Genomic DNA, 144,179 nt, shown 5'->3' on the forward strand with positions numbered 1-144,179 from the left:
GGAAAGCAGTGAATGAGACCAAGAGGGAGTACAGTATAGAACAGGAGTCCTGAATTGGCATTAAGGGTCCCTGCTTTGTCCTTCCTTGTCTGTGTATAATTTTAGACAAGTCATCTAACCCTTCCTAAACTTGGTCTGATTAGGCTTGGGGGGGTAGAAATGAGTAATGGATTGGGAGGGGTAGGCATTGTCATGGGAACAAAGGAAAAGTAGGAACAACAGACCTCTGGAAGAGCAAGAATTGGATGGTGGCTTTGATCCCAAGGCAGCCCTAGTGAGGGCCTCTGCTGCTCCCTGCACCCACTTGCCTCCCTACCTACCCCATAGCTTCCTTCACCTCAGTAGTATTCAAATTCTGCAATTCCATGCAAAGTTTGTTTATAAAGGCGTTCTCTTGCTGGGAGAAAAATGGTTTGAACCAATGCCATCCTCTTACATAATGTCTGCTGACTCAGACCTCTGCCCCCCTCCCCCACCCCTGCCCCTCCAACTATATGCCAGCATCCCTTTTCTAGCTGCATCTGGGTGGCAGGGAAGTGGGTGAAGCAGGCTGGGAACAAGAGAAGTAGAGAGTAGGGAGTGGCTGGGCTTGTGGCAAACTGGAAAGTGCATGCCCTGTTTAACAGGAAAGAAGCACCGTCGCACCAGCTAATTGTGGCTGTGCGGGCCTGCACCATGGACAATGCCAGGTCATCCAGATTTTTCAAGGCAAGCTGAAAATCCACATTTTTGCATGAAGTTTGCTGCTTTTTACGTGTTGGCAAGTAATTTAGAAAATGTTGACACCATGGGGTTCAAACAGTATACATCTAATATATATCTAGTTAGTCTACAGACAGTTTTTAGAAACTAGAGTTCAGATAAAGTCATAACCTTTCAGCTTTTGTTCTGGATACTAGGTACGTGTGTGTGTGTGTGTGTGTGTGTGTGTGTGTGTGTGTGTGTGTTTTCACATTCCTGAAATGGAATCTGATTGGCCCAATGTACCTTTTCAGGCCAGAGTTTCTCAGAGGAGTTTATCACAGAGTTTGGCTGCATTTGGGTCAGTGACCACTGGGGCTGCCTAAGGCCTACCCTTTCAGCAGGAACCTTGACTGGGCCAACTTCCATTTCAGAGGCTGTAGCCATGGTAAGCTGTGTGACTGATATATCTAATAGAGAACTAGAATTTCCTTCTCCATAAATGAATATTTAAGTAGCATGATCGGTATTGGTTTCTTCTAACAAAATTCTATTTCTTAATAAGAAAAAGCAATGTTCCACTGATATTTAGTTAGAATCTTGGTAAAAATGTGGGTGGTGACAAGTATAATATACTGGTATTAATGGTCCTTAGAGCAAAGCTCTGATTTGCACCAAAATGTTGGCTCCTTCTTATTTTAAGAAAATTCTGTTCACAAAATTAGCAAAGCCCTTAGGGTTAGAAGAGAGTTTAACCTCTTTAAACCTCCCTTCCAATCTTTGAATATTCTTTTATGGCGTCCCCACCAAGCTGGCATCGCCTATATTGTGAATACTTCTCTTTACAGGGAGTGTAAAGGGAGCCACTTTTATCCTCGGATAGCCTGGTGATTACGCTTTTTCTTATTGCACAGAGTCCAACCCACCACATGAAGTCAGCATAGCATAAATTTGCTAAATGAAATCTATTCACGTATTCTTTCATATGATATGTACTGGGGAGATACTATATGCCAGGAACTCTCCTAGGACCTTGAGTAGTATCAGCGCAAATCCACGTTCTTGTAGAGCTGATGTTCTAGCGCAGAAACAAGAGGTGGTGGGAGAGACAATAAATTTTTTTAAAAAGTAAATCACATAAAATGCTACAAGGTGATAGACACAATGGAAAAAAGAAAGAGTAGAGTTGAATGAAGGGGATTGGGAGGGAAGAGTGAGCTACAATTTTAAATAGACTGAATAGGGTAGGCCTCATTGAACGACTCCCTTTCCACTTCCCAGACCTGCAGGATAATAATAGTAATAATAATAGCTTAGTATCTGTTGAATCCCAGCAGAGATTCTAAGCACTTTCTCTGTATGAAATTCATTAAATCCTCATAACAACCCTGAGCTAGCTACTACTTTTATCCCCATTTTCATAGTAGCACACTAAGGGATAGCGGTTAAGTAAGTTGGCTAATATCATGCAACTAGTAAGAGATGGTGGTCGACTAACCCTGACCTTCTGGCTCCAGGCTTTGGCTCTCAAATGCTCAACACAGCTGCTTTTCAACACATCTCCCAAGTCTCCTCGTTGACCGCTGCCCTCTCAAGCGTTTCTTTCCCAGGCACGTGCTTTGTCCAGTGCCTTTCATTGTCTCTGATTCTTGGGATGAGGTTTAAAGTCTCTTTATCATCCTGGGGTTTGTTGAGAATACTTTAGCTTTATCTGATATCACTGGACAAGGGAGGGGGGCACCCAGAGCTTCACGAAACCCTCCTTGGGCACACTCTGACCAGCCACCCTTGCATCGGTTTTGTAAGGTCACAGTGATCAAAATAAACACGAATTTTTTTCTCTCAGTTTTGACATAAAAAGACATCTTTTTTCAGTAAATGTCACTGTGGTTTCAAAGCCTAAGTGTGATGTGTGAACGGGCAGCATTTGTAAAGTATTTCCTGCTCAGCCATAGGGTGAAATTATGCAAGCCAGTAAGTCCTGAAAACAGCTGCATCAAATTCTTAACACCTGCAAAAATAAAAAAAGTTTTGAGAATAATTTTTCATTGTTTTTAATTTGGGGATTGGTTGGTTTTCTGCTGTTTCAAACTCTGAAGGACCCTCCAGTTCACTAAACCTTCCGTTGGAAAGAGAATTGGGGAATTTTAAGAGAGTTTTGCAAATCTAAGTGAGAGACTTCACTGGAATTATATTTTCATTGATGCACTTAAAACAACTTCTCCTGGAATCAGCCTCAGGACTGCTCCTTAAAGCAACGACAAAAGCCCCAGGCTCTAGTCCTCTAGTGCGCCCTGGATCACTCCCTTGGCTTCTCGGTAGAGTTTCTCTTCGTAGGGGTGGAGGTAGGTGGGGGGGTCTCGTCTTGTGCGAGGGGAACGCAGAGCCAAGCTCCCATGACCTGTTGCATCCTCCCCAGCTTTTCAAGTTAAAGCGCTGGATTTCCTGAAATTGTTGAACTGGATCTAAGCGCAGGCGCCCCCTTTCCCCTGCCCCCCTCCCTAGCAAGGTGAGGGTTGCTGCTGGGGAGGAGAGGTGGGAGGGGGTGAGATGGGGCTGGGATGGGGGCTGTTGGAGAGAAACTGAAGCGATGAGCACAGGACAGGAAAAGTGGGAGGAGGAGGAAGGAGGGGGGAGGAGGAGGTCGTAAGATGAGAGAGGAGGGAAACGTGTCACCAGCTCGGCTCCGGGAGCTCCGCTGCCGCCGCGTTTGTGGACTCGCGCGGGAGAGGACTTGAGTCTGGACCGGACCCCGCGGAGGGCAGAGCCGGGAGAGGAGGGAGAGAAGCAGGCTGAGCAGAGCGCGGCGGCGAGAGCCATCCAGGTCGCTCACTGCTCTCGGGTGAGCAAACTTTCTCGGGAAGACCGGAAACTTTTCCCTGGGCGCGCGGAGTCTGGGGCGGAGGCGAGCTGAGGGTGTGCGTGACTCGAGGTGACTCGGGAGGGGCTGGAGTCAGGCTCAGCAGTGGCACGGGATCGAGAACAAAATCGCCGGGCACACCGGGCACAATCCGGCGGGGCACGGGGAGGGGCCTTGGGGAAAGCGTTACATTTGAGGGGAACAGGGTGGGGGCCCCCGCGTGGTTAAGGATCCTCCGATTGGACGCTGCAGGCGGGTACAGAGGAAGGGGCTCGCGACCACCGTGGGGGGTGCGGGGGGGGGCGGGAAACGCGCCCAGCGTCCGCACCTTAGGGTGGGCGAGGGATCGCTGTGGGGTGGAACGCGGGACGCCGCCGATCCTGGGACCCAGGCTGTGCGAGGAGATCGAAAAAGAAAGTTTGCTTGTCGGTCTTTCTCGTTCTCCTCTTTGGCCTGAGGGGCAGATCTAAAGAGCTGCCCCTACTCGGGCGCGGGCGATTCAGCGCCCCGAAACACCCCATCTTTTCCTGCCATTTCCCCCTTTTCCGGAGAGAGGCGTGGGAGGGGAGGCCAGAGAAGTGAGCCGCTTTGTCCCGAGCGCCGCTGGACGTGCGCTTTCTGCCGACTGGGGCGGGCCCGGGCGCAGCTTGCGGAGACCCGGCGGGGCGGGCGGCTCTCCTCGCCGGCGGCATTCCCTTTCTGCTTCACCTTTCCCGCCAGACCTCCCTTTGGAGAGGCTTTACCCTGTGCGCCTACTGTGCGCGCGCGCAGAGCTCCTTGCGCGCACAGGGGGCGCCCTGGAGCCTCCGCCCCTGCAGCCCGCACCCTCTTTTCCCCAGCCTTCCGCCCCTTTTCTGAGGGGCGGCCGTCCGAGGGCAGACCAGGTTGTGTTACTTGCAAACCGTGCTTCAGGAATCGGCTGTGGGGTGCCTCTGTGGTTGGCAACAGGGTTTTCCCCTTGTTCTACCCACCTGCCTTTGGTCACATGCCACCGCCTCTTCCCCCGCGGTGCCGGGAGCCCGCGTTTTGCTTGTCAGCAGTAAGGCGGTGAGTATTTATAGACGCACTACAGTCTGCGGAGTGCAAGGTTTCAATTACTGCGATGCGCCCCACAGGACGGAAGGCTCACGCGAGGCGGCTCAGCGGCAGGTCTGCTCCGGAGACTCGCTTGGAAATAGTTCTGGGCCGGAGTCTGCTGGCATCCTTGCTGGGGCAGAGTTCTGGACCTGTTGCCCAGACGATACGTGCAAATCCAAATGACCCATTGCAAAGGACCAAAGCAGTCAAGGACGCCAACTTCAGATTGTCTCCATCCCCAGCCCCTCCCCCATCAAAGGGTGCTAATTGATCAAGCCTCAGAGACTGCCCTTTAGCGACCGTCGTGGGTGCAGTCATGACATTTCACTGGCCTACATGGTGCAATATTTCACGGTGCTGCGCCCTGGTAAATTGCTCTCTGGCTGGAAGGCGCTGTTACTGACAACGTGAAGCAGCAAGCCGGTCAGGAGGAGAGGTGGAACTTGCAGAAACTAATTTAGCCACATTTTAAATTTAGCCCCTGATGAGGTTCCTAGTAGACTGAGGAAAGTGCAGCCCTCCTCTCTGTGGAACCTGGCTGGCCCGTCTTCTCTGGTTGCATTCAGCCCAAGAATCTGACCAAGGGTGCTGTTCAGAGTGTTTTTGTAGAATGTAGCAGATAAGGGAAACAATGCTTGGTCAGTCCACAAAGTTGTCTTTGGTTTTTTCAGCTCCAACCATTGTCCTTCCGGTGTTTTACTGAAGCTTCTGACAGCCAGAACCATTAGTAGTGTAAAACAGAAAGGCATTAGAGGGCTTCCCTGGTGGCGCAGTGGTTGGGAGTCCGCCTGCTGATGCAGGGGATGCGGGTTCGTGCCCCGGTCCGGGAGGATCCCGCGTGCCGCGGAGCGGCTGGGCCCGTGGGCCATGGCCGCTGGGCCTGCGCGTCTGGAGCCTGTGCTCCGCGATAAGAGAGGCCACGGCAGTGAGAGGCCCGCGTACCGCAAAAACAAACAAAATTGGCATTGTCATCATAGGTGGTCCTTAATAAAATGCAGATTTAAAAAAAAAAAAAAAAGAAAAAGAAAGGCGTTAGAAATAGGCTTGTTTGACTGGGTTCTTTCTCAAGGGCTTAGTTTATAGACAAAATTATTTCTCAAGGAGACCTCGTTTCTTTCAGATCCAGAGGGTCATGGCTGTGTATTTATTTCAATGGGTGAAATTTCAGTAATGGTCTGTGTTTGAACATTACAAAAATGTTCCCTTTATTTTAAAAAAGGGGGCAAGCGCCTATTGTGGCCTTAATATGTCTTAAACTTTGCACTAACAGACTCTGATAATATTATATAATCTGCACCAAAACAATGATGAAATAGGTACTAGCATATCCGCAGTACATAGACAAGCCCACTGAGGCTTAGAGAACTTAAGTAATTTGTCCAAAGCAACACACACAGGGGTGGAGCTGAGAATGGGTTCCAGATCTGTTACTGCAGCCTTGTAGTGCCAGCCTGTTCTGGAGATGTCTTTCCTTTCAGGGCCTCAGTCGTTAATTAGATCGTCTTATAGTTGATTAACTTGGTGACTTTTTTCTTTAAATGTCACATAATATCACAGAGTGGCTCAATAACTGGAAAAAATAATCCCAGTCTTGTCTTTAGAAAACTATCACTCTGCTATCTGAAAATTTCATGCTGGAAATCCAGAGCTAATGTCATAATCTTCAATTCGTTCATCGACAATGTATGTGCAACATTTAGACCATTCATGTGCAGAAAATTGAAATCAGTGAGGGCTTTGTGGATTTCTTAATGATTTCTCTATCTTAGGGAATTTGTAGCTGTGCATGTTTATAATCCGCTGTGGTCGTTCCTTTTGTATTGCCCTTGTACAAGGTAAAATATACTGAAATCTTTCTGGAATTGTAGCCTTTTTCATGTTCATCTTTTTTTGCAGAGCTAGACCAATACAGAATTGATTTGAGAAATAGAGTGTGAGGTCCTATGAAAGATCCCTACTGTGTTTAGCGTTCATCATTGAAAGTTTATTCCCTAGAGTTGCCTCTGTATGTGCAAAATGTAAATGCTTGCTAAAAGCAATGCTTATAGAAAGTATCATTTGTGAACAAGTCAGTGGGAATTAATATTTCAGTTGCTGAAAGTCGGGAATAAAGTATTTTGTGGACTTTGTGTGGGGTATGAGGTTAGTAATTTTGGAACAGAGACAGTGGTACCCTGTTAAGCAGAAGGTACTGTTTTACAAGGGAAGATTCCCCTTTGGAGCTAAGAAGGAGGTTGGGAGCATAGATGACACAAAGCAATAATGGGGCATCAGAGGTGAACTTGAGTTATTTACGCTTTTGTCAGGGGCTGAAGATCCAAGGCAAGGTTTACCTTGAAACTTGTACAGTTAAACGAGCCAACTTATTTACTGGGCAATAACTGTGAGCCAGGTCCAGCCATGGTAATGTTATTTGAACCTCCCAACAACTGTGCAGGTAGCTATTCTTTTCTCTATTTTAAGATGTGAAAATGAAGGCTCAGAGAGGTTAATTACTTTCCTGATGTCACACAGCTATTAACTAAAGCCCCTTGTTCTTTCTAGTTCATTTTGATATCTACCCTTGAAGGCCTTCCATGAAGAACCCAGGGTCCCAAGTACTCAAGAAGGTCCTACTTGTTCACATGGAAGTTTCTGGAAGTTTCTGGATCAGAGCAGTGTGGTAGCACTAAAATGAGGGCACAGGAGTTGGGTGAACAATGGAGGAACTAAAGGGACAGTCTGGATAATTCTGACAGTAGTTATCCCATGGAAGAAGGAGAGAGGCCCAGAAGGTATTGTGAATTTAAGAATTACTGGCATTGGTCTGGCTGGGGATGGCTGTCACATTGCTCGGCAAGACCTGGTGATTAGCCTGCCCGACAAGGTGCTGAGAGGGGAAAATGGGGGAGGAAGTACTGCCACCTCCCTTGGCATGGCTTCTGTTGTGAAGAGGCCTTGTTAGAAACCCCAGGTTATAGTCGATATAAATCAGGGAGTCCGTGAGACCTGTTTCCATTTTAATTGGACTCGGCTCTTTGAGGTAACAGTCGCCCAATCTCTCTCTTTATTCTTTTCTTACGTTTTGCCAGTTTATGGCCTTTGTAGATCAATCCTTGGATTTCATTTAGAGGCGAGAAAGAGAAAGAGGGAGAAAAAAAAAGAGCGAAGGTTAGTGATTATCTAAATTGGATTAAGCTCTGTCTAGCAGCCGTTTAAAGAAATACTGCTTGCTCTCTAATTACCATCAACTAGGAATTTAAATGGTCTATTAAATTTAAGCTGACTTTTTTTCTTTCTTTCTCTTTTTTTTTTGGCCCTTTTGATAGTTGCAGCCTTAACATATTCTGGAAGTTTGGGGGCTTTTTATATATTCTTCAAATGTGTGGAGGACATTCTCTGCCTCCTCCCTTTAAAAAATATTACATTTCTGTAACAGGATAATAAATGATATTATTATATACTGGCCTGGTTAAAAAGCGGAAGCTCATAGCCAGGTTCAGCCGGCACTGGCTGGCTGGAGAGCGAGTCAGTTAACCGAGTTCTTTGTCAGAAATGTAGAGACACCTATGTTAGGCTTTCAGGGTGGAGTATGGCTCGCGTATTTTTCTCTGTAGTAAAAAGTTAGGCTTAGAATGAAAATCAGCCACCTTTACTCTGTGTGGAAGCTTTGAGTCAAAAATATGAGTGTTCTTTATCAAAGCGGGTGGTGTGTGTGCTTTGGGGCTGGGACTGAGCTCAGGCAAGTGAGACATCAAGAGCGTGGCCCTGAGAGAGATGCCTCACTCGCCTCTCCCTCTTCCCAGCCCTGCTGTGCTTATGGTGAACTGTGCCCAGAAGGGTTCTGGAGAGATCTCTCTCCCTCTTGACCATGGCCTATGGAAAATCCAGGTCGACATCTACCCTTGCCACTGCCCAAACAGCCTCTCATAATTATTTGTACAGTTTATTTTGCATATAATCATATGTTACAAAAAGCGTGTATTTACCTCTAAGCTTTCATTCTCTTTCCCTCACCTCAATTTTAGGGTGTAAATGTGAGATTTCTCTCAGGCACTCATCAGTGTTCTGGTTTCACTTTAGCTGATCACCAAACACCAGCAACACCTCCAGTTTCTTGCTTCTCTCGTTTCTTACAGAAGTTCCTTCAACTTTGCTGGTTCTTTTGGACACAGGCCAAGTTCTGTGTTTTGTTGAAGGCATCTGTGACAGCAGTTAGGTTTCTAGCAAATACTAGGATTAAGGGGACACTTAGGGGCTCCTTTGGCCATTCAGAAACTAGAGTATATGTCCATTTAAGCTGAGCCTGGGAGAATACGTGAAGGAATTTGTTTTCCTCTTCTTCCCAAGGACTGGGGGCAAAAATCCAGTAAGACCTCTGATGTGTGTCTGTATTATTCTGAACTAAGCTGCCTCAAACCCTGTTACAACCTGCTCGTGACCTCAGCTGCGTAAATCCTCCGTGTAAACCCTTTTACGCTTGCTGTTGAACTCTAAATACTCCTCTGGAACGGGTTCAGCATCATTCCCCAGATGTCTTTGGGGGAGAGCACGTCAGCTGCTACTGTCATTTTGGAGAACTCCACTACAGCTTGGTGGCCGCTGGAGTCCACCACTATGCAGCTGTATGGCCACTTTCATTGTAAAATATCTGGATGCAAAAGTAGTGGGTGAACATGGTAATCCTTGGCAGTGTTCTGAGATAATTAAAAAAAAAAAAAACTTGACCAACAGGATAATCGATTCCTTTCAGGCTTCAGAAAAGCCCCCAAGACACCCCCAAAAGTTGGAATCAACTTTGCAGAGGGGACAGTTGTTCAGAGAGGGCACACATTGGTCCTAACTGGCATCTTGGAGACAACACAGGTCGGGCATTTGAGATCTGGAATCTGATCCCGACTCTGCTGTGGGCAAGCTGTCTGACCCTGGGCCAGTTGCTCAGTGTTCCTCTCTACAAAATAAGGAGATTGGTCTCCTGCGAAGGTTCCTTCCTATTCTAAAATTCTGTGATGGCCAAGGAAGTGTGGTTTAGAGCAGTGCTTCTCCAAGTGCACACACGGCTGGGGATCTTGTTAAGCCACAGAACCTGATTCAGTGGGTCTGGGTTGGGGCCTGAATGACTAACAAGCTCCCAGGTGATGCTGACTCCGCTGATTCTCAGGTTGCTGGTTATGTAGCCAGGCACTAGAGTCTGGACCAGGGTCTCTCAACCTTGGCCCTATTGACACTTGGGGCTGGACAATTCTTTGTTGTGGGAAGCTGTCCTGTGCATTGTAGGAAGTTTAACAGCATCCCCGACCTCTACCTGCTAGATGCCTGTAGTACCCTTCACACCTCCCCAGTATGGCAGCCAAAAAATACCTCCAGACGTTGCTGAATGTCTCCTGCAGGAGGAGAGGAGGGCAAAATCACCCCTGGTTGAGAACATTGGTTCTCCCTGGAACAGTGTTATCAATCCTGGCTGTACCTCAGAATCCCCTGGAAGATGTCTAGAAAATACAATAGTCTGGAGTTCTTCTCTGAAATTCTGGAAAAGTACTAGTCCCAGACTTGAGTCGTGGTGCTATTATCCTTCCATAGCTGTGGGACCAGTTGTTCCTCTGGCCTCCCAACCAGAAACTCTTCACTTCTAAGATAGAGGTCATAATGATGCCTACTTCCGAGGGTTGTTGGGAAGGTCAACTGAGGTGACATGAAAATGAGCTTTAGAAACTACAGTCATCCCTCAGTATCTGCAGGGCACTGGTTCCAGGACCTCTCCCCGCTTCCCTATACCGAAATCCAAGGATGCTCAAGTTCTTTACATTCGGCCCTCTGTACCCGAGGGCTCAGAACCCGCAGATATGTAAGGCTGACTGTATAAAGTGCTGTGCAGATGTCAGTGGTGAGTGTTATACCACAGGCCCCTGGAGTTTTATTTTATTTGTTCAATTACTTTATTTATTTTTCCCAGAACTGGATTCATCTTCCCACAGGTCTGCCTAAGTGACCTCCACACTTTTCCCTCGTTATTCCTCCAGCGCTGGTAGTTAGGAGCTGTGCGTGTTTTTCTGCAGTCAAATACTGGCAGCCCGGGAGCCAAACTTTGGCATCAGAAATGTCTTGTTTGGTTTGAGTCGTGTTTTGAAAAAAAAAAAAAAAGATTTTTTTTCCAGTATTTAAAAATTGGGCGATTTGACATATAAACACAGGTTTCCAGTTTTTCTTTAAAAATACAAAAAGAAGACTGAATGTTCTCTTTAGTTTGGTATGGTCCCCACCTGGCCTTCTAAGCGTGGTTGTGTTTTCTGCCTTGGCCCCTGTAGGCACTGAGTTTGCCATCTCAGCTTTAGGCCTTCCTGTGTTTTTCTTTCATCGTGACCAAATTACTAGTCCTTTTTTCTCTTTTCTTTATCACTGGTAGGACAACATCTGGCTCATCTTTGCATCCTGGGTAGTGGATGCTCACTAGCTATTTATTAAAATGCGATATTTTGTCCCATCCTTTTCTGTCACAGATGAAAAAAAAAAGGATACTCATTGAGCTTTACCTATGAAAGCTTGCTTTTCCTTCCCCAAATTTCCTTTCCAGTGTCCAGCGCCCATATTCTTTAGAGAAACACAAGAAAATGGAGAGCATGTATTTTCGGTTGACCTTTCATTAACTTTACGTTGTAACTGGAGAAGGTGATTTAACCTTTGTGCGTCAATCTTGTCTCAACTGTCCATATTCAGTTACAGCCCTCAGTGTCGACTTGCATTTATGACATTACTTCTGAGTATTTCCTGCGAGCCCCTGAGCCCCTTGGGGGCAGATACTTTATTCTTCTTTGCCCCATATGGCTTCCTCTACTTAGATCCTGGCACACAGCGGACCTTCTAACATGTGGTGGTTGCATGAACTTGAATCGAACTCATGACCTCCCTGAAATGATCATATCCCAAGAGCCCCTTCAGGCTTCTGACTCTCTATCCAGTGCTGTTTACACTTGGCCCCATGACATAGGAAGAAGTGCCCTTTCCCTCCATCTCCTTTTCTTACGAAAAAGCACTCCATCCTGTTTCTGCAACGGGAGAGTGAAGCTAATTTTTAATAAATCGCACGTGTTAATCTAGAGCACATTTCCCCACACTGAAAACTCTTGTTGGCTGCCAGACAGTAGCTTTTGACCGCTGTCACCCCCCAGGGATTTATGTATGTTCCATGTCAGCGATGTAATTGCAGACATCACGGTCGGTCTCGGCTACTGCTGGTGTCTAGCCTTTTGGTTTATCATCTGGGAGGCACTGCAGAATTGCTCTGGGTGGTGTTTATAGGCCACACCCAAACAATTTGCACTCCAAGAACCTCCCTCTTCAAAGTGAGGCTTATAGAGGAGTAGATAAGATGTGTGGTTATTCCCCACAGTTCTGCTTGACTTGTATCACAGGAGGGGATTTTTCTGGTGATTATACTGTGGTTTGAGGCCTGGGTGATGATGACGATGGGATGAAATAATCACTTCTAGATGGATCTGAATTGTCAGTGCTCTGAGTCCTGTGGACATTTAGGCAACACTTAGAAACAGAGAAACACGCGCCTGCACCCTGTTGGTGCCGATATTTACTCTTGCACAGATTCAGGCTCCCAGACTCTTCTGTCTGCGCTCGGTTTCCAGTGGAGCGCTGAGAAAGTTGCCTCATTCTTCCTGTTGAGCCTTTTCCATAGTCCAGACTTGACCCTTAACATTTTCTTGTTTGTGGGAGTGTCTGTCTCTCGGCTGTCTTTTGTCTCCTCAAAGTTGTGAAGTTTTGTCCTCAATCCCAACGAGTGTGCTGTGCTCTGCGGCAGTCACCTTCCTCTGCTGTGTTTGTAGGATCCACTGACCAGCGTGCAGACCCAGGACTCTGTGCCCGCGTGACCCAGGTCCAATAATGCTAAGGCGGACCCCAGTTCAGGCAGAAGGAAGGGCATTTTTCTGCTCTTTCTGCTGGCTTAGAAGTCCACATTTCATCCCATCATTCAAAATTATTTACTGGGCACCTTTTATGTGCCCAGCACTGTGTTCATAGCGGAATACAGCAGTGAACGAGACAAGCAAGGTCTTACAGGTCTTTAAGGAACTTACGTGCTCTCGGGGCCAGTCAGACAGTGAACAAGTAAACACAATGACTTCAGCTCGCTTGAAGGTACCATGAAGAAACGAAGCTTCCTTCCTGTAAGGGACAGAGCATACAGGCTGCCTGAACCTGGTAAGAAGCTGTGGGTGATGGTTGAGAAGGGAAGGCATCGGTGGTGACTGTGTGGCAGACGGGAATGCTGTTAAAACAGAGGGTTGGGAGTTCAGGCCCTGGAATCAGGTAGGATTTGACTTTTGGTCCTGCTTAGTAGTCTTCTGACCTTGGGCAAGTTAATTTCCAGGCTTCAGTTTCTTCCTCTGCAAAATGGGAATAACAAAACCTACTTCCTGTAGGTTGGTTTAGGGTGGAAATGAACTAAGGTGATAGATGCCTGTAGAGGCCCGGCCCCATGCCACCGTCATGACCAGCCCCTGACGATGGTTAGTATATTCTTAAGAGCAACACCAATAGTAAAATCGGCGTGGTAGGCAATTGATTTGCAAAATGGTCCCACTGCTCTTAAAAACCTACTTCTGACTTGGTTTCCATCCCATGGGCGGAGGCTGGGTAGTTCAAATCTGGTTTCCTAGGTTGGCTTAGAGGGTTCTGTTTGGTGTGTGTTTCTTTTAGTGAAATCCCAGGTGCTGCTGGCTCTCCTTGGTGAAGAGTATACCTCGGTGTGTATGTGATATGGGGGTGGGGGGTTGCTTGTGGCTCTACCGAGGAATTGATGATGGGGTAAGAGTGAGATAAGAGAGAGAACTGATTGGTTAAAGAGGCTGGTCAACTAGATGATGTGGCAGGTAGGAGCTGATGCATTGGTCGAGGGCTGGTTCTGTGTATGCACTGTGTCAGGGTCTGATCCCCCTCCAAGTCTGTCAAAGGCACCCAGTTTTTGTGTGGCTTACAGGGTAGGGACTGAATGCATGGCTGGTGATGCTGAGAGGTTATCATAGCCATCAGCAAAGCCAAACTCTTAACTAGCTGAGAAGTCAATAGATTTAGGGAAGGGAAGTGACTTACCCAAGGCCACACTGGCTGGGTAAGTGCTGGCTTACGTTACACCCCCGTTAGGCTCTGGGTAAAAGGTGTGAGAAGGTTTGGTGGTCATAGCTGCGATGGGATAAAATAAAGGTCACCAACCTATATGTGAGGCCCCCAAAGTGTTACTCGGCCTGGTGAATTAGTTGCCAATACTTACATATCAAGTGATTTCAACATTTTAAAAAGTCTGGATTTGGGGCTTCTCTTCGAAAATTCAGATCTGGGACTGTTGGGCTTTTATACTGAGATGGCAAAAACCAGATTGGATTGAGCAATGGCTGGCTCCTTTAGCCTGGGTTGGTCCTGCCCACTCTCTGGGATGTGCCAGGCTTAGCCCTTTGGGCTTGTTTGTGATACATGATGCAAAGACGGAAAGAAATTGGTTCTTCCTTTCATCTTCTTTTCTTACCAGGGTTTATTTTCTGGCCCACGTATCCCTAACAAGGCAGCTCCTGAATAGATAAATTTGCGTTGAATGAGTGAGTGAATGGATAGTTATGGATAGAGGGCTGCACTGGGGAACAGGAGCCAGGTTTGAATCCTGACTTCCCCCCATAGCTGAGTGACTTTGAGCAAATCATATAAGTTCTACTGATTTTTACTTTTGGAGGAGGGAGGGAAGTAGGAGGTGGTCACTGTTGTTTTGACTTATTTATTTGAATACGTAATGCATCTTCATGTTTCAAAATTCAAAAGGTACAAAAGGGTTTATAGAGAAAAGTGTTGCCCTCTGTATCCCTACCACCCAGCTCCTTTCCTGGGGAAAACCTGTGTTACCAGTTCCTGGTTTGTCCTTTCAGAGATACTTTATGCTCATGCAATGAAATATGCAAATACTCTTTTTCATCTTTTTTATGTAGACGGGAGCCTAATATACAAATGATTCTATGTTTAGCTTTTCAACACGCTCCACTCAGAGTGTCCCCTGGAGAGCATCCCCGTCTCTCCCCTTCTTTCTTAGATTCCAGAGTATGGGATACCATAGTTGACATAGTCAGTCCCCTGTTGCTGCGCATTTAGGGTCTTCCCAACCCATTGCTGTTATGAAGAAGGCTGTAGTAAAAACCCTGGTTCCATAAGCCACTTGACATGCCTGGAATAACATTACTGGGAGTAGACTTGCTGTGTCTGAGGGTACAGCCGTTGTTATTTTGGTAGACCTTGTCAAATTTCCCTCCATAGCAGTTGCCCCAGACTGCTGTCCCTCCAGCAGGGCGTGAGAGTGCCTGTTGCCCCACACCATGGCTGGGTGTCACCTTTTGGGACCTATGAGGGCTTCGTGAAGAGCAGTGTTCTATAAAAATTTTAATACTAGCTACAATTTGGGGGACCCCTACTGTGGGCCAGGCCATGGTCTGGGCTGTCTCATTTAATGTTAACAACATTGAGGTAAGTATCACAGTCATTTGACAGATGAGGAAACTGAGATTCAGAGAGGCTGAGCCATTTATCCAGGTCACCCAGTTAATAAATTGTAGAGGCTGGATTTGAACCCACATTTGTCAGATTTCAATACCAGTATGTTTTCATACAGTAAAGCCGTATGTAATTTGAGGTGTCGGTATCCTCAGCTGACACTCGCTTATAGTTTCTGTGTCTCCCAGCAATAGTACCTCTCAGGGGGCTGGTTCATTTGCTCATTTATCAAGTATCTGTGGAATTCCTGCACTATACCAAGCTCTGGGGATGCACTTGAGAACAAGATAGACATAGTCCTTGACCTTATGGACCTCATAAAAACAATAAGAAACAATTCTGTAGTGATTTATTGAGGTAGATTGTGATACGACAACAAAGGAGGTGAGGAGGGTGCTCTATGGGGTGATGTGACCTGATCATGGGGGAGGGGGAGGAGGGCCTTTCTGAGCAAAGGAAGTTTAGACAATAAAGGGTGTATAGGTTTGAGCCTGGAGAAGTGAGTGGGAAGTATTTCACACAGAGGGTACAGCATGTGCAAAGGTCCTGGGGCAGGAAAGAGTGGGTGGTATTAGGGGAAATGAAGGAAAGTCAGTGAGTTGGCATGCAGAGTGAAGGGAGGTGAGAGTGTGAGGTTGGGGTTTGGGGATTTATTCTAAGACCTGTGGGGAGCCTTTGATGTCATTGAAGCAACATCAGCCATAAGCATCACAGGCACTGGGCTGTCGGGTTCTTGTCCTAAGCAGCACCTCCATTTCCTTCTCTGTAAGATGGGGATGGCGATGGCACACAGGGCTTTCCAAACATTTTGAACGTTACAGACAGTAGGAAATACTGGTACATTTAGACTCAGTACGAGTACACGTGTAATATACACGTTTTCCCAAATGCAGTGCACTCTGATATTTTCTGTTCTAATCTATATCATTAAAGGTTTTTGGTCAAGATCCCCTAAATTTATTTTAGAAACACCGAGATAATACATGTCCAGTGCCTGCACCTTACTTCGCCCTCAGCAAACGTGCTGTCATTCTCCGCTCTCATCATTATAAAGATCTCTCTGGCCACAGTTGGAGAATGGATGGGTGAAGTTGAATGACAGTATCTAAATCCTGACGCAGCTTAAGGACATTGCCTCTTCATTTCTGTGTTTGTGTCCCAGGGAAGGAGCTCCACACTGGGCTTCCTGCCTGCGGGGTCTCCTGGGGGCGGGGGTGGGGGGACGTGTCAGATGGGCTTTCTGTCTGGTTTCCCTGGGAACTGGTTTCTCCTCGTTTTCCATTTTCTGGGCGGCCACATCAGACTGAGTACCCAGTTTTCTTTGACTTCTTTGTTATTTACACTCAGAATGGCTTTTTCCTGGAAGCCTCAGAGTCATTATAAGCCACCCACTTCTTTATTTTAAGTTGTGCCATGGTCCTACTTCCCTTTTCAGAGTCGAGGGTTGGAGCCTTAGTAGAATTCATTTGCATTTTCCACTGAGTGTACCACCTTCTTCTGCCTACTGGCCTGGTCCGAAAGCTGCAACCCCTCCCCGTGCCCTGGCCCTGGAAGCTGGGAGGAGAAGGCAAGAAGCCACATTCTTTTTCTCCAAGAGACACATTCTGGATCGTGAGTGCAGAGGTTTCCAAAGAGACCCCTGTGCAGTGAGCCTGGGAGAGCAAGGCCAGTGACAGCACCCAGTAACCCTCTAACTGCCTCACGCTTCATGGACACAGGACCCCGGCTTTCCAGATTACTGAAGTGAATGCTTCCAGCACCCGAAACTTAACCCCTTAAACCATCTTAGAAGCACATTTTTTCTAAATGTTAGTAACCTCATCGGTCCTTCACAAGGGAATATCTACTGAGACACTGTGGCTTCTGTAACTCAGAGACTTTAGGCAAAGAAGGTTTTGTGGCGGTGACAATGATGATGGTGGTGGTTGTAGCTGAAGTGTGTCCCCCCCAAATTCATGTGTTGAGACCTAGCCCCTAGTACTTTCGAATGTGACTGTATTTGGAGATGGGGCCTTTACAGAGGTGACTGAGTTAAAATGAGCTTGTTAGGGTGGGCCCTAATCCAATCTGACTGGTGTCCTCATAAGAAGAGAAGATTTGGACACACAAAGAGACACAGGGGATGCATATACACAGAGGAAAGGCCACGTGAGGACACAGGGAGAAGGTGGCCATCTGCAAGCCAAGGAGAGAGGCCTCAGGAGAAACCGACCTTGCTGACGCCTTGATCTTGAACTTGTGTCTCCTGAACTGCGAGAAAATAAATTTCTGTTGCTTTAACCATCCCATCTGTGGCATTTGGTTATAGCAGACTGAGCAGGCTAATACAGCAGTGATGGTGGCAGTAATAAGAATAAACAATAGGTAGCATGTATCAAGTACTTGCCGCATACCAAGACTATTTTAAGCCTTACTTGAATCATCTCATCCAGCCCCCCACCAATCCGAAATCGCCTGCCTTGGCTGGAAGTGGTGACGTGGGGCCTGGCTCTGGCCCCTTTGCTCTGAACCGCCACTGCACCTGTGGTAGCACCTGCATAGTTCCGGGAACCATGTCAAGCGCCTCGTAGATAATCTTTCTCATCGGCACCACAACTCTCCAAGTTCCCGTGTTTTAGATGTAGAGACTGCAGTTTAGAGCGGTTCAGGGACACAGAATGAGTATATTCTCTTTCTGTTGGCTGCAATAACAAATTCCCACAACCTTGGTGGCTTAGAACATCAGAAATGTATTCTCTCACAGTTCTGGAGTCGAAAGTCCAGAATCAATGTGTCACGGGTCACACTCCTTCCAGAGGCTCTAGGGGTGAATCTCTTTTTCTTTTTTTCACAGTATACCAACTTCTAGCTGCATTGGGAGAATCTATTTCTTTCCTCTCTCAGCTTCCTCTGGTGGCTGCCAGCATTCCTTGGCTTGTGGCTGTATCTCTCCAGTCTCTGACTCCATCTTCATACCTTCTCTGTGTGTATCTGTGCCTTCTCCTCTTCTGTCTCCAATCTCCTGCATCCCTCTTATCAGGATACATGTCATTGTATTTATGGGCCCACCTGGATAATCCAGGCTAAGCTCCTACTCTCAAGATCCTTGACCTAATCACATCTTTTGCCACCCGAGGTAATATTCACAGGTTCTAAGAACTAAAAAGTGACTATATCTTTGGGGGCCAGTTTTTCTGCCTCATACAGTCAGTGAGTGGCAGAATGAGCCTTGATGCCAGGGTTTGTCTGATTCCACAGCTTCTAGTGACCACTGCTCCTTCAGAACTACAGGCATTCGCATTAATTTTAATGGTATGTTAACTCTTCCATTTAGGGGGTACCATACTTGATTTAACCTTTCCCCTTTGGGTGGGTATTTCCAGTTTTTCGTTACTGCAAAGAATGAGCACGTCTGCCAGTCTTTGGGGACACGTGACCATGTCTGTAGGGTGCATTCTTAGAAGTGGAACTGCTGGGCCAAAGGGCTGGTAATTCTTAGCTTGCTTCACTACTCTGTGACCAACACCCACCCCCACTGCAGCCCAGAAAGAACGCTGCAGGAAAGGAGTTGAGAGGCATCAGGCCTCAATAAATAACATCGTGAGTTACCAAAGACCCTAATGCACTGTGACCGCCACGGGAGCTCAGAGGTCTGGCCTGCTGCCAAGTGGAGTATTTTCCAGATGTTTGTGAGGTCGCCATAAGCTAGAGGAAGTGTTGCTCTGTGTCTACTGCTGTCATTGCTTGGAGATTTAGAAGTAACAGCAAGTTATTTTATTTATTTGACAAGCACTTATGAAGCATTTGCTCTTTGCCATGCGCTGTTCTATCTAAGTGCTTTACAAATATGTACTCACTTTATCCTCCTTCAACCCTGAGGTTGTCATGCTAGCAAGCTCATCTCTTGCAGGGGGAAATGGAGCCTCAGAGAGGTCAAGAAACTTGCCAAGGTCACACAGGTGGCTTGTGGCTGAATCTCTCTAGTCTCTGACTCCATCTTCATACCTTCTCTGTGTGTATCTGTGCCTTCCCCTCTTCTGTCTCCCATCTCCTGCATCCCTCTTATCAGGATACATGTCATTGTATTTATGGGCCCACCTGGATAATCCAGGCTAAGCTCCTTCTCTCAAGATCCTTGACCTAATCACATCTTTTGCCACCCGAGGTAATATTCACAGGTTCTTCTAAGAACTAAAAAGTGACTATATCTTTGGGGGCCAGTTTTTCTGCCTCATACAGTCAGTGAGTGGCAGAATGAGCATTGATGCCAGGGTCTCCCTACTGAGTAAGTTTCCCTACTGTGACAGTGCTTGTCATGTCATGTCAGGCAGGCAGTGGTGCCTTATTAGCTGCTGTCCTTTTCTTCATTTTTATCTTGAGCACTGCGCTTAGGCTTGAGGTAACAGAGATGAGTAAGTCCCGATGCCCATCTTCAAGGAGTTTACAAATGGCTTAGGTGGGAATCAGGGAACCTGAGTTCTAGCCAGTCCTGGCTCTCTCCTACCTCAGACACATTGGACGTTCGTTTCCCTGCTCCTCTGGGCCTCACATTTTCTTTTTTTTTTTTTTTTTTGCGGTACGGGGTCCTCTCACCGTTGTGGCCTCTCCCGTTGCGGAGCACAGGCTCCGGACGCGCAGGCTCAGCGGCCATGGCTCACAGGCCTAGCCGCTCCGCGGCACGTGGGATCTTCCTGGACCGGGGCACGAACCCATGTCCCCTGCATCAGCAGGCGGACTCTCAACCACTGCGCCACCAGGGAAGCCCTGGGCCTCACTTTTGTCACCTGTAAATGGGGGCCTGGACTGGCTTCTCCCCAAAGCCCCATCCGTCTTGTCACTTTCTGATTTGTCCTATTTAGGTCAGGACAAACCCATGTCCGAGGAGCCAGCGCCATAGCAGGTGGATGCAGGGTGTGTCAGCTTTTCCCTTTAGACTGCTCTTGTCAGCACGCCCAGCAGCTTCCTCTGCGTGCTCTGGGGAGTCCTCTTGGCTCCGTCCAGAAGTGAGAATTGTTGAGACCCAGACAGCTTTGCATTGTCTGTATCTGAGGGTGGCAGGTTTTGCCGGCGACGAATGAGTCAGAGGTGCTGCTTGTTGTGTGTTACTGTGGGGCTAATGCAAGGCCGAGGAGGCTGTGGTCATCATCCCTTTGGCTGAAAATTACCCTTAGTTAAAAAGGTCACGTGTGTGCATGGGTCTGCCCATGCGTCTTGCTGGATGCACACACGGCTTGGAGCAGGCGGCCTGGTGGGAGGCGTGAACTGAGAAGTCGGGCGGGGCCCGGGTGGGGATGGGAGCCCACCCTGGGACCCTCAGTGTCGCCCAGCCTCCTGGAGAAGTGGTGTTTCAACAGGAAGCCGGAAGCTGAACCCCTTATCGATCCGTTCTGCTCACCTTTCTACTTTCCCGTACAAGTGCCCCTGAGTGGGAGGCAACGGCATCACCTGGAGTTTAGGATGCTCATAAAAGGAGTTAATAGCCCGTAATTACACAGATAAATTGCACTTAACAGGCCCATTTAAAGAAGGGCAGTGAAACAGAGCCTCTCTTAATAGTGTGACCTTTACCGGGCAAATCAAATCCCAAAGCCGGCTAGTTTCAGGCTTCCGAAGGGGCTTCTGTGGTTGTATTACTTCTTTGCCTCACTCACTGATTTGCACAGATCTTTCCACCTTGCAGGGGCACTTGGGGAAGTATGAGACCGTCTGAAACTGAGCGGGCTTGTTACAACTTCCCCAGCATTTACTGGTAAAGTTTAGTCACTATTTGCTCAGTCTGAGAATGGGTCGAAGGGCAGGAGATTGTAAAAGAAAATGGGACACAAGTCTGCTTTCCTTTAAAAAACTGTAAGAGGTGGGCGGAGTCATTCCTTTTTTGGCTCTTGGTTTTACAAGTTCACTGTCACTGTGCCACAGTGCTAGGACCGCCCACACCCTCTGGATGGACGGCCTCTGTGCCCATCTAGCGGCCTCACTCCCCTTCTGACCAGAGCAGCATGTTTCATTAGAAGGAGGCACTTCGGTTCCTCCTTTTTCTGACGCTGCAGTTGGATCTGCAGAACCTACCCCTCCTGCCAACCTGAAAGTTGGCATTTATGGCTGGAATGTCTTTTTCTTTCAGCATTGTTTTCGGGGTCATAGCAGAGTAAGCTGGTGAGAGAGGTGCCAGTGAGAATACTTCTGGGCTAAACCTTAAAGCCTTGGAAGGGAAAAGTAACTATGACCTTGGTGGTTTCCTTCTGTCCTTCACTCTGACCAGTTTCAAAACTCACTTTAAGTTGTCAGTTTGGACTTGAGGCTCACTAAAGATGAAAAGACTGAAAGGACAGGTTTAAAAGTGCCGAGGAAAGAAGGAGATGAGTCTGGACAGAAACAGCTGATGCTTGAGAGCCTTGGGTCTGCTGTTCTGCTGGGCATGTCACACCATCTCATTTCCTCTCTCGTCAGTCCTGGGAAGTTGGCAGTGCTAACAGGTGTGGACTCTCAGACTTAATGAACTCAAAGTCACACAGCTTGGGAGTGGCCTTGTTAAGACTCAAACCCAGATTCACTCAAAGTCACGGCCATTAACCATGAAGCCTTAAAGGCTTCCAGGAGACAGTATCCTTGAACCCAACCCTTCAGGGTAAGTTAGATTTAGACAAGCAGAGAGGAAGAGGGAGGGGGTTCTGGGCAAGGGAAACGGTAGATACAATCAAAAGCCTGGGAGGGAGTCAGCCTGGCATGGAGCATTGCCTGCCAGTTGTGAGCTCCATGGGGCAGGGACCATATTCTCCAGGGCCACCATTGTATCCCCAGTACCTGAGTGCCTGGAGCATAGTAGGTGCTCAATAAATATTTATTGTGTGAACAAATACATGACCAGTCATCTTCCTCATGAGCCTCTGGAAGGCAGGGACTAGGTCTTAGAAATCTTTGGATGCCCCACAGCTCACATGGTTAATAAATAGTAACCAATAAATATGTTCTGATGGAATGAATGAATGAACAGCAGGTAAGAGAGAGTGAGGAGCTGGGCCTGAGTGAAGAGGTACTGACACTTTGGGAAATACTGAGCAATACACGTGGGCTGCCGTGGTCAGGGCATGTCATGGACGGTCTTCAGTGCCAGGACAAGGAACTCTTGTGTTCTCTGTTCTTTAAAAAGCCATCTCTTAACGCGCAGCATCGTGGGGTCTACAGAAACCCAGCCAGCACCCAAACTCTGATGAGCGCGCATGGGAACCAAGTCAAGTCCAGCTTAGAAATCACTTTTCTGTAGGACTGGCCTCAACCCACTGTCGCTGGCTTCCCATTTTGGGAAGTGACCAAAACTAACAAGAGGCCTGTAAACACTTGTGAATGGGACCCTGCAGGGTATAGATAGTGCTGTGGGGTCCTGGAATTGTTTTTAGGATAGTTTGGCCAGGAAGCCCCAGCCAACTTCCTCCAAGTTGGGGTCTGCTCAGCCTAGGCGTTTTCAACAAAAGCTGCTCTCTCTTTTCAGGTGTTCGCTCACGTTGTGGTTTTGAGAAAGCCTGAGGGCCAGAAAGCGGTCCTGGGAGAAGCCCTCTGGGTGGGCAGTCGGAACCTTCAGGTCCAGAGGAGAAGCCATCCCCTCACCTGGACTTATGACCCGCAGCTTCGCCCCCAGCCTGCCTGTCGAGTTCCCCAAGATGGGCTCTTTCCGCAGGCCCAGACCGCGCTTCATGAGCTCCCCGGCGCTCAGCGACTTGCCCCGCTTCCAGGCAGCCCGCCAGGCTCTGCAGCTGAGCTCCAACTCGGCCTGGAACAGGTACAGGAGGCACGGGTGGGCAGAGGGGCACTGCCAGCACCAGAGCAGGGCCAGGGGCTGGCTGAGCTTCAGCATCTCCTGATATCTTAGCTCCAGAAGGTCGTGAGTATAGGGTTGATTGATGAAGAGCGTGCTTTCCCTACGGCAGCTGTATCCATTAGCTTTCCTTTATTAAAAAAATTTTTTTCTTTTTTTATTGAAGTCTAGTTGATTTACAATGTTGTGTTAGTTTCAGGTGCACAGCAAAGTGATTCAGTTTTCTTTTTTCTGATTGTGTTCCATTATAGGTTATTCCAAGATATTGAATATCGTTCCCTGTGCTATACAGTAAATCCTTGTTGCTTATTTATTTTATGTGTAGGAGTTTGTGAATCCCATACTCCTAATTTGTCCCTCTCCCCCTCCCTCTCCCCAGCTTTCCTTGTTTTAGTAGAGGGAAAGCGGACCACTGGGGGCCTCTGGGCTCTCAGAGTCAGTTAACCAGCCCGGGACAGTTGGATCAGAACTTACAGTTACCGTTCATGCCCATTAGTCACACGCCAATTGTAAGAGGACCCGGGGGTGGGAACATATAAGTAACCTCAAGTCACCTGTTACCCCTTCGGAGAGCTAAGACAGTATCTGTGAAAAGCTAACTAAGCAGCGTAAACCGGGGGTGATCTATACCTGGGAGCCACAGGTGGCTGGGAGAGGAGACACTTAGCCTTTGTAAGGCGTTCAGCTGAACGAACTATTGTGCACCCAGCACCGAGTAGAGACTGAATCCGTCGTATGTCTCGCCCTTCTCTGAGCTGTTTTTCAAATCTGTGTGGTTCCTTTTTGGATAAATCAATGCATCATTATTTTAAAGCATTATGGAATTCTTTGTCATTTGGATTATTATGGATTTTTCAATGAATGCCCAACCCTTATGATGGGGAGGGAGGAGGTGTCCGAAATGTTTTGATGTTAAATGGAGGCTTGTTCATGTAAAAAGGCCTAGAACCTTTGGTAAAGACAAGCTTGTGATCAGCTCCTTGCTGAAATGTTGGGCTGGGGTCCAGAGAACATAGAGTCAAGACTTACCTGGGCCCCTCAACGGATTAACCCTTCTGCCTAGACAGTGGCAGGAGTGGGAGTGGCAGGGGAAATGAGGCTAGCCCCTCTGGAGTTCTTCCCAGAGGGTACTAGTAAAAGGCAAGGACAATTAAAATCCATATTTGAAATTTTTTTTAAATTAAACATTTTAAAAAGGCAAGGAATTATCCTTTCCTATTGGCCCTGGGTCTCCAGGCTGCCCTGTGAAGACGGGTCTCCTGAGTGAAAGAACCCCAGACCTGAGTCGTCTCCTGCTTGCAGTTACTGCCACTGGGGATTCTTTCAGGCCCAGCGGTGGTGGCCACGCAGTTTCCTGAGAGTAGATCCCACTGCCTGCCCTTCATTAAGGCCGCCCCCCAGCAGGGCTGCCAGCCTGCGAGAAAGTGCGGGGGGTGGGGAGAGGGCCTACTTTTGGGTCCTCCTGGCCTCAGTCTCCCTTCCTCTCCAAGGACCCTCAGATGGAAGTGACAGATTCCAGGGATAGAAAACATGGCCGTGTTTGTGCCACAGGCTTCCCGGCCCTTCCACTCACCTTCAGCTCTGAGCTGCTTGAGGAAATGGCCCCGGGGAGACAGATCCACTCACCAGGGGTCGTTTCTATTTCCCTGCAGCGTCCAGACTGCCGTGATCAATGTCTTTAAAGGGGGCAGTTTGCAAAGCAATGAGCTCTACACACTGAACGAAAACATCAGGTATGTGGCTGGCCAGGCCGGGACCCTCCCACCGTGGGCCTGAGCTGGGGTGGAAGGAGCTACCCCACCCCCAGGCACTTTACCTTAAGTTCTGTTTTCTGCTTAGTTCCTATTGCTGCTTCTGTTGGATTTAATGAGACTCTTGTAACTGTTAAGTTCTGAGGCCCTTATCTGTCTGGACTTCTGCTCCAGAGAGGGCTCGTCCATTTGTCCATGTAGATAATGTATGTTTGGGTCACTGGGGTGCAGGGGGTAGAGGGTTGACATCTGGTAGCTGCCATTTATTCTGTAAACATTTCTTGTGCCCTGCTTGATTATTAGGTGCCATATTAGGCCAGGATGGCCTAGCAGTTGGTAGCAGACGGCTTGGGATTTTATTACTATCCTTCCTTTTACTAAGTAGCTCGCCAACTTCTTTGTGCCTTGGTTTCCTCTTCTGTGAAGCAGAGATAGGAAATGCACCTACTTCCAATGCACAAGATTCTTGTGAGTTATTGAGTTACTACATAAATAGTCTGTAAGAACAGGGTTGGAACACACCGAGTATTTGGTACTTGGGGCTCTTATCATCATCGTTACTGTCATTGCTGTTAGGTTTTGGTGATGAAACCCTCAACAAGACATGGTCCTTGAGGAGTTTAATGTCTTCGAGAATCTTCCCAGTAGTGTCCACTACTTGTTCTTTCATTCGTCAAATATATGAGTGCCTCCCTATTAGCCAGGCACTGGAAAAACAACAATGAGCAAAGACAGATGTGGCCCCTGCTCTCCTGGAATTTATGTTCAGTTGAGGAGATAATCTTTAGTCAACTGATCACACATGTAAAATGTAATATTATGCACCTGTGACGGCTACTACCACACAGCTGATGTGATGAAAGCGTATGTTAGTAGGACTTGATCTTGCCAAGGAGGCCAGGAATGGTGATTTGATACTTGTGCTGTCATCTGAAGGATCGGTGGGAATTAACTAGATGAAGAGGGCTCCAGGTGGGGGCAACTGCATGTGCAAAAGTCCAGTGGTAGCAACGAGCAAGGAACTGAAAGAAGGCCCACGTGCACAGAGTACTGGAGGTTGGGTGGTGGTGCGGTTGGGTTTGTGTTTTGGTGAAATGCGGGCAGAGAGGCAAGCAGGGCCCAGAGCCCCGAGGTCTCCTGGGACAGGAGGTTGAACATCAGGTCTTTTAATGCCCCGGTGTTCATTCCTCTTGGATGTGTTAAGTGCAGAACATCAAGGGTGAAGACCTAACCCTGGAATGGGCAGAACATTAAAAAAGGCCATTATTCAGGTCTTGTTTACATTTAGTTAAGACCTGTGTTAAGGGTCAGTGAGGTGTTTTAAGAGCTCTGCTTTCATTAAAACGTTTAGAGCTTGGAAGCAAACAGAGTTGTGTTAAATTTCTAGCCAGGCACTTGAATTTCGCCTAATAATTACACAAATATGGAAAGAGACAATAGAGATCATCTCACCCAAGCCCTCCTTTTACAGAGGAGGAAACTGGGGCCCTGAGATGTTGAGTGACAAGGGCAAAGTTGGGTCGGCCAACCCCCCAGCTTGCAAGAGCTGAATTTTACTCCAAGAACTAAGATCTCCGTCTTTTCCGTGAACGTTCCTTAGCTCACAATAGATGTATAAATAAATAAAACGGTGACTCAGGAACGTGCTAATTGTTCCTCACATCAGGGGACTGATCCTGAAATTGTACTTAAAACCTTTGTGGGCAGCTAGGAAAAATACGGGCCACGCTAGATTTCAACAGCCCTGTTAACCCCGGGCTGCTCACTCAGAAGCCCGCAGGTACCCAGCAGGTCTAAGTGGGTGAAGCCGGCCTGGAGAGTGGAGGTGAGAGTTCACCCTCTGTCTAAGGGGATCCCCCCCCTGCCCAGAACAATGCAGGTCCAGTGACATACCATCTTATTTCTCAAGAAGAACCAGAAATTGAGATTTTTATGTGAAATTTTGTCTTTTAAATGTTGATAAGTAATCCAAATGTCCCCAAACATTGGTACAGGCCAAACAAAACACATCTGTGGGCTGAATTTGACCGACGGGCTGCCCATTTATGAGATCGGCCATAGCATACATGGGGCGGCATCGCTGATGGGGTGTCATGATCCAGATTCTAGCGCTAAGGACACCCAAGTGGGGGAGAAGGGAACTGACGTGGATGGAGGTGCCAGGAAAAGTGCCAGGCACCTTTCACATACATCATATTCAGCCCTCCTCACAGCCCCGAGAGACAATCATTGTTCTCAGTGCATAGCTTATCCACAAAATGATGGGCAAGAGAAACAAAGTAGCTCGTCCAAGGTCACGCAGCTATGAACGATAGAGTCAGGATGTGAACCCCTGTCTGATGTAGGCACCTATGTTAGTTTGCTCAGGCTACCGAATGGTTTTTGTAACCATAGACTGGGAGGCTTAAACGATAGATGCTTATTTCTCACTGTTCTTGAAACTGGGAAGTCCAAGGTCGAGGTGCTGGCAGATTGGGTTCCTGGTGAGAGCTCTCTTCCTGGCCGCCATCTTGCTGTGTCCTCGCACGGCCTCTTTGTGTACGCGATGGGGAGAGAGCAAGCTCTCTGGTGTCCCTTCTTATAAGGATGCTAATCCCAACATGAGTGTTGAGGGTCCAACCTTCACGACCTCATCAGAACCTAATTACTTCCCAAAGGCCCCACCTCCAAATAGTGTCACATTGGGGGTGTAGGGCTTCAACATATGAATTTGGGGGGTGAGGGGACACAATTCAGTCCCCAGTGGAATCTGTGCTCTTTACACTATATCGTAGTGTCAGAGAGAGAGGTTCTAGGCTGGAAGAAGTGTGAAGCCAATGGTCTTGATCTTTCTTTCTGCCTTTGTTCCTTTCCCAAGGCCTCTGGGACTCCATCTGTACCATGTGCTGTGATTCTTAACATCCCTCCAAGGATCACATCACTCCTCCAACACTCCTTTCCAGTATTGGGTTTAGCGGGGGCTGTTGGATGTTCCTTTCTATGTTTGGAGCAATTTTCAGGCTAGTGAGAAACACATATGGTTGGGGTTTGAAAATAATTGCCTGGATGTGAACAGCACAAAGCTGTCAAAAGCCAGAGCTTCGATGACCATGTCCTGGACCGTCTGCCCTCTGTCCTTCTTTAGGATGGTGGTTAGAACAGAGATGGGCTTTCCCAGCACAGACACTCAGAGTATAACTGAGAACATGAAACACATTCCAGGCATATGTATGACCTGGTCGTCCCAAGTTAAATAAATTGAACCCACATCTGCAAGAGCCAACATGGGAATAAACACAGCTGCCTTTATTTCAGTAATTAAAACACCAAAACAGACATTCTACTCTCTGGTTACATTTAAATAGACAGGTTTTGGTTTTTCTTCACTCTCTTTTTTCTGTGAAAAGACCTGTTCGCAGAACACAATGGCAAACTGGCCAGCGTTGAGGCCCGACCAGGTCGGGTGAGGGGCAGAGGCGGTAGGGATGAGGGAAGAAGATGCCAAAGGAGAGAAGGCTATTCATCTCAAGCCCTTTTTTCAATCAATTATGACAGTTCTATGTGCAAGAAGATCCCTGCCAGATTCGAGAGAATAGTTTAACTTGTTAAGAGAGTGGCTTTTGGATTCAGAGAGACTAGGGATCCAAATTAGACCAGCTGTGTGACATGGGCAAGTTACTTCATTTATCAATCTCTGTTTTTTCTTTTATGAAACGGAGATAATAATGACATGAACATCAGGGAGGTCTGAGACAATGCTAAAAATGTCATTTTACAAGATCTGGTGCCGAATACGTGTTAGCCATTATTATTCCTGTTATGAAACTCGAGCAATAATAAAGTGATAAATGCTGGCTGAGTACCATGCGTGAGAGCACAGGGCAGTGTGATGAATTGCCCCATAAACAGTACTGTATACAAAGTTCTCTAGCTGTTTGGATGAGGTGAGCTGACTTTGAACTAGAGAGGTCCAGGACAGGCCCTTCCAAGAATGTGCTGGCCTGGAAGTGTGGGTGAGGCTAAGTTCTTACAAGGAGAGCCAGCTGTTTCTCCTTTCTGCAGAGGAAAGAACAAGAGGAAATGACTCTCTCAGTGCTTCATTCTACTCCAGCCAAACAGTAATAAACTTTGATGGATTATCCAAGTCCAATGTCAAAGCCTAAATCAGCTTTCCCGGGTCACCCCAGCCAGCCCTGGCCATCTTTCTAACTGTGGAGTTAGTATGTTCCCTGGGAAATATGAATTTGTGTAAATATTAGCCAATGCAAAGGATGACCAGGAAGGTAAGTTTTATATAACTGGGTTCTGAAATGCAGTCGTTACAAACAATTGATCTTTTCTTCTCAGACGTGTCTCCATGTCTTAAAAATGAACTTCAGTTTAAACTTAAGTAGATAGACTTTGGGGTATCTCTGAGGAAGAACTCTGGACTAAGGATGTTCAACTTCTAAAACACATTACTAGATCAAGAGAAGGATGCGGAGACCTTTTTTTTTTTTTGAAAAAAAGACTGGAAAGTGTCCAGCCATAGTTTACACTTTTATTGAAATGAAAATTATTGGAGGTACAGAGATAATGCCTTTCCATGCACTTGTGTCCACATTAATTAGCAACTTAAAGGATACAATATGCTTGTGTATATTATGTGTTTTAGAAAACAAGAAAATTCCTTATATAGTGTTCCTCAAGCTAACAATGGAAATGTGGTTCTCACGCTACCCATTATTATTGCCAAGAACAGATATGCTTCTGAACACAACCCTGGAAGTGGTGGTCTAATCTCACTGGTATATCTATATAGCTGTTGAAAGAACATAATAGAATATGCTATTGATACATTGTCCACACCCTATGGATGGAGCTAAGAGTCCTTCACTATCACCTTTGCTGTTAATTGCACATATTTCTGGATCACCAAATTTACCCAGATTTTTTACAAAAATAATAAATTAAACAGGTTAAAAAAATAAGGACATTTGCGATAACATGCATGGTAATTACGGTAAAATTAGCAGTCTGAAATTTCATGCTTTTTCTTAAATATTAATTTAAGAACAACTTTTGCTCACAGTGAGCCAGTTTACCTCCTGATGCAGAAGCCAGGATATAGGATTTTTGTCATCTAACTCCACATGATCTTAACCCCATTTCTCATTAGGATTTATTTCCTCATTAATTTTGGGTTTTTTAAAATTTAATTTTATTTATTTTTTTATACAGCAGGTTCTCATTAGTCATCCATTTTATCCACATCAGTGTATACATGTCAATCCCAATCGTCCAATTCATCCCACCACCACCACTCCCTGCCGCTTTCCCCCCTTAGTGTCCATACGTTTGTTCTCTATATCTGTGCCTCAATTTCTGCCCTGCAAACCGGTTCATCTGCACCATTTTTCTAGGTTCCACATATATGTGTTAATATATGATATTTGTTCTTCTCTTTCTGACTTACTTCACTCTGTATGACAGTCTCTAGATCCATCCATGTCTCAACAAATGACCCAATTTCGTTCCTTTTTATGGCTGAGTAATATTCCATTGTATATATGGACCACATCTTTGTCCATTCGTCTGTCAATGGGCATTTAGGTTGCTTCCATGACCTGGCTATTGTAAATAGTGCTGCAATGAACATTGGGGTGCATGTGTCTTTTTGAATTATGGTTTTCTCTGGGTATATGCCCAGTAGTGGGATTGCTGGGTCATATGGTAATTCTATTTTTACTTTTTTAAGGAACTGCCATACCGTTCTCCATAGGGGCTGTATCAATTTACATTCCCACCAACAGTGCAAGAGGGTTCCCTTTTCTCCACACCCTCTCCAGCATTTGTTGTTTGTAGATTTTCTGATGATGCCCATTCTAACTGGTGTGAGGTGATACCTCATTGTAGTTTTGATTTGCATTTCTCTAATAATTAGTGATGTTGAGCAACTTTTCATGTGCCTCTTGGCCATCTGTGTGTCTTCCTTGGAGAAATGTCTATTCAGGTGCGGAGACATTTTAGGAACAAATTCATCAGGAATGTCACACCTCAATCAAGTGGCCAGTTTTCCCCCAATTAAAGTCAGGGCTCACGGTCTGTCAATATGAAGACCATAAATCAGAATCTTTTCTATTGAAAATCACCCCTCAGAATAGACATATTCTAGTGAAATCCCTCGTCATCACAATCTACAATAATGCCCGCCCTGAGTGTCCGTCTGCACTGGTGTGGGCTGGACCCGAATGTCTTCTTGGTTTAAATTCTCTATGGGGCATGGATGTGGTTTTGAACGCCCCTCTCTAGCCTCAATTCTAATGTGGCTGCATTTTGGCAATGGGCACAAGTCTCTGTTAGAGGTTTGGGTTTCACGAGCTTTCCCAGGAACAAGAGTGGCCAAACTCTGACACAGAAGCGCGCTCTTGCTAAACATGCCTTTCGGCAACTATTCCACTGATGACAGAGAGTTAGGAAAGCGTGAGAAAGCCATGATTTATTTGTATTGGTTCTTATAAGAACCTACGCAAGTAGTTTCTGAAAAGTGCTTTCACTTTTTGGTTGGCTGGTGGGAGTGGGGGGGGGTACGTGTAGAGGGAGGGGTCATTGATGATTTTCTTCATTTAATCAGTGAATATTTGTGGACTTTGCCAGGTACTGGGCCAGGTTCTGGGGCAGCCGTTGAGCTGGGTTGTTCTTGCCCTTGGGGAACTTACGGCAGAGTGAGAGTGGGGAACTGAATAGGCAGTTATCATATGATGTTCTAAGTGGGGTGGTAGCAGAACCCAGAGTGTTGGGGAATGTGAGGGGCTGGGCACATGATTAAATATGGGAGAAAGCCATGCCTCCTTTGAAATCTGCAGGATGAACAGGTGGGAATCAGGTAGAAAGGGCAGGTGAGGATATAAAGATCTTGCCACTACTCTCTCCATACTCTTTCACCCCTCCTTCTTCCTGGTTTTTTTTTTTTTTTTTCTCAACAGAAATAAATGCTCAGAGATGAGGTTTCCGGAAACCAGAGATGAGTTATCTGCAGCTGGCCTGAGGCAGGAAACTCACATTTTCCTTCTCTCTCCAACCACCCTGCTTCTGTTCTTGTTGGGAGGGAGGTGTCATGAAGGAAACCCCAGAGATTTTCAAGGAAAGGGGAGGTTCCAAGAATTGAGCTCCGTCTCTCACAGGTCGGAGTTGAAACGTCCTGGTTCTGAGTCAGTTGGCTGTCTGAGGCCCGGAAGGGAGCTCCACCTCAGATGCTTCCAGCTCTGTGAGGGAGTCTGTCGACTGTACTGGGACCCACAGCTGCGGGCAGAGCTGGGAGGGGAGGAGAGGAGAGGAGAGGCCGGATGGAACCCACAGGCTGGCAGAAGGGACCAGGCTGAGTCAAGATTCTGTGCGGTAATAATAACAGTAGACGTCAGCAGAACATTTATTTAGTGCGTGCCGGGCTCTGTGTGTTAACTCTTGTAAAACTCACCACGCCCCTATGAGCCGGGTGCCACTGTATCCCTATCTTACAGATGAGGAAATAGAGGCACAGAGGACTGGAATAACTTGCCCAGAGTCGCAGAGCTAGTTAGTAGCTGACCTGGGACTTGAACTTGAGCCTCCCACGTGCCTCAACACACAGTAAGTGGGCTGCAAGAGGCACATGCCTGGCATTGTCCAGCTTTAGGCCTGGTGCTCCTGGATGTAGATTCATGAACAGATCATCAAATGAGTGGGCATTGTCTCCTGAGGACACTCGTTTGGGAGGCCTGCAGGCGAGATCTTCTCTTTTTTGGCCCAGGTCGCTCTGCCTGGCCGTGTGTTGATACCTTGTGTCTGCTCTAGTTGAGAAACAGACTCATCTCTGGGAGCAGGAAGAATAGTTGAAGGGAAGTAGTGAATCAGAAACCTCTGGGATTGGCCCATGAAGTGGTCGGCCTGCACAGTGTTTGGAAATCTGGACATCCCACCTAAAGATCCAGGCCTCTCTGGAAAGTCTACATGGGGCAACGCTGCATCTGGAACTGGTCAGTGGGAGCGAGGCCTGGCTGCAGCCCCACTGTCTGTGCCCATATGCTTCCCTCACTCACCTTACCTGCCTGGCCCTGTGGGGATGGGGGTACCACTGCCTGATGTTCAGGTGGGCCTCTGTTTGAGGTGGGACCTGCCAGTGTATGGCCTCAGGGAAGGCTCTGAGCAACAGTCGCCTCATCTGCAAAATAAATTCCTGCCTTAGAGGCTGTTGGAGGATTCAAGATGCTTTGTGCCATCTGCTTAGCATGGTACATGTGACATAATTAGGAGCTCTGGAAATGCTTTTTGTTGGTTTTCTCCATCTTTTTCACTGTCCCCACTGCCACCCACTGGGGTGCAGAAAACAGAGAGGTGTGAGAATCCTAGAATTTTATCTGAGTTACGCACACAACCTCTGATGGGCCCCCATAGAATGGGCCAGCAGAGGAAAGGGATGTTTTCCTGTGTTACTGCTTAAAAGACGCCACCTCCTTGAAATGTGTCCTATTGCAGAAGCAAGGTGGGTGATCTCAGGAGGATATAATGATCAGGTTGGACAGGCACTGACTGACGAGCTATAGCGTCAGGCACAGGACCCTGAGGCCCCCTGCTGTTCCTAGACCATGAGGACGTCGGCTAGATCCCACCAAAAGGCCTGGGTACTTGCGGCAGCCCCTGATTGCCAAATGGCACAGAAATACTTCACAACTGATATGGTGTCCCCACTCGTGCTGGCTAAACTTTAGCCCTGTGGCACCTGTCTCCAAGCTGTTTCATTATCCTTTGGGATTTTGCTGCCTTGGGGCTTTCCCTGTGCACAAGAGATATTGTGGCTCACATCTAAGGTGATTTGTCTACATCATTTCTGCCACTCCATGCCCTGCCTGCCATCTGGTCCTCCCTGTACCTCATAACCAGCTAGATCCAGCTTGGGCTGTGCCTCGTTTACCTTCAAGCCCACAGAAGTGGGAAGTTGAGTTGACAAGATGGTGCAGGGTTAGATGACGGTCTGTATAATAACAGGAAATCCTATCATCTGGGGTGGTGTCTCACCCAGTCAGCCTGGAGGAAAAGGGGGTGAGATAGTACAGATCAGCGTGTGAGTGGTTCCTCATTTCTCCTTATTACTGCCCTTTTGGCTTCTGACTGAACTTCATGCCCCATTTCCCTTTTGGGTTGAGTCCCACATAAGCATTCACTTCCCATTACTCTCAGGTCCCCACTTCCTTCTCTTTCTAGCTCAATGGCTGATGGTGGTGACAATGGTGGTGATGGTGGTGATGATGGTGCTGGTAGTGGTGGTGATGGTGGTGATGATGGTGATGGTGGTGATGGTGGTGGTGGTGGTGATGGTGGTGGTGGTGATGATGGTGGTGGTGGTGGTGGTGGTGATGGTGGTGGTGGTGATGATGGTGATGGTGGTGGTGGTGGTGGTGATGATGGTGATGGTGGTGGTGGTGGTGATGATGGTGATGGTGGTGATGGTGGTGGTGGTGGTGATGGTGGTGGTGGTGATGATGGTGGTGGTGGTGGTGGTGGTGATGGTGGTGGTGGTGATGGTGGTGATGGTGGTGGTGGTGGTGATGGTGGTGGTGGTGATGGTGGTGGTGGTGATGGTGGTGGTGGTGATGATGGTGGTGGTGGTGGTGGTGGTGGTGATGATGGTGATGGTGGTGGTGGTGGTGATGATGGTGATGGTGGTGATGGTGGTGGTGGTGGTGGTGGTGGTGATGGTGGTGATGATGGTGATGATGGTGATGGTGGTGGTGGTGGTGATGGTGGTGGTGGTGATGATGGTGATGGTGGTGGTGGTGGTGATGGTGGTGGTGGTGATGATGGTGATGGTGGTGGTGGTGGTGATGATGGTGATGATGGTGGTGGTGGTGGTGGTGATGATGGTGATGGTGGTGGTGGTGGTGGTGGTGATGGTGGTGATGATGGTGATGATGGTGGTGGTGGTGGTGATGATGGTGGTGGTGGTGGTGGTGGTGATGATGGTGATGATGGTGATGGTGGTGGTGGTGGTGATGGTGGTGGTGGTGGTGATGGTGGTGGTGATGGTGATGGTGGTGGTGGTGATGATGGTGGTGGTGGTGGTGATGGTGGTGGTGGTGATGATGGTGATGGTGGTGGTGGTGATGATGGTGATGATGGTGATGGTGGTGGTGGTGGTGGTGGTGGTGGTGGTGGTGGTGATGGTGGTGGTGGTGATCATGGTCATGATGGTGGTGATGATGGTGGTAGTGACACTTGCTGAGCCTTGCTGTATCCCGGGAGCATACCGTTCAAGGATTAATTCGTTTAGCCCTTGCAGTAATCCTGTGGAGTGGCTACCCTTACTATCCCCAAGTTCCAGTTGAGGAAACAGTTACAAGGGACTAAATTGTACAGTTAACTTGCAAAGGTTACTGCTGACCACAGGCTTCGGACCCAGGTGGCTGCCTCCAGACCCTCACATTCAGTGAGACTTCTCTCCTCTCCATCCTGAGCTTGCTGCATGCCTCCTCAGTAACCTCTGCTGTTCCATTTTCTTGTGTATAAAAAGCGGTTTTGTTTTACGCTTAAATGAGGAAATACATATACGTTGTTGACAATGGTGCCTGGCACTTAGTAAGTGCTCAGTAAACTTTAATTGGGAAAAAAGCTAGGCTCCATCCTAGGAGCAATTTGTTTTTTGTTTATTATTATTATTTGCTCCAGTATGTAATAACTTTCCTGTTTCCTGGGAAGAGACCCTAGGAAAGGATGGAAAAAGTGGAAGGAAGGCTGCCGGGTTCTGTGCCTCTGTGCCCAGGAGGAACATATGTCCTAGGTTTTGGGAATCAGGATTTCCATCTCTTCCGTATCTAGGGAACCACAAGAACAGGCTCTTTGATTCTGTTGTCTTTCTTCTGCTTTTCTCTTCTTTCTCGTGCTTTACAAGCTAAACTGGCAAATGTAGTGAGGAAGGTTATAGGGTGAGTGGTCCCTCTGTGAATTTAGGTCTGTGCATCCCTAATGCCTTGATACTTTCCATTTTTTGGACGAGATGGTACCCCTGTCTCCTGGGAGAGGGGTCCTGATGGGCAGGAAGTCATTGTCTGAGCTCTCCCATCCTTCTCTCCTAGCACCTCACACCACATCTGACACAGAGTAGGTTTTCAGTAGACGTTTGTGATTCGGTGAATTAACTCATGGGGTCCCGATGTTCTATCAGTCACCCGTTCCTGTTTTGGAGGGAAACTACTGATGAGTTCCCCCTGGAGATGGTACCTCAAGGTAGAGGGGTGGAAAATCCCTTTCTCTCAGTTCAGCTAAGACCAGGGTAGAGTTTTTGAGAAGTACCCTTTCCTTGTAATCCAAGTGCAAGCAGAGTAAACACAGAATATAGAAATAGATGGTGGATCTCGCACTGTGACTCAGCGGCAGACTGTTCTCAGCTTGGCTGAGCCAGCTCTGTCCTCTCCTCACCCCCCTCTCTCTGCATTAAGTTCTCGGGTTACCAGCCTGGGGTGGGTTTGCATTGGCAGATTCTCAGGACTTGTGGGATTCTCTGATCCCCTAGGACAGTCTGCTTCCTGATATTGTGCCCCTGATATTGTGCCCTTGATGTGGGAACGCACTCCCACAATTCCTTCTCGGCCTCAAGCCATCTGTTGGTAACCCTGATGGTGGTTATTGTTAATTCAAAAAAATTTTTTTAATGTTTTTGAGTAGGATGTGTTCACAGTGTACTAAAAATTTATATATACAACGAGATATACATTGAAGAATCTCCCTGCCTTGTACTCCAGAAACCCAGCTCCTACTCCCCTGCCAAAGATAACTTTTATTACAGTAGTTTATTGGTTATTCCTCCAGAGCTTCTTTACGCACATATGAGGAATATTTGTGGAAAAGCAGCAGGGGATACTTGACACTTTATACGAGGTCCACAGACTAGGGTCTAACGAGGTGGTTTGGTGTCTCTAGCACAGCGTTTCCCAACTTCAGGGGATAAAGTTTGCTAAAGTGTTTTGTTGCCCTACTAAATTTCCAGTAACAGCCTCAACCTTCTCCAGCCTCCTACTTGGGAAGATGGAGAGGAGGAGACACAACCCAGTGCATTTACATATAATTTTGAAAATGCATGTATGTTTTGTGTGTTTAAAAATCAAGATACTGAAAAAAAAAATCAAGGTACTGTATATTTCAGTTCAAAGGGTCTCTTGGAAACCAAATCATAGTTATGACAGAACAGCAAGTTAGAGCAGATTTGACAAGTGAATTTGTTGCTCTCGTGTAAATAAAAAATACATATGTTTTCTCTTCCCTTCTCACAAGGTAGCACATTATACACAGTGTTCTGCATCTTGCTTCTTTTTGATTTAACGTAATGTAGATATTTTCATATCATTACTTAAGAGCACTTCCTTATTCCCTTTTGTCTTTTTATGGCTACTTAGAACTTCATTGTACGAATAAACCAGGTTTTTATGAGCACTTTATTGGTGCACATTTACGTTGATTCCATATTTCACCGCAGTGGAAGCGCTGTACATGTATGTATTGACCTTGTCTAACTCATAACATGTGCAGACAGAAATAAGACAGGATTTTGTAAGGAACAGGGTAGCTTACTGATTTACCCACCCAGGACAATGGAATGTTGACTTAAATGATCAGCTAGGGTCTATTCTGTTCTGATAATTCTGTACAACAATACCTAGTAGAGAGGGTTTTGAACATGGAATTCTCTTACAGTACCTGCTTACAGTCTATTACATTTAACATATATAAAGCAGATTGCCACACCTGTGTGTGGTTCCGCTTCAGTAAAGGACTGAGGACCACTCTTATCAGTGTGGTGGGAGCACCTCTTCATATCCTGCCTCTTTATTCTTATCCATCACCATCTTGCTGCCCCTGGTATGGCTGCTGCTAGCTTCTGGGTCCTTTTTGCTATGCCTTTGTCTTGGCAGTTGCAACAAGTTCACTCTTTAATCTCTGCTCCTTTATCAGCTGATTTCTACCTCAAGCTTTGTCTTCCTGTAATGCTCTGCCAAGAATTCTGGCCTTGGCCGGGGCTTGCTGCAGTCCCGGCTGTAACTTAAGGGTGATGTACCGTTCCTGTCACTGCAGTCTGCAGCCTTTCCGCCCTCCCTGATAGGTAGGGGAGGAGACCTCTTGGATTCCTCAGTTGTGTAGCATCACAGTGCTTCTGGGGTACCACCTGTCTAATCACGTCCAGCCCCAGTTCATGACTGTTACTCCTCCGCCTTGCTCCAAGTGGGTTTCCATAGCTCTTGACCCTGAAGGCTCACCTGTACTGACGACCTCTGTCTCTCTTTCCATTTTACCTGAAGCGTCTACATGAACACAGTGTCCTCCCAGCATGGCTTCCTCGGGACACCAATTCCATAGCCTGCGTTTTAGTCTCAGAACCGTGTTGACCCCTTAACATTGTAAGTGCCCGAGATAATGCTTAAGAAACTCTGTTAGTAGTAGCCCGTTATGAGGACTTGTTTTTCCACTTTTTTTTTTTTTTTTTGCGGTCCGCGGGCCTCTCACTGTTGTGGCCTCTCCCGTTGCGGAGCACAGGCTCCGGACGCGCAGGCTCAGAGGCTACGGCTCACAGGCCTAGCCGCTCCGTGACATGTGGGATCTTCCCGGACCGGGGCACGAACCCGTGTCCCCTGCATCGGCAGGCGGACTCTCAACCGCTGCGCCACCAGGGAAGCCCTGATTTTCCACTTTTCGATGAAGCTTCGCTTCTTCACCTATGGTTTTGAGACTTCCCAGTGGCCATGAAGACTTTGTTGGGAGGTGCTTCTCTTTCCAGCAGCCAGAAGCAGCCTCCCTGCCTCTTCCTGTTTCAGGGCCTCCCTCTGGGGCTGCCCACTTGATTTCTGTGTCCCGTCTGAGCGACGCCTCTGGCCTTGAAGACCAGCTGTGACCCACCTGCTCTTGGCCCAGTGACCGACGAAGGCTCCCCTGTCTCTGCCAGACCCACCCGCATCTGGGTGAACCCCTGGATTCTGTGGATGGGATGGCCTTCTGAGAGCCTGCCATTCACTTGGATCTCAAAATGCAGTGTCCACCACAGATACGTTTTCTGTCCTGGCAAAAGGAAGGTATCTTCCTTGCTCAGCATGAGTTTTCAGCTTTCCAGGGCTCTTTCTGGTGCAGAAATTTAGATCATGGATGTTTCTTCTTCTTGTGACTCAGTCTTATTGTGTCTATCTTCTGCACACTGTGGCATCTTGTTGTAACTTCCTGTTTATCCTACAGCGACACGTGAGAATGCATTTTTTGAGGAGTTAAAACCCAGCAGGTGTTGTCAGAAGCTTGAGTGTTTGCTCTTTAGTAACCGTGTCCAGTGGGATGCGTAAATGAAGTTATTGGAAGTCCTGAAGCGTTTTTTTTTCCTGGATCCTTGGTTTTAGCTTCCTCACCTTACTTGGATCAAATTAAAGAAAGAGCAGTAGGGATAGTCCCATGATTTCTCTCAGGGAGAAGGAGGTCTGGTGCCAATACCACCATGTTTTATTTTTATTTTTTAAGCGCTTAAGACTCTTTGCACTTACCTCGGGAGTGTATCGATTAACCTGCTAGCTCTCCACACCCCTCCCCCCAAGGATGTAAGCTCCTTGAGAGCAGAGACCTCGCCTGTCTTGCTCACTTCTGCAAGCCTGGCGCTAGAACAATGTCTGGCTCATAAAGAGCAGCTGAATAAATGTTTGTGCTGCGTAAATAAAATCCATCTGTTCTCCTTTGAAGGACTTTTAAGTCCCTTTGGGATGGGCAGTAAGGCCCCTGAAACCATGGCACCAAGCTCAGTGTCTCCGATGGATTTGGGGGCGAGGCTGGGTAGGGTTATGCAAAGAGATGTTGAATTTGCAGAAGGTCTGGGTTTGAATCTTCACTCTGCCGCTGACTTATTTGGGAGACCTCTCTGAGCCTCAATTTCTTTATCTATACGCGAGAGATAATAATTGCTCCCCAACACACACACATACTTTGCAATCCTGGGGTGAAGAATGTATGAAAAATGCATTTTAAACCGTAAAGTCTGCAAATGAGGGGGAATTACAAAACCATGGCCTTTCTCTTCCTTATTTTTTGCCGCACATGAAGCCAGGTGCCCCTGCCTGCCTCCACCTCTGTTAGAATTGGGATCTCCTGTGGCTGCCCTCTTGAGATGCTTTATCTGTAAAAGTGAACTAAGGAGCAGATGCCTTCTAGGAGTTCCATCTGCCCCAGTTCCCTAATGACCTTGGTGGGGGTGGGGTATTACTGGGGCCTAGGAAAGCACACTTCCGGCTCAGGCCTGGCCTCGGCCCCTGTGCCACTGGTGAGCACGGCAATTCACCAAGCATCTGTGAACTCCAGGAGCTATAGCATCAAGGGCTGCTTGACAGTTTTTCTCTCTTTCCAGGAGGCTGCTGAAGAGTGAACTTGGATCGTTCATTACAGACTATTTTCAGGTAAGCTGTGTGGGTCTGAGCTTGTGTTATATTGTGCGCATGGGTACATGTACCTAAAGGAGTGACCGATACTGTACACCTGGACATGCCTTCAACATCCAAAATTATGTATCCCGAGTTCCTACTATGTGCTGGGCATTGCAGTGCAGCCCTACTGCGTGCTGGGCACTGCAGTGCAGTGGCAGTGGAGGCGTACAGGGCAAGCGTGGTCCCTGCTTTTATGGAGACTATAGCCTCAGACAGCGGTTCTCCGGCTTTTTGGTCTCAAGGACCCCGTTACGCTCTTAAAAATGATCATTTATTTGGGTTATCTCTATGTATTTTCACCATATTAGAAATTAAGCCTGAGAAAATTTACTGTGTGCCTTAATTCATTCAAATAATAAACCTACTACATGTTAGCATAAACGGCATTTTTATGAAAAATAACTTTCTGAAAATAAAAGGATAGGAGAGTGGTATTGTTTTATATGTCTGCAAATCTCTACCTGCAGAGACTGAATCCTCATATCGGCGTCATAGTCAGTCTATTGTGATATTGCCCGTCTGGAAAATATTGCACCTAGTCTCTGGAAAATTCGACAGTACACTCAACGGAGGATGCAAGGCAAATAACAGCTTAGTGTTGTTAAGGAAATCGTTTTGACCATGTGGAAAAGGTCTGGGTGATCCCTCAGGAGACCCCAAACCACACTTTGAGAACTGCTTTCCTAGTGCCATTCCCTCCCACTCCGTGTATGGTACCTAATTGAGTGTAATGCTATGTCCCTTTAGCCAAGTTCTTTCTTGTCACTAAGCCTCTCTGTCTGTTCTGTTAAAGATAGAATTGAATCAGATAAGCTAACATCCCTCCTGCCTAGACACTGTTGTTATTGCAGCTAATGAGTTCAAGATTCCAGGTGCAGTCCGGATGGTTTCTAATCCACTGACACGAGATGCCTTCCTGACTCCATCCAAAGACACGTGGTGGGAAGTCCCCACACAGATTTTTTCAATAGTCAATACTATAGTACTGCAGGATCCATGGTTGGTTGTATCTGTGGATACAAAAAAACCTCAGATACGGAGGGTCAACTATAAATTATATGCAGATTCTCGACTACACGGAGGGTTGGTGCCCCTAACCCCTCGCGTTGTTCAAGGGTCAACTGTATACATATTTGTTATTCTAAAGTGTAATCCATCCCTTTTAATGGGAAGGTGACATAAAAAAAAATCCATAATAAATTGGTTTCAGGTTGGTGATATTATTCTGTATCCCAGGTGAGCACACTTTTAAGACAGTTTAAAGAGTTTTTAGCTTTTAAAAATAACGCAGGCATCCTTCCATTTTCTTTCCATAAATCAGGAAGCTTAAACTTTTATGTGCACTTTAAAAGAATGACAAATGTCAGTTGTTTCTCTCTCACATGCACACCCACACCCACACACACCAGAAAATGACCACTTGGCCACTCTATATCTGGACAAAGCAAGACCCAGCAGAAGCCTGGAATTCAATCAGGGCAAATGTCTCAGCTGCTTGAAAGAAAACCCCTGTCCAGGGAGAGACAAACAAAGATTAAAAAAAAGATAATTAGTCACAAATGTGAATCATTTCAGTTGCCCTCGACTCAAAGGTCAGTCTTGTCCTCACTCTTTTCTCTTGCTGTCTCTAGTGATTGAGTTTTAAATCCAACTACAGAGAAGTGGTTTTTCAATCCCTCCTGGTGAAACCTGCCAGCCCAGCTGCCTTCCTCGTTGACATTTAAAATAGACAGGGATCTGTGTGGTTTCAGTCAAGTTTGAAATGTCAGTCATGTCTTGGCTTTGGGGGCTACCCCTCGGATGGGTGGGGAAGGGCATTTGGGTGGGGATTTATTTATCTGGAAAGCCCTGAGGTTTTGGGGGCAGTAAGTGCTGCTTACAAAGTATGCCAGACACTTAACAGCTGGTAACCACATGTCATTTTTTATCGAGTGCTTAATCAGAGAAACTGCTTGGTGAATATTGAGTCTCTTTCTGGGGGTGTGGGGTATGAACTGGTTTTCACAGTTTTGAATCTGGGTTTTTCCTTAGTTTATGGTGCTAGACTGGAGAAAAGCCTATCGTAGACACTGTTTATTAAAATGTAGGTTTTAAGTCTCATGTAGGCACAGAGCCTTTTTAAAAATGTGTTTGGTTCTCCAGTCCCTGGAAATTACCTAGCACATAGTAGATGCTCAATAAACTTTATTGGGAGAGAGGGAGGGGTTGCCCACCACAGATACATGAGAGATTTTAGGAGTTGCACACAATGGTATTAAATAACATTCACCTTTGTGGTAAGTGTTTCCTTTCCTTATTTTCCTTTAGCTCTTCTGATCGTGCCAGGGAGAGTCTTCGTTTGTGCCCTTGTGTCTGTTACACTTCTGCAAGACTTGGTGATCTCTCTTGTTTAGGGAAGAGAGAGCAGGTTTCAAAATTAGTGTCTTCAGCTAGAAGCAATGTCGAATTAGGATTACATAACATCATTTTGTTGAGATTGAGTTGATCCTTGAGTTACATTCAATTTATGGTAAATGGTGTTGCTGTGGTTTCTTTTATAAACATATTTATGTTTTTAAAAAGTGGATTGATTGAAGAAAAATAGTATACAAAGAATAATAGTGTATGTGGCCCTGGCTGTGACCAAGTGGTGAAGGTGGTTCAAGAGAGACTCAGGCGTGGAAAGTCCTTCGCTAGGCACCCTTGAAAATGGGCTGGTTTCAAAGCCACACCAAGAAGAGCTTTTCAGATGAAGAGGGAAATCCAGGAGGCAAGGCTGATAGAGGTGACCTCAGCCTTCACACTCAACTATCGGATGTAGTTTCAAGAGGGAAAGTCAGAATGGGCTCCAGAAAGAACATTCCTCCAGCAAGGAGGAGGGAGGAAGGTCTGGGGACAAGTGAGGAGCAGAACCAGGGGGGTGGACAGGTAAGACCCAAATGCCATGGATGTGGCTGTTGGGGAAGGTGATGAGTGGGTTCCTCCGTGTGGAGGATGAGATGGCCACCCCCCCCCACCCCCCCACCGCCTGGACATCTGGACTCAGCAATGAGGTCTGTCTCCTGGGACCCAGACCCCCCCACCCCAGAGACTGCTACTTGTAAAAGCCATCACCGTGGCTCCGCTTTTGAAAGTGAACATTCTCATTTTGCAGCTTTGAAGAAAGACTCACAGAAAGATTGTCTTCAGTGAAGAATAATGAAAATGACCCGAGGTGAGGGCAGGGGCAGAGCAGGCGGAAAGATGGTGCTTATCTTGTGTCTGCATACAGAGAAGACAGGCTGTTTGATTGACAAAAGCACAGATAGATTTCCATATGACAGAGGCCAGAAAAATCTTTGACATTTCCAGTATTGATTTTCCTTTTTTCTCCGTCTGTTTTGAATTGCACCCGGAAGGAAAATTGGGGTTTCCGACAGGAACTCTACATCCTAGAGACAGCTCTGCGGGGTAATTGGTTCCTTTTGTCTTTGGAAATGGTTGACAGGAAATGCTCTGCATTTTTCTCTTACCTGATTAGGTGCCTTGGTGGTCCGGGGCCTGGGGATGGGAGAGGTGGCTGATCATACTTTCTGTGCTTCTGCCTCTGCTGGTTGTGTTGTGTCTGTTGAAAGCTTTTCCCCAAGCCCAGAAAGTTAAATTATTTTTGGTGGAACTAGAGTTTCGCTTGATACAGAGACTCAGTGTGTAGTCAGTGGCTTTGAATAAGATACTACCTAAGAAAAGGAGAAATTTGGCCACCATACTTGTCAGTAGGGCACGGATGATGTAAATGTTTGATGTAAAGGTTTCCATCTACTGCTCGTTATCTGTGGCAGTCACAAGAGGCCACTTTCCCCTTAGCTCATCATTATCAGAGAAGATTCATTAAGGGCGTGTGGCATGTGGCAGGGAGCTGAAGGAGAGACCCACGGAAGCATCCTGGTCACCATGGAGTTTGAAATTGCAGTGCAGGGAGGTAGATGCATCCGTATAGGGGACACACGGCATCGTGTTAACTGAAACCCTGAGTGGATGGTAAAGGCTTAAAAACAGGCCCAGTATAATCTTTACTATTCTTTAAGATTATTAATCTTTATTATTAACAATAATATTATTATTTAAGATTAATAATAATCGTAAAGATTATCTTAATAATCTTTAAGATTATTAAATAATAATCTTCTTTAATCCACCTGGGAAGGCTTCTAAAACAAACGGGATTCCCAAAAGGGGAAAAGAGATAATTAGGTGGGCAGAAGGTAGTAAGACACAATTCCCATATACTCTGCTTTGAAGGTAAAATTGGGGCCAGTATACAGAGGGGCTTTGAACAAGAGGAGCTGGGCTCCAGTGAGGAGACAAGCAAGAGGGGAGAGGATGATGTCTTTAGGTGAGAAGGTCGTTAGAAGTTGCATCTTGCATTTGGCCAGTACTTGGAAGAGAGGCCTTGGGGAGTCTGTGAACATTGGGGTGGCTTAAAGCTCCCCTTGGCTGTTGAGAGGGGAGAGAAAAGGTGCTAGTCTGGGGGCTGCCAGGAGGACCCCTGGATGCTTCAGGCTGCCCTCCTCGGCAATTACTTGAATTTTATGCAATTATTTGAATAATTTTATTGGACTTTCCTGCAATTTTATGAAGCAAAATGGAAAAATGAGTCTTGAAATTGATAACCACAGATCTTAATATAATTGAGAGAAGGATGGAAATCAATGGGTATATGCGGAAATGGCAACTCTTCGGCCTCATTGCACTGAGGTTATTACACATTCCGTTGTTAAGGAGGGAACATGTAGGTACCAAATGCTGCAAATATATCACCTGAAGACTAGCTCTGAAAATGAGATGTAATTAGGGATTTTATCATCCTTTTTGGCTCTGTGGGAACAGAACTCCCCCTGATATCATGTAAGTGTCTAGGTCCACATGGGTATGTGTTTTTAGGAACCCATTATGGATGAAATTGGGTGACTTCCAAGTAGACTAGGCCGGAAATGGCAGGAGACAGATTTAGGGAACCATTGGGGGAAGGGATGGAAGGCAGGGGTAGATGCTGGAAAAGTGGAAACATCCAAATACGTGGAAACATCCAGCAGCTCAGTGGCCATAAGAAGTCAAGACTGAGGTGGGAGGTCTGAGAAATATTTGTTAGACTTGGAAAGCAACGGGCGACCTTTCTTGGAGGCGGTTTCACAGCTATAAGGAAGACTAAAATAGCCATCATTGTAACAACAGCTAATATTTTCAAGCATTTATGTGCCAGGCATTGTTCAACAGTTCTGAGCGGTTGGTTCTCAAAGTGTGGTCCCTGGACCTGCGTCTTCAGCATCACCTGAGAATGTGTCAGAAAAGCAAATTCTCAGGCCCCACCTCAGAGGAACTGTCAGAAACTGAGGGAACTGCGGCGCAGCAGCCTGTGTTTTAGCAAGTCCTCTGTGATTCTCATGTGTGCTCAAGTCTGAGAACTGCTCCAAGCATCCTTCCTGCACTAAGTCATGTATTCCTCCTGACAGCTGATGGGGAAAATTTCATTATTACCGTTTAGCATATACTGCAGCTGAACCTGGGTAAAGGAAGGTTATCCACAATCATACAGCTAGTAGAAGGTAGAGCGGAGATCAAACCCAGGCCATCTGGCCACGGAAGAAAAGCTTTTGGATTATACTTTAAATGTTAAAAATGCCTGGAAGATATCCCCTGAAAACCCCAGAGGAGAGAAGGTTTCAGTGCTTTTAAATTTAATTTTACTTTATTGTTTTAGGATCCAGCAAAACAGACATGGGACCGTTTTCCTGCTTCTTTGTAAAATAACTTTGAAAAAAGCCCAAATTCACCCTTTTAGTGAATTTTACCCTTTTACCAGCGAAATGGTGCTAAATGAAGATTAAACTTGTACCAAGTTTCAATTTTTCTTCATTCCCCATCTGGGGCTTTCTCTCTGGTCTCATCATACCCACACACACAACCCCAGGACTGGTTTATTAAGAACTCTCTGGTCCTGGGGGTGAGTTGTGTTTATAAGACTTTTTGTTGCTTATCTAGGAAGGCATCCAGGTTCACAGGAAATGTAGACATCCTAAGAGATGATGGCTGTACTTTCAAAGTTACAGAAGAGAAAAAAAAATGGAGGTGGCCCATGATTTCCATCACTGGCTTGGTGCCAACAACAGCAACTTTTGCAGACATTGCTATCCCTGGAAACAAATGCCTAGAATGGAATTATTGGTTAATACAAGTTCTCAGTAGGCAGAGTGACATGCTGCCAGGCACCTCTGGGATGGGAAAGGATGTCTCATTTGGGAATAGCATCCACCTGGGAGCCAGGTATATGCCTTGCCAGACATCACATATGGTAGTGGAGAGGGAGACCCCAGGAAAGTACTTTTGGAGAGGTGGAAGTTGAGAAGCCAGTAGCAGGATCGGGCAGCAGCAATGACCCAGCTGGATGGAAGCTTTGGTGGAACCCAGTTACATGGCCTGAAATTGCCAAGCCAGCTGCCCCCAGTATCTGAACCGAGTGGATCTCATCTACTTTCCCTTGTGGGCAAAGGGCATTGAAAACCTCTCCAACTGAGAGGGCAGAAGAGTGCGATGCCTAAAAGCGCCAGCCTTTCTGCCAGGAAGGTCTGGATCCCAGTCCTTGCTAGAACACTTACTGGCTGTGTGACTGTAGGCATGTTACTTAACCTCTCTGAACCTCAATCTTCTTAGTGGTAATCTAGTTGTAATCGTAGTACCTACCTCAAAAGGTTGATGCAGTGACTAGATGAGATGACGTACATCAAGTGCTTTGTACAGAAAGTAAGCAGTGAATGAATGATAGCTGTTCACCTTAGTATTTTTTTAATCATTGTTGAAGTAAACCAGAGTAATATCCTGGGGGAAAGATTGAGGCTTTGGATTCCAGCCAACCTGGGTGCAAATTCTGGTCTCACATTTGCTAGTTGCTTCTCTGAACCTCGGTTTCTTCATCTGTATAAAGGGGATAAGTTTGTGGCAAAGGTAGAGTGAGATAATGCATGAGAAGGGTATAACACAGTGCCTGACAAAGAGTAAAACAATAAAAAAAACTCCACCGTCATTCTTTGTGTTCTCGTTATTATCGTCACTGCTAAAGCATTAGAAGCGACAGGTGGCTGGCAGCCTTAAGCATTTACAGAATTCCTACCTTGTGTGGGAATGGCATCATTCTCCTCACCCCCTAGCTTGTTGGTTCCCCCTTTTCCTGAGTCCTTCTGGCCGGGTCGAGGAGGAGCCTGCTTGAAGGTGCATGTGGTTGACATTGACAAGCCCTGCACCTCAGCAGCCCACCCTCTCCTCTGCCGTCCTCGCCTCGTCCCGCCCACCCTCCGTGATTACCCAGGATGAGCTCGGTCCTTCCAGCCCACTGAAGGCTCCATGGTTTTGGATGCCTTTCCACAGACATCCTTGTTCTTTGCATTTTTCCTTTGAGCCTTGTTCTGTTGGCAGCCCATTTTCGATGTCTTAATAAAAACAGATAGGTCAGCTGTTTTTGACTTCCGGATCCTCTGCCACTTCCTTAGAGTGCTGTGTATTCCCCGTCCAAGTTCACTTATGGGGGCTGCACGAAGTGACAATGGGCCCATTTCCTAGGTGGCTGCTACTGAATGTAACTAGTAATGTTAGCTAGTTACATTCATGAGTAATGTTAACTTGTAATGTTTTTTGGCTTGAAGCCTTTGGGCTGGGGAGGTGATGCGGTTGGTGCCACCAGGCAGGGAGTGGGACAAGAGGAAAGCCAGGATCTTCTCCAGCTCTGTTCCCATACATTTTCTCAGCACCTTCTACAGTCAGGCGTTTGTCTGGGGCTGGGAATACTGGCAGGTGAGGCCAGAGGGGACAGACACTTCGAAAGACAATGCAAGGTAGCTGTCTAAATCCAGGCTGGTTTTCTTTTCTTTTTTCTTTCATTTTTTTAGGTCTCAGCAGCCTTAAGGCCCACAGATGTCCAGTTGGTGTGTCCTTAGCTGAAGTGACCAGCAGACAGGGTGGGCTTCATAATTTGCAGGGCCTAGTGCAGAATGCAAATATGGCTCCAACCAGGGTGAGGAACGCACTCCCCTTCCCATGGACCTGTGGCCACAACACGTCGTGGACCCCCCAAGAGATTGTAACCTTCATGCTCTCGGTACATAGCTCAGGGGTGGTCGAGAGGCCCCCAGCTGAGTCATCAGTACTCAAGTCAGAGCTCTGCCAGCCCAGGGCAGGGAGGGGGGGCTGCCACCAGGCCTCTCCCCAAGATGCCACAGAGCACCAGGGCCTGGGCCCCTGCCGACGCAACCCTGACACCACCTTGGGAATAGAAGGATGGCAGTGGTGGGGCAGGGCAGGGGAGACCAGCAGGGTGGAGAGCGGCAATGGGGGTGTGGAGCAGGGGCCTGATAATCCCTCCTGGGGTGACTGTAGAAGGCAGGACCATGAGTGAGCTGAGCCTGAGCCCCTGCGCTGTGTTCTGTTTCCCCAGCAGGCTTCACTTACAAAACACAGATTCAAAGCTAAGACTATTAAGAAGTGAAGATGGCACCTGCAGAGCATTAAACCCCAAGCATGAGGCCCTTCAGAGCACCGGGCCCTCAGGATTACAGGGCCCTTTGGGGCATAGGGGGCCCGTGTGACTACAGATTCCCAGGGGAGAAAATGATTGGCTCAGTTTGAGACCCAGGTGGGGTGGAGGGCAGGCACCAAGCCCATCAGCTAAGCTGAAGATGCAGGCTAGATTCAAATGGTTCGAGCATGCAAGATAGGGAAGCGCGGGCTTTGAGCCAGGCTGGCCCAGAAGATCCTAACTCACTTAGCACATGCCAAATAAAAGATGGAGACCGTGCTTCTAGCTGCAGTTTATTCAACTGTGAAATGAGAGCAAAATCTACAAAGCGTAGGGGTATAAACATTTTCAAGATGCTTTTGAAAGGTGCTTTAGCTTCCTGGAAAATATGTCCACCTAAAAATTATGGAAACTGTATGTGACCCCTTGATTTGGACCACAGGGCTGGGGAGAGGGGAGAATGACTAGATGATTCTTAAGGCCCCTTTTAAGTTTTTGTTACTGTTACTTTGGTCTAAGCTACACAATTTCTATGCCGTGTATCATGAGAAATTTTTAAATGAATGTTTTCCATTTCTTCAAATAACTTCTTCTTCTTGAAAAAAAATTTTTTTTTTGCCCCAAATGTCTCCTTGAAGGGGGAAGACAGAGAAAAGAGGAGGAAGGAGAACCTAGGCCACTTTTTAAAGTTTATGTCGTAAGATGCAAAGTAGTTTTTATCAAATGAAAATAAATACCATTTTTAAAATAAGAGCAAGGTGTACAAATGCATGGGGTATCAGAATTTTAAGGACCTACATCACTGTCTCTCCTCTTACAAATATTCTGTCTCTTATCTTGATTTCTTAAAACCAAAGAATGGTCTGTACCATCAAAACAGGCAATATATACTCAATATTTATTAGCTTCTGCTATGATCTAGGCACTGTTCTCAGAGCCAGGGGGACTAAGTTAAGTGGTCCTCACTCCTAAGGACCTAAAATCCTAACACATAAGATATAGGGTTTGAATTAATTTCCGTTATTAACTAATGATATAACCTGGACTAGGCTTTTATCTCTCTCAGTGCCTTGGTTAGCCCCCCATACCTTTAAAATGTAGACAATTACAGTGAAGGAACAAAATTATGAAGCCTGCGTCATAGGGAGGAGTATCTCTTACATTTGTAGGTGCATCCCAGAAACATGAAATTAAGGAGGGTTTGTAGGTGTTCTGGAAGAAGGCTGAGGTGTCAGTGTTGGCAGTAGAGGCGGTGACAGAGAACAATGCATCAGGAGTCCTTGCACGGAGTGCCAAGGGGACTCCTTGAGGCCCTCATCTGGGCCAGTGAAAGGGACTCGGGCAGACACTTCAGACCTCAACTGGGATCTTTGCTCAGAACCATTCAGGGGGAGTGACTGCCATCTGGAAACACCTCCACCGTCCATTCCTGCCCAGCTCAGCTGGCACAAAGTCCTGATTTGGATCGTTTCAGTTTGGTGCTGTGGTGTTTTCTCGCTGCTGGGATTCGTGTGCTTGGCTAGAAGGTAGAGAACACACAGTTTCACCTTAAGTACCTGTCTGTTCCATGATTCCTAGTAAAGGAATTGATTTTTTTTTCCCTTTAACAAAGTTGGTAGACTCCTATAGGATGTCACTCTAACTTTGAGTTGGGGTTCCATCTTGAAACTAAATGGTGGCCAATTACTTTTTAAATTAGGTTATAGCTTGTGAATTTTAATAGGATCTATAAAATCTGGTGTATATGTATTAGTCACAGGAATGTGATAGTACCTTTGATCAAATACTTTAATATATTTGACGTAGGTCCATTCATTACTGACTCTCTTTACCTCCCACTCCTTTTGTGAAGATAGCTGGGCTAAAAGAGCAACTCTTGTCATCACTACCCAATTCCACTGATTACTGGGAACATAAAACACCGTGTGTGTTTGTGTGTGTGTGTGTGTGTATTTATAATGGTTAATTATTATAAGAACTTTATGATATTGCTGTAGTGATGTCATTTTGTAGATGAGGGACTCAAGACTCAGGGAAATGAAGTCCAAGGTCACACAGCTAGAAAGTCGCTGAGCTGGGACTTGAACCCCTGTCTGATGTCCAGGTTCTCTCTTCTCTGCCATGTATGCTCTCATCATCACCGTGACAGGGTTTAGGGTTTTATAAAAGAGAGTACTAAGAAACGCATTAGGTTTGGGGTAGGATATATACCACTGTGTATCCCCTACCCTATAAGCATAGGCCTTTGCTAATCTAAAGATGTGTGGTGAGTGGGGAGGCATCCTTACTCTCTGAGCTTCTGTGACCTTTGGAGGGGCTGCCTGCGTCATGTGGGACCAGCTGTAGCCTTCTGAGGGAAGGAGGGGTCTGGGTGGGAAGACTTGCTGGAAGGCTGCAAAGCAGAGTGGGCAGAACATGGCTTGTGGAGCTAGGAAGACCAGCTCTGTGTCCTGTGTTCCAGCCTCTTCCCCGACCATCAGTGAAGTCAGGGTAATGGCACCGACTTGACCGGACTATTGGGAGGGTCAGAATTAAATGAGCTGAAGAATATAAACGCTCTGATACATGCAAAACATTCAGCAATTGTTAGTTGTAATTGCAAAGGGACTTCCTCTTATTCCCTCTTTCCACAACTTTCCCACGCACACGCTCATCGACGGACCCACACTCACTGCTGCTTAAAACCTTGCGGGCAGTCTCTTTCATGCTAGCGTGAGAGATTTATCGTTTTTATAAAAAATCATTTTTATAAAACAAATCCATTATTTCTGCATAATTTCCCATTGCTTCCGTGCTCCCTTTTCTGAGTTTTACACGAAGGGCTTGAAGGACATTGGGTGTCTACCCTAGTCCTTCCAGAGAATTCAGCCAAGCTTGGGGCAGCCCATTCCCTGGTCGGAGGGATGGGGATGGCACTTGGGTTTGGCTCTCATCTCCTTCCTTTGCTTCGGGCTGTCTCACTGATGCCTCCAGAAGCCTCGGCCTTACTAGAGGATAGAAGGCTTTTTCAGCCTGGAGGCTTGAGCAGCGCCCGAGTGCCTGGAACCCTGTGCCCTCGCCCACTGGGAGTGGATCTGGGTTTGTCACGCGGTAAGTAGCCCAACTCTTGTGTCCTTTGTTCTCTTTCGGCAGAACCAGCTTCTAGCAAAAGGACTACTGTTTGTGGAGGAGAAGATTAAGCTGTGTGAAGGCAAGTACAAGGCGGCCCCCGTCCGGCGGGCCCCTGACTCAGCCTTTGATGCTCGGACAGCTGGAACGCTTCTGTCCAAGAGAGGCGCGTGCCTCACCCCGGCCGCCCCTTCTCCAGCTAGGGGGCAGCATTTCCGCCCGAGTTCGCCACTCCCAGCAATGCAAGTCAGACTGTGTTTTGGGAACTGAGGGGGAATTAGGGTGGCCTCTTTGGAGACCCCCGTTAAGGGGGGTTTTCATGGGATGCATGCTGGTGGTCTCCTTTGAAGGGACAACTTATACTGCAGATCCTGCCATGCTGTTCCCTCTGGTTTGATCCAGGCTATTTCCTATTGGCCTTTGTATAATACTGTTTCTAGAGGTGGTGCATGTCAGGAGGCCAACCCACTTGAGGGACAGGAGGCTAAGCAGCCACCTACTCAATGGGGGGTGATTTACTAAACAAAGAAAAGGGCTTCCCTGATGGCGCAGTGGTTGAGAGTCCGCCTGCCGATGCAGGAGACGCGGGTTCATGCCCCCGTCCGGGAAGATCCCACATGCCACGGAGCGGCTGGGCCCGTGAGCCATGGCCGCTGAGCCTGCGCGTCCGGAGCCTGTGCTCCGCAACGGGAGAGACCACAACAGTGAGAGGCCCGCGTACCACAAAAAAAAAATAAAAAAGTGTTAGAGTCAAGCTGACAGGATAGAAAGGCACTGAATGGATCTGGGAGGTGGCCAAAGGCAAGAGTCGGCCGACCCCGTGGCTCCACCAACCGCTAATCTCAGCTCCCACCAATGTGGATCCTGATGCAGCTTTCCACCTACTTCTTGGGTAACTTTTGGCAAGTTTCTCATTTCTTTGAGCCTTGGTTTTTTAAAATAATTTTTAAAATGATAAAATGGGACTAGGGATCGTAGGGAGTATAGGAAGTATAACTGGCGTAGCTCCATACCTGGCACATAGTAGGTAAGCAAACTGGTTCCTTCTTTTTTTTTTTTTTTCCTATTCCAGCCTAGAGACCTCCATCTGTAGGTCAAGTTTACTTCTAGATTCAGACTTACCAGGCAGTAGGTCATTCCTTTTTTCTTCCCCTTCCCTGGGAGAGACACTTGTGTCCAGTGAAGTGTCTCCTAGAAAGACAAAGTAGGAAGAAAAATGAGAAATTGACACTGGAAGGTCCCAGTGCCCAGCTCACAGTGAGTGCTCACCAAACCTTTGGAAAATGAGAGGTTTGAAATTAACCTCTGTCTATTCAAGAACTGACTGGGCCTGCAGCCTTGTTTCCCTCCAATGCAACTACGCCGAGATTTTTTCAACCTTAGAGATACCCAGTAACCGGAGGCCTTATTTTTGAGTGACCGGCTTTGACAAGAGCTTCGTGGCCCTTTTGCGTGTTGGAGTTAGGCTAGTACACCAGTGTGAAAGGTGGCTGCCTGCCCGGTAGTAAGTCGTTTGGAGTTATTCCGTGCTCCTGGAAATGCGGAAGGCCAGCATTATGAAAGAGATGCTGAGAAAACCAGAGCGTCAAGGACCCTTAAAAGGGAAAGTTGACTGTCTGTCATCCAAGTGACACTTAACATAGCTACGTTCAGAGTGAAAACTCAGGCACAGAGCTAGACGGGATAAACAAAGGGCATCCAAGTTTCTGTGTTTCTGCCCCAAAGCACGACTAGAGAGCAGTGGGCCGGGATATTCTTGCTGGGTCCCTTCTTGTCCTGGGGTCTGGGTGGCAAGGTTCTTTCTGCACAGTGAAGGGGCAGGTGGGAACATGTAAGGGTCTTTCACATCTTTAACCAGAACATCTCTACTTTTTCATTTTGTGTGTTACAACTCCAAGAAAGATTTTATTTGGATAAAAGGATTCTTTTGCTATAAAATAGAGTTTTGATCCATCCTATCACTGAACAACCTTTACTTTATTGACCTGGCTCGTACACATCCACTCTACCTGACGGCTGCAGAAGGGACAGAGGTAGCCCCTCATTATGTGGTACTCTTTCGTGGACAGAATATGCCTTGTTACTTTCTGTGATCTTTTCTAGAGCTTTAGTGACCTTGGCTTTAAAGAAGTTTCTCATACCTCTTCTATACACCTCTGGTGATCTAAACTTCTATGGCAACTAGAGGACAGTTTTTATAGGACAGTCATCTAGAACCTCCCATCCAAACCCCTTTCATCTTTGCTGGGGGCTAAGGCCTTGACTTGTGGGCTGTTCTTGGAGATGGAGTCACCTCCTTCCTTTAAGTCTTTCTTCCCGGGGCTACCCTGTTTTGTTAGCCTGTGTCTCTCTGATGTTCTTCTCTGAACACTTTCCAAAACCTTCACTCCTCTCTGAGATGTGCAGCAGGCAGTTAGACCCAGGTTCCCAGGAGAGGCGCCTTCCTGCTGCCAGGTTGAAGGATGACTTCATTGTTAATGAGTATCCCATCTTGGAGGTGAAGGGGAGTAAGTAGGCACCAGCACTGAACAGCAGGCTTCTCTGTCACTTCCTTCCAGTCGGGAGGGCCTCTGCTTATCTTTCTGATGGAAGACTTAGGATAAGGGCCATCAATAAAGGAGCTGGCATAGCCTTTTCTCCTTTGAGATACACTCTCCAGGTGTTGGGATTCACCTCGGTTTTAGACACCAGGATGCCCTAACATTTCAGACCATCCTCTTGACTTCCTGACCTCTTCCCTGCAGTGAACTAGCCTACCTTTGAAAAGAGAATGGTGATCGATACATTCATTCAAACATTCATTGATTGTCTACTTTTTTTTTTTTTTTTTTTTTTGCTGCGTTGGGTCTTCGTCGCTGTGCGCGGGCTTTCTCTAGTTGCGGCGAGCAGGGGCTACTGTTTGTTGTGGTGCATGGGCTTCTCATTGCAGTGGCTTCTCTTGTTGCAGAGCATGGGCTCTAGGCGTACAGGCTTCAGTAGTTGTGGCACACGGGCTCAGTAGTTTTGGCTCGCTGGCTCGAGAGTGCAGGCTCAGTAGTTGTGGTGCACGGGTTAAGTTGCTCCATGGCATGTGAGATCTTCCCGGACCAGGGCTCGAACCCGTATACCCTGCATTGGCAGGCGGATTCTTAACCACTGTGCCAGCAGGGAAGTCCCTGATTATCTACTGTTTACCAGGTACTTTGCTAGGTGCTGGGGACACGGTGGTGAACAAAACTTCATAGGATTTCAGGTCCTCGAGGCCCTCACTACCTGGTAGTGGAGACAGGTATTAATCAAATCACCATCAGATATAAAACCCCAACTGGGACAAGTACCAAGAATGCAATCCATAACAGGGGGATTTGGCCAGTGGGGGAGACTTTCTTGTGGAAGTAATGCTGGAGTTGAAAATATTAAGATAAACGGATGTACATTAGGCAAAGAGAGGAGAGCAAGAACAGTCTAGCCAAAGGAACTAGAACGTGCAAAGGCCCTGTGGCATGGAGGGGGCATGGTGAGCATGAGGGGCTGAAATAAAAGTCGCATACAAGGGGAATACAGAAGAAGATGAAGACACAGAAGAAGGAAGCAGACTCTCCCCAGCCAGATTGCCTATGCTGTGGTTTCTTTATCTAAGAGCAAAGGAAAGTGTTGGAGCTAGCTATTAAGTCCTGCTCTGTCCTGTCCCATATTTGGGTTAAAAGGTAACCTCCTTCCACTCACCAGCCCTAGTATCTGCAAAAACCTATGCACTGAGTACTTGCCATTCACTCATTTAAAGATTTCCAAACATTGATTTACTGATGTGTCTGGCTAAGTGCTAGAAATAGGATGGTGAGCAGGACAGACAGGGCTGGGACCCTTACTCCCATTCTAGTGGAGGAGACAGACAGAAGTAAATGAGTGATTCCAACAATGTGTAATTAGCACACAGTGAGGGAAAGTAGAGGGTGCTGTGGATTTGCAATTCTCTCCAGTGTATTTCACTCTGACCTTTCAAAATCTGCACAGCTTTGGCCCTGCTAGCTACTAGTCACGCCCTCGTTCTGTTTTCTCTGCCAGCCACTGCTTTCGTTGTCCGCTAAATTAATAGATGGACAACACTAAATGACTCTTTCAAGATCAGTTCAGTGGAACTGGCCGTGCATTGCCAGATGCATCTCTCAGGGTCTAATCTTGGCTGACCCAGTTTCCCTGCCTCAGCTGAGCAGAGATAGTACCCAGTCAGCTCTGTTATCTAGGTCATTAAACAGCAGCCACCGTGCAGGCTCTGCTCTGCCAGTGCCTGCCTTTCCTGCAGGTGCAAAGTCCCTCGAACAGCCTTCCGGTGGCGTTGGGTGACCTATGTCCATCTAGCCTGGGGGTGGCGCTTGGCCAGGGCTTGGGCTTCCTGATCCGGGGGATGAGGGTAGGCATAGCGTCAGGAGGTGGGTCCCGTGTTTTGCAGGTGACTGTTCAGAGAATAATGCCCTGCCGGTTACAGTGGGTGGAGGTGATAGTTTCTAAGCCCTCTTTCCATCTCTCTCAAGTGACAGCTCAAATCTAGACTGAAAAGCCAGTGTCTTAGTGATTATGAAAAACAAAATAATTTATAACTGTGCACATGATCTTTCTGGATCATAAGGGCAAGAGCACGGGTTCTGGAATCCCAGCTTGGCCTTCTACCTGTGTGACTTTGAGCCCAGATACCTGGCCTGTCTGAGCTGTAAAATGGGGTAATAGCGTCTACTCATGAGATAGCTTATAGATAAATAATCCAGCACAGGGCCTGATAATGTAACCATTCTCGTGACGATAGCAGTTATGGCGTGCTTTTCAAAATTCAGCTCCCTTTTCTGGATTAAGGGAGAGAAGGCATATTTTCGGTCGAGTTTTCCCATCCAATCCCATGTTTTCTGTAGTAACACCTCTGGATCAAAAGTAGATAATGAGCTTCCTCTCACGACCATCCCATGCTCCGTCTGACGTGGAACTGTCTCCTGGCCTCTCCTGCAAGTAATGACCGAGTTCTTTCCTTTCTTCCTCCCCTCCCATCTTCTCGCCTCATGTAGGTGAAAATCGCATGGAGGTTCTGGCTGAAGTCTGGGACCACTTCTTCACTGAGACGCTCCCCACCCTGCAGGCAATATTCTATCCAGTTCAGGTCAGTCTTACTGGGGAACATCCTCCTGCCGGTCTGGGCAGCCTGTCTTATTCCTTGGCCTTTGCCCCCGGGGGCCTGCCAGTGAATGGGGGAAAACCAGGGTATTGGGCGCTGCCTGAGCTGGCTCAGGACCTCGGACATCTTTGGAAGGCCACTCTGTTCTATATCCAGCATCTAACCTCAAGCAACGAGCAGTGCCTGCAGACCTAGCAGTTTGTAGGCGCTCTCTTCCCTCTTGGTTTTGAGTATGTCTGTATATTCTTGGAGTGGGTTGTTTCTTCTTACTTTTCAGAAGTAGGGAAGGTGGGGCAAGGAGACTTTTTCTTTCCTTTTCTTTCTTTTCTCCACCCTCTTCTTTGAAGCACAATTTTCTGTGGCTCCCAAATTGTGGGAAAGGGACAATATTCCTTGCCCCTTGTAAGGGATTCCTGAATACGAGAAGGCCCATGATGTCGCAGAAAGAACTGGGGACCTGGAATCAGTAGCTGGGTTTGGGCAAACTCATTTCCTGTTTCTAGGCACAGCTCTGTTTCATCTCCTGCAGAATGAGGAATTTAGAGTAAAACCGAGTAGCATCTCTTATGCTTCTTATTCTGGGAGCTCAGCTCATTCTACCTACATGCGTCGGTTTCCCTCTACCTTCCTGAAGGGGCCAATAGCAGGACTGGTCAGTGCCGGGTCAGAATGGACAGCTCCTCAGGCAGACTGACCAATAAATATTCTTCTCCAAAATGTATGTCTCTACCACACGCTTATGCTGCTATGTGCTCACGAGCGCTCCTCCCACTGCGGTTAAGGCATCACATCTATCAGGTTTGTTGAAGTGCAGGCGTGGGCGCTCCAATAATGCAGCCATTAGCAAAGGTAGGAATTACCTTGGACCAGAGGTAAGGGCCCACATGCTTTGTTGGCTTTGAGTGGTATTTTAAAGGAAGTTGGGATTCTTTTAAATACATGTCAGATATTTAAAAATTGGGAGGTTATGCCTTCAGAGTCCATCTCCCAATTCAGGTTTGCCCCTAACAATTCCAGGAGAAGTGTCTGGCCTGCAGCGCACTGCTCTTTTCATCTCATCCTCAGCTCCACCCTGCACCCCTGCGAGAGGATTTGAAGCATTTATGTGGATGGTTCACTCCCTGTGTCCACAGACTTCTCCCTTCTCTGCAATACTCACTCCTCGGCCAACAGTGGGTCTTAAGAAGACACACCAGGGAGGTAGGGTTGCCAGATTTCGCAAATCAAAATACAGGATGCTGAGTTAAATTTCAGATAAACAATGAATAATGCAGTATTTGGGATATACTTATGCTAAAAAATGATTCAAATTTAACTGGACAGCCTCCGCTTTATTTGGCAGTCCTACTGGAGAGGGGGTGTAGACCTAGGTCCCCCTTAGGACCATTTGGGCAGGGAACTCCAAGGTGCGGATACCCGGATGGATTTAGAATGGGGAGGGAGGGATCTGAGTGGACATGGCCCCGTGCAGTCATTGGAGGCCCAAGAGGGGCCTTTTTAGCCTGAAATCCAGGCAGGAGCCCAGTTGCATGAGTCTGAGGATGGTACTGTCCTGCTTCTCTTGAAAAATTCTAAGATCTGGCAAGAGTCGCTCTTGCCCCTGTCTGCCCCTCCCCCACACAATTTCCCAAGTGCTACTGCTGGTCCAGACACCCCACTTTGAGAACCCCTGAGTTAGGGACTCTTACTACTACTGGTAGTGACACCCCCAGAGGTGTCTGTTTGTCCAGCTGGGTCCTTCTCACAACTCGCTGTGTAGGTGTCTGTGTGAGACCTGCTGGTCTCACTGGACGATGTGTTTGTGTGCCCACTGTGTTCAAGGGTGTGGAACTTTGCCTGCCTTTTTCTGTCTTGTAAAGTGAAAGGAGTCCTGGCGATGAAGCGAGGGCACAGATACCTACGAGATAGAAAGTCAGTGCCGAGTGCTGGGATGTGATGCAAAGAATAGAAACTGTAGGACCTCGAGGAAAGTGGGGGGACCACTGTCATTGGAGGTGGTTGGGGAAGGCATTCAAGGAGTGGTTAAACTGAGGCTGTGAAGCATGGGTGGCGTGTATCTCTTGGGACTGGAGGGTAGGGGGATGCGGGGATGGCAAAACCTCTCTTGCCCATGTTTCTGTAAAACCCTAAGGAGTTGCAGGAAGTGCAAAACTTCCTTAAACCTTGGTCAACTTGAGGGATGGGAAGCTATGTCGTCTTTGGGAGGATACCCTAGTGATACCTCACCTCTACCAAGGTGATTTTTGTTGTGCGCTGTATGTATATGTGCAGATGAGAGTCCAGGAAAAGGGCCCTCCTTTCCCTTTCTGTTTTGGGAAACTTTAGGAGCTCTAAAATCAAATAGTTTAGGTTTGAGATCCAGCTCTATCTTGGGTAAATTCCTGTCACTCTGGGTGTAGGGTTTTTCATCTGTGGAGCGGGTTTTAGAGTATTATCTATCTCAGAGGTGGTCGTGAGGACTAAATGTGCCATTTACATCTAGGATATTGAGAATCAAGCCTAGCACATGGTCAGAGCTTAGGAAGGGTCACAGCTCTTATGATGATTAGTTACTGTTTTCATCCTCTGCCCCCAGCCTACATGGTTGAACAAGTCCCTTTCTTCTACTTTCCCAGTGGTTTTTCCTCCCGTGTTTCTTGCATTTGCAGAAGAGTCTAACAGGTCCTGTGTTTCCTTCTTTGCCTGGCACATGATAGGTGAGCAGGTATTGAATGGGTGAAGCTGAGGAAGCAGCCTTGCCTGTAGGGAGGCGCTGTTGTCCTTCTGTCTCATTTCTCCTCATCTTCCTCCTTTCTGACCATTAGCACACCGTGGCCCCCACTGTACGTGTCTTGTATCACCTTTGGGTCATCTAGGCAGGTTGAGTCACACCTTATCTGAAGTATAATTGATTTACAATATTAGTTTACAATGTTGTACAGCATAGTGATTCCATGTTTTTATAGATTATACTCCATTTAAAGTTATTATAAAATATTGGCTATATTCCCTGTGCTGTACAATATATCCTTGTATCTTATTTATTTTATACCTAGTAGTTTGTACCTCTTCATCCCCTACCCCTGTGTTACCCCTGCCCTCTTCCCTCTCCCCACTGGTAACCACTACTTTGTTCTCTGTATCTATGAGTCCGTTTCTGTTTTGTTATATTCATTAGTTTGTTTTATTTTTTAGATTCCACATACAAGTGATAAGGTACAACATTTGTCTTTCTCTGTCTGACTCATTTCACTAAGTGTAATACCCTCCAGTTTCATCCATGTTGTTACAAATGGCAAAATTTCATTCCTTTTTATGGCTGAGTAGTATTCCTTTGTGTGTGCGTGTGTGTGTGTATTTATATACACACACCACACCTTCTTTATCCAGCGATCTGTCTATGACATTTAGGTTGTGTTCACATCTTGGCTATTGTAAATAATGCTGCTATGAACATTGGGGTGCATGGATCTTTTCGAATCAGCGAGTCACACCTTATCGTAAATGAAGCTTTTGTTCTGAAGGACAGGGGCCAAGTCTGTGACTGTTTGACAGCCCCCCTGGGCCTTGCAGACACCTCGTTCCCCCCGACCATCCATTTGTGTTGCTGGCCCCCACGTGGTTGGTGGCAGATCCCGCCAGCTCTCACCTCCCGACGCTGCTTCTTCTTCTCTCCTGCCAGGGCCAGGAGCTGACCATCCGCCAGATCTCCCTGCTGGGCTTCCGCGACCTGGTCCTGCTGAAGGTGAAGCTGGATGACTTGCTGCTGCTGGCCCAGCCCCAGCTGCCCTCGTCCATCGTCCAGATGTTGCTCATCCTGCAGGTGAGGGTGGGCGGAGACATCACCGCAGGTTGAGGGGGAAAGGGCCCTGTGGCCAGAGCACCCTGGCTCAGTTTAGTGTCCTTTAGCGTCATCGGTCACGTTCCAGTTCGTTTGTCCATTTGCTGTATGTCCACTGTGCACCGTCAAGGTCCCTCGTGCTGTGCTGGGTGCTGGGATCCCGGGGGAAGCCAGAGGAACACTGCCCCGTCCTTCAGGGAGTGGACACCCTTCTCCCCCATCCTGTCATGTCAGGGAGCCTCGTGTTGTAAGTTACGACCAGAACCCACTTCATCCCAGCTCAAGCCAGACCAGGAACCCACAGGAAAGGTTCTCAGGGGCTACAGCCACAAGTGAGACCACGTCAGGCCACAAAGCTGCCAGCCTCTCCCCACTTACTGGTCTCTACTCGTATCTGGTCCACCTGGCTTCTCTCTGGCCCTGCCTCTCCTGGCCTTCTTGGACTTGGTCTCTCTCTCTCTCTCTCTCTCTCTCTCTGCAGGGTTGCATTCAGTGCTTCGGTTTGCACCGACAAACGTGGCATCCCACGGCTTGCATGTTTCCACCAAGAGATGACCCAGGTGGCTGCCTAGCATCTCTTAATCCCAATTCTAAATCAACGATAGGAAGATGAGCTAACCCTGGTTGGTTCCCGGCTATCTGCCAGGCACGGGCCAAGGACTTAAAGTGTGTTGCTTTCTGAATCAAATAATCTAAACCTTATGAGCTGGACACTGTTGTTAGTGCCATCTTACAGATGAGGAGACTAAAACCCAGGAAGTTTATGTGTTTGCCTGAGGTCCCGCAGCCCGAGGTAGTAAGATTTAGAACCGTGTACACTCAGGGGAAAGACTGATTGGCCCAGCTCGGGCTACGTGACTCCCCTTTGCGCAATCGGCTAGGACCTTGAATAGGATCACATAGAATAAACATGGCCTCCGTGAGCCCGGTTCTGTGGATAGGGGTGCACAATTCCAAGAAACAAGGCTTGTGGCCTAAGGACATCCCCCAAAAGGTGGCTGCTATGCCTCTCTGACCTCTGTACCAAGTTGAGATGCTGCAGCCTCAGCTCTGAGCCCGTCCTCGGGGAAGAGAGTTTCATTCTTGGTCAGGCTGGTGAGGATCCCTGGCTGCCGTCTCGGTAGGGGTGGAACGTCAGGTGTGGAACCCCTGATCTCTCCCTCCCCACTAGCTGCTGTTTTCTTCCGGTTCTCTAGCTGGGCCGTCCTTCTGGGCCTTCTCTCCCTTTCCTGAGGTCAGAGAGGAGGAAGGGTTACCTAACAGAACAAGAGGGGGTGTCATTGGCTAGAATACCAGGTCAAGTATTTTTATGAAAAGGAAGGAGAAGGAATGGGGATAGAAAAGCATGCGTATGCAGCTCAGGTCTGTGGAGCATAAAATAGGGCTTGGGTCCTGAAGGAGTGTAGAAAAGGAGGCCTCTGGGATTCGGAGAGGAAGATTAGGAAAGGAAAGTTGGGCTTCCACACTTCCATTTCCATTTATATTCTGGGAAGTCGGGCAAGGAAACAGTCTCTGTTTTCCCATTTCACAGATGAGATGGAGGTTCAGAGAGGTTGGCAAACTAACTCAAGGTCACGTGCTGATTTGTAAGAGAGCTGGATTTGTCACCCATTCCTCAGCTCTCGCTCTTTCTACCTTCCCACTGAGCCTCTCCCGGCTACCACTGCCTCCCCTCCCGCAGCCTCCCAGGGTACTTGGAGACGCCCCATGAGCTTCTGAGATGGTCTCTTCGACACAGGACATTTGGCATCATTTCTCCGAGGGCCTCCTGGGACTGGTTCCCTGGTCCATGTTTTTCTACACTCTGGGAGCCAGGAAGCCGGAGGCGGGAGTGTGACAGTGACAAAGGCAGGTTTTTCCCCAGTCCAGGTCCAGCTCCTTGGGTGGCAGGGGCGGCAGCTTCTGGATCTGAATGGAACGTGCACGTTGTACTACCCTGGGACCATTCCCGCTACAGGAAATTTAGGCCCCAGTAGTTAGAATTGCTCTGCTCTCTCCCTGGGCCCCTACTTCCCACAGCGCCATGAGATCTGGGGCTGTTTTTTCCCTGCCTAACTCATATGGAGAAAAGAGCCATTTCTCAGGCCATCTCTCCCTTTTCCAGTGCTTTCTCAAAATGTCCCTGAACAAACCCCTCCCTCCCCAAAATATACAAGGGGTTCAAACTACTGTGGGCCACGAGCTCCTGTCCTTAGGCTGTCCAGGAAGAGGCTGAGCCAGAGATTTTGACCACTGTGGAGATCCGGTTCCCCCTGGCAGTGGCAGACAGGTCTGAGACCATCCTAGAATGGTCCCTTCCTAGGGAACCTGCCAAGCCAAGCAGATGTGCTCCCTGCCGGGCCGGGCCCCAGGGCCCCCAGTCTCAGCAGGGCCCCGTGCTTGGTTTAATTGTCTCCTGTCGCCATCGGGAAACTCTTTAACAATTTTTGAACCAGGAACCCCGCGTTTTCCTCTTGCACTGGGCCTTGCAGATACGTAGCCCATCCAGCGGCCAGGCCAAGGGCTGAGGGCAGCTCCCTCCTAGAGGGCTGTGTGCAAGTCAAGTTCTCGGCCCAGGGAGAAAACCATCCAGCTCCGGATCAATGCGTTTGTTAGTTAAGCATTTTCTTCCCACCTCCTTCCTCTTTTCCTTATCCTGTCATCCCTCTCTGTTTAGTGCTTAGGAATTGTAGAGGGGGAGAGGCTTAGATGAGAAATATCAAGGCATTAACAAAATGAGAAAAAAAAGTTTCCTCAGATCTGAAACCCAACCAAGGTGGTTTTGGGGCTGAAACTGGTCCACTTTTGAGGCCTGGGGTGGGTCTCTGGGAGCATGAATAAGGCTCCCCGCGCCCTTCTATTGCCTGGAGGATCCCCTTCCATTTGGGCAGATTTGTGTGTGAAGCATCTTATTTCCACTGCTGGCCTTTCCCAATGCTTCAGCTCCTGCTAAGCGGTATTGGAACCTGGGGGCGTGAAAAACCACCAAGTCGTCTCCCCATCATCACCCCTTTCAAGCGCCAGGCAGCCCCACTTGCATTTTCTCTTCATTTCTTTTCCAGGCCCTTCCCAGCCCTAACTCCCAAGTCTTCTGCATCATAGCCCCTCCTCAGCCTCCTCTGTGTTTCCTTAAGCTTCCCCCTCCCTCCCACTGCCCCCAGCCACCTCCTTCGCACGGTGATGGAGCTGACGAGGGACCACGTCAGCCAGTTTCCCTGGGGGCTTCTTATACCTCACCCAGTGATCTCCAGCCCGTAGGACTGGCCCTTCCCCCTTCATGGCCCAGCCTCCAAAACTCCAGTGCAGTGGAGAGTTTTCACTTTTCAAGTGAGGGTGACATAAAATCTATTCCGTGTTGAGAATTTGATTGGAAAACCCTTTGGGCTGAGCATAGCCCCCGCAGAGCCTTGACTCTGCTCCCCTGCAGCCCCTCAACATGACCACCTGGCTTCCAGGGCTTTCCAGTGAGAAATTGAATTCCCTTGGAGTCTGCTGTTTTCCTAGACAACCTTGGTGACCTTCTGGCTCCTTTTAGCTCTAAGGACTCCTGTCGCGCTGGGCTTTGAAGTGATCCTTCATCCTGGTGCTAAATGTGTGTCTGGTTCCACAGTGACACTCCCTTTCTTCTACTGTTCTGGACTTCTCCAAATTCTGTTCCCCTTTCTTTTCTAGCTAATTAACAAGGGGCAGTAAGATGGGCTTGGAGCCAGACAGCTTGTGTTCCAGTCCCAGGTTTTTGCCACTTTCCAGCTGTGTCTCCCTGGGCAAGTTACATGAGCTTTCTGGGTCTTACTTTCCTCATGTGTATAAGGCAGATGACGAGGGTTGTTGGGAGGCCTCTGTGCTCTGATACACGTGAAGTGCTTATATAAAGCGCCTGTGTGCCAGGTGTGAAACAGTCATTGTGACAGTGCTGGTGAGAGTACTACGGTTGGAACCACTCAGACCTCAGCCCTGGAGCTGGGGTGGGGACAGTTCCCACGGGCCCTGCATCGGGGTGGGATCCAACCGCAAAGGCCACGGTGCTCTCTGTGCACGGTGCCGATCACCGCCACCCATGACAAGTGCCTGAGGCTTCAGTCCTGGCTGTCCTTCCTTTCAGCCACAAGGATGCGGCCTGCCTTGATTATAGTAGGAGGGCAGTCGGACTTTGACTGACCTTTGTCTCTCTTGGGTGTTTATTTCCAGAGTGTCCACGAGCCCACAGGCCCAAGCGAGGGTTATTTGCAGCTGGAGGAGCTGGTGAAGCAGGTCGTTTCTCCTTTCCTCGGCATCAGCGAGGACCGCAGCGTCTCAGGCCCCACGTACACACTGGGTAAGGGGCACGGCTCTCAAGCTGCCAGGAGCCTCTGTGGCAATGATACCAGCTATGTTTTACCGAGCCCTGATTATACCCCAAGCCCTTTGCTTCCCATGTGGGTCGTGCAAATCTCTGCATGTCCACCTCTCATGTTTCCCACTGGCCTGTGTCTCGGTAACCTCCCCTCTGGGCAATTCCTCCCAAGGCACTGTTACCGTACCTCCGTGGCGGCGCTCGTTTGATCCGCATCTTTGATCGGTGGCTTTGATCTTTTTCGGTGTCTGCGATGTTAATTTTCCTGTATCTCATACCAGAAACGGCCTTACTGCACCCTATCCCCTCATGAGTGGAAAAACCACCAGTGATGAATTTCCCTTTGAAAGCAGCTCAGAATGTGAAGCCAGCTCATTGTGTGTGTGGCTGGAGGTACAGCTGCTGGCTGCCCACTACATTTCTATAGTTACCATCAGGGCCTTCACACCAAGGACAGGGGCTCCTGGACTGGGGGACAGATCCCGTTGTGGCCTTTTTCAGTGGCTGTAAAGCTAGCATTCAGGCTCTGTACTAGTCACCCTGGCGAATCTAGAGATGAATTGGGTCTGTTCCTTCTCTCAGGGAGACCACGGCCTAGATGGGAAAATAGCTACAGAATATCATAAAAGATATGGCTCAGTTACCCTCTGAAATGAAAATCCCCCAAATGCATGAACTTTGGGTTTGTGGTTCTATCTCCAGCATCCAGGATGGTGCCTGACATACAGTAGGCACTCATAAAACTATATTTGTTAGCTGGATGGGCGGCGTCTGTACCTGGGGCTGGGGTGACCAGCACCCACAGACAGGTGCAGAGGCGGAAAGGGACTCCCCAGACTTGGAACCTTTTGCCCCCTCTTCTTGCTTGCATGGAGACCTAGCTGAGCTTCAAAGAAAAGGAGGGAGGAGCAGCCTCCAGCAGGCGTCCCGCCCCTTCCTGGGCCTCAGGACTGCAGAAAAAGGCAGGGCCGGCCACAGTTTTCAGGCCCCATTTATGCTTCCCTGGAGACACCAGTATAACCACAGCCACCACAGATCCGAGGGTGCTGGCCCGAGCCTGGTCTTCCACACTTCCTCCTTCTCTGCCTCCCTCCCTCATTCCACCTGGCTGAAGGAAAACAGTCCCCTGCCCTCCCCGTGAGGAGGCCTGGGCGCCACCTTCCGGCTTTGGCCCAGCAACTGGCCCCCGAGTTTTTGGGGCAGGTGTCAAGATGCCAGCGGGTTAGCCAGGCCATGGCACGGACCCCACCATCCTCTGGGCCTAGAGCCGGGAACAAGAATAGATTTGGAAGTTTGTTCAGTGAGGACTTGCTCTAAGAAGGGATACCTTCAACTTTTCAGCTATAATAAGACTAAAACATACTTTCATCAAATTATAAACCAAAGGCCTGAGGTTTTATTCTTATACCAAGGACCATCCTTTTCTCCGGGGCGTTGTCACAGTAGGGGCAGAGAGGGAAGGAAATGACCTTCTTTTGATTATTTTTTTATTATATTATTGTTTCAGCAAATGTGTACTGAGACCCTGTCCCTGGCACCTTGTGAGGTGCCGCAGGTTTATCTGTGACAAAACTGACCCATCCCTGCCCTCTGGGATGCAGGGTCTGGTGAAGAAGTCACAAGCAATAGACAATGACTCATCAGTGTACGAGTGCTCTGAGTGGGGAAGTCCAGGGCCCACGGCAGGAGGACTTCACCGGGACTGGGAAATCAGGGAGGACTCCCTGGAGGAAGTGGTATCTGCAGTGGGACCTGGAGGATGAGCATAAGTTAGCTGAGTAAACGGGAAAGGAAGACTGTCCCGGGCAAAGGGAAAGATCTTTGGGAGGGTTTTGGAGTTGGGGGGAGGAGGGCGGGGAGTAGGAGGGTGAAGCATTGGAGGAACTGAGAGGGCCTTAGAGTTTTAGCGTGGCTGATGGCAGGGAAAGCCCCCAGACACAGACCACATCCTGGGCACTGTGCAGGTGGGCTGGATACCACCTTCCCACGCACAGGGGAGGCGAATGAAGGTCAAGGTCGCTTGGCCATTGGAGACAGGCTTCCAAAGCCTCGAGCTGTTTGCCCTTTACCAGCTTTTCCCCACACTCCACCCGCACCCCACCCACCCCGTCAACTCCTAGGAGGTGACTGATTTCACTGAGGGACAGCGGAGGAGCTGGTCTTTCCCTCTCAGTTGTCGACTGAAAAAAATATACAACCTGAAAGTTGAGAATTATGTTTTATTCGACGGACACAGTGAGGACTTAAGTGCAGAAGACAGCCTCTCAGAGAGCTCTGAGGGACTGTTCCAATGAGGTAAGGGAGGAGCCAGGATATGTAGAAGTTTTTGCAACAAAGACCAGGTAGTCGGAACATTGAAAGAATACTGTTAAAGAAAAATAGACGTCTCAAGTCAGTGAATTTTGCGCTTTTCTGCATATGGGAAGATGCAAGAGTCTGGGCTCATTGAAATCATTCCTTTGATACCCACCTTAACTCTCTAGGGCCAGTATCCTGCTCTTCTCCATCCTGAATCCCCTCAGGGGGCAGCTTCTGTGGCTGAGGGCTTGATGGCCACAACCCCTTTGTTTACTGACACGGCAGCCGACATTCTTTGTCCACACACTCCTTAGCCCAAGAGGTGTCCGAGGCCGACATGTCATCCCAAACTCCTGGATACCAAAAGGCTAACACGGCCACGAAGGTGCCCTTCCTTATCGAGGACACCCCTTTCTAGATAAAGAGAGGAGTCTCTGGGCCTCAGTCTTCCCCTCAGTCAGTTGGAGGCAATGACATTTCTCCTGCCGGTGGAAAAGGCCCGTTATGACGGCTGGCCGAGGTAAAGACTGAGGAGATGCAGTGGACATGAGAGATCCCTGGACCCTCGGGAGGGCTTTGCTATGGCCGCTCTGGGCCTGACTCGGTGGGAGGGGTCAAGGGCAGCTGGGACCATCATCTCCAAAGCCACCCCTTATCAAATGCTCGTCACCTTCCAGGCCCTGAGCAAGGGCTTGGCATGTAATCATCCTCATGGACCTGCTGTGAGGGTGCCTGCTGTCGTGACCTCAGACTCAGCGTTGGTAAGAAACGTCCCCCGGGTCACATGGGGTAGGTGACCAGAGCCAGAGAAGTGGTTTTCCAGGGGGCTCCCCACTGCACCCACGTGCCCACACGGGTTGATCTGGGGACTCAAGGGCAGGCCCTCTTCCTCCTGGCCAGGCCGATGGGTCTGAGAGTTAAGCCTCACCCTGCAGCTGTGCAAGGCTCGCTTCAGAGAGAAAAGATGAGTCCAAGGCCGTGATGGAGTGAGTGTGTGTGTGTGTGTGTGTGTGTGTGTGTGTGTGTGTGTCCTCTCTGCCAAAGCTGTCACTTTTCTTGGGCAGACGGAGTGTGGGCAGAGGAGGAAGATAATGAAATCTTAAAAAAAAAACAAGAAAACAAAAAAATCCAGGCTGCTTTGTCAGAGGCCAGGCCCGTGTTTCTACCTTTCTGGTTTCCCAAGTTTGCAGGCTGCTGCCCTGGCCTGTGTAGTGCGCGGTGTCTCCCACATGGAAGCCTGGCCTCCCACCCATGTGTCCCCATTGTGTCCTCCCTCAGGGGGAGGGCCCTTTTCCTCAACATACTGTAACTCGTCCCCGTGCCCAGTAGGCATTCATGGGCTTTCAGGTGCCGGGGCCTGAAGAGGGACACCCACCGTGGACGTGGTGGGCAGGGATCACAATGCCTGCCTTATGGGGGCCACTCTGGTGAGGCCCGGCCGGCGAGCCAGGGAGATCAAAGGCCTGGGAACAGAGTCCCCAAGAAAGGACCGCCTCCTTCAGGCTTTGCTTCTCTCTGGGGAGTTGAAAGGAGCTGCCATGTCTGGCTCCGGAGCAGAGGGATGAATGCCAGGGCTCAGCGGGGCGCCTGGGGAGTGAGGGGGGAACAAAGGCTCCCCTCGCCATACCCCATGTGACAGGCGGGAGGAGGCCTGGAAGTGGGTACAGGAGGTGGCAGGGCCCAGCCCCTCTCCCTGCTCCAAGGGCCCCCTTGCAGGGGAGGGACCAGTTTTTAGGCCCCAGGGGAGGTCCACAGCTTAGTCAGTCCCTTAATGGAAATTTCCTTCTCTGAGTGGCAGGGCCCAGCTTTCCCTGATACAAATAAGAAAAAGAGGGAAAAGAGAGCAAGCAGCCACAGTGTGGGGAGGCCACTGTCAGCTCCAGGCCTACTCTTCAGTTTTAAGGTCTCCCAAGGGGCCCTAGCAGGGTCTGACCTCGCCGGGGACACAGCTTGGCGTACACTTGTCCTGGGGTTGGCTCTGGAATCCAGTGGGAGCTTCGTAAGGACACACTGTCTGCCCAGGGGACTCACACGGCCCAGCGGCCCCTGTGGTCTCGGCTGTGCCCACACCTAGTCTTGGGAGCCAACACATTCCACCCAGAATGCAGGAGGAAGAGCTGGAGGCCTCTCAGTCAGCGTCAGGCAACAGCCCTAAGGAGAGAGGTGAGGCCAGCCGCAGAAGGAGTGGGGCCCTGGAAACCACAAGGGCTGGGCTTCAGCTGTGTGCCCTGGAGTAAGTTACTTAACGTCTCTGAGCTGCAGAGGGCCGAGCACAGAGGAGGAAGAAGACGCCCTGTCTCAGGGCAGGGCCCAGGCAGAGCTGCCACCTGCTGTATTACGGACCCCAGCTAGAATGGCCTGGGGCCTGTGGAATCACCCCAGGTGAGGAGTTGTGTGTGCCTCCCCTTCCCTTCTCTGGACCCCAAACCACATTCTGGCCCTTGCCATGGTGTGTAGTCATGACCTGATTATTTGTTGGTCTCCCCCTTAGACCGGGAGCTCGTTGCATGTGGCTCACCTGTATCCCAGGCCTGGCACAGACCTCTCCTCCGAGGGAGGGGATAAATGAACCACCAGCTGGGGTGCAGGCTGTCCATCCCTCTCAAAGGAGCAGGCCCATCTAGGACGACCCCTCTTCACGACTCCTCCTCTGAATCCCCAGAGTGCTCTGTCCGTAGCCCTGCCCTGCCATTGGACACTGATTTGTGTGCGGGCCTCCCAGAGGTCAGGAGCAAGGGCTGTGCTGTCAGCCTTGGGTTTGAATCCCGGTTTCATCACTAATCGTGACTGTAAAATGATATAGCATCTCAACCTCAGGTTCCTTTTCTGCAAAGTAGTTATAGCAGGAGATCACATCAGTAAAGCTTCTCCTTTTCTGATACAGTGCAGAGTAGAGGCTCAGTTAATGATGGCGCCTGAGACTCTACCCATCTCCAATGCACGTATCCCCTGCGCTCCAGGCCCTGTGCAGGCCCCATATCAGATTTACATTTCTCTTGCTCTCAGCAGTGCACACAGCATCTTGCACAAAGTTCAAGATGTGTTTGCTGAAAGAGGGGGCAGATGTCATGGGGACCCCCTCCTCCAGGCTGGCCGCCCTCCCTCTGGCTCCATCTCTCCGCAGCAGCCCAAGTGGCCTGTCTTGTCAGTTTGCTCCCTCCAGGGCCTTTGGGGTGCTGAACTAACGGTGTGAGAGATGGACAATGCCCAAGCCCCCATCTGAGACACCTTGCTAGCTCATTCTACTATGGAAATCATCAAACGAACTCTTTCCCCCAGAGCTTCTGTGTGTGTTCACCATGCACATTTGTCCCCCAGGCCCTCACCTCATCCCATGTCCTGGGCCTGGGCTTTGTCCTACCTCTTTCCTCTTCCTGGATCTGCATGTAGTAAATGCTCACCGAACAGTCCAGCCCAGTCTCCTGCCAGGCTGGTTGTAGGGCCACAACCTGGGTCTTGCCACTGCCAACCTAGAGTGTGCTTGCTTTTAACAGCAGCAGGAGAGAAATGGATTGTTTCCAAGGGCATTTTTTAATGGATGGTTCTTTAATGAGGTCCCTGCTTCTTTGAACTCTTCTGGTGCTTCTGCTTTATAGTTACCGATTTCTGTGATCATAAAAGTAATACATGGTTATTGTAAAAATGTGGGAACATCATAGAAATGTGCGGCTTGGCACGTACAAGCACCCATGCTTGAGAGGACCTCTGCCGACGTCTGGCATCAATTCTTCTGTCCTGGTGGCTCCTTGGCATTCTGTCTCCTATTCATTCTTCCCCAGAGAAGGGGCTGATGACGCCTCTGTCTGGCACTACTGGAGGCTGTGTTTGCTGTTACCTGAATTCAGAGAGTGGGCCGGCTCAAGCGCAGCGGCGGAGCCCTGAGAGGCAGTAGTGTGTAGTGGGGAGCGTCCGGGCACTGCCATTTAGAGCCTCAGAGGGTTGGGCCAAGTCTCAGTCTTCCTCATCCGAGCAACGGGGATGATGAGATCCGTCCTAGTGTTTCAGAGGGAGATTGGGATTCAACAGTGAGAAGGCAGATGGGAACACTCTCAGTAAGCTCTAAATTCTATGTATTATTGTTTGGTTTTGAGAAATATCAGTTATTGCTATTAGCACCAAACAGCTCCCCCTGGGGCTCTGAGCCAGTAGTCTTGGTGAACTTGGTTCTAAGGGTTAGCATTTCATTCTCTTGTCATTGTTTATACCTATGTGTATGTGTATATGTGTGTATATATATATATGTATATGTATACATATAGACACACGTATGTATATACATATGCACATATATGTAAATACATATGTGCATATATGGACATGGAAAATCGTCCAGTGCTGGGAACTGCTGAGAGCTTTGCAGATGGACATGGCAGCCTCACTACAATGCCCATCTAGGAGCACAAGCTGAGAGCATGTATCAGGGCCTCCAGATCCATGGGAAGAGCTGACACTAAACTAGACCAGCATGGGCCAAGTGTCCCCAAGGCCAGTGTGTGACCAGTGAGCACTGTCTGCTCTCCCTTTAGAGACTAGTTTCCCCCCTCCCCCTCTGTGATCCTGTCAGGGGTGCTGGGAGTACCAGCGCAGTCAACCCTTCTTCATTTCTCCCCACGGCATCCCCTGCTGAAAGAGGGATGTGTTAGGGGTCTTTGGGGTCTCAGGGATGAGGGAGCTGGGGAAAGCAGTGACACACGCAACGAGGTGGGCGGTTGGAAGGCTGGGAGACGTGTGCACTGGCAGGAAGAGGGCCAAAGAAAAGGAGAAAAGGCTTTGAACAGAACCCACCGTTCCTCAGCCCTCCATCCTCACCTCCTCTGCCTCGCTGGGGTCTTTCATCCAGTTCGTGATGCAGACGCAGGAGAAGAGGACAGTGCCTTCAGAGGAGGCTTCCCTGGGACCTTGGGGATGCAGGCTTACCCTGGTCCCTACTCCGGCCACACTGTAGGTCTCTGAACTGGCCTGGTCCTTGTGAAGGCGGGAGATGAGAGGCCCTCAGAACTGGGTGTTGCTGGTACACGTGCTTCCTCCTTTGGATTCTTCTCCCTGGATTTGAACCCCATGTACTTGGCTTGTCCTTCCCACGAGATGCTCAGTCTCACTATGTGTACTTTGTGTGGGCAGCTTGCAAGAGTGAGGTCTGGAGTGAGACAGACCTTGTTTGCATCCCAGCTTTACTACGTTCTCTCCGTGTGAGCGTAGGCTAGTTACTACCTCTCTGATATTCATATTGTCTCCCACTTTACAGATGAGAAAACGATCATAACTTAGGTTCAGTTTAAGGAGGATTCAAAAGACAAAAGCATGTCCAGGTTGAGCATATTTTCTAGAGTGTGGTGAGAATTCAAGAAGCAGCAGTTTTATAATAATTCCTGTCCAGCCCTCTCTCTGTCTTCCTCAGTGGGGCCTGCCATGGAGCGTCATCCATTCTTCGATGCTGTGAAAGGCTGGTTGAATCCAGAGTATTGACTTGAACAGAACACGGGTCTCAGACCACTGACCTGCTGGGAGCGTTGATAGTCCTGCTTCAGGACGATCTGGAGGACGTCCCACTGCCCTCGCTTTGATAGCCGAGCTCCCCCCAGTAACCCATTCCTCCAGACTTAAGCTTATGAGGCCTTTTCCACTTCCTCTGTTGGCACTGCAGAGAGCACATCGTGCTGAATAGAGCCGAGGGCTTCTTTCGGCAGCTGGTCCAGCCAGTGCCCGGGTCTTCAGAGGAGACTGGTTGAAAGGGAATTGAGGGCAAATCCAATGAAGCTCAGGCAGCAGCGGGGAAGGCGGGGGGGAGACTCCCTTGGACCTAATCAATCATGGAAAGTCCTTTGGTGACCCCTACTGTGGGGGGCAGTATCAGGCATAAACAAGTAAAGATACAACAGAAGCCTTTAGACATAGCCAAGTTCTTCCCTTACGTTTTAGGGCTTCATCTAAAGCTCTCTCTGAAGGTGGGGCCGCCACCTGCCTCGTCCCCCAAATTCATTAGGAGTTTTTGATTCCCACTATCCCCTCTGCAATCACAACCTTCGCTGGTCTTTCTCTTGCAGCCAGGCGCCACTCCAGGGCCCGGCCCAAGGTCACGCTCTTGAACTACGCCTCCCCGATGACCGCCGTCAGCCGGCCCCTGAACGAGATGGCCCTGACGCCCCTGACGGAGCAAGAGGGCGAGGCCTACCTAGAGAAGTGTGGCAGCGTCCGGCGACACACGGTGGCCAATGCCCACTCGGACATCCAGCTGCTGGCCATGGCCACCAGGATGCACTCGGGCTTAGGGGAGGAGCCTGGCGGCGAGGACAAGCGCCTGCTTCTGCCACCCAGCTTCCCGCCGCCCCACCGGCAGTGCTCCAGTGAGCCCAACATCGCTGATGGCCCCGATGAGCCGGAGCAGGTGGCAGCGGGCAGCCAGGAGGACTCAGAGCTGAACTGTGCATCCCTCAGCTGAATGCCCGCCTCTGGGACCTCCCAGCTCCTGCCTGGCCACCAGGATGAGGGTGGCTTCATCCGCGAGGACCGCCGAGGGGAGCTCTTCCTTTGGGCAATGCCGCCTTATGCCTTTCCAGGTACAGGCTAGCGTGAGCGCCCTTGGGAAAATCCCCGTCGTGAGCCTCTCCATTTTCGTGACCGTGGCCACCTACCTCTTGGCGGCCACACAGATCCAACTGCCTAATGCTCACCTTCTGACTTTCAGCCTTGCCTGCCTGACTCAACTCAAATCCTCCTCTCTGGGCTTCCCCTCAAATACTGGACTATCTGATCCTCCCAGCCCTATATCGCAGTGCCCCTGGCGTTCCTATAGCAGGAAGCCGTCCGGCCCACACACAGCCAGCAAGGATGTGTTGGCGTGTGGCGTTCCCCTTGAGGGTCCTTGTGATACAGAGGCCGATGGGTGAAAAGAGGCAATAGAGAGGTACCTCTTCTCCCCGTCTTGTGTGGAGTAAAAGTAGACTGCAGCCCCTCCCAAGCCTGACTCTGGGAATGCAGCTTTCATTTCAGTTTCAGAATTACTGGGAAAGAGTGGCCCCACTGGTGGGTGAGGGTCCGTCCTCACCTATATCCAGACCCTATGTGCTGCCCTTGGCTTTTGGCCCGGGAGGGCCACAGTGCTGGAGGAACCCCGTCTTTGATTAAGCCTCAGCATTCCCCTCTCAGGCTTCCTCCCCGACTCAAGGAACTAACCTTCCCGGTGGAGTAGCTGGTGCCTCCCTCCCTTTCTCATTTCAGAAACCGACCCTTTTCCTATTGTGGGGATGGGGCCGGCTGATACCAACCAACCAGTCTGTTCCTGGATTTGACTTGAATTTTTTAAATGTGCATCGTTTCAAAAATAAATTGCTTGCGAGTATTTGCACGTAGGATCTTGCACCGCTCATTTCCAATGGGGTGTGTCTTCAAACTGAAAAACAGCGAACCCCCTAAGAAAGGAGACTGGAAGTGGTCCAGGGTGAAAGTGATCCGTGGTGGGCAGGGCTTAGAGGCCGCAGAGCTCTGGAAGCAGCTGGACTTGAATCCAGTGTGGCCTGTGTTTGTGAGTGTTGTGGTTTATAGGAAAAGTTGCATTGAGATAGAGAGACTCAGCTTGTCTTATGAGCTGAGAGTTCTAGCAAATGGGATGTCTCAGCGCTCTACAGTGCAGGGAGCTGGGAAAGATGTGGGCAGGACCTTTTGGAGAGATGTCCATTCCCTGTGATTAAAGAAGTGCCTGGAATGTATAACCTTTGGGGCCTTGAAATGTTTTTTGGGGCAGCGGGCTTTGGTACTGGGCTATATATATCCTCAGCACTCCTCCCTCCATCCAGGTCTGGGCTTTTTATCTCCGTTGACCTCCCTGTTCTTTTTGTATTTGCCTGTTGGCCCCGCTGATAACAGCTCCAGAAAAAAGAGAAGGCCCCTGGGCCCTTCTGGCACCTTCTAGGTATCCTGTTAATCTTTGGAAACTTTGTTTATGAAATGTCAGAGACATGAGCCAGTTTGGCTTCCAATATGGCAGGAGGTGGCCGGGAGAGAATGAGGACAGTTTAAGCTGCCAACAGAGGAGGAAACCTTCTAAGCTCATCTAAGCCTTGACAGCATTTCCCTTCTGGGTGAAGATTTGAAATATGACTAGAGTCATGCTTTTGATGGCTTTTGATTTGGAAATTTTGTTTAAAAAGTTGTTTCGTTTTCATCCTTTTAAGAGATTGATGGAAGAGAAATGTCCAAAGGAGATCTTCTGAGAATTTCAAACAAAAAATAATCTGTGTATGCGTTGGATAAAGTCCACAAATTCACTAACAGGTATCAGTAGGTAACAACATGATGATTTATTTAACTGATGGCTTCTGTCCTTATTGGTACACTTAGCACTTGGGACTAGTATTTATTGATCCAGGCAAAGTAATTAATCATGCTTGGGTTTGCTTTTTTAGTTTACAACCTGAATGATATATATGTCTTTAAATGCTTTTTCCACACACTAAATGCCCCTGATGGGGACATCAGTCATCAGTTAAATATGTAAGCTCTTAGGCTGAGAATGGGAGTGTCAGTACAGACCCAGTGTACTTAATTGCTAATGAATTGTTAGCCAGTTTACAACTTTACCTTTGATGTACACACCTGATATTTGTACAGTATTTCACACTGTACATATAAAAATTGTGCTGTTGTCTATGAGCATTCTAGCCATCAGAGCTATTGCAAGAGCGACAACCGTAGTGTTGTTTTTTGTTTTTTTGTTTTAATTTCATTATTATTTTTGGCTGCGTTGGGCCTTTGTTGCTGCGTGCAGGCTTTCTCTAGTTTTGGCGAGCCGGGGCTACTCTTCGTTGTGGTGTGCGGGCTTCTCATTGCGGTGGCTTCTCTTGTTGTGGAGCACGGGCTCTAGGTGCGCCGGTTTCAATAGTTGTGGCACGCGGGCTCAGTAGCTGTGGCACACGGGCTTAGTTGCTGCGCAGCATGTGGGATCTTCCCGGACCAGGGCTTGAACCCGTGTCCCCTGCATCGGCAGGCGGATTCTTAACCACTGCGCCACCAGGGAAGTCCAACCGCAGTGTTTTTAACCACTTTTTCTCCCCTTCACAAGATGAAGATTCGTTTTTGTTATTTAAGCTAGGATCTTCCGGTGGCTGAGGTTTAATGACAGGAAATGATCATGACTCTTAAACTCCGAGTGGGCTCGAAACCAAAAACCTTTCATGCTGTCCGTTTCCAAAATGGATTCAATAAACGTCATTTTGTACATGCTGCCCTGTTCCCAGGCTGCGTGTCTTGATTGAATTTGCAAGCGCAGAGCGTCCGTTAGATCTTTTCTGTCTCCTGTCCTCACACTCCCTGTGTGAGGAGCCTGCCTTCCCTGGCGCCATGTTCCGTTTCCTGTTGCCCCCACCCCAGGGTTAGGCAGCAGCCTGACCTCAGCCAGTCTCCCCTGGGCTTGACTTGCCATCCTTGTCTGGATTGGCAAGTCATTTCCTGGAGGAACAGCCTGTCTGCAAAGGAGCTTGGAAAACACCGAACAAAGTCGGAGAAGGCAAGGCCTCTTCTGAAGCCAGCTTGGTCTCTTTCCTGAGTATTTGACCTGGAGGGGGCACTTACCGTATTTACTTGTAAACCATCTCCTCATATATGCCCCTTCGGTTCTGTTGGGCAGAGGCTATTTATTTTTTTAATTTTTATTGGAGTAGAGTATAGTTGATTTACAATGTTGTGTTAGTTTCAGGTGTACAGCAAAGTGAATCAGTTATACATATACATATATCCCGCAGAGGCAATTTATAATATTTTGCTCTCCACATATATTGGGCTGGCCAAAAAGTTCATTCAGGTTTTTCCACACGAGCCGATGGAAAACCCGATCGAACTTTTTGGCCAACCCAGTATTTTCCTGGGAGGGCTGCATCAGAGTTGGCTTGAGACCCCTGAAGGCTTTGTAAGAGGCTTCAGAGAGGTGTGACCTGAACTGACTGAAGATCCTGGAGGAGGTCAAGGAGAGCGTTCACACTTTTTATTGTGCCTTCAGAGGCTGGAAGTGTGAACTATGAACCCTGAGCGTTCTGCCTTGGTAGATTTCATGCCGTTGGGGCACCACCTGTATTCACTCAGCCAGCCACTCATCTTCCGGCCAAGGATTTGTGGAACTGCCACTGCTTTGTAGGCACTTGTGTGTGCTGGGGATGCAGTGATGGATGGATAACCTGCGTGCCTGCTCTCTTGGAGCTTACCATTGAATGCGGGAAGGCTGGCAATCGGGTAAACACAGGCATTTCAAAAAATGAACAACACTGGAGGACATAAAATGGCAAAATGCAGTGACTAGAGGGTGATGCGAAGGTGACCCTAGGTCAGGTGGCTAGAGAAGGTCTCTCTAAAGTTGCAGCCGGCTTTACAACCTGCTTTTGTTTCCGCTCGCTGTCATAATAAATTACCACGAATAAGTGGCTTAAAACAGCGAACACTTCTAATCTCACAGTTCTGCAGGCTGGAAGTCTGACCTGGGTCTTACTGGGCTAGAAGTCAAGGTGTTGGCAGGGCTGCATTCCTTTCTGGAGGCTCTGAGGGAGAATCCATTTCCTCACCTTTGCCTGCTTCTAGAGGCCACCCATGGCCTCTTCATCTTCAACACCAGCAAGTGGGTTGAATCCCTCATGCCAGCCTCCGTTCTGCCTCCTTCTTCCACTTTTATTAAAGACACTTGTGATTCCATTGGGCCCCCCTGGATAATCTTTATCTCAAGATTTCTATGGGCAAGGCCTCTCCTGCCCCCTCTGCTGATGTCTCAGTGGGAGAAAGGCCAGCCACCTGGTATGCTGGGGACCCCGAGAAGATGAGGCAGTGTCGAGCGGGTGGGTGCTGGTCTCCAGGGAGACTGGCCCACCTAGCCCAAGGGCCTTTAAGCCTGATTTCTACCCACTGGCCCAGACTCCCATGGTGACCATGATGCTGGAGTTCTTCACTCAAATCTTATTTCCCATCTCATATGCCTGTCAGGCCCACATCATCCCTTGAATGCACTTGTATGACTTGGTACTCCCTGTATTGGTCTCCAGGTCCCATTTCACCCTATGGACACGCCCCAACTGATCTTTCTAAAATGCAATCCCTGCTTAAAACTTCTCCCTGGCTTCCAATAAAATCCACACACCTGAACTTGCCTTTCCAAGCTGATCCCCACCTGCCCTTCCCGCCTCCTTCATTGCTCCCTGACTGTCCGTTATCCCAGGAAGCTGCCTTCCACCTCCACACCCTCCGCCTTGCCCCTGCTGATCCTTCTCCCTCATCCAGGTAGAAGCCTCTACACACTCTCGGGTACTGTCCTAGGAAGGTGAGGATGTGTAGGATTTCTGTTTGCATGCCTGGAGCCTAGCAATACAGAGAGGGATCCAAGTCTTGTGCATTGAATGAATTAATGAGGTGGTGATAATTCTGATCTGACCCCCTCCCTCCCAGGTATTTTTGGAAAGCACCTTCATCCCCCTTCCTTTCTTCCTCCGTGGGAACCTTCCCCATGATGCTCTCTAGGGATGTTCCAACTGAGGCTGCGTGGCCAGGTGACCCTGTGAGCAAGGCAGGGGTTGGAGGCAGGTCTGAGTCCGTCCCTGAATCCCTGCCCCCTCCTGCTGCAGCCAGTGGCTGCCGTGGCCCTGTGGACAGCTACCCCTGTCCACAGGGCTGCTACCTTGCTCCTGAGCCAGCCACCTCTTTCTTGGCCTTTCCCCTTTCTGTCTGTGGTGAGAAATTCCTTCGGAGCCTGGACCTTGTGCCTGAGGGAGAGAGAAAGCCCTTGTTTGTCGCAGGGCCATCTCCTTGAAGAAACCCTCCTGCCACAAAGTAAGAGGGAGCGGCCTAGGCCCCTGTGCTCAGGCAAGAACTTCCTTGTCCTAAGCCCCCTGCCCTCAGGATCCAGCACAGGGGAGGTTCCAATGCCGCCACCCTGGCGTGCCCCGCACTGTGCTGATCCTCGTGGCAACCTTGCAAGGCAGGTGTCCCCTCATTTTGCAGATGGGGAAACTGAGGCTTGGGTTCTTTAAGCAATGGAGCTGGGACTCAACCCCAGGTTCTTTTACCTCAAATCCAGTGGTCATCCCTATCTATTCCATGGGGTATCCCAGCTTTAGAAAGTGAGAAAGCAAAACAGATAAGCCAGGGGCATAATCTCCTTTGCCTGCTGCAAGGTGAGACGGTTTCAGGGTTTCCAGAAAAGCAAAGAAACAAAGCTGCCTCTCTTGCTCTTCTCTAGCTATTTCTAGAAAACCTGAGAGTAGAGAGTGGGGAGGGGGACCCAGGAAAGTGGATTTCTTATGTAGGAAAGATTTCAATGGATATTTTTATTAATGAGTTTAATTTTGGCTTTAAAATACTATTTTAATAAGTTTAATAATTAGTAATCATTTAATAAGTAATACAATTAATAATTTTGTCATTAGAATCAATATTCAAGATACAAGTTAAACTTTTTCAGGCTTTTAATTTTATTATCCTACGAATCTTATTATTCTATTTATAAGTCTAGCAGATTGTAGCAATAACTTTGGAAGAGCCTTCTGCATAATGCTTGGTTCTATTTACAAGCTTAGCTCAGCACTTGAAACGCTTTTAAATGCATTTATAAATTTAATATATTAATTTCTTTTCAAAGTACTTCAGTTTTTATGACAGCATGCAAAATGTTCCCCAATCCTAAGTTCTTATAGAAACTAATAAATTAAACTTATAAATAAGGGAAACTTTAAATGTTTTCATACTCTACTTAAACTTAGATGTCACCATAAAAAAATCGCTAGTCTAAATTAATTACTCAATTATACATTTTAAAGTGGAATTATAAAACTGTCATTCTAACGGATCTTATTCTCTTAAATATCACGTGTCTAAAATACCAAATATGCCGTTTGCTTTCTAACATAAAAATATTAGAGCTATAGTTTTGTTTCTTTTAAATCTTTCTCCACTTAAGCCTCAGTCTTCCTGGTGTGGTGGTTGTTAACCTATTGTCTCAGCTTCGAGACTTTTCTATATTTGGGGATTCTGGGGCTGGGATCCTGCACATAACACATCTGATTGTTAGAGGGGTCCCTGTTAGCTCTGCCAGTGGGGGCCGCTAGAGGGAGCCTAGGAAGCCGGTGGAGTCTCTGCTTCCTGTCCTGTCAGCATTGCACTGACAGTTGGGTCCAGTGGCAGTAGCTACCTCCAGTTTGCAGGTTTTCCTCCCCCCCAGAACCCGCCTCAACATTCCTGCTCAGAGACAGCAGCACCGCTGGCCTGGGCCCCCCTCAGACGTCTGCAGCCCAGCTCTCTGCGGCCATCCTCCAACCCTTTACATCTCAGTCATCCCCGGCTCTTCCTTCTAAGGGTGGTCGTTGCCTCCTGTAGTTACCTCTGTGATTCCTCGGTGTCCACTCTTTGCCGTTTTACTTGTTCAATACCTGATTAATAATTCTTCCTATTAAATGCTCTCTGTTAAAATGATGGATATGGCTTTTGCCCCTGACTAGACCCAGACTGATGAACCAGGGTTGAAAACTACATGCCTGCTAAAGAAGACAGTAACCATCCCAGTTAACCAAGGTTATGCATTACCAGAAATTTCCTTTGGACGTGAGACTCAGACCTGCAGACATTCAGAGCGATTCTTCTCACCTCCACCTAAGGAAACCGTAGTATTTCAAGTAATTTTGGTGATTGCTCCTCAGCGTTCTTGAAAGTATGAGCAAATTGTACTTGATTCTTGTCAGCATCCCCAAGAGACACTGGGTGCTATTTATGATTTGGTCAATGACTTCAGAACCTAAAAGAAGCATAAGACGATTGCCTACTTCTTCAGTCTACCTTCAGAAGTATGCCCTCCTCACCAAGTCACTCATTAACTTGGTTCTTAATTTCCTTGGTTTTTCTGGCCTAAGTCTAATCACCTTTGAGAAGAATACGAAGCAATGTAAATATCTTGAACCTAACAGTCCCCTGAATTCTTTCATACTCTCAGGAACACACAACTTTTAATAAATACCTGACTTCAGTCTGATAGCAGTTATGTATCTCAGATAGCTTTGTCTGGGGTCCAGGTTATGAGGTCATTCCATCCTCTGTAAACTGAACTAGGATCAAGTCAATTGCCTGCCAACAGAAACGTTTGCTGCCCACTCCAAGGCAGTTTTGAGAAGAAGGGCTCAATAGGTGGAAATAACATACGGCTTCTGGTTCTGGCCATAGGGGAATGGCTTGTATCAGATGAATCTTTTTGCCAAAATAATTATAAAACCTGGGTAAAATATATAAAGCAAATGTTCAAAGGAATTGGAGAGCACCCAGTGCAGGCAGGATCTGAACTGCTATGATCCCTAAGAGAAGGGAAACAAATGAGGCAAAACTTCACATTCATCCTGGTTTTTCCAAAGGGTTTTACCCAAAATCACTGAAAGTGAGAGCTTGCTGGGTGGCCCCTCGAAGCCCCTGATTTTCCATAGAGGAGTTGTTCCACTGGAGGGAAATTCCCTCTTGAGGCTCCTCACCAGTGTGTGAGAGCTGCCCTGAGGCTCGGCCCCTCTCACCGGAGAGGCGGTGAGCACAGGAAGAGAATTAACTCCACAGGGAAACCAGGGTCACTATCTGTAGTTTCAATCTCTTTCTCCTCTGTCCTGCTCCACTGCAGACAGACCTTTTTCCATGCCCAGCAAAACTAGCTGGTGACCTTTGACAAGTTACTTAACCTCTCTTTTCTTCCACAAAACGCAACTAATTATGCCTACCTTGCAAGATTAGAGGAAAAAAATATATATATATGGGCATGCACACACATATACACACATAGACACATACACACACATGCATGCATACAGATGGCACAGAAAAGGTCCAGGCTGTCTCCGGGTTAGGTAAAATCATTAGTGTTCATAGCAGCCTTCTGTGTAATGGCCAAAAACTGGAAACCACAACATCTGTCGATTGATGAATGGCGAGACAAAGCGAGACACATCCACACAGTGAAGTTCTACTTGGCAACAAAAAACGAATAAACTACTGACACATGCTACATCATGGACAGACTTCAAAAATGTCATGCTAAGTGAAAGAGACAGACATAGGAGACCATACATTGTATGATTCCATTTATATGAAATGTCCAGAGAAGGCACATTTATAGAGACAGAAGGCAGATTAATGGTTGCCTGGGGTGGGGAACGGGAGTGGGGATTAACGATACACGGGCATCAGGGGTCTTACTGCAGGGAGGAAAATGTCCTAAAACTGAGTTATGATGATGGTTGGACCACTTGGTTAAGTTACTAAAAGTCATTTGAACTGCACACCTGAAATCGCATTTTTCTTTTTTTTTTATTGTGGTAAAATATACATAAAATTTGCTATTTTAATCTTTTTTAGGTGTATAGATCAGTGGCATTAAGTACCTTCACATTGTTGTACAACCATCACCAGCATCCATCTCCAGACCATTTTCATCTTCCCCAGATGAAACTCTGTCCCCATTAAACAATTATTCCCTATTTCCCTGCCCCAGCCCCTGGCAGCCACCACTCTACTTTCTAACTCTATGAATTTGTTCTAGGCTCCTGATGTAAGAGGAATCATACAATCTCTGTCCTTCTGTGACTGGCTTATTTTGCTCAGGATAATGTTTTCAAAGTTCATCTATGTTGTAGCATGTGTCAAAATGTCCTTCCTTTTTTTTGTTTTTTTGGCGGTACGCGGGCCTCTCACCGTTGTGGCCTCTCCCATTGCGGAGCACAGGCTCCGGACGCGCAGGCTCAGCGGCCATGGCGCTGCGCGGCATGTGGAATCCTCCCAGACCGGGGCACGAACCCGTGTCCCCTGCATTGGCAGGCGGACTCTCAACCACTGCACCACCAGGGAAGCCCTGTCTTTCCTTTTTAAGGCTGAGAAATATTCCCGTGTATGTATGTACCACATTTTGTTTATTCATTAATCCCTTAATGGACATTTGTGTTATTTCCATCTTTTGATTATTGTGAATAATACTGCTATGAATATTGCTCTGTAAATATCTCGAAACTGGTAGGGTCTGTGATAAGTAAAACATATCTCAATAAAGTTATTTTAAAATAAAACTTTTTTTCCCAAAATTTAAAGAGCCAATAAATGGTAGATGCTGTTATATCAATAACTTAGAGTGGCAAATTTGATCAATGAAGTGAGTTTTTAAAAATAAAATTAATTTAATAAAAAAGACATGGTTTAGGCCTTCCCTGGTGGCGTAGTGGTTGAGAGTCCGCCTGCTGATGCAGGGGACGCGAGTTCGTGCCCCGGTCCGGGAAGATCCCACATGCCGTGGAGCGGCTGGGCCCGTGAGCCATGGCTGCTGGGCCTGCGCGTCCGGAGCCTGTGCTCCGCAACGGGAGAGGCCGCAGCAGTGAGAGGCCCGCGGACCGCAAAAAAAGAAAAAAAAAAAAAGACATGGTTTAGAAAAAGGAAAAATACAGAAAAGTACGAAAAAGAAAAAAAATCTGTAATCTCACTTGGAGATAAACCGTTGAAAGACTACAAGAACTACCAAATTTTAATTTTACTTGAAATTAGTAGAAGGAACTGAACTGAAATGAAGTTGCTGAACTTCAGATGTTTATCTAGAACAGAGAGATTCATTCCTAAACTCTCTCTCTAAAGGCAAAAAAAAAAAGTTATGAGAAAATATTGAGGTTGGGTTGGGACCCATGGTTTTTCTATTTCAGTTCATGCTTCTTAATGGTCAAAGTTTAATCTCCCAGATGGACAACTGTTTCATAAAAATAGAGGATATTTCTGATGTTTAAAAAAATTACCTGAATTTTTAGATGAAAAACAAAAGAACGTTGAAAACCTCAGCCAGGGGCTCCCCTGGTGGCGCAGTGGTTGAGAGTCTGCCTGCCGATGCAGGGGACACGGGTTCGAGCCCTGGTCTGGGAGGATCCCACACGCCGCGGAGCAACTGGTCCCGTGAGCCACAACTACTGAGCCTGCGCGTCTGGAGCCTGTGCTCCACAATGAGAGGCCGCGATAGCGAGAGGCCCGTGCACCGCGATGAAGAATGGCCCCCGCTTGCCCCAACTGGAGAAAGCCCTCGCACAGAAACGAAGACCCAACACAGCCATAAATTAATTAATTAATTAATTAAAAAAAAACGAAAAACAAAAAACCTCAGCCAACTTATAAGATAAAACTTCTAAGAAATTATTAGGGAATGACTAGTTTGTAAGCCAAGTAACTACAAAAATGACAAATCACTTTCAAAGCAGGAGGAAGTGATTGTAGCTAGCGTCTAAAATAAATCCAAGGAGGTTACACATGAATTCTGAGTATCTGTCAGTTTTCTCCTCCCTTGAATTAACTGGTTCTTGTTTTTGAATATATCTGCTCCAGCCTGAATTTTTTCACCCAGAGGTGTGGAGTCCACACGTTCTATGTTCTGCTGTCTCTATTCACCGCAAAAAAGAATTAACCGAAACTTGAAAATAAGGCAAAAAGTTGGGCTGTATGTCCTTTTAGAGTCACACCGGGGAATTATTTAACAAGTTGCCCGAGGATTATTTAATTTTCTGGGAGAATATTTCTCTGTTTGACTTTGCTATTTATTATTTGATCATAGCCCAGATACTGCAAAGTTACATGTTAATTTGTATTTTTCTATTTCGTAGGAAAGATAACCCCAAAGGTTATGGCTTTATTAGCTTGTAAGACATTAACCAGTTTCTTCTGTAACCTAGCCATTTAATTCTAACATTCTTTTTTTGTTGTTTTGAAAATGCTTTTCCTGATAGATTATATAAACTCTTTTTACCCAGATGCTCTTGGAATCAGCTTTACCATCTAATGGTTCCATCATAAATTAATGAGCTGAACAAAACCTTTGACATATTCTATATTTGAATGAGAGCCATGATTTTACCATCTTAACAATTATACTTTGATTTAGCTGGTAGACCTCAGATCATACTCTCTCCTTCCATCTCCTGTGAAGAGTCACCTGGAGAGCCTGTTTAGAATGCAGATTCCCCAGCCCACCGCTCAAAAAGTCTAATTCTGGGGGTTTGGCCAGGGCCCAATGATATGCATTTTAATAAGCACCCTAGAAGATTCTGAGGCTGATGGTCCTCAGACCCAGACACCTTGCGAAAGCCCCCAGTGAACTGCGTGGTGGCGATGGTACTAATGCTGACTTGATTCTCACTGCTTAGCGAGGACAAAGATGACCGGGGTTAAAGGTTGAGGCTTTGGGATGTGCTAGAGTCCAATAGTCCATTTTCCTAAACTTCAACTTGGAGATAGCAGTTGATCTCCAATGTTCATCCACCCACTGGCTATATCAGAACAGGGGCAGAGGAGTGGGGGTGACCAGGAATCTGAACACATAAGTTGAACCTCGAGAAATTGCTGATACTCAACTCTTTATCGACCTTACAAAAAAGGTGATTTTGTATGGGTCGACCTAATAATTCCTCAGGTGTTTCTAATTTGAAGCTAATTTGGCAACCAACCTGTGAATATGATAGTTGGGGGTGTAATTTCTAGTATGGGGGAAAGTGCTTTGTAGCATTCATCAGACTCAAAGCAAAAAAAATTAAGGACTCTCTTCCCCTAAAAAGCCACAAAGTACAACTTTTTGCATACAATCTAGGGGACTTTTTGGACTCCTTAAAAGGGTAAGGACTCCAGGCTAATCCTATTTTACAGATTTCCTTCTGAAGGTTGCTTGCTTTAGGGATGAAGCTCTGCTGCCCCCTACTGCCAAATGAGGCTCCAGCTGGCTTTGCTCTACTCAGGCCCGTCTTCCAGTTTGGAGTTTTGTAGAAGCTAGAACCCGCTGTCATCCCACACCAGTTGGAGCAGCCCACTTCTAGGCGGGAATGGGCCCCACAGATGTGTTTAACCATCATTCACACACTGCAGTGAATTCTCGTTAGTGCAGGGTGCAGGGGCATTTTGTGCTTTGATGGAACACTATGCATTGTGTAGTCCAAAGCACACCCTTCAGGGTTATGAGTCTCATTCTAAGGAAGCTACTTTACAGCTCTGTCCTGTAGATAACCGAGAGCAATGCAAAATGATTCTTATTTCTAGAAACGGAAATTATGTCCTGTGAGATTTGCTTGACTCCCCCCCTCCCCCTGCCCCACACCAAGGAAGAAACTGGGTTTGCTTCCATTTGGACATTCATGTAAATGTTCTTCGTTTCTAGGTGTGTCTGTTCTTTGGGTTCTCATTTGGACGGTTATAGCATCTGCCTGCTTCCCTCATTAAGAGTTAGAGAAAATCTTTAACACATGCTCATTTAATATCTGTATGAGAACCGTAATTTGACTCTTTTTTGAAAATTATCCTTTAAGGCCAGGATCATATTAGAGATCTCTGATCCCCAACTGATTCCTTTCCTTGAAAGCTCATAGTCTGATTGAGAAGACGCTCAGTGCTGCCAGTAACTCTTTGAGATATTAAGAAATCCTCCCCTCCTCTCCCTGTAGGCCACCTGCCTCTTTCAGGTAGCACGCCACCTCTTTGCCTCAGGGGAGGGAGGTATATGGCAAAAGCAAAACAAAAGGCAACAACTGAGGATTTTGTAAATCTTTCTGGGTTTTGTTCTAGTAAAGCTTCAGCCCACAGAAGAGTTCAGAGGAGCAGTGGAGCAGGAGAGGACCTGAATCTTGGAGAAACAGGAAGTGGACTTTTCCTTCTACGGAACCATGGGGTTCCACCTCAGGCTGAGAGAAGGAGAGGGAGGCAGGAGCATCAGGACCAGGCCCTGAGAGGCAAGGCTGCAGGGTCGGGGTGGATGGAACAAGAGCAAGGCACAGGCTGGAAGGCCCCGCTAAGCCCAGTGGACACGTGTGTGCGTGTGCGTGCGTGTGGGAATGCATTTGGCCTCTAGCCTTCTGGGCTATTTAAAACCCTCAGATCTTGACTCATGAGGCAAGCTGCATTCTGTTAAAGTCGTTTGTGTTCTGGGGGCTACATTTTAAAAGTGAAGAAAGAACAGAAAATGTCAGAACGGATCAGGTGTAGTAAAAGCAAGTGTTTCAGAAACCTTTCGTGTCAGGTGAGTTGGTGTACATATTATTTATTCATTTATCTCTATCTAATTTACTGTGGGTAGTGAGAAAAAAAAGATTGCAAAACTGATCCTAAAAGCATTAATAAACAGTCAATTTCTGTTCTATCGGTCTAGTTGTATTCAATAAACCTGCCTTCTTTCCTCTTCTTTCACAATGGCTCCAAAGGAATTTCAGATTAGACTGGAAAAAATTTTACTTTCAGGCTCCTAACTAGTCTAAAGGAAATGACTAGTTACCATCTTTAAGCACTTTTGGTGGGGCTTCGTCTACTTTAGCTAGACACCTCAAGAGAAACGAGCAGCCGGGGGAAAGGAACCTGGGATTGAGACAAAGAGGCCAGACCTCCTCAGACAGAAGCTCACTATTTTTAAATCAACCCCTGCCTGCCAGTCAGGATAGAGCAGCCAGTGGGAAAGGTGGGGTAAGGAGGGGAAGGATGATTTTTCAGGAGTTTGAGATCTACTTTTCAGCGCAGTTTTATTATTTATCTTTCAGCAGTATAAATTCTGTGAAGATCAGACTTGCTGACCCACTTTTGTATTAAAATGTACAAATCTCTACCCAGACCAAGCAAATATTCTGTGATTTTGCCTCATTTTCTGCCAAGGCTACAACTGTCACTTTATAAAGTAATCCTGTTCCTGCTGGTCCCTTAATTACAAAAGTTAATTTTGAAAATGTGACAACAGCGTTAACAGACATCCGTAAGAATGGACTAGAAGTTAAGACGTGTTGTTAAACACAAATGAAGACCACACTTGAAAACTCCCTGAGCAGACACAACCAGTTTGGTCATACAAGAAAAGCTTAATTTAGCTTATTTTGCAAGACAAGCAAGGCTAACTTGACCTGAGTCACTTCTTGCTTATGCCTCTGAAAATCATAAGCAAAACTTAAATTGTTCCCCAAAAGTGATATGAAGTAACCACTAACCAATTTCCTTTCATTTAAGAAAATTCTAATATTGTAACCAATGACTGTGAAGAATAAGCATTGTCTCCACACTAGATAAGCTGCATTATAACAATAGACAGGAGGGGTTAGGTGTGTCAGTCTGGCATTTGTTTTCATCTAAATTAATATTCAACAAGATCCCAATCAAGGAGCACTGTTTTGGTCATATCTTTGCAACCACTACTAAGATGCTATCTACGGTAAAAACTCTAAGCGCCTTTGGAGATAAACGTGAATCTACATCCATCACCTGGGCTTAGAAAGAACAGAGCACACTCATCTGCTAAATGGAGAACAGAGACCCTGCTTAGCCCTTGGCCGACCCTGTAATTTCATCTCATCGACCTGATGGAGACCACCTGAGGCCGGACTGGCAGGAGCAGGGCTGGTACTGTGTGTGGTGTGGGTTGATGCTCGGGGAGCAGAGGAGGGTGTGGCAGTGAATCGGGATGACTGCGTTAAGCCCGGCCCTTCCACACAACCTGTTCTTAAACTGAACACTGATTTTCTATCTTTCTGTGTTGAATGTCTGCCTCTTCCCATCTTTGTATTCACCAACCCCCCCCCACACAAAATACATTATTTTCAGAGTTCAGATGGATTAGGAAAACACTCACAAATTCTGTGGCAATAGTAAGTTCTAAGCAACAGCGGGGTTTTGATAAGACACTTCGACCGTTTCCCATGCTTCAATTTTTCAAAAGTCAGAGTTCATTCCGTAGCTTGTCATACAGTTAGAGAATTAAGAGAGCCTCCCCAGATTCACAGTGTATTTTTTCTTTCTTTTTGAAGTGTCTTTCTTAATAGATCCAAGCATTAATAAATGTTACCCATTACTTAATAATATCTAAATTTCAAATTCTAGTCCCCACTTTTCAAGTAGATAAATGGACACAGAGAGAAGTGATTTGCCTGTGGTCAGTCAGGAATAAAATCTAAATCTCTTAGCTCCTAATTTACTGGTTTATACATTAAATTACCCTGCCTCTTCAAGCCCTCTGGGAACATAATCCTGGAACGCTGCATAAGCAAAATGGGGCCAAAACTGCACTCTCACCAGAGAAATTAATTGGATAATCAAGTGTGGAAATAACATTAGAATATTCTGTACAATTGATCAAGGACTTTCTAATAATTCTATTATAAAAAACATCCCTTCAGGCAAAATAAATAAGATTGAAATTCAGCATGACAGATTTACAAGTTTAAACTAGCTTAAATTAAGGACTACAATTAGCTATAAAGCAAATATCATGTTTCCCGGAGGAGCTTAAGACAACTGAATTAAAGGTGTTCAATTATCTTAGCAGTGCGATTTTTTAAAGAGAAACCAACCTTAATAAGTCTCATTAAAAGGAGCATCTCTGAAGTGGTAAGGCAAATGTTAACAAAATGCTATTTGTGGATTCCAGGTGGTAGATGGCCATGGTACAATTCTTGCAACAATTCTGCATGTTTGGAAAATTTCATAATAAAGTGCTGGGGGGAAAAAGCAAAATAAAAGTAACGTTTATTTCTTATCACCGAAAACTCACATGACAAATAACCTGCCAAAAAGTGGTGCACCTCAACCAGTATTTTCACTGAATGTTCATTGTTAATATTTGAGTGTGTGCTGTGTGCCAGGAACTGTGCTAAGTCTGGGGTTTCAGCTATGGACAGAACCTTGCCCCTGCCGCTCAGTTGATGTTCCCCTCAGGGCCACTGATAGCATCTCTTCCTTGGAATACAGAAATCCATCTGCCCTTCTTCCCACTGGCGTTCTATTTAGCTTTTATCCTGAAATCTATCTGGGAGAAAGCTGGGATAAATGCAATTCGTCAGCAGAGACAGGGAAGCTCTATCAAGAGGAGGTTCTCCCTTTGAGAGACCGCATCTTAGTGAAGCAACTGGGCATCTCCTTGCAGGTGTTTGCCTTTGACTAAAAGTGAGGGCTGTGATTGAACATCATGATCTGCAGAGATGCATCTATTTGATTTCATCAGATCACCTTTTTGGATACTAGGAATTTGGAAGTGCCAACTCCATTCTAGACTCTACAATAGCGACTGTGAAACTAACTACAGCTTATCATATATATGCACCCGGGAATTTTTTTAAAAATGTATTTCAAAGGAAAAACACAAATGACTATTGTCCCTTTTTCATTTCCTCAAGGCACTGCACTGCTTAGGTTCTATGGAACTAGGCATCACAAAAACACCTGATGGTATTTCTCATAAAACAGTGAGTAGAATTTAACTGAGGCAAAACAAGAACAGCAGTAACTGAATTAAGGAAAGCTATTGCAAAGCCTTAAGTTAGAAAAACCTCTCTAATAATTAAAAATGTTTTCTGGTCACCAGAGACTTGAGGATTCCCTGGATAAAGGAATGACAAGCAACTGCTCCTTTTTGGTGAGAATGTACTCTAACTGCATAATTCATAAACATGCTCTTAGTTTATCTAAGACTTACGGTATAAAAACAGCAATGGGGGACAATTTTATAATTTTATACCTGCCACAAAAACTAAATGCTAGAGATCATTCAACATCTCTGTTAGTCCATCTTTAGCGGAAAAAACCCCTCAATTTTCATCCTATTTCACTTTTTTCTATTCTATTTTTATTCCCCCCAATAAAAGTTTAATCATTTTGTAGTACAGCCAGAAACTGTCACTGCTGCAACCGCTAACAGACAGTAAAAAACTACCAAACTACCACAACATCCTGACTTTGTTTTCCAATAACAAAGGGTATGACCTGCGGCAAGTTTCATCCAACACTGGATTGGACACCTCTGGGAAAAGAAAAAAACAATTTATTTTTAATTTAACAATGTCTAAAAACAATGTCCAAAGATAAATGTTAAAAGGTTAATAAAACATAAATACACAGCTCAAATACTTGTTAGCCAACTGGGTGAAACCAGCATGTTTCAGAGTGAGGCAGGAGGTTTGAAAAATGAACGGAAGAGAGCCACTTTCCAGCTAAGAGTGGATTCTGAGTTGAAGTCACCAAAAGTTTCTATATGGAGAGTTTGACCATTACTTTTACTCTATATTCACAATGAACAACCAGTATAAAGTAAGTGGCAGGTTTATTACAAAATGCCAAATGTTGGGGGTTAAAAAAATTGTTCAAATTAAAAGGAGACCCTACATTGATACTAAATTGAAGTATTATGTCAGCAAAAAAAAATAAAGCAATTTTTCTACGGGCAAAATCCTCTTGTAGATATTGCCAACTTTCTGCTGGTTAGCACTTCATTTCTTAAAACAGAATTTTATGGTTGGCATGGACCTTAGAAATAGCTAATTCAACTCCTTCAGGGAAACCTGAAGCTAAAAGTTGAAGTGAGGCAAAAAACTGTTTTTGTTTGGATTAAGGCTCCCAAGTTAGTAGAAAAAAATAACATAACCAAAGCAGAAAATGGCTCGCCTCAGTACCTAATGCACAGCCATGCTTTTAATAGAAATTTGACCAGGAAGCTTTTAAATGCTATTTCCTTCTCTGTGAGGGTCGAATGTTTTGTGGCAACATTTTTTTCTCCGAGAAAAGGACATGTTTACTGTAAAAAAAATATAAAACATGTAAGAAAGCACAAAGAAGAAAATAAGTCATCAAAAAGAGTTTAGTATATTTCCTTCAGGTTTTTTGTTTCTATACAAGAGTAACTGCCATTTATTTTTCACATGGAACTGGACAGCTATTTATTTTTGGAAAACCATCACAGGAACAGCAGCGGTGCCAGGCTCCTCACCTAGAGGGCTGTGCCGCAGTGATCCTTGGGAGCTGGGTGGAGAGCTCAGGGGCCACGGAGCACGAACTGCCAGCAAGCCAACTGTGAGCTAGTGACGGGCAGCTGCCGCTAATGGCGGCACTGGGAACAGGGTCCCTGTATGACCTTTTTTTCCCCCCCCACTTTATAGAATAAACCCACGAGAGCAGGAGCCTGGATGTGGGGTGGGTAAGGAGAGTAGACAGAAAAGTAAAGGGAAAGGTCAGAGTGACACTTGCTGGGTCTGCCTGGAACCGAGACCATTCCTTTGCACGGTCTCTTGGCTTCCTCTTGAAATGAAGGCTGATCTTGAACACTGGCCAGGGGCCCTGATTTGGCCTCTCTGGAGTTGCAGGACTACCTCAGACAACTTTAAACAATCTTGTGTAAACAGCATGGTGTAGGGGTCCTCTCAGATTCTTCATAAGAGCCTGTACTAGTTGTGGGACGCCCTGAGAACTACATTTCACCATAATCTTTAGTATCTAAGGCTTTTAACAAATATCTAGTGGCACAAAACCCATCCCTCCCTATTAGGAACAAATGGCCACTTCAATACATTCCACGTGATCCTCCTCAGGTATGAACTGTGGGACTAAAGCCACCCACTCAAGTCCTGATATAATCACTATGACTTCCAACCTTGGTTTGGTGACCTCTCAGGTACACCAATGATCTCCCAAGTATTAAGAAATTCTGCATTTAGGACAGCAATTTTCTTCCATTAATTGAACTAAACCAGAAGGTGTTCAAAAGAGCTGAAAATTTCTGGCTCAAATAGCTTTCCTCACCACCAATGAGCTGCCCTACTGGTTGACTAGTTGAGCCATTTAAAATTTTTGTTGGTGATTATGTGTGTGCATCTCCTTGTCCTACAACCATTAGGCAACAGAGAACATAGGTAGGCCTGTGGAATTCACTCTGCCTGGAATAGACAAAAGGGATTTATAGCATTAACACCCAGCAGCTGGTTTCCACATGGTTCTCAGAGTTCTAAACTCTGGACAAGATGCTACTTTGTAGCCTCAAGTAAATAAGCAAGGTACAATGAAACAAGAATTATTCAACAAACAACATATCCACACTTAGTAAGCTTATATTTAGGGTTTAAACTAGTCCCTGAATATCCTTAAAAACACCCTGCAGGCGGAAAAAACAGGGTTAATGAGAACTTAAACTTTCCAAGGATTATGGTTCAAATCCTCTGAAATCTACAGGAGTTCAAATAAAATGAGAACTCAAGAATAATAATTATTCTCGCTGGCACCAGCACGAGGCGGTAGTGATTCTCAAGTTTAATATATTGCAGCTAACACTATAAGAATACGTGGAAATTTTATGGAACGTCCGTTATTAATAAAAGGTTTGAGCTTTACTACTCCAAACCTGGGTTTGACAATAAACCCCCCTGGAGCAAGAGCCCATGAAAATAAACCAAAGAGATATCCTACTAGACAAACAACTGCTGCAGTAGGCCACAGGCACTTTGAGTGTAACCATTTTTAAAAGGCAGGGAACACGTACATTCCCGAGAAAACTGCTTCAGATTTTTTTTTTTTTTTTTTTTTTGCAATAACGCGGGCCTCTCACTGTTGTGGCCTCTCCCGTTGCGGAGCACAGGATCTGGACGCGCAGGCTCAGCGGCCATGGCTCACGGGCCTAGCTGCTCCGTGGCATGTGGGATCTTCCCGGACTGGGGCACGAACCCGTGTCCCCTGCATCAGCAGGTGGACTCTCAACCACTGCGCCACCAGGGAAGCCCTGCTTCAGATATTTTTAACAGGAAAGTGGCAAGTGACCTCTCTAACCACATTCACTGGTGGGTATATCTTCCCCATTGCTTTTTTTGTTTGTATGTTATTGAAAAGAGGGCAAGTTTTCTCCAAATGTTTTTTCTGTTGTTTTGTTTCTTAAACAAATGAGGGGATGCTACATCCCCAAGTCAGTACTTCGTGGTTGAAAACCCTCCCTCCGAAGACTGCCCATGTCAAAGCGGGTGGAGACCTCACAGCGTACTAATAACGTGTCGTCCTTGATGAAGGTTCTTTGTCTTAGGGCTTCCAGATGCATAAAGGTCACATAGCCAAACCCTTTGGGGTTCCGTGGGATTGTGGGTCTCTGGAAGGCAAGCAGCTCTGGTTTGGCGTCCATTATCTCTTCATGGTTTTGCCTTACAGGTGCTTCAGACTGATCAAGGATGGTAAGGCGTATCGTACCCTGGAAGGGCCACGGGAGGTGGCTGTCATACTCTCCTTGCATCGTGTGGACGAAGAGGGATATGTAGTTGGCACAGCGCTGTGCAGTCGGTAGCTGCAGGTGCAGGCGCATGCATAGTTTGTAGCCGGGTTTGCCTGTGTAGAATCCGGGGCTGTGAATGACAACAGGTTTCTCCTCTTCTTGAGATTTCAAGTGCATCCCAAAATTGCCAATCTTCCAGATGTAAATTCCATTGCACTGCTGTGCTTCTATTTCAGCAACTTTGTCCTCAAGGGTTCGAATAGTTCGTTTTAGCTCACTTACATACGTGCTCTGAGTTTCCATTTTTGCAGTCAGCTCCCGGATTTGATGGTCCTGTCTTACAAGGCGACCCTCTAACTGTTGAATGGTTTCTTGGAAATTCTGGACCTCTGAGTGACACCCAGAGGAAATCCGGGGCAGAGAGGCAGAATCACATGGCAGCATGCCACGCTGAGGTGCGGGAGCTATCGCAAGGCTTAAAGTCTGAACAGCCTGGGCCATCATTCTCATGTGCGACTGGGTATCCTCTTGCAGGTGGCGTGCCAAGTGATTCCTCTGCATCTGAAAATCATGCACAGGCCTTAGGTTAGGAACAGAGACGTGAGCACCAGGAAAGGGACCTAGCCAAGCCAAAGAAAAGGTTTTTAAGCCATGTCATCACTTCCCTCAATCCCCTACAACCTTCTTTGATTTCATCAGATTCTCGATCCAGTAAGATGATCTTGCCTCCTAATTCCCTGAAAAACCGAGAGGCTATCTGCTGAATAATCGTTCAGGGACTCAGAAAAAAACCTCCCTCCTACCTGTAAAAGTATCAGGATCTATACTCATCCTTCTTCTCTGATTCAGAGCTGACTCTCCTCTTGTCCTAGATTAATGCTTCACCTGGGCTCTAACTGGCACCTGCCCCTTTTCAACACCTCAGAGATTCTGCTTAGCTATCCCCTTTCTCCTTTATTTTCAAACATTCTCTCCTCTTAACCCTTCCCCTCAGAACAGAATTAGTAAAGTCTTTCCTGTTTAAAAAAAGGGGCAAACCTCTCTATTGATCTTGTATCTCCCTCTAGCTAGTATCATTTTCTCCCTTCTCCTTTTATAACCAAGAGGAGTCCACCTGCACTGCCTGCCCCCAATCCCTCACTTATTTTTACAAATCAGTTGCAAAGTGGAATCTTCCCTGTCTTCATACTCTTCTAAGATCATCAAGAATAGCCTGTTAGGGCTTCCCTGGTGGCGCAGTGGTTGAGAGTCCGCCTGCCGATGCAGGGGACACGGGTTCGTGCCCCGGTCTGGGAAGATCCCACATGCCGCGGAGCGGCTGGGCCCGTGAGCCATGGCCGCTGAGCCTGCGCGTCCGGAGCCTGTCCTCCGCAACGGGAGAGGCCACAACGGTGAGAGGCCCGCGTAACGCATAAAAAAAAAAATAAAAAAAAAAAAGAATAGCCTGTTATATGAAAAAAAAAATCATTAACAATTTTTATTGTAAGGGTAATTCATGTATATTACAGAAAAATAGGAAGTATAGATGATCAAAAAGAAAATAAGTTACCTATTATCTCACCTAACTACCATTAACATTTTGATACATTTCCTTTAAGTCTTTGTATCTACGCACACAAACAATACAGAATTTTCTCACAAAGTGTAACCATACTATACACTATTTGCTCATTTTATTTTTTTAATTATTAAACACATACTTACTGTAAAAAAGTCAGATAAAAAGGCACAGTGGAAAAGCCGAAGTGTAATCGCACTCTCCAGAAAGATCAACTTATCATAAACAATGCTCCCTCTCAGACATTTGACACACTGATCGCCAAGTCTTGAAACTAATTTTGGAGATCATAACAATAACTTCTCCTTGCCTGTTTCATCAACGTCTGAGACTGTTCATTCATGGCTCCTTTCCTGTTCTACTTCTCTTTCCTGTACACTCTGTGTGATCCCAATCACACCTCCCATTATCATCACCAACTACTTCTCAAAATTAATATTCTGAGTCCCAATTTCTTGGAGCTTAAGACCACATAAACAATGTGTGTTGGCCATCTCCAATCCACTGGTATCCTCCACTACACTATATAACTTAATTTTCTTGATCTATATTCAAGAATTAAAAGGAAAAAAAAAAACCTTACCTTTTCATGGCAACCAAAAGTACTGAATGTGCATGGAACTGGGGCTGTAGGACAGTCTAGATCATAATGATTAGGCATCTGAAAACCAAAACAAAGGTTGAAAAATGTTTTACCCTGCATATGATAGTCTAGTTTGACAAGATCACACTTGAAATGAAGAGTTAGACTTCATCTAAACAAAATCATATACTGTCAGTGGCTGACTTTGTTACAATGGCTGAGTGAATAGTTGCAACAGAAACCAGTTAGCCCACAAAGATTAAAATGATATTTACGGACATCCTCCAGCTGGATTTTAGCTTGGACAAACCACTCTCCCTGCCCCACTGTTGGTCCACCACTGGAAAGAATAAATAGGAACAATAAGATGTCACTGAAATATCTGTAGCTGATGAGATGAGCAGATTGGCATTTGAAAAAGCCTGATTCAGTGTAAAATGATTGTGAGAGGATCAGCTTGGTACCTGGGAGAACAGTTCTGTGGTTGGTAGGGTCTTGGTGCTTGGGCGGGTGTCAGGCCTGTGTCTCTGAGGTGGCAGAGCCAAGTTCAGGACACTGGTCCACCAGAGACCTCCTGGCTCCATGTCACATCAAATGGTGAAAGCTCTCCCAGGGATCTCCATCTCAATGCTAAGACCCAGCTCCACTCAATGACAAGCAAGCTACAGTGCTGGACACCCCATGCCAAACAACTAGCAAGACAGGAACACAACCCCACCCATTAGCAGAGAGGCTGCCTAAAATTATAATAAGGTCACAGACACCCCAAAACACACCCCCAGATGCGGTCCTGCCCACCAGAAAGACAAGATCTAGCCTCATCCACCAGAACACAGGCACCAGTCCCCTCCACCAGGAAGCCTACACAACCCACTGAACCAAGTTTAGCCACTGGGGACAGACACCAAAAACAACGGGAACTACAAACGTGCAGCCTTCAAAAAGGAGACCCCAAACACAGTAAGATAAGCAAAATGAGAAGACAGAGAAACACATAGCAGATGAAGGAGCAAGGTAAAAACCCACCAGACCAAACAAATGAAGAGGAAATAGGCATCTACCTGAAAAAGAATTCAGAGTAATGATAATAAAGATGATCCAAAATCTTGGAAATAGAATGGAGAAAATACAAGAAACAGTTAATAAAGACCTAAAAGAACTAAAGAGCAAACAAACAATGATAAACAACACAATAAATGAAATTAAAAATTCTCTAGAAGGAATCAATAGCAGAATAACTGAGGCAGAAGAACGGATAAGTGACCTGGAAGATAAAATAGTAGAGCAGTAGAGCAGAATAAAGAAAAAAGAATGAAAAGAATTGAGGACAGTCTCAGAGACCTCTGGGACAATATTAAACACACCAACATTCGAATTACAGGAGTCCCAGAAGTAGAGAAAGAGACAGGGACTGAGAAGATATTTGAAGAGATTATAGTTGAAAACTTTCCTAATATGGGAAAGGAAATAGTTAATCAAGTCCAGGAAGAGCAGAGAGTCCTATACAGGACAAATCCAAGGAGAAACACGCCAAGACACATATTCATCAAACTATCAAAAATTAAATACAAAGAAAAAATATTAAAAGCAGCAAGGGAAAAACAACAAATAACGTACAAGGGAATCCCCATAAGGTTAACAGCTGATCTTTCAGCAGAAACTCTGCAAGCCAGAAGGGAGTGGCAGGACATATTTGAAGTGCTGAAAGGGAAAAACCTACAAACAAGATTACTCTACCCAGCAAGGATCTCATTCAGATTCGACAGAAATATTAAAACCTTTACAGACTAGCAAAAGCTAAGAGAATTCAGCACCACCAAACCAGCTTTACAACAAATGTTAAAGGAACTTCTCTAGGCAGGAAACACAAGAGAAGGAAAAGACCTACAATAACAAACCCAAAACAATTAAGAAAATGGTAATAGGACCATACATATCGATAACTACCTTAAATGTAAATGGACTGAATACTCCAACCAAAAGACGAAGACTGGCTGAATGGATACAAAAAGAAGACCCGTATATATGCTGTCTACAAGAGACCCACTTCAGACCTAGGGACACATACAGACTGAAAGTGAGGGGAGGGAAAAAGATATTCCATGCAAATGGAAATCAAAAGAAAGCTGGAGCAGCAATTCTCGTATCAGACAAAACAGACTTTAAAATAAAGACTGTTACAAGAGACAAAGAAGGACACTACATAATGGCAAGGTATCAATCCAAGAAGAAGATACAACAACTGTAAATATTTATGCACCCAGCACAGGAGCACCTCAATACATAAGGCAAATGCTAAGAGCCATTAAAGAGGAAACTGGCAGTAACACAATCATAGTAGGGAACTGTAACACCCCACTTTCACCAATGGACAGATCATCCAAAATGAAAATAAATAAGGAAACACAAGCTTTAAATGACACATTAAACAAGATGGACTTGATTGATATTTATAGGACATTCCATTCAAAGACAACAGAATACACTTTCTTCTCAAGTGCTCATGGAACATTCTCCAGGATAGATCATTATCTTGGGTCACAAATCAAGCCTTGGTAAATTTAAGAAAATTGAAATCATATCAAGTATCTTTTCTGACCACAGCACTATGAGACTAGATATCAATTACAGGGAAAAAATCTGTAAAAAATACAAACACATGGAGGCTAAACAATACACTACTTAATAACCAACCGATCACTAAAGAAATCAAAGAGGAAATCAAAAAATACCTAGAATCAAACGACAATGAAAACACGATGACCCAAAACCTATGGGATGAAGCAAAAGCAATTCTGAGAGGGAAGTTTATAGCAATACAATCTTTCCTCAAGAAACATCTCAAATACACAACCTAACCTTACACCTAAAGCCATTAGACAAAGAAGAAAAAAACCCCAAAGTCAGCAGAAGGAAAGAAATCATAAAGATCAGACCAGAAATAAATGAAAGAAACAATAGCAAAGATCAATAAAACTAAAAGCTGGTTCTTTGAGAAAATAAACGAAATTGATAAACCATTAGCCAGACTCATCAAGAAAAAAAGGGAGAAGACTCAAATCAATAGAATTAGAAATGAAAAAGGAGAAGTAACAACTGACACTGCAGAAATACAAAGCATCATGAGAGATTACTACAAGCAACTATATGCCAATAAAATGGACAACCTGGAAGAAATGGACAAATTCTTAGAAAAGCACAACCTTCCGAGACTGAACCACGAAGAAATAGAAATTATAAACAGACCAATCACAAGCACTGAAATTGAGACCGTGATTAAAACTCTTCCAACAAACAAAAGCCCAGGACCAGATGGCTTCACAGGTGAATTCTATCAATTTAGAGAAGAGCTAACACCTATCCTTCTCAAACTCTTCCAAAATATAGCAGAGGGAGGAACACTCCCAAACTCATTCTATGAGGCCACCATCACCCTGATACCAAAACCAGACAAAGATGTCACAAAGAAAGAAAACTACAGGCCAATATCACTGATGAACATAGATGCAAAAATCCTCAACAAAATACTAGCAAACAGAATCCAACAGCACATTAAAAGGACATACACCATGATCAAGTGGAGTTTATCCCAGGAATGCAAGGATTCTTCAGTATACACAAATCAATCAATGTGATAAACCATATCAACAAACTGAAGGATAAAAACCATATAATCATTTCAATAGATGCAGAAGAAGTTTGTGACAAAATTCAACACCCATTATGACAAAAACCCTCCAGAAAGTAGGCATAGAGGGAACCTACCTCAACACTATAAAGGCCATATATGACAAACCCACAGCCAACATCATTCTCAATGGGGAAAAACTGAAACCACTCCCTCTAAGATCCAGAACAAGACAAGGTTGTCCATTCTCACCACTATTATTCAACAGTTATGGAAGTTTTAGCCACAGCAATCAGAGAAGAAAAAGAAATAAGACGAATCCAAATCAGAAAAGAAGTAAAGCTGTCACTGTTTGCAGATGACACGATACTATACATAGAGAATCCTAAAGATCCCACCAAAAAACTACTAGAGCTAATTCAATGAATTTGGTAAAGTAGCGGGACACAAAATTAATGCACAGAAATCTCTTGCATTCCTATACACTAATGATGAAAAATCTGCAAGAGAAATTAAGGAAACACTCCCATTTACCACTGCAACAAAAAGAATAAAATACCTAGGAATAAAGCTACCTAAGGAGACAAAAGACCTGTATGCAGAAAACTGTATGACACTGATGAAAGAAATTAAAAATGATGCAAACAGATGAAGAGATATACCATGTTCTTGGATTGGAAGAATCAACATTGTGAAAATGACTCTACTACCCAAAGCAATCTACAGATTCAATGCAATCCCTATCAAACTACCAATGGCATTTTTCACAGAACTAGAACAAAAATTTTCACAATTTGTATGGATACACTAAAGACCCCAAAGAGCCAAAGTAATCTTGAGAAAGAAAATCAGAGCTGGAGGAATCAGGTTCCCTGACTTCAAACTATACTACAAAGCTACAGTAATCAAGACAGTATGGTACTGGCACAAAAACAGAAATATACATCAGTGGAACAGGATCAAAAGCCCAGAGATAAACCCACGCACACATGGTCACCTTATTTTTGATAAAGGAGGCAAGAATACACAACGGAGAAAAAACAGCCTATTCAGTAAGTGGTACTGGGAAAACTGGACAGCTATATGTAAAAGAATGAAATTAGAACACTCCCTAACGCCATACACAAAAATAAACTCAAAATGGATTAAAGACCTAAATGTAAGGCCAGACACTATAAAACTCTTAGAGGAAAACATAGGAAGAACACTCTATGACATAAATCACAGCAAGATCCTTCTTGACCACCTCCTAGCGAAATGGAAATAAAAAGAAAAATAAACAAATGGGATCTAATGAAACTTAAAAGCTTTTGCACAGCAAAGGAAACCATAAACAAGATGAAAAGACAACCGTCAGAATGGGAGAAAATATTTGCAAATGAAGCAACTGACAGAGGATTAATCTCCAAAATTTACAAGCAGCTCATGCAGCTCAATATCAAAGAAACAAACAACCCAATCCAAAAATGGGCTGAAGACCTAAATAGACATTTCTCCAAAGAAGATATACAGATTGCCAACACATGAAAGTATGCTCAACATCACTAATCATTAGAGAAATGCAAATCAAAACTACAATGAAGTATCACCTCACACCTGTCAGAATGGCCATCATCAAAAAATCTGGAAACGATAAATGCTGGAGAGGGTGCGGAGAAAAGGGAACTGTCTTGCACTGTTGGTGGGAATGTAAATTGATACAGCCACTATGGAGAACAGTATGGAGGCTCCTTAAAAAACTAAAAATAGAACTACCATACGACCCAGCAATCCCACTACTGGGCATATATCCTGAGAAAACCATAATTCAGAAAGACGCATGTATCACAATGTTCACTGCAGCTCTATTTACAATAGCCAGGATGTGGAAGCTACCTGTGTCCATTGACAGATGAATGGGTAAAGAAGATGTGGCACATACATACAATGGAATATTACTCAGCCATAAAAAGGAACGAAATTGAGTTATTTGTAGTGAGGTTGATGGACCTAGAGTCTGTCATACAGAGTGAAGTCAGAAAGTGAAAAACAAATACTGTATGCTAACACATATACACGGAATTAAAAAAAAAAAAAAGGTTCTGAAGAACCTAGGGGCAGGACAGGAATAAAGATGCAGACAGAGAATGGACTTGAGCACACGGGAGGGGGAAGAGAAAGCTGGGACAAAGTCAGAGAGTAGCATTGATGTATACACACTACCAAATGTAAAATAGATAGCTAGTGGGAAGCAGCTGCATAGCACAGGGAGATGAGCTTGCTGCTTTGTGACCACCTAGAGGAGTGGGATAGGGAGGGTGGGAGGGAGACGCAAGAGGGAGGAGATATGGGGATATATGTATATGTGTAGCTGATTCACTTTGTTACAAAGCAGAAACTAACACACCATTGTAAAGCAATTATACTCCAATAAAGATGTTAAAAAGAAAAAAAAAAAGAGCAGCTTCCAAGATCACTAGAGTCTGGTGGGTCTAGGAACATGAGCCCTGTTGGTTTTCAGAGTTAGATATTTGGGGAGCTTATCTCTCCAGTGTATGTCTTAAAAGTTGAAATGCCTGAGGAGTGGGTTTGGACCCTTCAATCCTCAGGGAGAAGCTCCAGGGTTTGAGTTCCCTCCTGCTTGTGGGTATATGGTGAGATTGTTTCCTAGCCTTTCCTACCCACTTTGATGTGATTTTCTTCTCATTTGCCTAATGTGTAGTCATTACTCAGCCAGCCTTTAGGTTTTTATAAGAGGAAGTTGTTCCATGTGTAGCTGTAGACTCTTGGGAGGAGGTGAATTCACAGGCATCATATTGAGTTGGCCAAAAAGTTCGTTCGGGTTTTTCCAACATTTTATGGAAAACCCGAACGAACTTTTTGGCCAATCCAATACATAGCTGTCTTGAACAGGAACTGCAATATGATGTCCTTAAGCAATTTTTTCATTTTCAAATTAACTCCAGGTATCTAAGGGCCTCTTCAAAGCAATACCTGGCTGGATTTAGATTGGCTAATGCATATATATAAAAGTTGTTTTGCAGCTCTGTTAAGCTTATTTTATAATTGAGACTTAGCTGATTTAGACTGGCTTTGCATCAACATAAAATGTATTTTATCAACTTAAAAAAATGATATTTACTTCCAAAAGTCACAAAGGAAGGAAATATCAACGTCTCGTACCATGCCCCCAAATCACTCAAAATTCATTTCAAGAAAATGAATTTATTCCTATTGCCAGGGAACTGGCACCCTCTAGCGGCATTATAAAGAAAAAGTACCTTCTGATGTCAACCATGACCCAACTAAGACTCTCACTGTGGTCCAGGCCACTGAATCCCTATTCAATAAACTATATACGTTAGAGCCACTGACTGCACCCTGTCTTTCCCTCATGACCACCTTTCATAAATCTTCTTACTTTTTGTTAACCTGCACATGCTTTGACTACAATGGGGAGACTCAGATGTTAGAAGATATTTTAAGCACTTTAATAAAAGTTTTAAAGAAAGTCTCAGGCTTTGATTTGGGGACTCTAAATTCTTTAAGGTAAGATCCATTATGTAGAATCACGTTCTTTGAAAGTGGTAGTAAATTTCCTTCAGAAATTTAGTTTAGCTGTAATCATAGATATTTCAAGCAGAAACAACATCAGAGACCATTTAATCCAGTCCTTTATTTCGCATAATCTAGAATAGTGGTCAATAAAATTTTTTGTGAAGGGTCATATAGTAAATATTTTCAGCCTTGTAAGCCCTATGGAGTCTGTCCCAAGTATTCAGCTCTACCATTGTGGCACAAAACCAGCCACATACAACACATGGGCATGGCTGTGTTCCAATAAAACTTATTTTAAAAAGCAGGCAGCAGCCAGATTTGGCTGGTGGGCTGGTTTGCTGATCCTTGATCTAGAATGTCCACTTTCTTGTCAGAGATCAGTGGGCAAGTAGTGGCACAGTCAGGGTTAAAATCTAGGTTTTTCTGACTCTAAACCTAGGGGTTTTTCCTACATTAAGTTTTACTTTTGCTGGATTTTAGATGTGCTGTGTGGTTTCCTTTAAGTATTAAAACAGAGCAAAAAGCAAAACCCGGGAGATGAGACTTCACAAGCAAAAAGTTACTTACACCTTCAAATTAAGGCCCTGTTGGAAAAAAACCTAAAGGACTCTTAACAAATGAATGGAAAAGTTTAGTTGAGGGACAGGTTTTGCTTGTTCCTACTTAGTAAGGTAATCAGTTATGATCTCCGGGTTTGCAGATTTCATGAGTATACAAATATTTAGTGACTAATATTCGTATTTTGTGGGTAAACCCTCCAAATGTCAGAAGATAGCAATCAGATGGAATTTTCCTTTCTCTATTAATAAAAAAAATGAATAGTTTTCTAATATAACTACTACTTCTGATGATGCCCCATCAGTGGTCTATACAGGCAACTGAACAGAGGGGCTACAGATCCTGGAAATCTCAAAATCTCCCAACATGCCTCGGGGACATGGCTACAAATAACACCCTGCTACTGAATAGACTTGTTTCCTTGTATTTCATTGTTCTTACTTTTTCAACTGGTTTCTGGATACCTAAGATCCTTATTTCACAGAGTCTAAAGATGTATTGATATTTCTTATAAAGTTTCTGGTGTTTAAATGAGCATTTTAAATTATTTTTATCTAAAAATTACTTGGCTTTGGAACTTCTATGAATATATATAAACACAGGTATTATGTTAATGACAGGAATTTTAAGTACTCAGGGCTGAGTTTTTTGTTCTTTCTGAAATTATTCATTATATTATTTGAAAAAATTCAGTTTTCTTAAAATTGAAATACAGATTTACAATACTGTTAGTTTCAAGTATATAGCAAAGTGATTCAGCTATGTATATATTTATATTTTTCAGATTACTTTCCATTATAGGTTGTTACAAGGTATTGAATATAGTTCTCTACTGTGTTATGTATATCCTTGTTGCTTATCTATTTTATGTATAGTAGTTGGTATCTGTTAATCTATACTAATTTATCCCTCCCCACTTCCCTTTCCCCTTTGGTAACCCTAAGTTTGTTTTCTATGTCTGTGAGTCTATTTGTTGTGTATATAAGATTCATTTGTATTTTTTAGATTCCATATATAAGTGGTAACATAAAGCAATTGTCTTTGACTTACTTCACTTAGTATAATATTCTCTAGGTCCATCCATGTTGCTGCAAATAGAAGTATTTCATTCTTTTTTATGGCTGAGTAATATTCTATTATCTATATATATCACATCTTCTTAAACTAATCGGTTGTTTCCAAGTCTTGGCTATTATAAATAATGCTGCTATAAACACTGGGGTGCATGTACCTTTTCTTTTTTCTGGCCGTGCCGCGCAGCCTGCAGGATCTTAGTTCCCCGACCAGGAACTGAACCTGGGCCCTCGGCAGTGAAAGGGCAGAGTCCTAACCACCAGACCGCCAGGGAATTCCCCGTGTACCTTCTCAAATTAAGAGTTTTCATCTTTTGGGGATATATGCCCATGAGTGAGATCGCTGGATCATATGGTAGTTCTACTTTTAGCTTTTTAAGGAAACTCCATACTGTTTTCCATAGCGGCTGCACCAATTTACATTCCCACCAACAGTGAAGGAGGGTTCTCTTTTCCCCACACCCTCTCCAGAATATTATTTGTAGACTTTTTGATGATAGTGTGTGAGGTGATACCTCATTGTGATTCTGATTTGCATTTAAAATTCACACAATTTTAATTCGTCTTCAACCTGTGTTCATTTTGCCTTACTGATTTAAATTTTCAGTTAAAAATCTAATTCACTTCTTTAACCTATTTATGGAAATACTGATTTATGAAAGGGAATCATTATACCTGTTCTCTGATGAGCATGGTGTTGCAGTATTCACAGATGACATTTGCCAAAGGACAGTTCTGGTCATGAATCTAAATTTTATTAAAGAAATATAAGAAAAAAAGTGAGAAAACCTGAAAAGGCAACACCAACCTATTTTTTTTTGATGTGTGTAAAACAAAAATGTGAGAATAATCTATAAAGGTTATTTTCTCTCCCTTTGCCAGTGTAGTAATGAGATTCATCTCACCCTCCAGCTCTTTAACAGAATATGACAGTATACAAAAGATGCATGTGTGACTGTTTGGGCATCATTTAACAACATTATAATTCTCCAAAGACACCTTTCCAAAAACTTCCAGCAGCAGCATGATTCAATTAAAACTCTTATCAGGAGGTTAAAGAACAGAAGCATGATTAGGGCAGGAGGCCCATGTTCTCAAAGGCCCCAGAAAGGTGAGCCTTGTTTTCTAGAATACAAAAAATTTGAGAAATAATTAACCCTTCTGGTTAGGTCCATTTAATTTACTGAAGTTTAAGAAGACACCAATTTGCTCTAATTATGCCTCAGACTTTTTAGCAAGTTAGCTGACATTTTTTTGAATAATTCATCAACTTAATGAGCATAATATGCTTGATCTCATAAGAAAGTAGGGAAAATTAACAAGATAAATTTGTAAGAAATACATTTGAAGGAAGTACCTTAATAGTTACAAAAGAACATAAATTGTATGTACACTATTTTAGTAAAAGGGACATCGGATACGGATCCAGGATCTAGGATCTCAGTGCTAGCTTTGCCATTGATAATATTAATATAAAATTACTTAATCTCTCTACATCCCAGTTTATAAATGGGAAAAATATTCTATGATCACGACGCTGTCAAGTGCCATGAAGTTTCTTTTCAAAAATAAATGTTTTAATTGAAGTATAACATAAGTACAGATAAGTGAATTCATCATATGTGTTTGATGAATTATCACCAAAGGAACACACTTTGTAGGATTTAACTTAATCTCCTAAAAGTTTTAACCACTCATTCTCTTTTTTAAAGAGAAAAATATAAGTCTTATACAGTAATTATTTTATTTATTTGTCTCTAATCCAAGACTGGTCATTAAAATATCACATAGGGAAACAGATCAGCATATACCTTTCCTAAAAACTGGTTACTTGTAGATCTACTACTGTGGTAAGCAGTAGAAACAATGCTTTCTCAGAAAGAGATGAAAATATAAACTCTACACTCATTTACTAGAATGGTTTATTGAACTTACTTTCTTAAAAAATCAGTCTTCTCACAACTTATAATACAGACTCAGAACTGGATTAACATCTTCATCTACTGCTAACCCCCTCCACTGTACATTAAAAAAAATAGTAGTGGAATTAACAAATCCAAGTTAGTACATGCCTCTTTATCTTCAAATGCCATCGATACAGCACAGTTTACACAAGAAACCTGTCTCCTTGGACACTCCTTGACAATGTGAATATTAAGTTGGCATTTTTGGAAGGGACGTTGGCATTGGGGACAATTCATAAGAGCAAACTCACAATGTGCTCGGTGATCCTATGATGGAAAAAAATTATCAATTAGTATTTGCCAATCCTTAAGAAATCTAAATATAATCTCTTCAAAGAATATACTGTTCTCTTCTATAGAATTGTCCACTGAACCTACTTTGTTTAGTACACACCACAGAACCACAATATGAAGGCCTTAATGGGTTTTTTTCAAAGAATGGTTGTGAATTGAAAGTTTATACAAAGGATGTGACTTTTCAGGTTCATGTATCCAATTAGGGAAGAGAGTTGGAAAGAAGTCAGATTTTCTCATTATCAATTTAGTAGTGTCGAAAGGCCGCTCCTCCAAAAGGAGCTAAGTAAAGGGGGCAAGTTACAAATATATTTTAAATGCTTAATTTCAAATGGAACATAAGCAATATTTAACTTCTTGTAAAACCACCACACTAAGGATTGATTAATTGAAAAGCAAATTATTTTATCTCGTGGCTTCCGTTAATCTCAAGCTATAGGAGAACTATATTATAGTTCATAATAAAATGAATAATTTAGAAAACCAGAGAAAAAAGTATGAGGGTGCTAAGACAATGGCGCTAAGAATGATGGCTACATGTGACTTGCTGCTTATTTCAAAATGAGAGAAATGAAGCTATGGAATTAAAATGTGACACTCGTATTTAAAATGCTCTTCAGTTTCACTGCAGATAGTGCTCACCCAAAAAACTTACAGAATACTGATTTATTTTTTATCATCACTGGGGCAAAGCCAGAGTAGATGGAAAAAGAAATTTCTGGTTTCTACTTATACTCAATAATGAAAGGGAAAGGGTTGGTATTAATTCAGCAAGAATTTGCTAACCAATCACTATATGCTAGGCACTGGCAATATCCAGATGGACACAGTAAAGTTCCTATTCTCTAGGAACTTCCCTGCCTATATGCTAACAGCTAGAAAATAACTTTAATACCTCAAGATGCCTCAGTTCCATCTTGTGCAGACAACCTTCATTTGGACACTTCACCATCAGAGAAAGAATCTCTCGTTTTGCAAAATTGTCAGGAAAGAGTTGATTTTCCAGCAGTATTTCATTGTCAACTGGACATTTGTGACCTGCATCCCTAAAAGAAACAAATAAAATACATATTATTTGGTAGATTTTAAACAAACATTCACATTAGAAAATACACACAACTTTAATCCACCACATATAAATTCTCTACTTATTTCCTATAGAAAATAAATGAACACATTATATTGTATAATATCACTAAAATAAACTGTCCTTTTATAGACAGTTTATGAACCATTCTTTTATGAAATGGATACAACTAGCACCATATGGATTATCTATCAAAAACTAGTATGGGATTTTAGATTGTGGGATAGATTTCAACCAAAAAATGAGAAATTGAATAAAATCATATTTTGAACAAGACAAATGAAGTGAAAGTTAAGGATGGGAATTTTGGCAGTCTAGCAGGCCTCTGTTCTATCAGCAGCTATTCAACATACTAGGGATATGTAACTAATTATATGCTGCTCAGAATATACTAATAACATGTCTATAGTTATTAGTCATAAGTAAAAATTAACCAATTAGCAGTAAGTAGCCCCACGAGGCCACATTTTAAGGTTCACTTTGAACAGTCATCAACACTGGCTCACGGGCAACAAAGGTTTCCTTTATTTTTATGTCTAGGGTACATACAATGCAATCAGGAGTTAAAGGACCTCTATGTCCTTTCCTTCCAATGGTTTGTTCTATCTTAACGATGGGAAAAACTACCCCAGGAAGCTTGGGTGTCTGTCATTCCCCTTTAACTTTTTGGGATGTTTCAATCTTCACTCACGAAATGTGGCAGGTCAGATAGGCTACAGAGCGTCAATCACGCAAACATTTGTTGCACACCTCCTACGTGTAAAGCAACAGTGGTGGTTCTTGTGCACGTAAAGGTGTTGAAAATGGGAGGCTGCTGTCAAATGCCTTAGAACTACAAAATGTGACCGACATAGTCAATCTTTACAGGGCTTCTCTCACACTGCATGATATTATTCTACTGTTGAATATTTTTTGAGAACCAGGGACGTAAACAAGTTTATTGAAATATATTCCCCAAACGTAAGTGATGGATATCTAAGAGAAAATAAGAACCTTTCAAAGTAAACTGGAAACCATTATCCACCGCATTAGCAATCACTCCAAAGGAAAATGGAATTGGATTGAGATGCTGCCTTTTGATTCTCCGAATGACTATAACCGATGAGAAATTTCCGAGCCATTCCTTTAAGAACATTAAAGTTGAAGTAAGTGGTCATTTCTAGCTTAGAGGGAGATAGGAAAAAAAAAAAAGCCTCACACTTCCTTTTGTAGGTTTTACTTCCTTTTCAGACCACTGTTCCACTATTTTCATGAATATCTTGCTATTAAAAAACTGCTAAAGATTAGCTACCTTCCTGGGCATGGGTAACACTTGGGTTTTTCTGTACATCTTCACCTACAGGAAAATCAACGATCCATAATATGGTCCTATTTCTACCTAAATGCAATATAAATTGAAAATCATTATAGACAGAAAAAAAAAGGTGAGCCTTTAACACTGCTCTCATGTACACCCTAAACCAGTAGTCTCAACTAGGGCAATTCTGACCACAGGGGACATCTGGCAACATCTGGAGACACTCTGGGTCTCACAACTGGGGAAGTGGGGCTATTTCACCATCCAGTGAGCAGAGGCCAGGAATGCTGTTAAGCATCCTACAACACCAGGACATTCTTCCACGACAAAGAAGTATCTGGCTCAAAATGCCAACAGTGTGGAGGATGAGAACACCAACTCTAGAGAGATATTGCCAATTCACCATTGGGTAACATATTTTTCCCCCAAATTGAAACAAGACACATGCTCCCTTGTAACTTAAGTTAAGCCAATTCCCAAGTATGGATGTAGTTACCACAAATTCAAATTTTATAGAGAAGTTTAGCTAGACTAACAAGAAAAAAAAAAAGAGAGGACTCAAATAAAATCAGAAATGAAAGAGGAGACATCACAACTGATACCACAGATACAAAGGATCAAAAGAGACTACTATGAACAATTATATGGCAACAGACTTGACAACCTAAAAGAAATGGATAAATTCCCAGAAACATGCAACCTACCAAGACTGAACCATAAAGAAACAGAAAATCTGGGCTTCCCTGGTGGCGCAGTGGTTGAGAGTCCGCCTGCCGATGCAGGGGATGCGGGTTCGTGCCCCGGTCTGGGAAGATCCCACATGCTGCGGAGTGGCTGGGCCCGTGAGCCATGGCCACTGAGCCTGCGCGTCCTGAGCCTGTGCTCCGCAACGGGAGAGGCCACAACAGTGAGAGGCCCATGTACCGCAAAAAAAAAAAAAAAAAAAAAAAAAGAAACAGAAAATCTGAACAGACTACATTACTAGTAAGGAGAGTGAATCAGTAATCAAAAACCTCCCAACAGGGCTCCCCTGGTGGCGCAGTGGTTGAGAGTCCACCTGCCGATGCAGGGGACACGGGTTCGTGCCCCGGTCCGGGAAGATCCCACATGCCGTGGAGCGGCTGGGCCCGTGAGCCATGGCCACTGAGCCTGTGCGTCTGGAGCCTGTGCTCCGCGATGGGAGAGACCACAGCAGTGAGAGGCCCGCGTACCACAAAGAAAAAAAGTCGAAAGAAAAAAACTTACAAGATGAGTGAACAGCCAGCTAACCTACTTAAAAATGATTTCACCAATATGACTAGATGCTTATTAGTTGAAGAACCTAAAATTCCCCCGCTTCTTCCATTTTTTTGTCCTGTATAGAACTCCTTAGTCACCTAAAAATATTCCCATCTAACTTTTGAATTATAGTAAAATGTATCTATTTCTTAGGAGATGAATTTTAATCATTTGTGGAAATCCCATATACTTTTCTTCAGTTGATGCAATCATGATTTACTGAGCACCTACTATGTATCAGGTGCTATTCCTGGCACTTAGGAAATATCAAGAACTAAAATAGATCTCAACCTCTGCTCTCAAGGAGCTTATACTCCAGGTGAGCAAGCAGACAATAAACACACAAATTATCTGTATTTTTAAATATGAAAAGTGTTAGAGAAAAAAAGAAAGGTAGGTAAGGGAGATTCAGAGTGTGGGAAGAGGTGGGGAAAGGCATGCTGCGGTATAAGCAGGGTAGCCAAGGTACCTACGAGAAGGTGAGATCTGAGCCACACTGGAGGGAGTAAAGGGCACTGACTAAGCAGTTAACTGAAGTAAGATGCAGAGAGAACAGCTGAAGCCAACTCCCCAAGAGCATGCTTGACAAGTTCAAGGAACAGCAAAGAGTGAATTGGTAGCGGGGAGGGGAGCCTAATAGATGATCAGAAAATTTATGGACCTATCATATAAGGCCTTACAAGGGCTTTGGCTTTTACTCCCAGATGACCTGCTGCAATGCTCTGAGCAGAGATGACATCATCTTACTTATTTTACCAGGTTCATTCTGGCTGCTATATTGAGAACAGCCTGGAAGAAGGCAAGGGTGGAAGTAGGGAGGCCTGTGAGAGAGTTGATGGTGATTCAGAACAGGGTGAGGCAGGGATTGAATTCTGGATATATTATGAAGGCAGAGCCATCAATCAATACTTTCTTTAAAAATACTGGTTATTTTACAGTTGTCCATAGGCAGCAGGTAGCAGACAAAATTTAATGTGGCTAAAATGAGAATAATGATTACTCACAAAGTCAGCATTATTTGTATGGTTGAGATTATCGTATTCTAGTAGGATCATCATTTAAGGTACATTATTTTTAATTATTTTCTTAAAGCTTAGAGACACACCCTAGTCTACAATACAACTGCTTTAAGTAGAAGTAGCTACTTACTGTTTATTTATCTGAGGGTCAAAGGAGGGGAGGACATAGTAATTACCTTTCATACTACAGTAGGAACTGGAATAAGAATGTAAATTTCTCAGTTTTCTGTTCAGTGTTCTTCTTCCTGAAGTAGCTTTTTATGTGTAAGACTATTCTTGGGATGCCCTGTGTTCTACGTAATAATGTTCTATTTGGCTGTTATAGGTTCATTCTTATGCTCACGTACCTTATTGATTTGATGATGCAGGCTTTGCAGAACCTGTGGCCGCACGGTGTTTGCACTGCTTCCCGTAATGCCATCAAGCAGATGGGGCATTCATACTTGCTTTCCAGGGGTGGGTCAAATTCCACGTCATATCCCTGGATCTCTTCCATAAAAGAGCTGGAAAGATTCACTGTGCTGGCAGTTCCACTCACACTGTCATCTTTTGCTGCAGCACCACAGGAGCTGGCGGCCATGGCAGCACAGCAGTCGCTCTCAGACTGGCTGGATCCACAGCTGTTTTCCCAGTGTAGCAGACTCATAGTAAGGTGATTATCGACTGCTCTGAAGAAATAGCAAGACAAAAAATGCCTTCACACACACACACACACACACACACGTATCATAGCTATCTATGCAAGCCACCTTTTAGTTGATAAACATTAGCTCTGTTAACATTATTTACAGAAAACGTTCAAAGCTTTTTCAGCTTTGCTTCATGACTACTATTTTACAAGTTAAGGAGTTCATGATCTAGTAGGATGGATGGAATATAAGGTTAAAAGAAGAAACATACCTCAACTGTAATAATTAGCATAATTATCTGTTTAAATGTCTGTTTTCTATGACTGCAGTTTCAAGAATGTTCATTTCCTCAGTACTCAGCACGAGCTTTCACCTAACAGGTGTTCATTAGGCAGCTGCTGAAGAACTTAATTATGCTGCTGAACTTCCTTCAAGTATCCAGAGCTGAGAGAACAGCTCGACCAGCAGGCAGCGTGAGGACGAACAATGCACAAAGGATCAGATGATCGTGAGAAACTATTAGTTATGTGATTTTGGGCAACTAACCATTTGGATCTCAGTTTCTTCTTCTAGATCTAAAACTCTATTGACTACAGTTGAGTCCTGAACAAGGCAGGTGTTAGGGAGGCCGACACCCACGCAGTAGAAAATCCGAGTTGGCCCTCTGTTCCCAAAGTTCCACATCCTCGGAGTCAATAACCACAGATCCTTTACTGAAAAAAAATTTGCATTTAAGTGGACCTGTGTAGTTCAAACCTGTGTTGTTCAAGGGGTCAACTGTACCTCCAAATGTTCAGTGTGGCAATTTCTATTACACAGAAAGAACGGAATTGAAAAAGTATATCTGTTTGTCCTCGTGCCTTCAGTCATGTCAAGTGACTATGTTTCATTACTAATGACTGGAAAAACAAGTGAGGTTTTGTTTGCCTATGGAAAACTATTGCTTTATGGTAGGTGGGATGCTTTCAAATTCTAAACCATTACCAGAATTTACAAGTGAGAAGCTAAGGTCTAAAAGCAGTTCACAGCCTAATTAACCAGGTCTCTCTTATAGGTAATTACACGTATAGAAAATTCCCACTATGTACCAGATATACAGTTGACCCTTGAACACAGGGGTTGGGGTGCCGACACCCACGCAGTCAAAAATCCACATATAACGTTACAGTTTGCCCTCTGTGTCTGTGGTTCTATATCCACTGATTCAACCAACCTCTGATAATGTAGTGCTGTAGTATTTATTGGAAAAAATCCATGTATAAGTTGACTCATGCAGTTCAAACCTATGTTGTTCAAGCGTCAACCAGAGTTCTAGAAAACAGAATGTAAGCCTCCAGCCAATATGGTAGACAATGTATCCCCCGCCTGTCTCATTTTTCTATAAAAATCCTGGCTGCCACCATGTCAAATAGTGGGTTAAGACAGTAATCCTCTATTTTTTACCACTATAGATACCTTTTTCTTCTTCTCAAAAAGATTTTGAGTAGCATTTGATGACCACCTACAAAGGATGGAGCACTGTTCTGGCTGGAGAGGCAATATCATGAAGTGGTGAAGAGCTTAGATGCTGGAATCGGATGATCTGGGTTTAACTCTTGTCTCCATCATTTGGTGTATGACCTGGGCAAACTATATAACCTTTCTGTGCTTCAGTTTCCTCATCTGTAAATGGGGGTAACAAAAGAATCCACCTCAGAATTACCGAGAGGATTAAATGTGTTAATATGTGCAAAGCACTTAGAACTGTGCCTGGAAGTAAAAATGAGTTGTTATTATGTGTACCTCTATAGAGTTATTTTATTTAACAATTTTATTGCCCCCCCCCCCGTTATCAAAGTGGAAACTCTGAAGCTTTAAAAGGCTAAGTAACTTGCCAAGGATTACCCAACTAATAAGAAACAGAGTTAGAATCAGAACCCAAGACTACTTCACCCAGAGCCTGTGCAACTTGTACTATCCTATGTTTGTCTATGTTTTGATAACTTTGTCTATAAAGCTGAATTTAAAATTTCTTTCCATTTATTTTTATTACACTAGACTAAGATGCTGACCACAGCTTCTGTTAAACATGAGCTGTCCAGTGTTATCAGGTTGGGTTGACAGAATTCCAAAAAATCAGTAAAGAAAAACTCGCGTTTTGTTCTACTTTTGTAGTTTCGATAATATTTTTGAAAAGTTAAAAACAGTTTGCAAAGCCTTGTTATAACTAATGCAGAATCCCGTGGAAGACTCAGTACAAGTTGATAAGGAGGAAGGGATGGCAAGATAATGGCAAAGAGCAGAACTAGTTATTACGCCTGTGCTCCAGGATGGGGTTATAAGGCCCCTGTTACACCCTCCAAATCTGTTGATAGATAACACTGTAATGCTATACTAGGGTTTATACCCTTTGTTATTTTTCTTCCCATATACATTTTTGTGTTCAATTACTACCTTAGTTAAATTTCTTAGAAGTAGAATTATTAGGTCAAAAAGTATATAACTTTTTATAGTTTCTGATAGATGCTGGTTATCCAATATGATATGTTTTGATATCCAATAACAAAGGCTTTATAATTCCCACTCCCAAAAGCAGAGTAAGTATGAGAACACATTTTATATACCTTTGATAATTCCAGGTATAGTTACCTTTTGAAACTATAACCATTTTATTTTTTTAAAGTAAAATCACTTTTGAGAAATTAATATTCGTTTGGTTGTACAGCATATATCAAAATGCTAGCCAGGAGACAAAAGCAAAAGTCCCTGAGCTAGGTCTACCTTTTCTGCCCAAATGTCCAGTTAAAATTCAGTTTATTGGATAGTCGATAAACTGCCCTCTTGCTATCCAGTCCAAAAGACTTGAAGGTCTTTAGATTTAGAGACCTTTTATAGCAAATGTGTTACTAAGAAAATCTGTCCAATCAGTCACAATTCCTTAAAAGGAATTCCACTGCAGGAATGCAGTGTCAAGACATGAAAGTGAGCACTCTTAAAAATATAGATGCCATTATTTTTCATGCTTTAAGTAATACAGAAGCTTTTCATCTTTCAAATAAACTTTTTTAGGTAGTCACTCTGTCTACAGTATGTAGTCCCATGTAACTATACTACAAAGGGAAAATTAAGCTAAAGCAGTATTCCAAGTGCCATTCAGTATTTTTAGGTTTACTCTTTCTTTTTGGCAAGTTAAAACGTTTTTTCCTTTTACTTTTAGGGACTGTGATGACTTAATTGAAAATCACTTTCTTAACTACAGTGAGTAACTATTTTAATTAACACCAAGAAAAAAACCCCAAAAAGTGCTTAGAGTCAGCTATAGAAGATGATCTGGGGGGGGTTCTCTGGTGGCACAGTGGCTGAGAATCCACCTGCCAATGCAGGGGACACAGGTTCGACTGCTGGTCGGGGAAGATCCCACATGCTGCGGAGCAACTAAGCCCATGGGCCACAACTACTGAGCCTGCGCTCTAGAGCCCACAAGCCACAACTATTTAGCCCGCGAGCCACAATTACTGAAGCCTGCGCACCTAGAGCCTGTGCTCAGCAACAAGAGAAGCCACCGCAATGAGAAGCCCGTTTACTGCAATGAAGAGTAGCCCCCACTGGCTGCAACTAGAGAAAGTCCACGTGCAGCAACGAAAGACCCAACGCAGCCAAAAATAAATAAATAAATAAATAAATAATTGGGAAAAAAAAAAAAAAGATGATGATGATGATCTGGCAACCGTGTAGAAAATACTATGCTTTATTAGTATTTTTTTTTTAACCTCATATGGTGCCTTAGGTATCCACTTCATGAGACGCTACAGAGGTACGCTTGGCTTTACATAAGCTAAAATAAATAAGAGTAAACAGATATTCTTACCTTCAAAGATTTCTTTGGCCTCTTTTCTATTCTAACATTCAGAATTCATGTGGCTTTCTATATGAATTAATGGAAGAGACAGCACAAAGGTTAAATGGTTCCTTAGTACGTTAAGAGCTTCATGACTGTAATTCCCTCTTTGTAATTGTGAATCTAGTACAGTAAGCACTGAGTTAATTAAATATCGTGGGATGTAACCACTTCCAACTTATTTTGACTGCAAAATGAATATCAAAAATAGCCTTATAAGAAATCATGGCTTAAATTCACCTATTAGTATGGGGTTATATATTATGCTCCAAAGAGTATACTGTTAAATATCTTGTGGGAGGGGGAATAGAGCGATACACAAAACTTTGTTCCTTTAAGATCAACAGATGCTAATGAGAGAAACGTACCAAGCTAAAAAATCAGTAAGTTATGTCTTGAACTGGTCAATTTTAAGTTTTAAAGTTAAACCATATAATACAAAACACTGAGAAATTACCTTTAATTTGCTACTAGCTTTAGAAACAAGAACTATTTACCAAATCCTTAAGATCTATTCTTAAAATTGCAAAGACCTGCAAAAGGGCTGCAATGACGAAGGTGCTGCAAAAGAGTCAACTGCTATGCCTTATTTTTGAACACAAATTTGAGGGGACATTCCCTTTCCTAGGCATGATTTGTTCTCCTCCAGGAGGCAAAGATTTGAACTTCTTTCAAAATCTAAGTGGCCAAAAATTTATCAGCATCACGTATCCAAATTTGTCACAGAAAAGACTTCAAGCTACAATTCTTAAATACCGTGATGTATATAGTGCGCGCAGGTTGAAACTCTGATCATCACATGGGCAACAAGGGCCTGAGACACATTCCTTCCTTGAGTCACAAAAAAAGCCACAGCGTCCTCACCCCACTCCCATATTAACATCAGAAAAGCCCCTTCTCCCTTCCCGAGTAATCACAAGGGAATGGATAAAATACCAGTGGCCAGGTTCACAAGGCCAACACTCAGAATTTCAAGTTTTTCTTGTTTCTATGTCTGTGTAGCAAGACATTTAGTGATTTACACTCCCGAGAAACCAGAGAAAACACGCAAATACTATACGTTGTATGAAGCTCCTAAAATTTGTAGGTGCTTTCTGTTCACATTCAAGACAGTCCTAACTCAGCTGGAGTTCCCCTGAAGCCAAATACTAGGAACAGCTTTATCAACCCAGCGTCTGGAACAATCGCTAGAACTGCCGCGTGCAAGGGCGGGGGAGGAAACATTCGTGTCAGCTGAACCTTTTCTTTAAAAAAAAAAAAAAAAACAACTTGCTGCCTGGGACATCTACCGAGTTCAACAGGGAACCCAAAAATAGCTCTCCCATGACAGTGACAGAGGGAATCGCTGAGAACCTAAAAGGGATTTTTTTAAGCCGGTACCATCCGAGCAATGGGAAAATACAGGAGGCGATTTCCTTTTCTGGGAAGGGGAATGCGCGGGGTGGGGGAAGTCGGGCCAAGAAAGTTGGCGCGAGATTCCAGCTGGGGGATGGAGTGAGCCGGGGAGGTGGTCCCCACCGGCCGGCGGAGCAGAGGTGAGGGGACAGGGGTCGGCGTCTCCAACCTGTGGGAACCCAGGGGAGAGGAGGCGGCGTCCCCAACCCGTGGGAAGCTAGGGGCCAGGGGCGGCGTCCCCAAGTGAGAAACAGGAGAGGAGGAGGCATCCCAGCCCGTGGGGAGAGAGGCCGCCACCGCCGGGAGCCGTCAGAAGGAGACTCACCACTCCGGTCCGCTGGGCCGCCGACTACGCCCGGCCGCAGGACTCCACTCAGCCAAGGTGCCAGGAGAGAAAGGGACCGCACTCCAAGCCGAGGGTGCCAGGACGCCAGTCTCTTGACCCGAAGGCCGCCGTCACTGAACCCCCCGGAAGCCCGAGCCCCATCCGCGGATGCCCCTACTTCCGCCTTCTCCGCTCGCCCGGGCGAGCGAGGGGCGGGGAGCGGGCAGGGGAGGAGACAGAGCGGCCCAGCCGGGCGTGGGCGCCCCCTGGCGGCGGTCCTCCACAGGCGCGCGCTGCGGCGCCGGCGCGGGCAGGTCCAGCCGTCAATCTAGAGCTCTCCCGCTGCGCTTCCGCCTCGCTTGGGTGCGAATCCCACCTGGGAATTCCTTACCCTGCAATCCTGAAGTGAGATCTGTCTCGGAGTAACTGTGATCTAGTGAGCAGCAGCAACAGCAGTAATCCCAAACTGTGTTTTTATAGTTTCCCAATCCAAGCAGGAGAAAAACCCCAACTCGGCGAGATTACTTGACCTTCGAAAAGCCTTCATTCCTTCCCTAACTCCACCCTCCTTGCCAAGGAAGTTTACATGATATGTAGAGCCCTCTGTTATCACCTGGTCCTTCCCCTTCAACCAGTCCAAGGGAGTCAAACCCATATATTTAAATATTTCTTTGAAACTGCTGCCAAACACATCATCTCTTTTTCGGTCAACGTCACAAGAAAGCTATTTTTAATTCCCTGTTTAACTGCATGCAAACCTCTAAGGAATGTAACAAGAAGATGCGTGAAAGATTTTGGCTCACCTCTGCAAATCTGACTCATCCTTCACCTCTTGGGGGAGGTATTACAGGGTGTTGGGTTTCATATGTACATGTCCTGAAACCAGAGTGCTTCATTCCAATCTAGTTTTTCCCCTTTATAAATTATTTGACTTTAAATAATTTACTTAATCTGACTTCAATTTTTTCATCTCATTAAAATAAGGATAATGATAGTACCTACCTCACTGGTAGCATTGTTGGAAGGGAAACATAAGTTAGTACATGTTAATAAATTATTTAAAACTAGGACATAGTATGTGCTCAATAAATGTTAACAATACTGTATTTCCTGCTTTCTGGCTGCTGATATTCATAAAAAATACTTATGTTTTTAAGATAAGAAACTGTCACAAGTTTTCAAACTCACTCTGCCACCCCTCTTTCTAAGAAGTATTTTGAAATAGTTAAGACATAAAAAGAATTATACACACATCTGTGTGCTCACCACCCAGCTCAATAAATAAAACATTGCCAGTAGAATTGCCAGCTCTTGTGCATCCCTCCCCACTGATTCCCAGGGCCCTGTAAAAATAAATCCCCTATGTGATGGTGAAGAGATCATGATATAAGACTGAGAGATGGAGAAAAAGAAGAACAAGGGAGGTAGACTTTCCTCCACGTATTAATATGTGCTCTGGGGCAAGTTTTGTAACTTCTACAAACTTCAGTTTCCTAAACCATAAACTAGGGGATAATATTTACCTTCCAGGCTGTTGTCAGCATCAACTAATAAAAATGTACGTGAGAGAACCCAGCACTGGGCTTTCAGAAAGATTAGGTGTTGTGCGTGTATTTCACGATTTTCACACGTGTCCTTGAGGGGCTTCCTCCTACTTCTACAGATCCTATTTATTCTTCCCTGTTTATACTGGTAGAGAGTGTTGGCGCTCACCCATGCCCTGGGCACACAGGAGACTTACACTGTCCCCTTGCAGTCAGACAGTGCCATGTGACTAGTTCTGACCCACAGGCTGTTCAGGGCAAGGGAGTTGTGTCATTTTAAGACCAAAGCATTTGATTTTCATTGAAAGACCCACTTCCCCATGTGACAACCATGGGGCAGCTGTAAGAGGCTGGATCGCTAAATTGCTGTATGGAGGGCAGTTGCCTTGGAAAGTCAATCCACCTTCATTGGACTTATATGAGCAGGAAACAGATCTCTGTTGTTTCGAGCCATTGAGATGTTAGGGCTGTCTTTTCTGCCGCACAACCCAGCCTATCCTATGCAAATTCCTCCTGAAAGTCTCCTCTGATTGTTCACACCCCTACTGGACTAGGAATCAGAAAACAAAATTTTCCTCTTGGCTCTGCCTCTTATTAAAATTGGACCTGGTCAAGTATCCTCATCTGTAAAGTTGGAATAAAATCCATCCTGTCTCCTTCTCAGAGACTTTATTAGTTCAAATGAGATACATGTGAAAACTCTTTGTAAACTAGGAAGCTCTATACAGGTGGCAGGAACTGAGTATTCTGATCAGTAGGGTTATCTGATATGTACAGCAACCACAGTACCTAGGTTTCCTGAAATGTCACTAATTTAAAATATTTTCCAGTGTCCTATATAAGTATTCAAAGTGGGCAAAAATATCATCATAGTATCATTTCTGGGTTGCTGTTTTTCACACTCTATTTGAAAACTGAAATAAGATTCACCTTGTAGGCTGTCCCAGGTAGGAGTGGGAGGGTGAGAGATTTTCCCCCATTTAGAAAAAGGATGGCTCTCTAAGTTTTAAATGATAAAAGTAGAACACAGTTCTTTAATTCAAACCATATTTATTGAACAACCATCATGTATGTGTGGCAGTCAGCCCTGAAGATGCTATTTATGCCCATATGTGATCCCCTTGCACAATGAATAGGGTACAACCAATAGGATGCTGTGAAAATGACAGAATGTGACTTCCTAGGCTAGGTTGTCTCCAGCGTTCCAAAGGAACCAAATAAAGAATTCATAGCTGGCAAGGGAGAATTTCTTCGTGAACAAGGACAGATTCAGTAAGAAATACTCTAAGTGATTCCATCTTATTTTATTTAGGTAACAAACTCAAAACAAGTCTCAGTGCTCTATCATTTCTCTCTCTCCTTTCCTTCCTTCCTTCCTTTCTTTCTTTCACATCCATCCATTTGTCTATCTACCCATCTATGTGGATATCTGATATGTCTATTTTAGAGTTAAAATTCATAAGTGAGATGGTTTTCATGATGCATATTATTAGATTTATTTTGATTGAAAACTGATGGAGAGTGAATCTGATTGGTTGAAATGGTTTGTCAATAAGGACTGGCTTTATTAATTAGGTTGTGTAGTAGATTTCCTCCATAAATGGAATGAGACTTGAGTGAGCTAAATGTGCAGAGTTTTGTCAAAAAATATGTACAGACTTGTAAAATATACAGTATGGTAGAATTACATCTTTCGCAATTATTTAAACTTAACATAAAAAAATTTACACATGCCAACCTAAGAGTATGCAATGGAATATATCATCTTACAAAAGCACTTTAGAGTCAGAAACTTTCTCACACCAGAAGCAGGAAGAGCAAGAAAGTAAATATGTTATAACCTTGGATAAAATTACAGACCAAGGAAGACTGAGTCAGTCAGAGGAGGCATTAGATATGATGGAACCTAGAAAAGGTCAAAGAGATCCAGTCGGGCATCTCCCATGTACATTCAGTTTGGGGGAGGAAGTGTTCTGGATCAAAATCTCCCTTTAGGTATCCATGTTCAAAGGCAGGAGTTTTGGAGATGTCCTGATGCCATTAATCATTGAGCTGCAAAAGCAATTTACCTATTGAATGATTTCATAGTCACTAACAGTAGCTAAGTGAAGCCAGAGGAGCGCAGGAAGGAAGGTTACCCAACAGAGGGTTCCGGTCTTGGAATATACTCTGAGTACAATAAGTTTCAGGGTAGCCTCCTTCACCGTTTCTGCCTCTCTCATTCCATCCCACTCCACCAAAATAAGGGAAAGTTCTCAGAGCAGAGGAGGGCATGGGTGATGAGAAATGAAGGAGATGGGCAATAAAGGAAGATGAGTGAGGTGTGTGGACATGTGGGTGTGTATGGGGAGGCTCCTAGGGAGACTGCAGACACTAATAATAACAGGATTTGGGACTATGCCCTTGGCTCATTTCACTGTCTAGGTTGAGAGCAGACTCTGAGCCACTAGGAGGCAGAAGCTTAGTTTTGGAACCTACCTTGGAATCTATGGAATTTCCCAATATTGTCCATAGCAGAGTTTTCTTTCGTAAAGCCTACCCACTGGCAAGGAGTGAAAGTACTCACTGTTCCTCTCCACGCTCTTCTCAAATCCCAAGCAAGAACCTAGACTTTTTGTGGCCATACTCATTTTTCCTGCTCTTGGAGAAAGAAGATCTTTTTCCACCCTTCATTTGGGTAAATGAGGAGGGTGGGGACATTTCCACGGCATTGCAGCTAGATTTTCCTAGCTAGTTTCACTAGAGATCATCAAGCAACATTGAGATGGTAAGTGGACCCAATTTACTGCTTTCCTTGGGGGAAAGAATGTACCAGCCATAGAATATAAGAATCTGATCTATTCATATATTTTTAATGAAAACAAATTGCTTTCGTCTGATTTGTAGATTTGTTTCCTGCGAGCTGAGTTAGTGTATAGGCACAATGGGTGGAAAAAAAATCAGCTTTTGAACTTACAGAGCTAAGGGTCAGAGTATTTCACCAAGGTAAACAATACCTTATGATTTCTCTTGGTACAGTCTCTTCTAAACACTTTAAAAAGCATTACTATGGGGCTTACCTGGTGGCACAGTGGTTGAGAGTCCGCCTGCCGATGCAGGGGACACGGGTTCGTGCCCCGGTCTGGGAAGATTCCACGTGCCCCGGTCTGGGAAGATTCCACGTGCCGCGGAGCGGCTAGGCCCGTGAGCCATGGCCGCTGAGCCTGCGCGTCCGGAGCCTGTGCTCCGCAACGGGAGAGACCACAACAGTGAGAGGCCCGTGTACTGAAAAAAAAAAAAGCATTACTGTGAAGAAAAATCATCCAAAACCTGAAATAAAGTAAGACGAAGGCAACAGTGACATTGTTTAACATGTTTGCCTAATAATTAATTATCTATATCTGAGAATTCTCCCGTTTGACTTTGCTATTTTACTATTTGATTAGAGACCAGACACTGAGGTTATACATTAACTCATAGATTTCCTTCCAGTAAAAAAACACACCCCCTGAGGTTAATGCACTATGGGATATTAACTAATTTGTATCAGCTGGTAAATTTCAGCATTCCTTGGACTGACTTTAATATCTCTGCTTCTCCAAACTTCCTTTGGACCAGCTTTATCATCTTACTAATTCTCTCATTAATTAATGGGCTGAATAAAATCTTAGAATGTGTTCATTCTCACTTTCTGTGGCAGTCTTGTGTTGAAGTTTTTGAAAATTGTGCTTTAACATTACAACATTCTTGCTTAACTCTGCTTCTATACAACATCTGCATATTGAATGAATTTCTCAGTCAGATTTTTGCATGGTTGATGTTTGAATGGAAGAATGTTAAACCTTTCGGGACATTAGGACCCTTAAAAAGCAAAACAAAACAAAAACCTTAATCATGGCACTGGAACACAAAATCAAAAATGTATAGTTAAGCGTTTGGCTTATTTATATTTTGAAACAAATAGAGGATTACCATTCAGGAAGGCTCTTGAGTTCAAAAGTCTCTTGTGTGTGAGTTCCTGCTCGTTGCCAGGTGTAGAAACTCTCACAGAGGCAGCGGAAAGCAGAGAAAATCTGAAGCACTAAAGAGGAAGTGTTCAGAACTGTGGTGTGAGCTTGCTTGGTGGGAAGAACAGGAGATACATTTCCAGTGTTCCTCATTAGATTTTATAATATAATTTCCCCAAAAGACAGTTAAATAAATAAATGTTTAGTTTCCCTGAATTGCCCACAATTGAAGTTGAAATAATGTGTCTTTTATGCAACAGTATTATTTTCCATAATTGTATCTCTTTCACTGCAAACATTTTTTCAGATACAGTATGAGTCAAATAGTCTTTTGTGGGGCAGACAGCGGTGGGGAGAGGGAAAGCCAGTCCCAATTAATAATATTGTTTTTATAGAATATGTAGTTTGTTGCAAATAACTCAATAAAAATGCTTTGGGGGGAATATACAATTCTTTTATAGGTTGGAAACAGCCTAAATGAGGATTATTACAATAACAAAATTAAGTAAATTAAAAGTTGCTTTACTATGAAAGGCAATGGAAGGTGTGTGTGTGCTTGGGGGTTAATGCTGTCACTCTAGGTTTTTCATCACATAGAGTAGGACACATTCCAGGTTCCTGAAGCCTGTGTCCACGTTTGCCCTTTTCATACGGTGCTGTTGTTAATGGCTCGTGATTGTTAAGATGAAACAATTTTCAGTTTCAAATTGAACTTTCAGCACTTCATCCACCAAAAATATCATACTTTCACCTCAGTTTCTGCCAGAACAGAATATATTTCTTTCTGGATTTTCTAAATAAAACATTGCTTTGATGAATAACATGGGACTGACTACTTCCTTATAACAAAGTAATTTTCATGTTCTGAATGATATCTAATCCTCTAGGCTTTCCTGAAGGAGTTTCTGTAGGGGGTACAACATGTAAGAATTCTGTTAAATTAATAATGATCTTTGAAGATTCTACATGTGCACATTGGAAGATTTCCAAGATGGTTTCTTGAGGATGGTGGTGGTAATTTCTTCTCAAGGCATTTATTAAGGGTCATTTGTAATTTTTGTTTTCTGCACCAGTGAACTAGGGATATAAAGGGTCAACACTAAAAATCAATAAATGAGAGATCATTTTGCCCATGATCAGAGAGGCATTGTTTTCTGATAGGAAATTCCTCAAAACTAAATTAGGATAAGTGCCAAATAACAGACTCCAAAGAGGAAACAAAGTATTAGAAATTGGAACACAATCAGAAACTGGAAATGATTCATCAGCTTTAGTTCTTTTGCCCATAAAATAGTTTATATTTATCTCATTTCTTACATCAAGCATTTCCTAATTAATTAAAAATGCCTCAAGATAATATTAAAAAAAGTGCAGTTTCCTATCTAAATGCCTGAATCTATAATAAATTAACTACTCCTCTAAGTTTGAATATCAGATTATTTCTATTATAGTATTTGCTTTTATAATGTGTCAGTGAACTCTTGTGGATGAATCTTTGCCCACATTTCAAACTACGACTTTAAGATGGGTTTCTTCAATGGAAATTGGTAGGTCAAAGGCTATGGATATTTATGACTTCTGTTTCAAATGACTTCCCAGAAAGACTGTCAATTTTTGTTCCATCTAGTTCTTGGTGTGTATCTTACTCATTCTCCCTAGGATTCTAGGTTAGTGTATTATTTTTAAAAACAAACGAACATACACGCATATACCACATACCCCAATAACTGTAAAAAGAAATTAAAACTCACATACAAGATAAAATATTCGTTACAGAAGGTAAAAAATATAAAACAAAAAATGTCCCCTTACATTTTTGAAACTCAGTTCTACTTTCCTGAAGAAACCACTGTGAAGGGAAAAAAATGACTAACTTAAAGTTTTTAAACATGGCCTTGCCATCTATGTGACTACATTCTGGAAGGAGGAGAGTGCTAATTGCTCAGACCTGGGGACCACTACACCCCAACCCCTGCATTCATCAACGTCACAACACTTTAATGAGTACAACCTAAAGCCACCTTTAGGAATTGCCTAGCAGCTTACTGACATTCCACTGGGGAAGATGAGACCCCAGGACATTCAGACCGGAGGGGAAGGTATACTTTGGAGACATAAGTTGGCAAACTTGAAAAAGCCTATTTAAAGGTACTGAAACAGGTCACAGTAGCTGATCAGTAAAATGTTTAAGATTTATAAAAAGTTTACAGCATTTATCTAAAGGACTAGAAAAGGAGATAGTGTCTGTCTAGGCAAATAGGACATTAAAGATTCTTAGTATGGGACAGAGTTCATAACTACTGATTATGGAAGCTGTTTCCCTCATCATCACTCTTGCCTATTTGCTTAACTTACAGGAATGTTCCATGTTGGCTGGCTGGCTTGCTCAATCTCTTTTTCCCTCGTTCTCCCCCCTCCCTTAATTATTTGAGAGTTTAAAAAAAAACTTACTTATGAATTACTTGAGAACTAGTTGCATATTATCATATTGTCCCTAAATAATTCAGTGTTCTAAGAACAAGGACAATTATATAGGTTCCTATATAACCACAACGCTATTATCACACTCAGAAATTTAACTTGTACAATAAATATTATCTAACATACAACCATATTTAAATCTCCTCAGTTCTACCCCAATAATCCTTTAGAGCTGTTACTTTGGTTTGATTTTCCATCCAGGGTCCAGCCCAAGTTTGCAATTGCATTTGCTTGTCATTATATAATCTTTAAAAAAATAAACTTTAATTTTGAGATGATTGTAGATTCATATGCAATTGTAAGATATAATACAGAGAAATCTCATTTACCCTTTACCCAATTTCCACCAATGGTAACATCTTGTACAACTATAGCACAATATCACAATATCTTGATATTGCTCCAGTCAAGATACTGAATATTTCCATCACCACGAGGATCCCCCATGTTGCCCTTTTATAGCCATACCTAGTTCCCTCCTCCTTGTACCCTCCTTATACACTGGGAACCACTAATCTGTTCTCCATTTCTATAATTTTACCATTTCAAGAATGTCACATGAATGGAATCACATAGTACGGAAACTTTTGCATTGGAATTGATTATAAACATTCCTATAAGGTTTTTTGTGTGAACATAAATTTTAATTTATGTCCAGGAGTACAATCACTGAGTCATATGGTATTTGTATTTTAGCTTTTTAAGAAACTACCAACTAGTTTTCCAGAGTGGCTCTGTCATTACACATTCTCACCAACAATGTATGTGTGATTCAGGTTTCTTGCATTAGCCTTTCTGATAGATGTGTAGTCATGTATTACTGTGGTTGTAATTTTCACTCCCTTAATGGCTGAGGATGTGCAGCACCTTTCCATGTGGTTATTGCCACCTGTACATTCTCTTTGGCAAAATGTCTCTTCATGTCTTTTGCCTATTTTCTAATTATATTCTTAGTCTTTTTACTGTGATCCATTTTGAATTAGTTTTTGTATAAGGTGTGAGACTAGGTTTCTTTCTTTCCTTCCTTCTTTCCTTCCTTCCTTCCTTCTTTCCTCCCTCCTCCCCTTCCATTTCCTGCTACTTTCTTTCCTTGCCTTTGGATGTCCAATTACTCCACCATCACTTGATTAAAAGGTTATCTTTCCGGGGCTTCCCTGGTGGTGCAGTGGTTGAGAGTCTGCCTGCTGATGCAGGGAGCACGGGTTCGTGCCCCGGTCTGGGAAGATCCCACATGCAGCGGAGCGGCTGGGCCCGTGAGCCATGGCCGCTGAGCCTGCGCGTCCAGAGCCTGCGCTCCGCAACGGGAGAGGCCACAACAGTGAGAGGCCCGCGTACCGCAAAAAAAAAAAAAAACGGCTATTTTTCCTCCATTGAATTGTTTTTGCACCTTTGTAAAATAAATGAGTTGGGTATATTTGTGTGGGTCTATTTTGGGTTCCTTTATTCTATCCCATTGGTCTGTATGTCTATCTCTCCAATAATACCACAGAATCTTGATTATTGTAGTTATATATTGTCATGAAATCAAATAGATGAGTTCCTCTTACTTTTGATTTCATTTTAAAAATCACTTTAGCTATTCTAGTTCCCTTGCTTTTCCATATAAATTTTAGAATAATATTACCTATCTGCAAAATATTTTACTGGGATTTTGATAGGAATTGTGTTAAACCTATGTTTCAATTTGTGGGAGAACTGACATCTTGATTATGTCGAATCTTTCAATTAATGAACATAGTATGTATCTATTTACATCTTCTATGATTTCTTTCATCAGCACTTTGGACTTTTTCAACTTGATAGAGTGTTTACAAGAACCTACATCTAACATACTTAATGGTGAAAGACTAAATGCTTTCCCCTAAGATTGGGAACAAGGCAAGGATAACCAATGGCACTGCTCTTATATTACATAGTTCTGGAAGTTGTAGCCAATGCAACAAGGCAAGAAAAGGAAGTAGAAGGCATACAAATCACAAAAAAAGAAATAAAACTGTCCCTACTTGCAGACGATATGATTATCTATGTAGAAAATCTTACAGGATACACACACACACACACTTCCTAGAATTAAAAAAAAATGAGTCAGGAGATCTCAGGATATAAGATAACCATTAAAAAATGTTGTATTTCATTATGCTAGCAGTGAGCCTGTGCACACTGGAATTTAAAATATAATATCATTTCCAATAGCTCAAAAAACTGAAAAACCTAGGTAAAAATCCAACAAAACATGGATTAAGAGCCTGCACGTCCGGAGCCTGTACTCCGCGACGGGAGAGGCCACAACAGTGAGAGGCCCGCGTACTGCAAAAAAAAAAAAAAAAAAGTCCTTCTTTTTTAAGGCTGCATAATAATATTCCATTGTATGTATATATCACATTTTGTTTACCCATTCATTCTTTGATGGAAACAAGGGTTGCTTTCACCCCTTGGCTATTGCATTATCTCATTGTTTCTGTATGTTAGGAATTCAGGCAAGGCTTAGCTATACCCAGAGTTTCACTGGGCTGCAATTTCATCAGAAACTTGACTGGGGAAAAATCTGCTTCAAGCTCAGGCTGTTGGCAGAATTCAGATCCTTGAGGTTATAGGATTGAAATCTCTGTTTTCTTGCTGGCTATTGCCTGATGGCCTGCTCTCAGTTAAGAGAGGCTGCCGGCCTTTCCCTGTCTGGCGACATTCTCCATAGGCCTCCTTGCAATGTGGAAGCTTGCTTCTTCCAAGCAGTGAGGAAGAAAATTTTCTCTCTCTGGGCTACTAAGACAGGGTCTTATATGATGTAGCATAGTCAAAGACATAATTATCACCTTTGCCATATTCCCTTGCTTACATCAAGTCACAGGTTCTATCTGAATTCAAGGGGAAGAGATTTACACACGAATGTTTTTATGCACTCTCCTGTATGTGTAATATATTTTATAGCACATTAAAAAAATAAGTTAAAAAGAAAAGTAGCATAGATAGATAAAAGGATGGAGTCAGTCCGTTTGTCTATTTATCTATCTTCATCATCATCATCTATGGTAAATTAAAAACAAAAATAAACCAATGCAGGGCAGCAAGAGTTATCCTAACCACAGTAGAAACCAAGGAAAAAGCATAACTGACATAATGAAGGTCATTTTATATTGATCATATTTCTTAACTTTTCCTTTTCAAAGGTAATTTTTTTCCATGAATGGATATTTTCATGATCTTTATTATTCTTTGAGTGTTGACATTTTAATAGCCTACACTTTGGAAGAGATCTCTCTGTTCATTATCTTTTTCAGAGTATGGTGATGAGCTCTCCTAGAGCTAAAGCTTTGTTTAGTGCTGGAAAATTCAATGCTATCTTGAGTAATGCTTTTATTCCATGTGATTTGACTGGATTCAATTATCTCTGGGGGAACACCCACCATTCTGTGTGTTTCATTTCACTATTTCACTTATTCTATAATATCTATCCCTCACCTTTTCCTCATTATTTTCATCTCTGCATTCACTTCCTATGTGATCTCAGAGTTTTTCTCCAGTTTGTTTTCTATATCAGTAAGTTGCAAATTTGTCTCTTATGGCATCCAATGTATTCATTGTATGTCTTCTCCTTGGGTGTTAGTTTCATTACACGTGCTTCTTATCTTGGTTTCTTCTCATCAAGGACACTGCTTGTTCAACAGAGGCAATTCCTTATAGGAACAAAGGTTAATAAATATTTTCCCTTTTGTCTTCTGTTTCAGAAAAAGCCCATCCTTTGAAGCTTTGGTGCCAAGCATTGACTTTTCCTCTCTAGCTATGAAAGTCTTAGATGGCATCTTCTTCCAATATAAGGCTGTTTTGTCTACCCTGAAAATCTGTTGTTTAGTGTAGCCACCTTAATTATTTACCTTAGCTAGATCTTCTGGATCATTTGCTGCAGCTTCTACATCAGCAATTACTGCTTCACCTTGCACTTTTACGTTATGGAGATGGCTTCTTTTCTTAAACCTCATCAACCAACCTCTGCTAGCTTCAAACCTTCCTTCTGCAGCTTCCTCACCTCTCTCAGCCTTCAGAGAATTGAAGAGAGTTAGGGCCTTGCTGTGGATTAGGCTTTGGTTTAAAGGAAAGTTGTGGCTGGTTTGATCTTCTATCCAGACCACTCAAACTTTCTCCATATCAGCAATAAGGCTATTTTGCTTTGTGTGTTCACTGGAGTATCACTTTTAATTTCCTTCAGGAAGTTTTCCTTTGCATTCACAACTTGGCCCACAGTTTCATGTAAAAGGCCTAGCTTTAGACCTATCTCAGCTTTGACGTGCCTTCCTCACTAAGCTTAATCATTTCTAGTTTTTGATTTACAGTAAGAGACATGCAACCCTTCCTTTCACTTGAACACTTAGAAGCCATTGCAAGGTTATTGATTGGCCTAATTTTGACAATTGTCTCAGGGAACAAGGAGGCCCAAGGAGAGGGAGAGAGGTGGGAGAACAGCTGGTTGACGGAGCAGTCATCGTACACACAGCATGTATCAATTAAGTTCACTATCTCATTTGGGCGTGGTTCATGGAGCCCCAAAACAATTACAGTAGTAACATCAAAGATCACTGATCACAGATCTCCATAACGAATATGAAAAAGTTTGAAATATTGTGAGAACTACCAAATTGTGACAGGGACACGAAGTGAGCAAATGCTGTTGGAAAAATGGCACTGATAGACTTGCTCAATGGAAGGTTGTCAAAACCTTCGATTTGTAAAAAACTGCAGCATCTGTGAAGCACAATAAAGTGACGTGCAATACAAATGAGGTCTCCCTGTAAGAAAAAACAATGGCAGCTTCCTTTCCAAACTTAAAGCTCTTGAATGCAAATGCAAAGAGTCTCAGTAAAATTGTTCTTACTTGATTAAAGGGTTCTTATTTGACAGGATAAGAAGACAAATAGGGATATGTTCCTGGCTTATTGTATATTCTGCAGGCTCCTTTTAGTTTCGTAACATAGTTTTAGTATGGTAAAACAAATACACCATCATTGAACTGAGAAAACTTTTATATGCCTCTAAAGCTGTGGGGTTTTAGGGAGAGGCTTTATGAGGGGCTCCTTAACCTGTCCCCTTTGCCTGATTTCATGGCTAGTGCATTGCTGCTTGCCTGAAATGGATTTTTATTCTTGCCTTTGGAGTTGGCTTCTAGATACTTGGAACAGCTGCTTCTCTAAGCTGATTCTCTATCCTGATCTTTGCCTTTCTGCTTTGGGCAACCCTGTTCATCAGGGCAGCCTCCCTTCCCATCTCCAAGTTGGAAGGTATCGCTGAGGCTGTCAAGAAGGGGGCTTCAGGTCAATCCTCAATGAGCTTTCCCTTTCCTCCCTTTTCTCCTCTTCCCCTCCCTCCCCCTTTCTTGCCTATTTTCTTTCCAGACTATTTTCTCTGCAAAAATTGAAGACTGTATTGGAACCCTGTTATGGACTGAATTATATCCGCCCCCCAAATTCACACGTTGTAGCCCTAACTGCCAATGTGGCTATATTTGGAGATAGGGCCTTTAAAGGGGTAATTAAGGTTAAATGGGATCATGTGAATGGACCCTAATTCAATTGGACTGGTGTCCTTTTAAGAAGTAGAAGAGACAGCAGGGATTTGTAAGCACAGGGGAAAGATCATGTGGGGACACAGCAAGAAGGTGGCCTGCAAGCCAAAGAGAGAGGTTCTGGGAGAAACCAATGCTGATGACACCTTGATCTTGGGCTTCCAGCCTCCAGAACTGTCCGAAATAAATTTCTCCTGGTTAAGTCACCCAGTCTGTATTTTGTTATGGCAGCCCTAGAAAACTAATACAGACCCTGTCATCATTCGGCTCATCTGTAGAGACTCCTTCTGGGGATCTTGGCATATGTCTAATTTTTATCACTTATATCTGGTACTGCTGAAATGTTGGATGATTTTGTGGGCACTTTCATTGGGCATTGGGAAGAAGGGCCCCCTTGGCCTTCCCTCAATCTCCTCTGAAACTTTATATTTCTCATGGTCTCTAGCAAGTAATTTAGCAGTTATGCCCTATCTGTTCCATTCATTGATAGCAACAGCTTTAACATCATCTGCCCAAATAACCTAGCTCACAAGCAGCAGGTTATTAAGTTTTTTAATCTCTGTCTAACACAATACTTATGCTTAAAAATGCTGAAGATTTGGCTGATTGGTTTAAAACCTCGAATCGGATCCAGGGCACAGGGATCTTCTTGATCCTTTCAGTTTCCTATGTTTAAATGGTGAAGGCAGATTCCATGAGGAGTGAAGGAACTGGGGGCTTCTTCCAACAAATGTGTGTATTTTGGAGCCCCCAGTCTGGTTTCCACATGAAGTGATGTGCTGGTCTGTTGTTTTCCTTGGGGACCTCGAGGCAGATGTAGACAAACAGCAGATGCAGAGGAAGAGCTGCGTACCGGGCAGGCTGAGAGCTGTAAACAAGGGGAGCTATATTAAGAAAGGTCTCCATCTACAGCACTGTCTCAATCCTGCCACCCACTGGGCATGTTCCCGAATTGACTTTCCGCAGTCAGCTGCTCAGCAACAGGTACGCAATTGTTTGTAACAGACACAAGTCTCAGCTTCTTAGAGCTGGGAGGATTCTCAGACACCACATCCTCTGACGTTTAACAAAGTCTCATTGCGGTGCATGAAATGAGTTTAGGTAGCACACAAGATGATTTCAGGTGGAGACATATTAACATTGGGTGCAGGTTAATGCTGAATTGCTTTTCCAATTTTCTTTCAATCCTTTTTAATTTGGGAAGGAAAAAGTGTCTATTTGATGCCAGTAGACCTTGACACTCACTCACCTTTCTTTCTAACAGAGAGAGCATTTTCCTTCCTACATGGTATTTCTGCTACAAACCTTTGATAACGTATAAAATCCTTCTCTAAGTAAATTGATTTAAGTAAAGGTAACTTCCTTTAAAGACAAATATTAAACAAATAATAGTGCAGGTGGTATTTGGGTAAGGCAAAAATCGTGAATGTGGTACAGAGTGAAATTATAAAGATACTGGCATCCCATCCCCTCCCTTTTGCTTCTACAAATGAAGAAACTGAGGCCTGTTTTGTAATGTTTCACTGAGAGGCTGAGTTGGGAGAGTCGAGATAATTGACTAGTGGCACCTGTTATGACCAGTATGCCCAAGAGGAAAAAGAGGCTGCTCCAGAGGTAACCAGAGCTTGGCATTGGACCTTCACGATGGCAATGCCTGACACACAGGGAGGGTCTCTGGCCAGCCACCCTTCCACTGGTCTCTTTGCTAGGAGAAAGCGTGTTAGTATTTGGGAGTGTGGTCTTCATGGCATTAAGAGGCATGAGAAACCTGGTACTTTCAGTCATATCGAAGGGGCATAAGAGCTGGCGGTGCTGTGTGAAGGCAATAGAGCTTGGTGTCAATAGTTGAACTTGGGGCCTTAAATTATCTTTTTGATTTTTCCCTTTTAATTGATCAATCAAATAATTATTGTTATAAATTTTATTTACCTTCAATGTAGAAAAATATGAAAAAATGGAAACTTTATATACAGTGATGTGCAGAGCAGTTACACAGTTCGGTTGCACATAAGTGAATGTCTTTATTTTCAGAAGCCAGCAGCCTTACCACTAGGAGCCTCCATTCAATCCAAAGACAGGAAAATTAATCTAAACAATGCCTAGTTTTCCCTGTCATTTGAGATGAAACTAGCCAGTCCTCGTGATTTTCTCTCTTGTTCTCTCTCTCCTTCTTCCTTGGTGGCTACTACACGTCTGACATCATGGCTGGAGATGGAGTGTAGGGACCTGGCTGACATCTGTTCAGGTTGTCAGGTTTGGTCTCGATCACATCCAAGAATCTGCAGACGTAACTCTTTTTCATCACCAGTCATCTGACTCTAGCTCAGCCTTCTCCTCCTTGTGGTGGTGAAGTCCTCTCTTGACCTGTCTGTGTCCCTTCCACTGTTCCAGCAACAGAGAACCCGTGGCTTGTCTCTGACCTCTGATCCCCAGCGCCCCACACGGTGTTATCAGCTCTGCTGTGTGACCTCACGCAATCATGCAGCAGTGAAACTGTGGGAGTTTGCTCATTTTCCCAGGCTCAACCCAGGAAGTTACTCTGTGCTCTCAGATCCCAAAACTTACTGGGATGTAGTTCTATTCTCACCTCCCCTACTTCTAGCACTTAATATTTATTAAGTACTTACCAAGTGTCAGACTCTGGGGCCAGGCATTTTCATTTAATTATTTGATCCCCCAGGGATGCTGGAAATTAGGTGTTACCCATTTTTATAGAAACTAAACTGAGAAAATCCTCACTCGAGTGGTTACATGAATGGTTCAAAGTCACACAGTCCATAGTGACAGAACAGAAAGCACATCTCGTATCCCATGACTCTTGATTCTCTATCTCATTATCTCTATCTACCCTACCTACTACTCCAGGTCTATCTTAATTCCACATTAGACTGCAAGTTCCTAGAAGTCAAAGGCAGCTGTGATGGTTAATTTTATGTGACAACTTGACTGGATCACAGGTGCCCAGATATTTGACTAAACGTTATTTTTAGGTGTGTCTGTGAGGATGTTGCTGGATGAGTAAAACATTTGAATCAGTAGACTGAGTAAAGCAACTTGCCCTCCTCAGTATGGGTGGGCATGCACCCTCCAATCTGTTAAGGGCCTGAAAAGAACAGAAATGTGGAGAAAGGGAGAATTTGAGCACTTTCTCTCCCTTCCCGTCCCCTTCTCTCTCTCTCACTGTTTGAGGTAGGACGTCAGTTTTCTCCTGCCCTCAGACTGGGTCTTACACCACTGGCTTTCCTGGGTCTCTAGCTTACAGATGGCACATGATGGGACTTCTCAGTTTCCACGATCATGTGAGCCAATTCCTCATAATAAACTTCTGTCCTAGATAGCTAGGATAGAGATATCTCCTACAGGTTCTGTTTCTCTGGAGAGCCCTAACATGGCAGTGTCTAATCTAATATTTCAGGCGGAGAGAATAGCAAGTGGCAGCGTATATGGACTTTTTGAGGACCAGCACAGAGGCCAGTGTTCTGTAGTGAAGTGGGTAGAAGAAGAAATGCTCCTTGTTAGTCCTTGTGAGGTCCTTGGCTTTTACTTTAACCCGGGATGGGGAACAACGGAGGATTTTGATCAGAGAAGTGAAATGAATAAGATGAGAATTTGGTGACTGATTGGATGTGAGGATTTAGAGAAAGAAAGAAATGAAGGATGACTTTAAGAGTTTGCCTTGAAATGGGGATTTACCTTTGATGAAAAAGGTTGTGGGGAGGGTGGTTTTGAGCGGCAGGATTGGGGGTTCTTGAGGCAACGTTGTGCTTAGCAATGTGCTAAGCAGCTTCCATGTATTAACTCATTTAATTCTCCCGAGAACATTACCAGGTACATATTACTGTTCCCATTTTTAAATGAGGAAGTGGAGTCAGAGAGGTTAAGAAATATACCCAAGGTCACACAGCTTGCAAGAGGTGATGCTAGAATTTAAACCCAGGTTTATGTCACTCCAAAGCCTGGGGTACTCCACACCAGAGCCCAACATTATACGGATAATAGTGGCCATGATAGCCATATTTGCTCATTAAGACTGAGGTCCAGTGAGCGTCCTCAGACTTGACCATCCAAAGAAACTCTTCCTCCTTGAGTGGATGAGTGAAAGGAGTGTACGAGATGAGAGACTGATCTCTACTTTCTTAGTCTTCTCTGGCTGCCGAAACAAAATACCACAGACTGGGTGGCTTAAACAATAGAAATTTATTTTCTCACAGGTCTGGAGGCTAGAAGTCAGATATCAAGGGGTCTTCAGGTCGGTTTCTTCCGAGGCCTCTCTCCTTGGCTTGTAGACAGCCACCTTCTCACTGTGCCCTCACATATGGTCTTTCCTCTGTGCTTGTACATGCCTCAGTGTGTCCCAATTTCTTCTTGTAAGGACGGATCAGTCAGATTGGATTAGGGATCACTCTAATGACCTTATTTTAACTTAATCACTCCTTTCAAGGCTCTATCTTGAAATATAGTCACATTTTGAGGTACTGGGGGTTAGGATTTCAGCATATGAATTGAGGAGAACATAATTCAGCCTACCTTTAGGTCAATAGGCATAAACCACAAGTTACTTCAACATTATACTATGTTATTATTGATCACTACCAGGAGAAATAGCTTTGTTGGAGAAAGGGAGCTATGTATCCAGGTGACCAAAAGGCCCCGGAACCTGGAGTTGATTCCTGAAATTTTATGCAAGTCTCTACATAATGGTCTGTGGTCCATGAGGAACAGAGAAGCCACAAAGGCCCTGAGGAGGTCTGAGGACTATTCTGATATCATGTTACTAAGAACCTTTTTTTTTTTCTAGTATAACATATGTAATATGTACATATTAGAGATAATCATGGATTTTTGTTATGGCTGGTGATTTTGGGGGATTGAAGGGGGCATTGGAGATCCTGGAAATGTTAAGGGGGCTTGAGGAGAATGAAGGTAAATTCTTCTTTGAAAGAAGTACAAAGAACAACCAATCTCAGTTAAAGCTGAATTCACTGGTCTCCCCTTATTTGTCACAAAGCAAAGTTACTTTTTATCTTTATTATTTGAAAAATTTATTATTTTTTTAATTTTATTTTTTTGGCTGCATTGTGCAGCTTGTGGGATCTTAGTTCCCTGACGAGGGATCGAATCTGGGCCCAAGGCAGTGGAAGTGCAGAGCCTTACACACTGGACTGTCAGGGAATTCCCCAAAGTTACTTTTTAGAACTGACGTGTAGACAAGAAAGAGTAGAATCCAGACTTTTTTTAATAGAAACTTATATAATGAAATAAAGTATTACTATTAGTAATACTATCTTCAGATGTGGAAATAAAATACAGACTTCTTTCTGTAATGATAGTGGTAAAGGGTGCTTTTATCCACATTTGAAAATGGTACTCTTTTTGGGAGGGAGCAATGTCCCAGGAAAAACTTATAATAAGATATGCATTTAAATCACATAGTAATTTTTAAAGTTTTTTTTTTTATAAACATGTTATCGACAATTCAATGGCAGGTTTTTGAACAAATATAATTAGAAGCTGATTCTACCTATGCCTTTCCAGAACCACTATTCATAAGTTGAAAAGGAATATAGTTTTTAATTAAAATTTATTTAAAACTTAGCAATTGTTCTCATTAGATAGAAAATTAAGCCACATAGTAACTATAGATAGAAACACAAGTCAAATTAAATTATAGTTAAATCCCCTTTGTTTAAAAGTATTCCTTTCTCACTCTCCAAAAACAATTATGAAATTTTTGGAGCCCCCAAACTGTAGAGCTTGGGATAGTTACCCAGTTTGGCTTTTTGTAAAGGTATCTGTTGCTGTCCTGCAATTAGTCATTTCAGGCCATTATGTTTACTCTAGGCTTGAGAAAGCCCATTTCTCAAACTTGAATTCTAACCCTGAGACATTTAGATCAAATTCATTCTACATTGATGTTTGAACTCATTCTTAGACCTTATACAGCTGAATGAGATGAGGAGGAAAGAAATGGCTTTCTATATTTGGAGTATGAAAATGGAACAGATGTCTCCAGTTTAGAAAGGATGTCTAGTAGAGTCCGAAACACTGGACATCACTTCTCATTCCTCAGACTCCCTCATGAAGACATGTTCCTTACATCTTCACTTGTTTGAGGAATGGAGAGAAGGCATTTATTACATATTTTCTGGGACCAGTTAGCAGTAGCAAAATAGTGAGTTCCATGTTAGACCCTTGATTTTAGTGGAAGACTAGAGTTAACTAGGTCTGGGGTCCTGAGCAAGTTACTTTGACCGTCTCAGCTTTTGATGTTGTTTCATAGTCAATAGGAATTATGGGAGATTCCTACAGAGGCAGGTGATGGTGGAGGGGATGGGTAGGGAAGATAGAGGTTGGGATAAATGGAGGAGAGAAGAGAACCAAACTTATTGACTACTGAACTAGTTCATGGACTTGAGACTTTTCCTGATAACTCAATGATATAGCCTTTTTTTGCCCACATGATGGCACTAGGTGTTTAGAAAACAGCTTAGCTAACGGCAGAAAGCCCGCCAAGTCACTCCTGAATTTGTGGCGAAAGAGCCGCAGCTGACGTTGACAGCAATTAATAACACATTAGAAAATTTACTAACAGGGATAATCCACATTGAGTTAATTAGAAAGTAATTTTAAGACTGGAGAAGTGGGGGAGAAACGAACGTGTGGGGATGCTCACTTTCTACCACCAGCGCTGTGGCAAGTTTGCATTATCACTGAAGGCTCTAATCTAGCAATGACTTGTTACGGTTCTGCTTTGATGCCAAATCGAGTTCCTTTCCAGGCTAAGAGAAGCAAGAAGGCATCGGGGTGGGCGGGGGAGGGATGCTCCCTTTTCACTGTAGTGGGAAGAATATGGTCTTGGGACTCCAGAGACCAGCTTGTGATACTATTTTTGCTACTAATTCCCTCCTGTGACATTGAACAGGACACTTTGCCCTTCAGGTACTGTTTCTCACCTCTAAGATACATCCATTGGGTCAGATAATCTCTAAATTCCCTTCTAGCTCTGGCATTCGATTTGGTGATGTTAGAAGACAAGAGTTTTGTGAGCTGGAAATATGTAGATACATGCTTATATATGTAATCACAGTGTCAGTAAACAGCATCTGCTGGATTATGATAAGAGCACAAAATGCAGTGTTCACACTCTCAGACCACAGCTGCAGGAGTGGATTTTGATTGATATCAGCAACTGGAGTTCCAGGCTGTCTGGGAGGAAATTGAATTTGAAAAGGTCTTTTAAAAGGGCCTGCAGGGAGCCCAGGGGAATAACTGTAGGCAACCTGCCTGCAGGTTTGGGGCTTGGGTGGAGAGACAGGTTAAGGGAGGGACAGCAGAGTGCATGTGCCCAGAGGGAGCAGGGCCAGTGCAGACACTGTCCGCACTTCTAGGATTAACCACAGCTAGTCACTCAGCCGGGAGGGCTCTACTCAACACTGGGACCTGGCATCAAATCATCCAAACTCTAGTTTGCCCTTTTCCTACTGCTAAATTTAGCCAAGATCTGTCGGCCATATTTTATTTTTAATTTGCTTGGAACAACGTGGAAATCTTGGCAGCTTTGACTTTGCTGTTTCATGATGGAAGTCAGGGTTTGCTCTAGGTGGGGTCTGTCACGTGGAAAAGATTTGAAACGAGAATAGTGGGTGGAATTTTAGTGACCAGGAAAAGGGGCTCGGCATGTTTTCCTGGTAATCCAACGGAGGTGTCATCTCTCAGCAGGGCACAGGGAACAGCGACATGATTTCAACATGGATGGGAGAAAGAGGTCCCCAGGTGTAATGGGGAAGGACAAGAAAACATGGGAAATCCTGCTCTTGAAGAATCTGGGTGTATAAAAATCCAGATTTTCAAATATAAAAAAATAGAAGAGTTTCTTCATATGCACCCAATATTTTATTTTGCTTCATTTAAAATTATTAATAATTTATTGTGTATCTTTTTTTCTATTTTAAAAGGGACATATGACTGATAAAAAATTAAACAGTACAGAAATTTTTGGTAAATATGATACAAAAAAGATAAAGCTCTTGTTTAATCTGGTCTGATACTTACGCCCCGACCCCTATGGCCTGGTGTGTATTCTTCAATGAGTCTCTTTAAACATCCAACTTTCCTAAGAAAAATTGAAAAGGACTCCATTTATGAATGTTTGAGATGGAGAAATTTTCCAACTCTGGCTTGGGGTTGAAGATGACCCCCTGACCCTGTTTGCCTTGGACTTTCAGGGCTGAACCCAGGAAAGTTCCAAACAAAGTGGGACAGTTGGTCACTCTAGTGTCACTTAACTTCTAAGTGGGTCTATGGATCTGATCCTCTGAAGCTGGGACTTGATGCTTTATTCCAATTCTGCGAGCTGTTACTGTTGTCCTGTTTCCTTCAAGGTGAAGCAAGAACCTCTGGCCCTTCTTCTTTCTGGGAGTCCAGTGGAGATGCAGGGTTTTGCAGTGTGGGAGGATGGATAGGAAGGGAATCTTCTTCTACGTCAGCCATGCTGTGACTCCTCTCCACTTGACCCCTTGTACAAAGAGGACATGAAGACCCATAAAGCCACATCCCAGAGACCCTACTTCCTGCTGAATTGAACATGGACTCCATCTTCAGGAACTTCTCAGCTCCCACCTGCCCAGCCTCATGATGTCATGTGAACCTTGGGTATAAACAAACAGAAGCTCCTGAAAGCCACAGGCCATCTCTCACATATTATTGCAGTGGCTTCTGCTCACTCTTTATCTTAGTGAGCAGAAAGCTGTGTCCCCCAGGACTGTTGTGTGATTGGACAGGCCTGGGTAAAAAATAGTGGGGATATACAAGAAGTATCTAAAGAGGGTGGCACAGCATGGAGAAATCCTTGCACCTGCTTCTTTGACAGTTTTGCTGAAGATGAAATGAGAGCAAGGCCACCCTCACTTGGGGGATAAAGCTGGTCTAAGAATTATAAAGGGGATTTGAAACAGAGACTGTCCTAGGTAGACTGATGACTCATTTTTGAATCATCCTCACACTATTGGTACCAATGGCTTTCCGTATTCTCCTTTTACAGAACAGCGAAGTGGTTAAGGACATGCACTTTGAAACCCACTTCATTATTTAGTGAAGTGTATCTGTGGGTAAGTTTCTCCATTTCTCTAAACTTCTGTTGCTTTTCTTTGGAGAAAATAATATCAAATGCGTAGAATTGTTGTGAAAAATAAGTGATATGTAAAGCACTTGGAAGCTTGGCCTATTGCTCTGGATAACTAGGGGCTAATATTGTCAATCCTGGGTTGTAGATGAGGAGATGGAACCTCATAAAGTTTAAGTAATAAATCCAAGACCTGAGGCAATATTTAAATCCTGGTCTGTGACTTCAAAACTCTAGTAATGTAAACATAATGTTGTTAAAAGGAGCACAAACTTCCCTGACTGAGAACTGACCAGGTAGGTCATTTCAAAATTATGATAAAAATGATCATATAGTTAGCATTTGATGAGTACCTACTAAAGGCAGACACTGTTCCAAGTATTTTCTTATAATAACTCTCACTGTATAACCTCATTGACCCTTTGAGGTATATACAGTTCGTATTTCCATCTTACAGATGAGGAAACTGAGGCGCAGAGCTATAGAACACTGGCAGAAGCCCCAAATTATGTTGACAAGATCATTTCCAACCAAACAGTCTTGGGGAGTGAACTGGCAGCTTTGGCAGTGTTCCAGCACACGCCCATGTGTGGTTCTACACTCAGGTCCCCCAGCTAAGCTTCCTGAGGAGCCAGGTGCCAGCTGGAGCTGGGGGCTCCTGGCCTGTGATTGGCTGCCATCATTTGTGGTTAGCCCTGTGTGGTGGGGGAGACTGGGAAGGACAGTGGAGGCTGATAAATATTGCAGCAGTCTGCTCTGAAAGACAGGAGGACGCACTCTGCCTTCTCTTTGATATCAAGTAATAGCAACCAAATTGCAGACATCCCAACACTGTGTCCAGGCAGCTGCTGAGCAAGGTAACACTCAGATTTTTCACGACTTGAGTCACAATATTTATTACATTTTTATGTTTCTACTTAGAAGTACTTGGGCTTTTTCCCTTGCAGGGAATGAGAGGAGGGAGAAAGGGAAGCTGACGTACATTTGGTTTTTCTCTCTAATGTACGAAAATAGGAAAGGAACAAAAAACCAAGTTGAGGAAGACACTGTAGGTTCATAGAGAAGATGCAAAATATCTGAATTACTGTAAATGAGTGCTGCAGGCAAAGGAAGCGTTTAAGGAGTGCCTTTTTTCTTTGTCCACACCACACCCGGGGATATTAGTTCCCCGACCAGGGATCGAATGTGGGCCCCCGGCGCGGAAGCTCAGAGTACTAACTAGTGGACTGCCAGGGAATTCCCTAAGGAGTGCTTCTTGAATGGATTTGTAAAATGAATCAGCAGAAGGAAAGGTGTGAGGTACTTGGCAAAACATACCGTGCTGGTCCAGGCAAGAAAAATAATCAGGAGCAAACAAATTCTGGGGTTGGAGGAAATGTATACTTGCTCAGGTATTTGCCAAGTCCTGCCAGGAATTTCCTGAACTAGATCGGACTAAGCAGAAGACCAGTATTTCTCCAAGCATGACCTGTGGGCCCCTAGTAGCAGGATCACTGAAATGCTTGTTAAAAAATATGATTTCTGGACTCCATCCCAGATGGAGAATCAGACTTGCTGGGAGCTGATGATATTTTTTTTAAACACAAGCTCCCTAGTGATCCTGATACATGGCAATTTTGAGAATTGCCAGTGTAGAGACCCTACACAGAGGTTACGTTCTTGAATGGGATTCCTGAACATGGGCTGTGACAGTGCACTTCTCTTTCTGAAGTGGTTCAAGCAAGAAGTTGCCTGGAGGACGAACCAGAATCTTCAGGTCATTTTGTGGATGCCTGAGACATAAAAAGTCTTTTGATGCTTTCAGCTTTTTGATGCTGGTGTTTGGCAAATAGTAGACAATAGTATTTGTGGAGTGAATGAACGAATAAATGAGCGGGACAGTGACAATAAGGGGTAACTCTGGGCCACACCGTAGTCACTTGAACATTGGATACGGACCAAGTTGAAGATGTTAAGAGGAGAGATTGTGGACCAAGTACCAGTACGTTTGTGTGTGTAGGGTGTTATTCTTCTTATTTTAAGGGGAACATACACCAAGATGCTAATAGTGGTGATCTGTGAAAGCTATAGATGTTTTATATTTTTTATCTTTATCTATGATTTTTACTTCCTCTGAAATAAACTTATATTACTTTTAGAAGATAGAACTTTTAATAAGGTCTAATAAGGTATCGTTTGTCTATCTGATTAGCAAAAATTAAAAATATTGATATTAATCAGCATTAATATAGGCATGGGGATTGCAGATATCTTCATACAGTCTTGGGAGAAGTGTAAATTGGTATAATATTTCTAGTGGAAATGTGGCAATGTCTTTAAATTTTTTAAATATATATTATCTTTTGTGCAATAAATTTGCTTTTAGAAATTATCCTATAGAAACATTCCCACAGGTTATTCCCGTAGTGATATTTATATGGAGAGAGACAGAGAGAGAGAGAAAGAAAAAAATTAAAAATCTGTTTAAAAGATCTGTTTGTTACTTTGAAAAATAGAAAACAGCATAAATGATCACCAATAGGGCATTATTAAATAAACTCTGGTCCAGATATACAATGGAAAACAACACAGAAATTTTAAATTTCTATATGCATTGAGACATATGTGCAATTTCTATATACGTCAAGATACAAAAAGATGCCCACATGACAAAGCAAAGAGCAGAAGAACAATAGCAAGTATAGTAAGACTTCATTTATGCATGTTTGTATATATCTGAAAATATAGAAAATCTGGAAGGATATGCACTAAAACCTTAACAATGTTAACTCTCTAGAAAATAGAATTGGCACTGGTAAGGAGATCTCTAATTTTCTATTTAATTCATTTTTATATCATTAGAATGTTTCACAACAAATACAGATTATTTTTTTAATTTTTGTGATATATTAACTTTAGGGAAAAAATGTTGTAAAGACTAGATTTCTATGTACCCATAGTCCCTTTTCCATATTTCTTCCTAAATTTCCCCCCAGAAAAGTTTAAGATTTGGCTAAGACTCAAATCTGACCACCATTCTTAGCTTATCTTTCTTTTCTGGTAAACATGTTGAAAGGGGACTGAAATATGGACCTGCAGACAACATGAAGTTAGGACTATGAAAGAGTT

The 144,179-nt window shown here is 44.6% G+C and overlaps 2 protein-coding genes across 14 annotated transcripts; one reads left to right on the plus strand and one right to left on the minus strand.

Moving 5' to 3' along the window:
- The first annotated feature begins 1,107 nt into the window (after positions 1-1,107).
- On the plus strand, positions 1,108-74,645 carry PRR5L (proline rich 5 like). Of its 7 annotated transcripts, none has more exons than XM_032639799.1 (10): positions 1,108-1,129; positions 22,602-22,889; positions 24,578-24,658; positions 40,032-40,080; positions 51,761-51,818; positions 56,770-56,861; positions 57,894-58,076; positions 60,538-60,678; positions 64,864-64,990; positions 73,351-74,645. In XM_032639799.1, the coding sequence occupies exons 2-10, from the start codon at positions 22,726-22,728 to the stop codon at positions 73,743-73,745; spliced, it is 1,290 nt and encodes a 429-aa protein (XP_032495690.1). In that variant the 5' UTR covers positions 1,108-1,129; positions 22,602-22,725; the 3' UTR covers positions 73,746-74,645. The 7 variants fall into 7 exon arrangements, with proteins under 7 accessions (XP_032495690.1, XP_032495686.1, XP_032495691.1 ...); XM_032639795.1 differs by lacking the exon at positions 1,108-1,129 and adding an exon at positions 3,329-3,523; XM_032639800.1 differs by lacking the exon at positions 1,108-1,129 and adding an exon at positions 3,329-3,523 and having other exon boundaries at positions 57,942-58,076.
- A 13,148-nt stretch (positions 74,646-87,793) lies between these two features.
- Positions 87,794-118,591, minus strand: TRAF6 (TNF receptor associated factor 6). 7 transcript variants are annotated; one of them, XM_032639660.1, is made up of 9 exons: positions 118,389-118,591; positions 116,639-116,695; positions 114,247-114,453; positions 112,510-112,830; positions 108,377-108,527; positions 107,296-107,454; positions 105,899-105,970; positions 96,428-96,505; positions 87,794-94,847 (listed from the first exon to the last, which is right to left on the minus strand). In XM_032639660.1, the coding sequence occupies exons 3-9, from the start codon at positions 114,279-114,281 to the stop codon at positions 93,978-93,980; spliced, it is 1,686 nt and encodes a 561-aa protein (XP_032495551.1). In that variant the 5' UTR covers positions 114,282-114,453; positions 116,639-116,695; positions 118,389-118,591; the 3' UTR covers positions 87,794-93,977. The 7 variants fall into 7 exon arrangements, with proteins under 7 accessions (XP_032495551.1, XP_032495552.1, XP_032495548.1 ...); XM_032639661.1 differs by having other exon boundaries at positions 114,297-114,453; positions 118,389-118,567; XM_032639657.1 differs by having other exon boundaries at positions 112,510-112,857; positions 118,389-118,567.
- Between the last annotated feature and the right edge of the window lie 25,588 nt (positions 118,592-144,179).

This window comes from Phocoena sinus, chromosome 8, assembly GCF_008692025.1.
Source record: "Phocoena sinus isolate mPhoSin1 chromosome 8, mPhoSin1.pri, whole genome shotgun sequence".
Classification (NCBI taxonomy): Eukaryota; Metazoa; Chordata; class Mammalia; order Artiodactyla; family Phocoenidae; genus Phocoena; species Phocoena sinus.

Excerpts from the sequence above, each read along its gene's own strand:
- PRR5L (XM_032639799.1), top strand. The coding sequence starts at position 22,726 with ATGACCCGCAGCTTCGCCCCCAGCCTGCCTGTCGAGTTCCCCAAGATG. Across the intron at positions 40,081-51,760 it reads TCATTACAGACTATTTTCAG|AACCAGCTTCTAGCAAAAGG; the intron begins GTAAGCTGTGTG and ends CTCTTTCGGCAG. Across the intron at positions 58,077-60,537 it reads TAAGAAGACACACCAGGGAG|GGCCAGGAGCTGACCATCCG; the intron begins GTAGGGTTGCCA and ends CTCTCCTGCCAG.
- TRAF6 (XM_032639657.1), bottom strand. The coding sequence starts at position 114,281 with ATGCTACTCAAAATCTTTTTGAGAAGAAGAAAAAG. Across the intron at positions 105,971-107,295 it reads TGGCATTTGAAGATAAAGAG|ATTCATGACCAGAACTGTCC; the intron begins GCATGTACTAAC and ends AATAAAATTTAG. Across the intron at positions 94,848-96,427 it reads CTTTTGGTTGCCATGAAAAG|ATGCAGAGGAATCACTTGGC; the intron begins GTAAGGTTTTTT and ends CATGATTTTCAG.